This window comes from Myxine glutinosa, chromosome 1 (assembly GCF_964187855.1).
Source record: "Myxine glutinosa chromosome 1, kmMyxGlut1.1, whole genome shotgun sequence".
Classification (NCBI taxonomy): Eukaryota; Metazoa; Chordata; class Myxini; order Myxiniformes; family Myxinidae; genus Myxine; species Myxine glutinosa.
The window spans coordinates 150166127-150310305 of record NC_136261.1 but is presented as its reverse complement, the minus strand read 5'-3'; the positions used below and the strand labels follow the sequence as shown (position 1 = coordinate 150310305).

General features: G+C 45.1%; 2 protein-coding genes across 9 annotated transcripts; one reads left to right on the top strand and one right to left on the bottom strand.

The window, feature by feature from the left end:
- Nucleotides 1-24354: 24354 nt before the first annotated feature.
- On the bottom strand, nt 24355-41178 carry MRPL21 (mitochondrial ribosomal protein L21). Of its 3 annotated transcripts, none has more exons than XM_078778473.1 (8): nt 41065-41122; nt 40769-40833; nt 37538-37592; nt 33104-33189; nt 31494-31657; nt 29126-29178; nt 26990-27093; nt 24355-24547 (listed from the first exon to the last, which is right to left on the bottom strand). In XM_078778473.1, the coding sequence occupies exons 2-8, from the start codon at nt 40830-40832 to the stop codon at nt 24483-24485; spliced, it is 591 nt and encodes a 196-aa protein (XP_078634599.1). In that variant the 5' UTR covers nt 40833; nt 41065-41122; the 3' UTR covers nt 24355-24482. The 3 variants fall into 3 exon arrangements, with proteins under 3 accessions (XP_078634599.1, XP_078634596.1, XP_078634590.1); XM_078778470.1 differs by having other exon boundaries at nt 40932-41074; XM_078778464.1 differs by lacking the exon at nt 37538-37592 and having other exon boundaries at nt 41065-41178.
- Nucleotides 41179-61034: 19856 nt separating this feature from the next.
- Nucleotides 61035-140169, top strand: IGHMBP2 (immunoglobulin mu DNA binding protein 2). Of its 6 annotated transcripts, none has more exons than XM_068119398.2 (16): nt 61035-61080; nt 61513-61614; nt 64319-64488; nt 65832-66027; nt 67142-67242; nt 68444-68610; nt 71304-71504; nt 71750-71897; nt 72921-73095; nt 74359-74541; nt 75468-75583; nt 106963-107057; nt 109496-109619; nt 116556-117371; nt 118900-119069; nt 139405-140169. In XM_068119398.2, exons 2-16 carry the CDS (start codon nt 61538-61540, stop codon nt 139597-139599), a joined length of 2934 nt encoding a protein of 977 aa, XP_067975499.2. In that variant the 5' UTR covers nt 61035-61080; nt 61513-61537; the 3' UTR covers nt 139600-140169. The 6 variants fall into 6 exon arrangements, with proteins under 6 accessions (XP_067975499.2, XP_067975505.2, XP_067975492.2 ...); XM_068119404.2 differs by lacking the exon at nt 61035-61080 and adding an exon at nt 61127-61205; XM_068119391.2 differs by lacking the exon at nt 61035-61080 and adding an exon at nt 61255-61320.
- Nucleotides 140170-144179: the final 4010 nt, after the last annotated feature.

Sequence of the window (144179 nt, the reverse complement as noted above, 5' to 3'; positions counted from 1 at the left end):
TCGCCCTTCTTACACCTTGCTCCGTCCCTCATTTCTTTCATTTCCTTCATAATTTGGGCCGGGTATGACCCAATGTCGAGCCCGGTCTGCACAGCGGGCCCGGCTGCCACCGCCACGTGTGAGGTGCCGCCATTGTCTTTACCAGCTGCCGCACCCTTTTCTGCTTCCTTCACTACCAACTGTCTCTCCTGGTCTTGGGTCATCAATTTTTCCTTATCTACCCCCACCGGCATTCGACCGCCTTGGTTAGCCATGGTACGAATACAATTTGGATCTTAACACTAAATTTCGTCCGCTCGTAATTTTGAGTGCTTTAAGCGCACTCCAGGTCCAATCCCACTCCTGACACCAAATGTTACGGTTTCCGCGCGACCCTCCTGCCCTTACCAAGGGGAGATTAAGCCTCTTGTTCTCTTTGGGTCGTCGCAACCGTGAGACTTGTCGCCCCTCCCGGGCAGACGCAAGGTAGGGTTTTGGGACAATTGTCGCACGTACCTAAGTACCTACGCCGCCGCGGAAGCGGGGATCAAGCCTCGCACGAACCACACGTAATTTGAGTACGTCCGAGCGGATGGCGTACCACGTGGTCCGTGCAGTTATCTTATATTGGAACCCGATTAGAGCGATAATTCGTATCACGCTTAGTTAATAGATGGAAGGGACGAGACGGTTGAATAGAAGGAAGAACACAGGTTTAATAATTATTATTTACAGTGATTGGTAGAAGGAAAAGGGACACAGGGCAAAACTTAAGCAGTCTTAGCTTATTACCCAGACATGGGCCCGTTCACACCCACAGGGGGAAATGAAGAAAGGAAATGTCCATGCGCTGAACGCGCCGCCTTGGTCGTCCAGGAACAGCTTCGCCCGGCGTGGCCCTCCCCAGTCACAGCACGTCCCTCGATGAAGGCAAGCAGGCGGCGGGAGGGATCCTTGCAGCGCGTCTCTCGAACAAAGGCAGAGCAGGCAGATGGGAAAATATATGCATCTCTCGCACGGCTCGGTGGTTCCCCACAGTGCGATTAATCAACTGCGTGCTTCCACTCGCGTAACTCAATAGGGAGGATCTCAAGCTCAATCGAGCATTCAACTTGTTCAAGCGCCTCCCCCCTCGAAACTCGTTTGGCTTCTTTCAGCGTACCTCTCCTCAGAACTTGTTCAACTCTCAAGCGCCTCTCCCATAACTTGTTCAACTCTCAAGCGCCTCTCCCCATAACTGGGGTGGGGGCTTTGCGCAAAGGGTTTTATTGCCACGCCCTTAGTCCGCATCGAATGTTCTAACCACGCCTTTTGACGCAGTGCTAAGCCACTCCCTTCGAGCCCTGATTGGCGGCTCGCGCTTACCGTCGGCTTCTCCTCCACCTTCCTTCGGCTTTGATCGACTTGTCAGGCCGGCCTCGTGTTATTTTGCGCCAAAGCCACAGTATCGAGGCAGCATAAGCAATGGAAGGACCTAACTCTCATTATTCTACTCAACGCAAAACGAACACAGGAAAAGGACTATGCTTACATTTACGAAGACATAACTGAACTATCGCGAGGCTACGTGTTGTAGTGCGACTAAACTACGAGGGGGAAATTAACCTTTATTGTAAAAACTCAAAGCCGCAACAATATGGAAGCAAGCAAACATCTCTACACCAGCACTCCACCAAGTAACTGACACAGGTTGGACACATGCCGATGGACACTTGGTGTCAAAGTTAATGACACTTCCTCCTATTCCTAAGATGTGCCACGAAATTGTCACATGCAGCTGCACCACAGCCTGTCAAAGCAACAACTGCGGCTGGAGGAAAGGGAAGCTACCTTGCACTGGAGGATGCGTATGTGCATATGGACAAGAATAATGCAGAAACAGAAGAGACGAGGACTTACTCAGAGGAAGAATGAATACCAAAGCAATGAGTGGATGGACAGAAAGGAGGAACAATTAGTAATGATTTTGTGTGCTTATTTCAAGAAATAGTAATACAAAACACCCTACTGTACTGCAGAACAAAGAAAGGTGTTGGTTTTCCGGAACAACTGTTTCCAATATTGATCTTTTGTATCTGAAACTCCATGTCGGAAAATGAGGGGTATTGCACAGGTAAAGCACTACTAAAGTAAATTTCAGCGACTTTGCAGCTAGATCCCGGGTACCGGGTGCAAGATACCATTCTGGTGTAGGTTAAGTATTGATTTGATGGACAATGGGTAGATTTTCTGGACTTGGTTATGACTAACTTCCCTGAAAATGAGTGCTGCTCTTCTTCTGCCCCAATCGGCTCATCTGATCATGTGCTTGTTAAAGTGGACATCTCTCTGACCATTCTCAGAGAGCCTCCTCAGCGTCGACGAGTCTGGCATTTCACTCAGGCCAACTGGCACGGTCTTCAAGCAGCCATCAATCATCTGGACTGGTCTCCCATCTCGACCGCCTCTGACATCAACTCATCCTGGGAATTCTTCCAAAGTAAATTGCTCTCTCATGCACAGATTTATCCCATCTCGTCTTCAGTTGTCATACCCTTCCTCCCGTCCATGGTACACGGAATCTTGTGGTGAGGCTGTTGCCCAGAAACAACTTGCTTTCGTCTCCTGGAAAGCAAATCCAACGGAAGGAAATCTCATTTCCTTTCACAAAGCCCGAAACAAGTGTGTGTCCACCCTCAGGAGAGCCAGGAAACAATATCTCTCCGTTCTCAAGACCGAACTCTTATCTGTCTCCCTCTTCCAAATCCTGGTGGCGTCTGGTCAAATGTGTTTCTGGTGTTTGTTCCCCCTCCATCCCCTCCCTCACCTCAAACGGCTACACGGCTGACTCCGCACGTCAAAAAGCTGAATGCCTCAACTCTGTGTTTGCCTCTAAATCTTGTGTCCCAAACCCATCCCTCTCTGTACCCACCATACCCAGTCGTACCCAGCTGCTCCTGGACTCTGTGTCCTTTCCTCCTGACGAGGTGGAAAAGTTTCTGTCAACCCTCGACTCTGATTCTGCAACTGTGAAACACAATCCTAAAATCCTGTTCTTCCGCTCTTTCACTCCCTCTCTCTGTTCTCTTCACCCTCTCTTTTGCTCAAGGTCATCTGCCATCTGCTTGGAAATCAGCCAACATCACCGCTTTGCACAAAAAAGGTGCAAAAACAGATCCTAGCAACTATAGACCAATCAGCCTTCTCCCAATTATCAGCAAAGTCATGGAATCCATCATTGCTTCAGATATGAAATCTTTCTATTCTCCAATGGCTTGATCTCTGATCATCAATTTGGTTTCAGACCTGGTCACTCTACTCTGGACATGCTGCTTCTGCTTTCTCAACAATGGATGGAGGTCCTCAATGCCAAACAGGAAATTAGAGCTGTCTCCCTCGACATATCACGTGCCGTCGATACGGTCTGGCACACCGCTCTGCTCACCAAACTCTCCTCTTTTGGTATCCATGGAAATCTCCACGCATGGCTGGCGGACTTCCTCTCTAGTCGTAGTCAACGTGTGGCCCTGAATGGGTTTCTCTCATCTCGTCTTCCTGTTCAGGCTGGAGTTCCCCAAGGCAGTGTTCTGGGCCCTGTGCTTTTTCTGGTCTTCATCAATGATCTCTCTGACTCTCTTGAAAATCCTCTCTATCTCTTTGCTGATGACTCTACTCTCTGTCGCTCCATTCCTCATCCCTCAGATCGGCAGTCTGCAGCCTCCTCACTCTCTGCAGACCTGGACGAAATCACAGACTGGGCAAACAAGTGGACCATGTCTTTCAATCCTGACAAATCTCACACTCTTACGATGTCTCTCCGAAAAGACCGACTGGACAACCCTCCCATCCACTTTCTGAATAATCCTCTCCAAGAAGTTCTGTCACTCAAGCTTTTGGGTCTCACTATCTGCCATGATCTTTCCTGGGAAAACCACATTTCAAATCTGGCCTCCAAAGCCAGTCGCCGACTGGGCATCCTCCGTCGTGCGAAGTCCTTCCTTGGCACAACTGAGCTCCTCACCACATACAAGGCTTTCATCCGCAGCTCAATGGAATACTGCTCTCCCCTCTGGGCTGGTGCTCCTGCCTCACACCTAGCTCGTCGTCACGCTGTTGAAACCAAAGCGTTGAGAATCATTGGAATCTCCCGCGATGAAGTTAATTCCAAGGGCCTTTCACTCACTCACCGCAGGCAGGTTGGTGGTCTTTCCGTCTGCTACCGACTCCTCTCTGGCCTTGCCCCTCCCCCCCCCCCCCAAGCTCTCTCTGGGCTCTGTCCCCCAAATATTCCTACAGGTCGCACAAGATCTGCCTGCAACCCTCTTATGGTTAAACTGCCAAAATCACGACTCTCTGCTCACCTTCACTCCTTCATTCCTCTTTTCTCCTGCCTCTGGAACAAACTCCCTCACTCTCTTCAATCCCACGCCTCCCTCCAGGTCTTTAAAACAGCTGTTCACCACCATCTCTTATCTTCCCCCATCCAAAACCTTGATCTTTTCTACCCCCGCTAATTTCACCCCAAATCCACTTTTTTGAAATACCAACTTCTGTCCTGGAAGTTCTTGGTGTCCTTGTGTTTTATACTTCCCCCCCCCTACCCCCTTCCCACGCCTCCTCCCCCCAAGCCCTCTCCCTCCCACACATCTCCCTGGTCTCAAATGTTATGTTTGTGTGCTTCCCCTTCTCTCCCCATCTTGTCTTCCGCTCCCTCTTTTTATATATTTTGTTTGTGAAATAAATGTTAGCTCTTTCACGAGCCTCGATTCAGTATACAAAAAAAAAAAAAAAAAAAAAAAAATTATCAATGACACAGCAATCAACCGATGATCTCTCTGAAACATTGCTGAAGTTCAAACCAAATCATACCACGGCACCCCAAATTTCACCAAATGGACACGTCCAAATTCACCTTCATCTGCCAGGATCGCTGGAATCTACTTCAACAGGCAGCAAGTGCTTAATTATTGTATGTACTTTGAAGAATTATTTCACGTCATACTAATTTATCATAAAACTTTGAATTCAAGATGGCAGGCAAACCAAACTGGTTACAACTTATGTGGAAGGTTTTTTTTTTTTTGGAAACTTTGGTATTACAGACAAAGGTATTGTCATCATTTTAAACATAAGTGTTATTTTTCCCGATGGGCTGATTAATGCATAAGGCGAATAATGGCGGCCATCTTGGAATTCAAGATGGCAGATAAACCAAACTAGATACAACTTAGGTGACAACATATTTGGAATCCTTGGTATCACAAACATCGGTATTGCCACCATTTTAAAACTTCAATAATTCTTAGAAGCCGAGTTATAAGGCAAAAAAATGAAAAATGGTGGCCATTTTGTTTTTCCCAAATTTGAGGGTCAAAATCCCAAAATTCAGCCTGGCAAACAATTTTTTTGAATTCAGCACCCTCAGATTATCCTCAAAAACTTGGTTGCCCACTTTTAACATGAAATGCCTGCAACATTCAATTTTTCTCAAATCTGGACCTGTCTGTCGAGCTTGGGTTTTGATCTTCACACAGTTAAAAACGTACACCACAGGGTTCACACACCACACCACAAATTTCACACACACCACAGGGTTCACACACCACACCACAGGGTTCACACACCACACCACAAATTTCACACACACCACAGGGTTCACACACCACACCACAAATTTCACACACACCACAGGGTTCACACACCACACCACAGGGTTCACACACACCACAGGGTTCACACACCACACCACAGGGTTCACACACCACACCACAAATTTCACACACCACACCACAGGGTTCACACACCACACCACAAATTTCACACACACCACAGGGTTCACACACCACACCACACGGTTCACACACCACACCACTAATTTCACACACACCACCACAAATTTCACACACACCACAGGGTTCACACACCACACCACAAATGTCACACACCACACCACAGGGTTCACACACCACATCACGGGGACGCGGTTCACACACCACACACGGGTCTCCAAAGTTAATTGTCCACTTCCCCGAGAATCCTTCAACCTGAGTCACGTCAATTGCATCATAATTACCTGGGCAGCTGCTCTTGGGAAGGTGCACTTCAAAAGGTAACGTTCAACTAATGGAAACAGGTACAAAGAAAACAAAGGACAACTGAAGGTTTCACGATTTAAATGTTGAATCTCAAAGGTTCTAAACAAGAACAGCGAAAGTTGAGACGAAACAAAATCCACACACACACTCCATCGTCCGTCCATGTGCCACGTGTGGGTTGTGACGTCACGTTTTTGTTTTTTTTACCATGAAAAGCTGTAAGCTTGAACTCGTTTTAAACAGATACAAATAAGTTGACGGAAATGGAGTCGATATTGTCTCTGAAATGTGCTCACGCGAGTAGAATTTGCTTCCATCGTTTATGGAACCATTTATTTATTACGTACGCAAATACGGCGGACGGTAGTTTACACCCCCCTGCCCGAGTTACATATGCTTACATATGCCCTGGAGGTACACACACTGGGCTCTCCAGCCTGGGTTCGAATCCCGACCCAGCTATAAAGTGCCATCCTGGTGTTTCACAGGCAGGGTGATTCATCAATGTGTGTGACGTCACTCGGAGCTCACATGTTCCTCCATCCCTCCCTTTCCACACCAAACTGTACCCAAGATAATTGAATCACCAAACGGTATTAAATAATAGCCGGGGGATTGAATCGTCTCCGGAGCTCAAATACATTGTTGGAGGCACTTGTGCCCCATTATGACATCTGGTGTCAAAGACCTATGACGTCATAAAACTTGAGCATTATAGAAATAATCTGATGATTAAAACAACGACAAACACGTCATGACACCGAGGAACCAGACTGCAAACAGACATATGGTTTCGAACAAAAAACGGCTTCTTCATTTCGTGCACTTTTCTCTTGAAGTCCCCCATAATGATCATGGTGTACGTGTCTCCTTGGCTTCGGTTGGATTCGGATTTCACTTCAACATCATGACTCCTCGTTGGGACCATCAACTTGAATTGGTTTCAGATGGGATTTCTTTTTTTTTTCATGGTCAATTTAACCAGCGCAGTTCGACCAGACAAACTCTTGTAACATAACATTTCCAGCCAAGTTGCGTTTTCTGAGGAATCAAACTCCACACACCCTTTCTTTGCAGAGCATGAGCCTGGTGGGTGTTAAGGTGGCTGGCTTGAGATGTTAGGGTACCGAGTTCGAGTGCTACATAACACCGGGTGGGTTGGCTCGACCTGGCATCTTCTGAAATCAGCAATTTGAGAGATGCCAGGGATTGAGGGCCATTCGTCTTTGGTATACTATACTCACCAAGCTTGATATAAAAGGAATTATCCTCCTCTGGTTTATATTCTTTGAACTCTCCAGCAGGAGTGACCTTTCCGCTATTGACTAAGTGACGATACTCCTGCAATACCTCTTGGAATCATCGAAACGCACAAACTTCAGCCCCACACAATGGTGGAGTTCCATTGCCTTTGTGTATTTACAATAACTAGGGCATGCCCGTACTATATATAAGCTAGGACGTGCCCGTACGTGGGTGCCCGTTCCTTGCCAAAAAAAAAAAAAAAAAAAAATTTGTGTAGGGGTGTGTGTGTGTAAACATCCTAGGGCGTGCCCGTACGTGGGTGCAAAAAAACATGCGTGCAAACAACAACAACAAAAAAAAACTTTGAAACCACGTGGCAGTAACGACCACAGAACCCCCCCCCCCTCTATTTACATGAATGGTTTGGTCCATTCGCAACGACCACAGAACCCCCCCCCCTCTATTTACATGAAATGGTTTGGTCCAAAGCGAACGGCTTGCGGTGTTTGGTAAAGAAATCGCCATAGCTCGGTAACTACTTGTCCGATTAATTTCAAACCTTGAAAAGGCACATCCTCGGGTCCCCAGCAATATACCTGGCAAGTTTCAAGTATATCGGACCGGTAGTTGTCGAGAAACAGCGGTCACAGACAAACATACACACATACACACACACATACACACATACACACAGAGATTAATGGAATTATAGATAGATGAATTCCATCTGTAATAGTTACAACAGTAGTGACTTTACAAAACATGTAATGTAAATGTAATGGTTACAAAAAACAATGAGAGGTTCCAGGGAACCTGAACTCAACTGGTCGATATCAATATGGTGAGAATATGCATAATAGAACCACAAACGATATAGTTTATATGATGATAATAATTATGAGTTTATTGATAAATTTGATCAGTATTTGTGACTTTTAGAGCTTGGACGTCGTCCAAACTGATGTTTATGGGTCAAGTCATAGGTCATGACGAGGTCATTTTTTGGACATCGTCAAAACCCGTAATATATGTGTTGAGGTTTGTTACATACTGTCTACACACCAAGTTTCAGCCTTCTAGCTACATTAGGAAGTACCAGATTAACAAAAATTGATTTTTCAATATGGCCGCCCTGCCGCACCCATTGTTGGGCGTGCAACGCCCAAATGCAATCCCAAACTAGTTTATGTCTTAAAGATGCCGCATAACAAGTTTCATCAAATTTGATCAATATTTGTGACTTTTAGAGCGTAGACGTCGAATTTTTACCGACGACAGACAGACAGACGACAGACACTGGGTGTCGACAAAAACTCAGCTGGACATAATCCAGTTGAGTTAAAAATAACTGGATGGCATTCAGAGAATACTTTCTTACCCCATGCAGTCAACTTGGTGTGAGCCAACTCTTCTGTTTTTGAAGGGTTTTTTTTATTTGATCCAATATGGCTGCCAGACCATGTGAGGGATGACATCATAAATTAATATTCTGTAATATAATGGAGCATAGATCACACTCAACAAATTTCAAACTGATCAGACTAAGCGTTTTCCCTGTCGAATTATGACATCATAATTAAGGCACCAATGACCTCATTGCACTTATTCCCTGTGGAGAATTCTTTACAATGAGCCACGTTTCAATTTTTTCTATGGAGTGGTTTTGGGGATAGAGGTGCAACGTTTTTCGATTGTTCCAAGATGGTGCCTGTATCACGTGACCTATGACGTCATAATTATAAAAAAAATTCTACAGGAGGAAGCACTCCTATGGTGAAAATTTTTTGTCCATCAGTCTAACAGTTGCAGGGAATTTTTTTTTTCATACTTATCAGATCAAGCGTTGTACTTGTCGAAGTATGACGTCTTAATGAAGGCACGATGACATCATCAACATATCTTATTCCCCATGGGGAGTACTTGAAAATGAGCCTTGTTTCAACTTTTTCCATTGAGCGGTTTGGGAGATAGACGTGTAACGATTTTTCCAAGATGGCGTCCATACCACGTGATCTATGACGTCATAATTATGAATAACAACATTCTGCAGGCGGAGGCGCTCCGATGGTAAAATTTTGTATCAATCGGACCAACGGTTACCGAGAAAATGAATTTTAATAAAACATAGGGGCTCACCTGGTGCTCACCTGGTGGAATAAACAGTATGCTGCACTGACTAAGTAGTCTAGTAGGAAGACTAGGTCCCCCTGCACCCCCCGGAGATATACTTCTAATCAGTGTTTCTAGATTGGAAAAAATGTGTAGAAAATGACTAGCTATGGCCCCAAGCTGAAAAAATGTCCCACATACCATTTTTATGCAAATTACTGCTGCCATTATCAAAAAAACGATTTTTGACATATCTCAGCCAATATTGCAGATAATTGAAAAATGAAGGTGTCTAGACCCATGTTTTGAAGGGCATAGATCATGATAGAACTATTCATAACATGATTACATGTGTCTATGGTATACTAGTATGCTAATTAGTGCTTTATTTACAAAATAATCACAGTTTTACGAAATAATAGACTCATATTAAGGTCCGTCTACACAGACGTTAACACAAAGTTTTATTTTTCTAAATATTACAACTGTCAAAATAGTCCTAGCACTCAATGTGACCACTCTTCTCTTGCTTGTTTTAGATAAACATCATTAGCATTAGTGATTCTACACTGAGTCAGTCATCATCATTTTCATCGAAATCGTCAGAGTCAAACTCTTCTTCTCCTTCCTCTTCCTCCTCCTCTTCGTGCTCTCCTGTGTTCAGAAGATCCACCAGTGAGGTTGGTAGGATGGGACCACTGGACCACATTGGTTTCAACAGTCCTTCATCAGTCCTTATCCATCCTTGCTCCTCATAAGGTTTTGGCTTTTCGATGATAGGTTGATCGGCTCTTTTGTACAATGCTACGCGGTGGTTCACACGCTGGATGTGCGGCTTCAGGGCAGACTGGCATGGAGGAAGGCGAGCCAGATCAACCTTGGACTTGGATGTGAGGGTCTTGTCCTCTCCCACCATTTTTCGTAGCAGCTTGGCACGGACAATGTCCACTGATGACTCGCGACTCTGGCCGTACATCACACAGGTGAATTTTTCTAACTGCCTCTCCACCTCAGGGTTGGCATCCCAGTTGTCACCCAGTTCACCGAATGCCCTGTGAAACCTGGGATTCTTCTCCAGCTTTTTCAAGGGCCCGACTTTTCCCTTCCCTTTGAAGGCACTGGTGCAGTCTTCTCCGCTGAACACATAGTACCCCAGGAGAGTGGCACAGTAGTCCTCTCCCAGGGATTCTGCCAGCTCAGAGACGTTGACAAGTTGGCGATGCTTCCCTGACCCTGTATCCAGGTACACCGTCAGCTTGATGTTGTGGGCATGGTGGAGCAGGATCAGGAGGATGTCTGTGTCCGGTGTTCTGACTACAGCGTTCTTGTATCCGATGGTAGCAGCATGATGGAGGTACAGAACCACCCTGGTATCAGTCTCTTCCTGGTTGCTGTAGATCGTGGGGAGTTCAAGCAAGTTAAATGATGAAACTGTTATGCTTCAGTAGCTCACGAACAACTGCGTTGTCTGTGATCGGTTGGTGGATAGGCGTGCAGTAGTCGACTGTTGATTTGCTGGGTGGGGGAGAACCAGTTGCAGAGGTGAAACCCCCTAGCCCAGGCACAGGCTGCAGGCCACAGCTTCCGATGTATCTGATGAAGAGCCAGATGTAGTACTCTTGCATCGTAGTGGCATAGACTGTGTCATTCTCTGCTGGCGGTGTGAATGATGAGCCTTCAGGGAACTTCGGGCCAACGCGAGTAAAGTGCAAGGGTGGGAGAGTTTTTGGTGTGTCGACCTTCAGGCTACGCTGTTGTGACCTCTTGATGGTAGGTAGCATTCGGTCCTTGCTGCTCTCGAACCCGGGCTTGACCTCCTGCACCATGATTCCTCCAGCACTGTTTACAATGTTGCTGCCGTGCACACTGGTAGTGGTTTTATTCAAGTTGTCCCACTCACAGTGGAATACAAGGTTGCCCTCTCCTGTCACAATTTGTGGTGTACGATAAGTTGAGACTTCATCCAGGACCTTGGCGAGAGCAGTTTCCAACTCCAAGGCGAAATCGTAGCTCTCAGAGTGTCCAAGCCTGTGTAGTATTGTGGTGAGCTGTTTGCTTCGGAACAGGTGCCTTACAGTCACACAGAGGAGAATGTGCTTTGGTAACTTCCATTTTCCATCTGACACTGCACGGCACAGATCTTGTCCAATGGAGAAGACCAGACGCTTCACCTTTTCTGTCTCGATGCCCTCCTTGCCAGTCATTAGCACGCTGAGAAAGCGGACAAGGTCTGGAGGTAGGATGTCTTCAGGATTGAGCTCCATGTCTTCAGCTGTTGGTGGCCATGGTTGGTCTTTACACTCTCTGAAAGCCTGTAGAATACCCTGGCGAAGTTGGAGGGCAACATTTTGGTTCTTGTTTGTGCTTCCGAGTGTGAATGCTCGTGCGAGAGCATTGGAAACTGTTATGTTTGAGCTGTGCACAAGCCAGAAAGAAATGACATCACATTTGTCATGATCAACCTTCGTGAAGTGGATATGCTCCTTGATTGGGTCATTCTGTAGGCGTTTCAGTAGTTTCTCTGACCGATAATTTGAGTTCTCATATCCATTCAGTTTCAGTTCCTCGACATAGAGCAAGCGCAAGGAAGAAAGCTGTAGAACTTTATTCTGCTGGATGACCTGGGTTTGAATGTGTTCCAGTACTGAGTTGAATGCCTTTTCATGGGCGGCTGACATGCAAGCCTGCTCCTTTGGTGCTTCGGCTCTGTGAATCGCACGCTCATAGTTGTAGAATGCTGTGCGGAAAGCTTTAAAACATGACGGATGGTGTTTGGCCTCACATGCAAAGAGGTCTTTGTTTTTCACCTTTCGATGGAGTCGATAGAGACCCATTTTCTCAGCCCGTGTTTCGATTTGCTCCCATGCATTTTCTTTGTTTTTAAAGGATGGGAAGGTTGTAGGCCTCTCAGTATTGCGATGAGCATCTTTGGTCTCAACTTTCTCACAAAATATACACTCTGGCGGGAAGATGGGTTCAGCAGAACCTCCTGGTTTACGAGGAGAGTGATGCCATGATGAGGTTGATGGCCCTGGTTCTGTATCATCTCCCAGACGATGAAAGTGGCGGACAAAGTGCTTATAACACTTGCTGTGATATCCTACTCTTTCTAGGTCATCAGGAAGAGTTGCCGGGATCTGATCACATACTGATTGCATACGACATGGGGAGTCATGCGGTTGGTTGAGACGTCTATCCCGGATCTTTTGAAGCAGTTGCAGTTTTTCTGAAGCAGATCCTTTAATTTTACGGAGGGGCGTGAAATCCCCATGATCAGACATGGATGGTACATGAAGGATGCATGTAGGAGGAGAGCTTTGGGCTGCAGGTTCTACACTCCGTTTTCTTTTGGGCATGCTTGCTGTCGATGTCTACCATCACTGTTAAATGACAAATAAGAAATCACGAATGATGTTAAAAGTGCCTGTGAAAGGAGGCTCTGAGTTTTCAGTGAGGTAACAGAGGTTCTGAGTCATGTTCTACACTAGGGTACTTTTTAGCTGACTAAACCATGTTTAGTGGCATCAAAAGTGCTAATAGCTAAAACATCTAAATTCTTCCACACTAACGTTAGCTATCTAGGCCAATGAAACATTGTGCTAAGTTACTGTAGCTAGCTCAGCTGTCGTGCCTCTTTCTGGTTCAATTCATATACAGAAGTCAACAGATATGTCTCATGTTTGGCATTAACAAAAGTTTAAGTTACACCGACATTAGGAACATACTGTACATAGATGAGGCTAGCTTTAACGTTAGCTAACATGGTGCTAGCTGGCTCAGCTGTTATTCTGCCTGTTTATGATTTCATGCAGAAACTGAAGTCAAGAGTGTGAGTAACATTATAGTTAGCATCTTACCTGGCTAGATTGGAGGATGAATACCAAGAACAACACACAGATGGAATGGAAGACTGAACTTTCAACTGAGGTATTCAATAACATCAACGTTACCAATTGATACGAGCGCGCGACATTACCAATTGATACGAGCGCGCGAGCGCGCATGTTACATGGATGGAAATGTAAAATGGCAGCTATAGCAGCACTAATTTGGATCTCTAGTCTGTCATTTCTGCACTGTGATTGGATAACATAAAAAAATATGTTTGGGAGTTAACAGCAGGAGTTGGTAGATTTTACGTGGGCTGGGTGAGAAACCTTTAAATAAGCAAGTGAAAATCTCTCGCAATACAAAGTCAATGGTGGGAAGAAAAGTTGAGTGGTACCAATGTTACTGCCAATGTCCCGCCCCTATGCAAGACTCAGGAGCATCTTGTTGACATTTAACCTTGAAAATACCTGGGTTTAGACCCCTTATGTACCATGTTAAGTTATCTGCAGTATTAACGTATCCTTATCATTTGTAAAACTGATTATTTTGTAATTACAGCATTAATATGCATACTAGTATACCATAGACACATGTAATCATGTTATGAATAGTTCTATCATGATCTATGCCCTTCAAAACATGGGTCTAGACACCTTCATTTTTCAATTATCTGCAATATTGGCTGAGATATGTCAAAAATCGTTTTTTTGATAATGGCAGCAGTAATTTGCATAAAAATGGTATGTGGGACATTTTTTCAGCTTGGGGCCATAGCTAGTCATTTTCTACACATTTTTTCCAATCTAGAAACACTGATTAGAAGTATATCTCCGGGGGGTGCAGGGGGACCTAGTCTTCCTACTAGACTAAAGGGTATTTTAAACCAATGACAGGACAGCATGTAGAATCGTACTAACATAATCATAAGACTTTAAACAAAGAAAAGCATACCTATTTTGGGGGCAAACCCTACACCCCACCCTCCCGTCCCGTACCCTCCCGTACCTCCTCAGACCCCTATTTTTCTGATGCCTTGAACAAACATTGGGAGATAACGGGTGATGAGGGTTGTGGTGAAGTTTCATTGAAATCGTGTGTGTAGTTTCAGGGAAAAGAGCAAATACCTATTTTGGGGGGGTTCAAACCTGGATCCACTTTGACCCCCTGGTAGACCCTTTAGACCCCGATTTTTTTAAATGTCGTGAGCAAACTTTAGTCACAACACAACAAATATCATTTGTGCCAAATTTGGTCGCAATCCCATCAGCGGTTTCGGAGAAGAATTTGCAAGTGTTTACGGACCGACGACGCGCCATTGCATAAGCTCCCCTGAACTTCCTTCCAGGTGAGCTAAAAATGCAGACACGCACGCCAAACGTACGGACGCAATCGAATGCCTAACCCTGCTTTTCGCTTTGTGAGTGCAGAGTAAAAAAACAAAAAAAAAAAAACTACAACGGCACATCAAATGTCGCGACGTCGACCGATATGCCGCCACCCACATTAATCCATCATTATACATACTTGTACAGTTTGATTTGATCGCTTCAGCTGTTCTCAAGTATCACATTTTTACCTGACATGACATCTGACGGCAAAATCTAATCAGTTCATCTTTTCATCGTAATACACCCTTTTTTTTTTCTTTTTTTTTGTATACTGAATCGAGGCTCGTGAAAGAGCTAACATTTACTTCACAAACAAATCAACCAGACAAACAAAATATATAAAAAGAGGGAGCGGAAAACAATATGGGGAGAGAAGGGGAAGCACACAAACACAACATTTGAGAGCAGGGAGATGTGTGGAAGGGAGAGGGCTTGGGGGGAGGAGGCGTGGGAAGGGGAGGGAGGGGGGGGGGGAGGGGAGGGAGAAGTATAAAACACAAGGACACCAAGGACTTCCAGGACAGAAGTTGGTATTTCAAAAAAGTGGAATTGGGGTGAAATTAGCGGGGGTAGAAAAGATCAAGGTTTTGGATGGGGGAAGATAAGAGATGGTGGTGAACAGCTGTTTTAAAGACCTGGAGGGTGGAGTGGGATTGAAGAGAGTGAGGGAGTTTGTTCCAGAGGTGGGAGAAAAGAGGAATGAAGGAGTGAAGGTGAGCAGAGAGTCTTGATTTTGGCAGTTTGACCATAAGAGGGTTGCAGGCAGATCTTGTGCGACCTGTAGGAATATTTGCGGGACAGAGCCCAGAGAGAGCTGGGGGGGCAAGGCCAGAGAGGAGTCGGTTGAAGACGGAAAGACCACCAACCTGCCTGCGGTGAGTGAGTGAGAGGCCCTTGGAGTTAGCTTCATCGCGGGAGATTCCAATGATTCTGAATGCTTTGGTTTCAACAGCGTGAAGACGAGCTAGGTGTGAGGCAGGAGCACCAGACCAGAGGGGAGAGCAGTATTCCATTGAGCTGCGGATGAAAGCCTTGTATGTGGTGAGGAGCTCAGGTGTGCCAAGGAAGGACTTCGCACGACGGAGGATGCCCAGTCGGCGACTGGCTTTGGAAGCCAGATTTGAAATGTGGTTTTCCCAGGAAAGATCATGGCAGATAGTGAGACCCAAAAGCTTGAGTGACAGAACTTCTTGGAGAGGATTATTCAGAAAGTGGCTGGGAGGGTTGTCCAGTCGGTCTTTTCGGAGAGACATCGTAAGAGTGTGAGATTTGTCAGGATTGAAAGACATGTTCCACTTGTTTGCCCAGTCTGTGATTTTGTCCAGGTCTGCAGAGAGTGAGGAGGCTGCAGACTGCCGATCTGAGGGATGAAGAATGGAGCGACAGAGAGTAGAGTCATCAGCAAAGAGATACAGAGGATTTTCAAGAGAGTCAGAGAGATCATTGATGAAGACCAGAAAAAGCACAGGGCCCAGAACACTGCCTTGTGGAACTCCAGCCTGAACAGGAAGAGGAGATGAGAGAAACCCATTCAGGGCCACACGTTGACTACGACTAGAGAGGAAGTCCGCCAGCCATGCGTGGAGATTTCCATGGATACCAAAAGAGGAGAGTTTGGTGAGCAGAGCGGGGTGCCAGACCGTATCGAAGGCACGTGATATGTCAAGGGAGACTGCTCTAATTTCCTGTTTGGCATTGAGGACCTCCATCCATTGTTGAGAAAGCAGAAGCAGCATGTCCAGAGTAGAGTGTCCAGGTCTGAAACCAATTGATGATCAGAGATCAAGCCATTGGAGAAGAGGAAAGATTTCATGTCTGAAGCAATGATGGATTCCATGACTTTGCTGATAATTGGGAGAAGGCTGATTGGTCTGTAGTTGTTGGGATCTGTTTTTGCACCTTTTTTGTGCAAAGCGGTGATGTTGGCAGATTTCCAAGCAGATGGAAGATGACCTTCAGCAAAAGAGAGGGTGAAGAGAACAGAGAGAGTGAGTGAAAGAGCGGAAGAACAGGATTTTAGCACCCGTGGGCTGATGCCGTCAGGTCCAGTTGCAGAATCCGAGTCGAGGGTTGACAGAAACTTTTCCACCTTGTCAGGAGGAAAGGACACAGAGTCCAGGAGCAGCTAGGTACGACTGGGTACGGTGGGTACAGAGAGGGATGGGTTTGGGACACAAGATTTAGAGGCAAACACAGAGTTGAGGCATTCAGCTTTTTCACGTGCGGAGTCAGCCGTGTGGCCATTTGAGGTGAGGGAGGGGATGGAGGGGGAACAAACACCAGAAACAGATTTGACCAGACGCCACCAGGATTTGGAAGAGGGAGACAGATAAGAGAGTTCGGTCCTGAGAACGGAGAGATATTGTTTCCTGGCTCTCCTGAGGGTGGACACACACTTGTTTCGGGCTTTGTGAAAGGAAATGAGATTTCCTTCCATTGGATTTGCTTTCCAGGAGACGAAAGCAAGTCGTTTCTGGGCAATAGCCTCACCACAAGATTCCGTGTACCATGGACGGGAGGAAGGGTATGACAACAGAAGACGAGATGGGATAAATCTGTGCATGAGAGAGAGCAGTTTGCTTTGGAAGAATTCCCAGGAAGAATTTATGTCAGAGGCAGTAGAGATGGGAGACCAGTCCAGATGATTGATGGCTGCTTGAAGACCGTGCCAGTTGGCCTGAGTGAAATGCCAGACTCGTCGACGCTGAGGAGGCTCTCTGAGAATGGTCAGAGAAATGTCCACTTTAACAAGCACATGATCAGAAGAGCCGATTGGAGCAGAACAGCAGCAGACATTTTCAGGGAAGTTAGTCATAACCAAGTCCAGAAGAGAAGATGCTCCGTTGACTGAAATCCGGGTCGGGAAATTGACAGATTGTGTCAGTCCCAGTGAGTCACAGAAGTCCTTTGCTGAAGAGCCATGGCTGGTGAGAGAGGTACCCACACCCAGCCAACTGGCATGGTGACAGTTGAAATCACCACATATGAGGAAGAGAGAGTTGGGTTGGGTCGATAGAAGTTGGTCCATATTCTCAGACAGCGAGATGTAGATGGAGTCATCACTGTTTGGTGGACGGTACAACACACATATGAACAAAAGGTGGGAGCGAAGGGGAAGCCGTAGCCAAAGCTATTCCTGGGGGTGAGGTGGAGAGAGGGCAGTGCAGGGCGAGTGAGGAAGAGAGTTTTTTTTATAAAGATAGCAACCCCACCTCCAGGACGAGGCTCAGGTCTATCATACTGGAGGTCTCCATATCTGGAGGGAGTAACCTGGGAGAGATACCAAGGAATCAGAGACATCATGAAGGAGGAAAGTTTATGTTAAGCAGATCACGTCTGGTTTGTCAGAAGCAACCTGTATGGAGAGATCAGACAAGTTTGAGCGAAGGCCCCGGATGTTTGAGGTCCATACTGTTAAGGAAGAGGAAGGGGGAGCATCGGATACAGAACAGGGGGGGGGGGGGGGGGAGCGGCAGGGTAAGATGTGGAAGAGGAGGAAGAGGTAGGGAGAGCTGTTGAAGGTGTGTCGGAGATTACAGAATAGCTTGGAGAAAGGGAAGAATGGGGCAGACAAAAGGTTTGATGGTGATTGGGAGAGGCGCAGTGAGGTGTTATTTGACGAGGGGGAAGAGCGAGGCAGAAGGTTGAGGGAGATGAAGGTGAAAGTTGGAAGGGGGAAGAAGCGGGGAGGACGCTTTGAGGAGGAGGGGTGAGAGGGGAGTCTAGGAGGGGAGGAGCGAGGGAGAGTCTCGGAGTGGAGGGGTGTGGGGGGAGATTTGAAAGGAATGGGTGATTGGTAAGATTTGGAGGGGAGGGGCAAGGGGGAAGATTTGAAAGAGATGGGTGATGGGGATGATTTGGAGGGGAGGGGCAAGGGGGTAGATTTAGAGGGGAGGGGTGATGGGAAATGGGATTTTGGGGTGATGGGATTTTGAAAAATGTACGATTAATGGGAAACGAGAACATTTATTGCAAAATGAGTTTCTTGAGACATTCGAGTCAAAAATACGTTTGAGGACGCTGGAGGGAGGATGGAGTGCTGGAGAGTTTAGGGAATGAATGAAAGATGCACTATAAGAGATGGAATTTTTTTTTGGAATGAATAGATTTGGTGAGCAAGTCGAAAGCATCCTTTTATAGAAGAAGAAGAAAAAGGTGTTATAGAATATGACAAAATACATAATACAACTTTGGTCAAAATTACTTATACCAACTTTGGTCAAAATCCCATCACTGGTTCACAGGTTATCACGGTAACGAAAACCTATCACGGACCGACGTACAGACTCGCAGATGGACAGACAATCCAAAAACAAAACGCCTCGGGCGACTTTGTCGGCGGAGGCATAAAAAAAAAAACCAGACAAGTACAAGACAAAAAGATAAACCAATAGATCAGACAGAAAACAAAATTCCTTCACGTTCTGGTGACGATGAAAAAACTGAAATGGAACTGGGCTGGATACGCACCAACAAGACCGAACTGGATTTACAAAATCGCAACAAAGAGAAGGCCCGGGAAGAACTAGAGGTGGAACAAAGACAAGATGGAGACATGAAATTGAAACATTCGTTGGAGTACAATGCCCTCAATTAATTTAATAGCAATAAATTTGTGTTTAAGTTAATTTAACAGAATTTAATTGCCAAATTTAACAATATATTTAATAGAATAGGAGACGACGGCAGGGATTTTCGAAGCTGCACACGTTCTCCACGTTTTCAAAGTTAAGTCATTGTTCACAATTGTATTTTGTCGAAACTGGATTTATCTTTCGGTGTGTGAACCTATAGTGTGTTCCGAGGAAGTTTCTCCGTGTTGATCTTGAATAAATTAATCGTTTCTGTTTGCCACGCGTGTTGCGGCCTTGCAGCCTCAGGCTTCCCCTGTCCCATGTCGAAGTTTGTTTCTTCCTTCGCTGTCTTTGTAGGTTTTTAGATTTTCCCTTTCTCCCCCAAACTTCCCCGTACATCTACTCTTTGTCTCACGTTTTAACCCCCCCCCCCCTCCCACCTCTCAAAAAAACAAAAAAAACAACAACATTTATTTCCCATTCTCCACGTGTGAAGTTGTCCCATCCTGTGCTTCTGCCCAAGTGTGCTGTCTCGCCCCGCCCCCATTATCTCCTTGCCTTCCACCTTTTCCCCTGTTCATGTGACTCGTGGTTGTCCCTCTCGGCTCCCTCTCCCCGTTGGTATTTTTGTGAATATTAGATTGTTCTTCACGGTTCTGTTCAAATATGTTTAAACTTTCCCCTGCAGTGTTTTATCAGTGGTTTATTACAACACACTGTTTTTCTTCCTATTTAAAAGGCTTTTTTCAATTTCCTCTCCAATTCATTCCATTTCAAAAAAATATTCAATCTCTTATAATTCTTCCTCACTACATGCTCTAAATTCACATTCATTCCACCGCTCCTCTGTCGTTCTTAAACGGATCTCTAACTTGAAAATCACAAAAAAACCCAAATTGTTATAAACTAGGGCGTGCCCGTACGTGGGTGCAAAAAAACATGCGTGCAAACAACAACAACAAAAAAAAACTTTGAAACCACGTGGCAGTAACGACCACAGAACCCCCCCCCCCCCCTCTATTTACATGAAATGGTTTGGTCCATTCGCAAAGCCAAAGCGAACGGCTTGCGAGTACGGTAGAACCCCCCCCCCCCTCTATTTACATGAAATGGTTTGGTCCATTCGCAAAGCCAAAGCGAACGGCGAACGGCTAAATCGCCATAGCTCGGTAACTACTTCTCCGATTAATATGAAACCTTGAAAAGGCACATCCTCGGGTCCCCAGCAATATACCTGGCAAGTTTCAAGTATATCGGACCCGTGGTTGTCGAGAAACAGCGGTCACAGACAAACAAACACACAGACATACACACAGACACACACACAGAGATTACTGGAATTATAGATAGATGTTCGTCTTTCATTAATCATCCACTTTCTAAACTCCCCCCTTGCCCCTCCCCTCCAAATCTCCCCCCTTGCCCCGCCCCTCCTAAACGCCCCCCTTGCCCCTCCCCTCCCTAAACGCCCCCCTTGCCCCTCCCCTCCTAAACTCCCCCCTTGCCCCTCCCATTCAAAACTCCCCCCCCAACCCCTCCCCTTCAAATCTCTCCCCCAACCATCCCTCCCAAATTCTCCCCCCTCCCACCTCCTCCTCCTCAAAGCCGCCTCCTCCCCACTTCGTCTCCCTTCTATCTCATACCTCCACCTCCCCCAACCTTCTACTTTCCTCTGCCCCCCCTCAAGTAACCCCTCACTGTGCCTCATCCCATCACCATCAAACCTTTCGTGCTCCTCATCCTTCCCTCTCTTGTAACTCTTCTGTAATCTCTGACACACTACCAACGACTCTCCCTACATTCCCCTCTCATCCTTTCTCTGACCCTACCCCTCCCCTGTCCTGCACCCGATGCTCCCCCTCTCTCCTCATTAACGGTATGGACCTCAAACATCCGGGGCCTTCGCTCGAACCTGATTGATCTCTCCATTCAGGTTGCTTCTGACAATCCAGACTTGATCTGCTTAACAGAGACTTTCCTCCTTCAAGATGTCTCTGATTCCTTAATATCTCTTCCTGGTTACTCCCTCCTCCGGTATGATAGACCTGAGCCTCGTCCTGGTGGTGGGGTGGCTATCGTTATCAAAAACTCTCTTCCTCACTCTCTTTGCACTGCCCTCTCTCCACCCCACCCCCAGGAATACATCTGGCTACGGCTTCCTCTCCGCTCCCACCTTTTGTTCATATGTGTTCTATACCGTCCTCCAAACAGTGATGACTCCATTTACATTTCGCTGTCTGACAACATGGACCAACTTCTATCACCTCATCCAAACTCTCTCTTCCTCATATGTGGCGACTTCAACTGTCATCATGCCAGCTGGCTGGGTGTGGGTTCCTCTCTCACCAGCCATGGCACCTCAGCAAAGGACTTCTGTGACTCATTGGGACTGACACAATCTGTCAATTTCCTGACCCGGATCTCAGTCAATGGAGTATCTTCTCTTCTAGACTTGATTCTGACAAACTTCCCTGCAAATGTCTGCTGCTCTTCTTCTGCTCCAATCGGTTCTTCTGATCATGTGCTTGTTAAAGTGGACATCTCTCTGGCCATTCTCAGAGAGCCTCCTCACCGCCGACGAGTCTGGCATTTCACTCGGGCTGACTGGCACGGTCTGCAAGCAGCCATCAATCATCTGGACTGGTCTCCCATCTCTACTGCCTCTGACATCAATTCTTCCTGGGAATTCTTCCAAAGTAAATTGCTCTCTCTCATGCACAGATGTATCCCATCTCGTCTTCAGTTGTCTTACCCTTCCTCCCGTCCATGGTACACTGAATCTTGTGGTGAGGCAGTTGCCCTGAATCAACTTGCCTTTGCCTCTTGGAAGGCAAATCCAACTGAAGGCAATCTCAGTTCCTTCCACCAAGCTCGGAACAAGTGTGTGTCTACCCTCAGGAGTGCCAGGAAGCACTATCTCTCCACACTCAAGATTGAACTCAAGCCTGTCTCCTTCCTCCAAATCCTGGTGGCATCTGGTCAAATCCGTTTCTGGTGTTTGTTCCCCCTCCATCCCCTCCCTTACCTCAAATGGCTACATAGTTGACACCGCACGTGACAAAGCCGAATGCCTCAACTCTGTATTTGCCTCAAAATCTTGTGTCCCAAACCCATCTCTCTCTGTCCCCACCTTTCCCAGTCGAACCCAACTGCTCCTGGACTCTGTGTCCTTCTCTCCTGACAAGGTGGAGAAGTTTTTGTCAAACCTCGACTCTGATTCTGCAACTGGACCAGACGGCATCAGCCCACGGGTCCTAAAATCCTGCTCTGCCGCTCTATCTCACCCTCTCTCTGTTCTTTTTCACCTTCTCTTTTGCTCAAGGTCATCTGCCAGCATCTTGGAAATCACCAAACAATCCTGCTTTCCACAAAAAATGTGCAAAAACAGATCCTTGCAACTGCAGACCAATCAGCCTGCTCCCAATTATCAGCAAAGTCATGGAATCCATCATTGCTTCGGATATCAAATCCTTCCTCTTCTCCAATGGCTTGAACTCTGATCATCAATTTGGATTCAGACCAGGTCATTCTACGCTGGACATGTTGCTTCTGCTGTCTCAACAATGGATGGAGGTCCTCAATGCCAAACAGGAAATCAGAGCCGTCTCCCTTGACATATCACGTGCCTTCGATACGGTCTGGCACACAGCGTTGCTCACCAAACTATCCTGCTATGGTATCCATGGAAATCTCCACTCATGGCTTGCGGACTTCCTCTCTGGTCGAAGGCAACGTGTGACCCTGAATGGATTTCTCTCATCTCCCCTTCCTGTTCTGGCTGGAGTTCCCCAAGGTAGTGTTCTGGGCCCTGTGCTATTTCTGGTCTTCATCAATGATCTCTCCGACTCTCTGGAAAATCCTCTCTATTTCTTTGCTGATGACTCCACTATCTGCTGCTCCATTCCTCATCCTTCAGATCGGCAGTCTGCAGCCTCCTCACTCTCTGCAGACCTGGACAAAATCACAGACTGGTCAAGCAAGTGGAACATGTCTTTCAATCCTGACAAATCCCACACTCTTACTATGTCTCTCCAAAAGGACCGACTGGAAAACCCCCCCCATCTACTTTCTCAACAATCCTCTCCAAGAAGTTCTGTCGCTCAAGCTTTTGGGTCTCACTATCTGCCATGATCTTTCTTGGGAAAACTACATTTCCAAGCTGGCCTCCAAAGCCAGTCGCCGACTGGGCATCCTCCATCGTGCGAAGTCCTTCCTTGGCACACCTGAGCTCCTCACCACATACAAGGCTTTCATCCGCAGCTCAATGGAATACTGTTTCCCCCTCTGGGCCGGTGCTCCTGCCTCACACCGAGCTCGGTTTCATGCTGTTGAAACCAAAGCTTTCAGAATCATTGGAATCTCCTGTGATGAAGCTAACTCCGAGGGCCTTTCACTCACTCACCGCAGGCAGGTTGGTGGTCTTTCTGTCTTCTACCGACTCCTCTCCGGCCTTGCTCCCCCAGCTCTCTCTGTGCTCTGTCCCCCTAATATCCCTAGAGGTCGCACAAGATGTGCCAGCAACCCTCTTATGGTTAAACTGCCAAAAGCTAGGCTCTCTGCTCACCATCACTCTTTCATTCCCCTTTTCTCCCGCCTCTGGAACAAACTGCCCCACTCCCTTCAATCCCACTCCTCCCTCCAGGTCTTTAAAACAGCTGTTCACCACCACCTCTTATCTTCCCCCATCCAAAACCTTGATCTTTTCTACCCCTGCTAATTTCAACCCCAGATACACTTTTCTTTTGGAAATTCCAACTTCTTTCCTCGAAGTCCTTGCAGTGTTGATATGTTTGAAACCTCTCCCACCTCCCCCCAAGCCCTCCCACATTTCTCTCGGTGTCTTGCTCTCAAATGTTGTGTTTGTGTCCTTCCCCCTCTCTCCCCATCTTGTGTTCCACTCCCCTTATTTTGTGTTTTATATGTCGGTTGACTTTTTGTGTGATTAATGTTAGCTCTTTCACGAGCCTCGATCTTGTATCCCCAAAAAAACAAAAAAACAGAACGGACCATGTTGAGGGGACGGCTTCATCCCACTGTCGACTAAATACGCCGGACAAGTCGTCAAGGCTTTCAGCAGTTGTGGTGCGTCACTTCTCTGCACCTGTAATCAAGCAGCAACAACTCCTGCAGCATTAACTTGGCAATGAAACGAGATTCCAATAGTCGTTTTATTGCAATAATAAAAGGTCTGCATTCTTTACAGACATAGCGACTGTACACGTTGCTTGCCACAGCTGTCGTTGGGTCGAGCCGGGCAGGTGAGACGAGCTGGCTGGTTGTCCTCACCTCAGAGTAGGGGCGATGTCTATTGAGTTAATCCTCAGCACTGTCTGAGGGGTTGCTATCACTGCATGGGCACAACACACACAATTAAATGGAAAACAGCAACTCATTCATAACTTCATCACTGAAAGCAGGTTAGTTTATCAGGTCGCAACTCGTGCCTCGTCGCATGCGTCCAACATTTAAAATGCATCTCTGCTATAAGTGCCGAGACCACTTCAAAATCAGACTATCATTCAGACATAAAGCCAGTTGACAAATACTAAAACAGCCCTCGGTAGAGCGCATGCCTCCGCCAGGCTAAACGGTTTCCATTTTGTATCCCACTGATAGGTCGGATCTGGATTCGGACCTGAACCAAAATCTAATCGGCTTGTTCTTGTCACCAAACCAACTCATCCACCAAGTTTATTCATAATCCGTCCACAACGTTTTGAAATATCATGCTATTTATCGTTTTTGGCCCGATCACTCAATGGTGTAGAATCTAAAAATGATAGTGTCCGGATTTGAATCTTCACCAAAATCTAATCAATTTGTCCTTGTCACACACACAACCTGTCCACCAAGTTTAGCCCAAAGCTTGTTGAGATATGCTGCTCACAGGGAGACAGACAGACGGGTGAAAACAACGTCCACCCACCTTCGATGGCAGAGATAATGGGAAGGAAATTGATGGAATATCAGCCAAACTGTGATATTCATATGATAGCGGCACTGTGATGGAACAACGCCATTGTCTGAGAAGTACCAACTGACAGTTCCACACAAACCTTGTGCAAAAAGGTGCAACTTTTATTCATTCCCTGCCCATTCTCACCTTCCTTCCTTTTCCCTCCCCTTTTCTCAATCCCCCTTGATTCTGGTGTGTAGGTAAATTGTGAATGACCCAATAAAACAAAGAATTGCAATCTTTCCGTACTTTGAAAAGGTCCTCAGACTCACTGATTTTCACCAGGTGGATGAGGTGCAGGACTTTTGTCACCCTCACAGACAGGCAGACAGGAAGGGTGTCTCACAACTGTGTATCACTTTTTTTCATTCAGTCTTTCTCAACCTGCTCTCGCCATCCTCCACCCACCACCTCTGGTGGTCACAAGTTACCCTAAAGTCACTACCACTTGCCAACCTCCACTACATGTGTTCGCATCTTTTCTAATCTCTGGAAGCCTTTCCTCGCTGCAGGGTTCAAAATGGAGAAATTGATCAACATTAACAGGTTATGAATGACATTAACGAACAGAATTGGATGGAATGGCATTTGATAGCAAGAGAGACGCATAGAACACGAACAACCATCCAATGATGAATGGAAAAATGGCGAACACCAATCCCATGGCAAAGGTATGTAATCAATGGCAGGTGGCTTTTACAGAGAGCACAAACGTCCTGATGTTGTTCGAGTGTGGTTCTTGTCCACTTGTTTCTCTGCAGTCCAAAAGAGGGCAGTGTGTGCATGGTCAGATGGAATTTTCAAAATTTAAATCAACACCAGGAATGAGCAAGAAACAAGAACGAGCATGATTTAAGGAAGGTGTGACATCATCGGTTCAAAACTGCAGGGCAGATGCGTGGAATTACGCTTGTCCAATGTGCTTGCCCACCGGTACATCAAAACAGCAATTCCAACCAGAGTAAAGTTGTAATGCAAATTCCATTGCTTAGGATATCCTTGTTACAGATGAATTTGGCACGGTGTTGTTAAGACATGAAATGTATGTTGTTGGTTCTATTTTCAGAATGATACAGCAAGGGTGTGGGACCTGTGTGGATAACCTGTGTGAATGGCACATTCCAAAACTAAAAATTATTATTATGCAGTAGCATTTGTATTTTCAATGCAAAAATGAGGCTTGTGGAAGAAGTAAATAATTCTCCAGCTGCCGTCCCTTGAAGCTGCCGATTTCTCTCATACTGGTTAGCTCCCCTGCCCTGTCTTCACAGGCTTTCCACGTGGCCTGTTGTGGTTGCAGGCCGGTCTCGCACTCCTATATCCTTTAAACCATTGCCCGGTTGTGTGAGCGAGTGTGTTTGGGACTCAAGGGGAAAGAAAGTGATTTATTGTCGTTTATTATCGCATCTCCAGTATGTGTAATCATGGTATGGTACCGGTATGTGTAATCAATTATTTATTTATTAAGGAACGGCCTGTCCAGTGTTGCCGCCATCTTGTTGCGCGAATAATCAGGTTCATTTGGACTTGGAAAGTGAAACTACTGAAACCTCATTTGATAAATGGAGAGAGAATAGCCCTGCCAATTCCTAGGCCTGTGGCCACCACTCGACGCAGCCTGCGAGGAAAGGTTTTAGTTCAGCCATATTTAAAATCATGACTGTGGTGTGTGGCGGTGGCCATTGGGTGTAGTTGTGTCTCATCCGGAGGTTTCTGTCAACACGCCAGGATGTTTGAAATGCACCCAGTTTGCGTAGCTCACAACGATAAAGCACATTACACACATCGAATTTTAGCAGATCTCTGGCACAAAAGGGCACATAATGAACCTACCATGTTTGCGTTGCTCTCTTTTCCGAGCTTTGTAGTGAAAGGATATTTTTGGCCACGTCTCTGTCTTCTCTATAATGGTTGCCTCCACCCGCACCAAGTCCTTTCTGGTAACACAGCACAAGATAACCAATAGCCAAGTTTGAAATAGAGTGCTTGCTCCTTGTTCCAGCATTAGCTTCCGATGTAACTCCAAAGTGTTATGCAGGAGAAACATGTGCTGTAGGTCATTCGTCGAATGTCAACTCAACACGTATGGCACAAATACAACAAGCTTGCTTGATTAACACAAGTAGCTAAAAGATAATGAAGCAGATAAATGTGATTACAAACACGCGTCATTTTGAAATGGTGGTGCATGAGTTTCCCCCAAATTATTGGCTCATGCACCACCTTTGAAAACTCAGTAGAGCGCATACGTCCGCCAAGCTGAACATTTTATGTTTTGTATCCCACTGACAGGCCGGATCTGGATTCAAACCTGAACCAAAATCTAATCGGCTTGTTCTTGTCACCTACCCAACTTGTCCACCAAGTTTCGTCCAAATCCGTTTGTAACTTTTTGAGATATCGTGCTATGTATCAGTTTTAGCCTTATCACTCAATGGTGAAGAATCACTTACATATTAAATAATTATCATATCCGAATCCATATTCAGATCTGCACCAAAATCGAAATGATTCGTCCTTGGCGCACACACAACCTGTCCATCAAGTTTCGTCCAAATCTGTCCACAAATTTTTGAGATAACCTGCTATATATCGTCTTTGGCCCTATCTCCCAATGGTGAAGAATCACTTAAAAGATTCTACTAGGCAGATCCAAATCCGGATCTTCACCAAAATCGAATCATTTTGTCCTTGCCACATACACTTTTGAGATATCTTGTTCACAGACAGACAGACAAACAAACAGACAGACAAACAAACAAACAGACAGACAGGGGTGAAAACATAACCTCCATCCACCTTTGGTGGCGGAGGTAATGTAATGAGTTCACCTCAGATTATCCAGGTTTTATTCTGGACTAACTAATTAAGTAGTTGTTCACTACTTGTTAACTTGCTGTAAAGTAGGAGTTGCATTTAGTGATCCCTTGCAATAAAAATAATCCAAAACCAGAGCGAAATCGATGGCGCGCCATCGTAAATCCCCATGCTTCCCTTACTAAAGCAAAATTGAAAGATGGCAAAAAGTTTCACCAGGAATAACCCAATATCAAATTGTGAGTGAATTTTTTTTTTCTGTTTTGCCACCTGTGACCCACCCCCTCACCCCCAAACCCTCACCCTCTGAAGGCATGAACCCGGGGTCAAATCCAAAAAAATCGTTACATATTGCACGCGTCCAATGTTGACTGCATATGCAAAGTTTCATTTTAAAATGTTTGAAATCTACCCATAATTACATTTTGAGATAATTGACTGCACCCAAGGGGGCAGGGCCAAAAATTATACTCGTGCTCCAGGATATTCTTGCCATGTGGTGATAATAACTAGCAAGTTTGGTGAATTTCTGGCCAACCGTTTAGGAGATAGTGTGACCGACAGACAGATGGACGAACAGATGCAGACAGACAGGACAGATGGAGCCGATTACAATATTCCCCATTTTTTTATTTTTTTATGTTGGGGATAAGCAGTTCATCATTGTATTTCAGTTCATCATTGTGCCAAATTTGGTCGAAATGCCTTCAATGGTTCCAAGTTATCATGGCAAGAAAAAATAACGATAACAGACGGACAACCCAAAAACATTATGTTTCCAGCCTTCAGCTGCGATGTTTTTGATCAAACATCGGAAACAGCCTTGGTGGTGTGCCGTATAACATGTGTCCAACACACAGGTGACCCTAATCCCAGATCCACATAAAGATGATTTTTCCTCCACAAGCAAGTTCTAAAATCGTTCAAGCTAGAACCAAACTTCAAGTTTCCCATTTGCAGAAGTGCGAAGCAGCATGGTCCGACATGTTTGGAGAGACAATTTTACTCGCTTTGAAAATGTCCAGTGTGTTGTCATTCTGGTTGGTCAACGTGCTATGAATCTGGCCTGAGGTAGTTGAGATCTCGCTGGTGAAGGAACGGAGATGTTGGGGATAAGCACTCACTCACTCACTCAAATAAAGCAGCACTCACTTCAGTAACGGGCGCCCAAGGAGTGTGAAATTGCCTCCGCCGACAAGCAAAACCTGAACGAGCAATGGAAAAAACATCAGGGCATAGGCTTCACTTGTTAATCCTTGCTCTTATAAAGGCCAGCTTCACAGTCAGAAGGCCTATCCATTGAGCTGCACGAGCACCATTACATGAAAACTGATGCGACGGCATTTACCCCAGCTAAGATCTATACCTCCATGAACATTAACCCAGGACCACTTTGAAGATCATTTTTTTTCGCTACAGTTAGGCTGCAGCTCAGTTAAAGTCCAAGAGATTACCATGTGGCCCCAAAGTGACTATGGCTTCCAATCGTTGATTTCCCAACAAGTGTTTTATAATCGGCAATTTTAAAACGCAACAACTTAAACAATGCGAGCAATTGTCGGGGGATGATAGCTGGCAACAAACCCACAAACAGTATTGGTTCACCTGGTTCAATGACAAGAGCAGTGCAACACCTTGATATCAAGTCGTTTAAGTGTCTACCACATACTGTATAGAACCACCTTTAGAGGCCATTTTCCCCGCAGAGCAGGGGTTGGCCTTTTTTGGGCACCTTGGTCCCCTTTTTGAAACAATGTTTTATGGCCGGATGGCGGATGCCCTTCCTGCCACCAACCCTGTCAGTCGCCTCTTGCGACACACAGGGAATTACCAGTGAACTGGTACTCAATTTGCCGACCTCAGAAGGATGACAGGCTGAGTCAACCCCCCTGGCATTAATTCAGCAATTGACTGGGATTCGAACTCGGGATCCGAGGATCCCAAGCCGGCACCTTAACCGCGAAGCCAACACCAGGTTCCCTACTGCATACTGTATATCGAGTCATAAACCAAAATGCATCATAAACAGCTTCACCTCTAAAACGAAAATAGTGACATTTGCAACGCTATATTCACAGTCTTCAATATACACCATTATATACTGCGGGGTCAGTTATCACAGTCATCCCATCATTTTACAGGTGTCTCTGCGTGTTCGTTTGATTTACATGCACTCCTGAACTGGGGGATGCAATAAGTTGAAAACCTGTGGTTGTATTTGAGGTGTGCATGGGAGGGTTTCTGGCACCGATCTCGATAATAACTGGAAAGGGTGCCTGACGTTAATTGGTCGGGCAGTCCTGAAGCCATCAGAAGCACTTCATCTGCCATATATTCCTCCTCCCACAACACAGAAAATCCCGTTTGTGTCAATATAAATACTTGCTTCAAGTTGCACATTTCCTATGAAAATTCCACCTTCCCACTTGACGTTTCTCATTTCCCACTTGATTTTAGCCCATTCCCGGCTTGAAAAAAAGCATTGCCATCGTATTCATGAAATGCCATTGTAAACTGCTTACAGTTGTGAAAGCCGTGATGGTCGTGATCAAAGGAGAAGAGGAATCACATTTCGTCGGTAAGTAGCATTCACCTCAATTACTAACAGTCAAAATCATTCGTTTTGGGAGAGCAAAGATGGCGGACAAATGGCATCAACAAATGATCTTCCCCTCCTATCAAGTTAGTATAGAGATCAATGGTTTCTGGCATTCAATACAATTCATATTCCCAGGGGTTCTGCGTAAGGGGAAGACCCCAGTTCTCTCTTATGTAAATGTTTATGGCGTAGCGTCACTCCCGGTGTTACAAGACGGAGCATTTAACAATGCAGCGCAACCCCAGGGCATATAGATTACAATAGATCTGAGAATGAACGATCTATATTAAAGAAGATCTGCAGACAGACGGGACAAACCCACACCTTCGGGAATGGGTGAGAATAACAAATCAAGACCAATTGTCCTAAATTTCATCAACAAACTAGAAATGCACTCGGGAGAGCGCATACCACTGCCAGACTGAATGGTTTACGTTTTGTATCCCACTGCTAGGCCGGATCTGCATCCAGACCTGAACCAAAATGGAATCAGTTTGTTCTCGTCACTTCACCAACTACCACACATAATTCTGTTATAACTCGTCCACAACTTTTTGGGGGAGAATCACTTAGAAATGATTTTTTAAAATAGGATCCGGATCTGGATCTTCACCAAAATCGAATCATTTTGGCCTGGTCCACACACCCAACCTTTCCACCGAATTTTGTCCAAATCCATCCATAAATGTTTGAGATATCCTGCTCACAGACAAACAAAAACAACCTCGATCCACCTTTGGTGGTGGAGGTAACTAAGAAATGGACTTCAGGTGTATTTACAGCCATCATTTTGAAGAATTCTACCCCAATTTCCTCTGGCCATTTGAATCATAGTTAATAATGCTGTCCAAGCTAATCTTCACAAACCAAATGATATAATTGGGGGAGGGGGAGGGGGGGGGCAGATATCAGAACAATCACCTTCTCCATGCAGATACGGTCTCCGCACTCAGCCTGCAATGGCGCCTCAATCAGAATCAAGTCTTCTGCAGTCACCTTCCACTGGCGGGCAGCAAACTGCACGACGGCAAAAAGACGGCCGTAGTCTCGCTCCGATATCATCGTGTTCGCTTGCTGGATGACCTCTACAATGAATCAGAATTTGCAATCTTTCACAGTAAATCAAAACAACAGGCATCAGAACCTTTCCTTGCATGTCCCAACAAAATAATGATTGTTTTTAAGAGTGATGTCACTATCATCTTGGATTTGGTGAGAATAGGATGCCCCTCTCGTGCCATGAGGTGCATAAGGCTGCCGAGGCAGTGTCATTGACGAGGGGTTACCATCCTGGACGGGTACCACTCGAACACAAGATACTCACCTGGCTCACTCCTAGCGAGGTACTCATTTTGATGACTTCGGAAGGATGACAGGCTGAGTCAACCCAATTGATGCTGTTTTGGAATGGCAGGGACTTGAACTCATTTCTTTTGTATCGCCTTAAGATTGTACCGCCTTAACTGTTGAGCCACCACCTAGATTATGGTGAGATCAGAACATTGAAACTGCGGATCCAGCAAGAAAACAGCTGAAACTGCGGATCCCGACTCGTCCCTTATTTACCAACCAATTGCTCTGAAACCCGATACAGCCCTTTTACTAGATGATTTTTACCTTTTACTCTAAATCCTAGACTGCTGAACGAGATGTTACATATACCTTCCTGCTCATACATTGTCGCATGACCAGAGCGCCACATGGCACAGCACAAAGTCGTGAGAACTTAAAATGTCAGGAAACCGATGGCAGTCACTCACGTGTCATGTCTGCATCCTTCCCAATGGTGTACCGAGCAGTTTTGAAGGTGATTTAAATTACTAATTGAATGATTATCATCATCATTAATGTAATGGTAGAATTTAGCGTATCAGCGGTCCGAAAGCACAAACCATTACTTGTGTCTCAGCAAGTCTTTTATCCCATCTCCTTGGCTACCCTCATGCATGGAGACGAGGGGCTTGCCGAGTATGGAGACGCTTCTGACCAGCCCTCTCAGAGCCCGACTTCCAACACTCTCCAGGCGACACCATCCGCATAATTACATTGAGGTTTTGTGACATCATTACTCGTCTGTGATTGGATGACATGATCAGATGATGATCTCATTGGCACTTGCTTCTCAAAGGTCTTGCACAGGTGTCTCATACATCCTGTCCAGAGCAGTCATGACTTGCTGGCAACCGAGCAATCGATGGGTGAATGACTACGTTCAAATAGCACGAGGAAACGTTGTGCACACAGGTCCAACTAACCACAATGATCTGATTGGGCATTAACCCGGTCAACATAACAGATGACCAAAGCATCCAATCGCAGGAAGGATATATGAATAGAGAGGAATTGGGAGGGGGAGAGGGTGGGGCAAATGGCAGTAATGCTTTTTTTCCATGATCGTTCCTGGCAATTCCTATTCAGACAAATAAAAAACCACTAATATAAACACATATGTAAGGACATAAATATCTATCATAAAAAACATTTTAACCCCCAAGCCATTATTGTGACAATACTACAGGTTCATACTCTACCTTTATGATGAAGAATTTCCTCCTCTGGATTTGGTAATATGACCTTTTTCCATGGTGGCTGTGTCAAGGAAGTAATGGCTGCATATCTGGAAACAAGCATATATTTATGAAGGGGAAAAAAAAATAGGAAAACAAGTACAGATACATTCAAAGTACACCGCCCCCATGCCAAATAATTAAATATCCCACAGCGCGGCATTGCCGGGGCCTCCGGCACCCGGCAATACCGCAGTGCAGCTCTATGAGACTGCATTGGGAGGGAGAGGTGTGCAATAATTGATTGATTAATTGTATAATTAAAATCAATAAAAGATTATCACAAAATATTTTCTTAATCAATTGGCTAATAGTATAACTAAACCACTAGTGCTTCATCCGAAGATGTATCTTTTAGAAATTTAATTAAATAAGTCATTAATAAAAAATTAAATAATTAATTGATTAATCAATAAATAATTAATTGTTTAAATGATTAATCAATAAATCAAAAATATCCTTGATAGCCACATCACTTGGTCACTGTCATGTCCAAATATTAGCTTCCTAGCTCAAAAGGTGCCTGAGATATTGGCAAATGAGAAGGAAAATAAATAAATGATTAATAATGAAAATAAATAAATAATAATCATTAAAAAATGTAATTATCAATCAATTCGGTCACAGAACACATAAACCACCACCATTTCATCAGAATCTGTAAATTAAAACAAAAAATTTTTTAGTCATTAATCAAACAATTAAATAATTAATCGATTAATTGATTAATTAATAAATCTAAAATAGCCTTTGCAGCCAAATCACCTGGTAATTGGCATGTCCAAATATCAGCTTCCCAACTTAAAAGGTACCTGAAATATTGGCCAAATAAGAAAGTAAATTTAATTAATTAAATAAGTACTTAATTATATATATATAAATAATAACCACCTTTAGCCATTTTTCCCCGCAAGACGGGGGTTGGCCTTTTTCGGGAACCGTGGTTGTTGTTGTTTTTCGGTCCCCTTTTTGAAGCAATGTTTTACGGCCGGATGCCCTTCCTGACGCCAACCCTTTTTGCCGCCTTTAACGACAAACAGGGTATTACCAGTGAACTGGTACTCAATTAGCCGACCTCGGAAGGATGACAGGCTGAGTCAATCCCCCTGGCGTTAATTCAGCGATCGACCGGGATTCGAACCCAGGATCCTAAGCTGGCACCCTAGCCGCCAGCCCAACACTAGCCGCTAGCCGCTAGCCCAACACACTTAATTAATCGCTAATAATTAAATAACTCCTCAATTAATCGATTAATCAAAAAACAAAAAATACCATTTTTGACAAAGTACTTGCTCACTATTGTGCCAAAATTTCAGCTTCCTAGCTCAAAGGATGGCTGAGATATAGCCTGGACAAACAAGAAAGCAAGAAAGCAAACAAACAAGTAAAGATATATTCAAAGTACACCGCCCCCATGCCAAATAATTAAATATCCCACAGCGCGGCATTGCCGGGGCCTCCGGCGCCCGGCAATACCGCAGTGCAGCTCAAAGAGAGTGCATTGGGAGGGAGAGGTGTACAATAATTGATTGATTAATTATATAATTAAAATCAATAAAAAATCTTCACAAAATATTTTCTTAATCAATTGGCTAATAGCATAACTAAACCACCAGTGCTTCATCTGAAGATGTATCTTTTAGAAATGTAATTAAATAAGTAATTAATTAAAAATAAATTTTTTTTTATTGATTAATCAATAAATAATTAATCAATGAAATGATTAATCAATAAATCAAAAATATATTTTATGGCCACATCACCTGGTCACTGTCATGTCCAAATATTAGCTTCCGAGCTCAAAAGGTGCCTGAGATATTGCCCAGATGAGAAGAATGAATGAATGATCGTTTTAAGGCCATTTTCCCCGCTAGAGCGGGGGTTAGCCTTGCGGGCCCCATGACAATCATGGTTCCCTTTTTGAGGCAATGGTTTTTATGGCCGGATGCCCTTCCTGACGCCAACCCTTGGTCACGCTCTTACGATGCGCAGGGATACGGTGTACCTATTCTAAATCAGGGTACACACCGTGATCATTCATCCCAGCAAGCTGGTACTCAATTTGCCGACCTCGGAAGGATGACAGGCTGAATCAACCCCCCTGGCATTAATTCAGCGATCGAGCGGGACTCGAACCCAGGATCCTAGGATCCCAAGCTGGCACCCTAACCGCTGAACCAACAGGAAAATAAATAAATAATAATCATAAAAAAATTAAATAGTTAATCAATTGGCTAATAGAATACATAAACCACCACCATTTCATCAGAATCTGTAACTTAAACAAAAAAAATTTAGTCATTAATCGAATAATTAAATAATTAATCACTTAATTAATTAATTAATTAATAAATCAAAAATATCCTTTGCAGCAAAATCACTTGGTCATTAGCATGTCCAAATATCAGCTTCCTCGCTCAAAAGGTACCAGAGATAATGCCCAGAAGAGAAAGGAAATTTGATTAATTAAATAAGTACTTAATTAATTGCTAATAATTAAATAACTCCTCAATTAATTGATTAATCAAAAAACAAAAAATACGGTTTTTGACAAAGGACTTGCTCACTATTGTGCCGAAATTTCAGCTTCCTAGCTCAAAGGATGGCTGAGATATCGCCCGGACAAACAAACAAACAAACAACCAAGAAAACAAACAAACAAACAACCAGAGTGAAAACTGAGTACTCCCTTTCAGCGTGCGTCACAGCCGAGCCCCCTTCGGTGCCTGGCAATGACGTTTTGCAATGCCTGGAGATGGCATAGGAAAGGTGCGGTGTCCAACAAACAAACAACTAGAGTGAAAACTGAGTACTCCCTTTCAGCATGCGTCACAGCCGAGCCCCCTTCGGTGCCTGGCAATGACGATTTGCAGCGCCTGGAGATGGCATCGGAGAGGTGCGGTGTACAACAAACAAACAAACAACCAGAGTGAAAACTGAGTACTCCCTTTCAGCGTGTGTCATTGCCGAGCCCCCTTCGGTGCCTGGCAATGACGTTTTGCAATGCCTGGAGATGGCATAGGAAAGGTGCGGTGTCCAACAAACAAACAACTAGAGTGAAAACTGAGTACTCCCTTTCAGCATGCGTCACAGCCGAGCCCCCTTCGGTGCCCGGCAATGACGTTTTGCAATGCATGGAGATGGCATAGGAAAGGAGCGGTGTACAACAAACAAACAAACAACCAGAGTGAAAACTGAGTACTCCCTTTCAGCATGCGTCACAGCCGAGCCCCCTTCGGTGCCTGGCAATGACGTTTTGCAATGCCTGGAGATGGCATAGGAAAGGTGCGGTGTCCAACAAACAAACAACTAGAGTGAAAACTGAGTACTCCCTTTCAGCGTGCGTCACAGCCGAGCCCCCTTCGGTGCCTGGCAATGACGTTTTGCAATGCCTGGAGATGGCATAGGAAAGGTGCGGTGTCCAACAAACAAACAACTAGAGTGAAAACTGAGTACTCCCTTTCAGCGTGCGTCACAGCCGAGCCCCCTTCGGTGCCTGGCAATGACGTTTTGCAATGCATGGAGATGGCATAGGAAAGGAGCGGTGTACAACAAACAAACAAACAACCAGAGTGAAAACTGAGTACTCCCTTTCAGCGTGTGTCATTGCCGAGCCCCCTTCGGTGCCTGGCAATGACGATTTGCAGCGCCTGGAGATGGCATCGGAGAGGTGCGGTGTACAAAAAATAAAATAAACTAGAACGGCACTCGGTAGAGCGCATACGTCCGCCAGGCTGAACAGTTTGTTTTGTATCCACTGATAGGTCGGATCTGGATTCTGACCTGAACCAAAATCAAATCGGCTTGTTCTTGTCACCAAACCAACTCATCCACCAAGTTTAATCATAACTCGTCCATAACGTTTTAAAATATCATGTTATACATCGCTTTTCACCCAATCTCTCAATGGTGAAGAATCACTTACATATTAAATAATTATCATATCCGAATCCATTTGCAGATCTTCACCAAAATCGAATCGATTAGTCCTTGTCGCACACACAACCTGTCCACCAAGTTTCGTCTGAATCCGTCCATACATTTTTGAGATATCCTGCTACGTATCGTTTTTGTCCCCGTCTCCCAATGGTGAAGAATCACTTTTAAAATTCTAGTAGCCGAATCCGCATCTTCACCTAAATCTAATCATTTAGTCCGTATCACATACACTACACCTCTGCCAAATTTCGTTTGAATTCATCCACAACTTTTTGAGATATTTTGTTCACAGATGAAGAAACAGACAGGGGTGAAAACATAACCTCCATCCACCTTTGGTGGCGGAGGTAATGAAAGAGAAAACATGTAGCTCTGAAGTAGCAAAGAAAAACCATCCAAAGACCTCAAAGTTATGTTGACATCATCACAGAGAAGTGAACATTAATCGACATTTCTTACTTGGGTTGCACAGGCAACTCCTGCGTACTCTGCAGTCGAGCTCGCACCAGGAACACTGAACAAAAGAAAATTCATTTGAGAAGCATTCCTTCATCACGCGGTCAAATAAACGCCGTTACAACAATTAGGTATTCCTGAATCAATGAATAAACATGGAAGAAGGTAAAAAGAAACAGCAAGCAGGGGGACCTCGTTCCTCCCAGTCTGGTAAACCTTTAGTTCCCCCACTTGGTCTTGGCGGGGCTTGCCACACCCATAGCCACTACCCACATCACCCAAGCACAAAGTATGCAGCAACCCTAAAGCAAAAATACAACCTGGGACTGTTGGTGGAGCCGGATTCCGGAACAAGAGCTGGGACTGCAGCTGGAAACGGATTACTGACTGGAACGAGGGAGCTGTCTGAAACTTCCAACGGTATTGGGGCCAATATTGGGACCGCTATGGGTACCAGTACGGAACCCGGAACTAGTGTAGGAACCGGAGCAGCTCTCCTTCATACGCTCCCGACCGATATTGCTGAAGTGCGAGAGATGGAGCAGGGACCTCTCAGCCTTCTTGGCGATTTCCATTCCGGTAAGCTGTAGGCCTTTGGCGAGGCCATAATGCCAGCTCTCCTGGCCCTTTCTTTGTTTTCCGACGTGTTGTGCATGTGCATGAACACACGCACAGTACACACGATTGAACAATTCATAATACCGTACTTGCATTTATTTTAATGTCTACTCCTTGACTCATGTGCTTATTACTTGTGCTAGATTTAAAAGTCAATCAAGCAATGGGTTTTTGAGAGAAAATTGAAAACCCTTTTGTTGAGAAACGAACGGTGAGCAGAGCTGATGTCTTTGGGATGGTATTCCGACATGCTTTCCACAACGCCGGGTCATCTCACACGTTTCAGTGAGTAATATGAATGTGATCCATTTTTATTACATAATAAAGTACAAATATATTTTGTAATGTATATGAACGACGTTTTCAGCAAAAATTAATTATTTTTAGTTCACTGTAACTTGTGGTGAATTGTATTAGTTTATACTAGCCGAAACCCGTGGAACATCCACGGAAGGGAGGATGTGGTGTATGGATAGAGTGTACCATTATGGATGGCATAGGGGATTTGCTTGTCCGAGTAAGAGTTAGGAAGAAAGATGAGAATGAAGAGTGCGTATATGAACAACGATCGCCGACACCGGCACAAATGCATGCTCTGGATTGTCCACTCAGTGGACGGCTTGCTTTCGCCTTCGCCTGTCCAATCAGCGGACGGCTTGCTTCGCCTTCGCCCAGCAGACGCCAATACGATGGCGTCGTAAGATGGCGTCGTATCGGCAGTTAATCGGATGCTTTTGGGCCACAACGTCGGCTAATTCAGATTTTTCGAGTATGGCTGTACGTGATAAACAAAGTGCGCGGTTCGTAGATCGTAAATCCATTAGTGCCGTGGGCATCGGGTCACTGGGTGCGGCGTAAAAGGGATAACAAAGTCGAGTCCTTACGCTATTATCATATAGATTGTGTGCTTAATTACCTCCGCCACCAAAGATGGATGGAGGTTATGTTTTCACCCCTGTCTGTCCGTTTGTCTGTCAACAATATATCTCAAAGTTGTGGACGGATTCGGACAAAATTTGGCAGAGAGGTGGTGGATGTGACAAGGACGAAATGATTAGATTTTGGTGAAGATCTGAATATGGATTCGGACATGAGAATTATTTAAATTTTTTAAGTGATTCTTCACCATTGAGAGATCGGGCTAAAACCAACATATAGCGGGATATCTCAAAAGGTTATGGACGGATTTGGACGAAACTTGTTGGACAGGTTGTGTCTGTGACAAGGAAGAATAGATTCGATTTTGGTGAAGATCCGGATCCGGATTCGGCTAGTAGAATTTTTAAAGTGATTCTTCACCTACTCATATTCATCTCTATCATATTCATATTCATCATTGGGAGATAAGGCCAAAAAACGATATATAGGAGGATATCTCAAAAAGTTATGGACGGAATTGGACGAAACTTGGTTGACAGGTTGTGTGTGTGTGTGACAAGGAAGAATCGATTCAATTTTGGTGAAGATCCGGATCCGGATAGTATAATTTTAAAAGTGATTATTCACCATTGGGAGATGGGGCAAAAAAACGATATTTATCACGATATCTCAAAAAGTTGTGGACGGATGATTTTGATTAAATGTGATTCTGTATTGTGACTTTCTGATCTAATCTAGGATACAAAACGTAAACTGTTCACCTGGCGGAGGTAAACTCTCTACTGAGTGCTGTTCTAGTTTATCTCTTTTACTCTCAATTTCTCTCTTTCTTTCTCGATGTGTCAACACAGAAGTGAACTCTTGCAAATGGGTTTTGTAAGGCTCACTTGGTTGTGCCAGGATGGGTTTGAGGGTCGAGGAATAAATAGAAGCCCAAACCAGAATCCTTCCCAGGTTCCTCCTGATGATTCTTTCTTTACCTATTCGGGTTCTTCCTGATGTATCCAATGCTGCATTTGGTCTTTTGTTTGATTCATTAACATGGTCTAATTACAAGCCTGCCCCCGTTGTCGGACCTATGTATGCTGCGAGGGAAGGCCGTGAAATAAATGGCTGTCAAATCATCCTGGCATCCATGAAGTGCTGAATTCAGACTGTACACGTAACTATGGTTACGTGTACAATATGTTGGACCCTCCTCCCCCCTGCCCCATACCCACACACAAAACAAGGTCTCAGCCAAGGAAGCCTACTCAGGAATTCATGGATCATGTGTAAGCCACACTCCCTTTAATTAATTACCGAGCTGCTTCACGTCGACCGTCGACGACTCCTTGAGCCCCGCCAATTATTATTCTCACCGACTTGTGGGATCGGCCAAGGGACATTTTAAAGAAAAGTCTTTCACGAACTGGCAGGACAGGCCTGACTTTGTCGGCGGTAACAAGCCTGCTCTTCACGAAAGACACCCTGGGATCTTTTAACTTCCCCTCAAGTTATGCCAGCACAAGGGACACCCGGCTTTCCGTCCATCAGAGAGCTTTGTGATACAATCTGTGATCGACCAGAACGTTTATACTTATAGTTATAGTCAGGGTCAGGTTGGGGATCACCGATGATATGGTGTCATCCACAAGCATCTGTAATAATCTTTACTTCGTTTTTTGAATTGCGAAGCTCTTTACCACACGAAGAATAGCCTGTGCGTTCTGCAAACGAAGATCAAGAAATCCTTACCGGTATCGAATCGTCGAAGCAACGGCACGGCCAATCCGCGCAGGCTGCACGCCGCCATGGCCATCCTGCACAAGTCAAGGACAACGAACAAATCCGGTTGAGACGTACGTCATGACTTTCTTGCAAAATACCTTTATAACTCAATGTGGGATCAAATAATTACCGCGTGTAGCTTGCAAACATCCTGCACGCGGTCATTCACAGGAAAAATAAAACTACAACAGCTCCAATCCCGGAAAAAGCATGCCACGTGCCGTTCAATTGGATGAGCCGATGCCACCCCGCCGCCATCTTACCTTGAGCAATGGCGACAAATGAACTCTGACCGATCTTTCCTGCGTGCTCCACGGACGTATATAAACAACCTGGACCAGCAATGCGTCTATCGCTCCCATGCGAGCTAATGAAGTCACCGGAAGAAGTCTTGTGGCTTTGTTGGTGTGACACTCCCGCCGCCCCACGAAACTTGAAACGAGTCAGTTTGTTCATCAGATGTTCAACGTACTTTGACATATTTTGTGTGTATGTGGTATGAACGTAGCATGCAGTATGAAGGTAGCATGTAGTATGAAGGTAGCATGTAGTAAACAAGAATGTATCAATTGAATGCAGGTTTATTAGCAACAACGATGAACAATCAATCTGCAAGACAAAGAAAGCGATGGTAGATATTAGAATAAGATAATAGATACAGAATATGCAAATAACAATGCGCGGTATTACACAAGATGAGAACGCAATAGAGAACAGCACCATACAAGAATTGTCTATCTCCCTTTCCCAAAAACGTTCAATTGTGACACAGAATAGAACGAAACTGGAGACCGAGAAAAAGGATCACATGAGTTTATAATTGATATTCTACTGAATTGAATCGGGCTGGTGGTTTGATAAATTCGCTTCGGGCGGCCCGTCACCACCCGATCAATCGTCGGAGTCCTCTGAGGGCAGTTCGTAATTTCCTGGTCCATTGTGGGAGTCTCCGGTGGGTGGTTCACTATCGCCCTGTCCGACGCCGGAGTCCCCTCCAGCTGGTCCATCATCACCCGAACCGTCAAGGGGGCAGAAATAGGCAGTGACCGTGGAGGTGTGGCGGTGGTCTGCACATGTGGTTGGTTAGCGACTCTCGCGGGTGGTGTCATCGCGGTGGTGGAGCGGAGTGTCTGTGATGGTAAGCCCGGCGCAATGACATGTTGGGGTTCACCCTTCTGGGGAGTGGTAACAGGATTGAGACAGACTCTTGGAGCGGCGATGGGTTGGGTACCAGACATTAAGTATTTCGGTACGATTGGCATAACACTTGGCATAACGGTTGGCAGCATGCCACTTTTGCCAGTCGTAGTGGGAGTTGTCATGCTGAAAGGCGTAAAACGTCGCAGGAACTTACGATTCCGGAGAGTGATTCTTCCGGAGCCATCCACCTTGACAACGTATTGATCGAATTGTTTTACCTCAATCACGGTTCCGGTCCGGTCCCATTTTCGTGGTTCCAGGCCGGTCTGGTTCTGGATCCGGACATGGTCCCCGACGGCCAGTGGAGGTAGTTTTGTCGTGTGTTCAGAGAGTCTTTCGATCTCCCTGGCATGCCGAATGCGCAAAGCTTCCTCACGATTGTTGCGTGTTTCCCGCCAGGTGTCCGATGGCAAGTATCTGCCTGGGATGATGGGTATGAAGTCCTTGACTGGCCTCTTGAAGATGATCATGGCTGGAGACAACCTAGTGTCCTGATCCGGTGCATTCCGGTACTGGAGTATTGCACGTTGGAACCGATCAGTGTCTAGTTCACCATTGGAACCAGTGTTATCGGTGATCATTCTTTTCGATGTTTTGACTGCGATCTCGGCACGACAGTTGCTGTGTGGGAAGGCAGTGGATGACAACCGATGGTTAACGCCCCACCGACGCAAGAAGTCTTGGGTGTCATGTGCCGTGAATTCTGGCCCACAGTCAGATGCCAATTCGTCGGGGATACCATAAGTGGCGAAGTTCGACCGCAGACATTTCACTAGGCCTTGTGCCCCGCCAGTAGTTAGCTGAATGATTGGCCAATTAGAGTAACGATCAACGGTGACCAAATAACTCCGACCCTTGTGATGAAAGTAATCTGAACAAACGTACTGGAAAGGGTAGGCAGGTTCAGCTGAGGCTGTAGGTGGAGCACTTGGGTGCGATGGGGCCATCCGATTGCAGTGTGAGCAGCGATTGCGCATCTCATGAATCTGGGGAGTGATTCCAGGCCAAAAGATCGAGCTGCTGGCCCGGGTGGTCATAGCCGTGACTCCTTGGTGAGCAGCATGAAGATTCTCAAGGACAAGCTTCCGTAGCTTCGGTGGGATGATAATCCTCCCCTTGTAGACCACTATGCCATCAATAGTGTAGAGGTGTTCACGGAAGGGAAAGTATTCCAAAATGGACACAGGGAAATCGTCCCGACTGGCAGGTAGACCCTGCTCAATAGAATTGAGTAACTGCAGCATCTGAGTGTCACTTGCTGTTTCGTCCCGAACATCGTCCCAAGTGACGGACCGCACAGAATCGAGTGTCTTGATGGCTGCCATAGAAATAGCCATTTCCATGCCAGAGTCGTCATCTGTGGTCCACAGCCCAGTCAAGGTGTGCTGTCTTAGTGTAGTCGATGTGGCCACATCCATAATGGAGGAAATGTCATCCACCAGTGGCAGTCGTTCCGATGGTCTGGCACCCGACGGATGTCGTGAAATCGCATCTGGTACGCAGTGTCGTTTTCCCGGGATGTGGATAATTCGGAAACGATATGCTAGGGTCCTTTCTTTCAAGTTGGCAAGCCGCGTGTTATGGATGTCCTCTAATCGTCTGTCACCAAGAAGCTTGATTAAGGGCTTGTGATCGACGGCAATAATCAGGTTCTTGCATCCCAACACAAAATACTTTACTTTTTCCAGGCTGTCCGCCACTGCTAGAGCTTCACCCTCTATCGGAGCATAGCGCGACTCCGCTGCATGGGTGAAGCGGCCTCCAGCAAGGGTGATTTTCCAGCCATCGGGGCAGCACTGTGGGGTTTCACCAGGGCATCTGCAGTGTTTTTGGAGGAGCCAGAAGCCAATCCCATCCTTCGACCAGTCAGTTGCGAGACATGTTGTCCGTTCCTTGTCAAAGATCCGGACCCCATTTGCGACTTCAGATATGATGAGTCGTTTTGATTCTTCGAATAGGGATTGTAGTGTTGCATCCCAGTAGAAGGGGGTGCATGGTTTTAGGAGGTCCCGAAAAGGTCGCATCCTCTCGGTCATGCTGAAGCAGTATGTTACCTGATTGACTAGCCCAAACCAGGAGCGAATGTCAGTAATTGTTTTTGGTGTGGGGAAGTCCTGTATCGCTTGGAGATACCTTTGGCATGGTCGTACACTGTCCATGGTGATCTCGAATCCAGCGAATTCGACCGTGTCCTGACCAAAATGGAACTTCGTCGGATTTTGCGTAATCCCATTACGGCCGCACAGGTCGAGCCAGTTGCATGTCTGAAAAAAGCTCTCTTCCAATGTGTCGCTCCACATGATGGTATCATCAATACATTTGGACTTGTTTTTGAAGTCCGATACGATTTCGTCAAATCGTCTGGAGTATCCATCACCTGAAGCGATGTAACCTTGGGGAGTGGTGCAGTAACGGTATCGGCCCCATGGTGTGATGAACGTTGTCAGATGGCGGTCACATTCTCTGATTGGAACGCTGTGATAGCCATTCCAGGCATCTGTTACCGTCTTTTTGGTGTTATGTGGCACCGCCATTGCTTGATGGAAGGGTGACTGGGTGTGGTGGGTCTCACGTGTGCAGTGCGCATTCAGTGGTTGCAGATCAACTGTCCTCCGTGGGGTCCCATCCTTCTTTGGACAGACGACCATTCTGCTGCACCATGTCACTGGTTCACCAATTGGCACCGGTTCCAGAACCCCTAACCTGATGTCACGATCGATACCAGCCTTGACTTCTGCCTGCCAGTGTAAGGGGACAGGCACTGGGGTGTGCACCGCTTTTGGTGTTGCCTCGGGGTCAACCATCAGTGTGAGCGGCGGACCTTCCATGTGGGGTAGTGGCTGGTGTTCGCAGACATTGAATGTGCTGCTTTTGTAGTACTCCAGTAGCCATTTCTCCAGCCTCTCTCGGTTCTCGTCAGTGGCCGGAAATGGGATAGATGTAGGCAGTGTAGGGGGAAGCGATCTTACCGGGCAGTTACAATTTGCATCGATAACTGCTGCCACTGCAGCACCAACTGTGTTGGATTCGCCAATGGTTGGGAAGCTACTAGACACGAGGCCTAGATCGACGCATGCTTCACGACTGAGATACATGTTCCGTGTGTCAGGTGAGATGTAGCAGATTTGTCGGGTTTCAATAATGTCGCCATTGGCTGTGCGACCAGACAGGTGTAGGAGCATGGCGCCGATAATCCGGACCCTTCCACTGTTAACAGCATTCATCTTCAGGTTGACAGGTAACAGGTCTTCATTACGCAGCCCGAGTTTGTGGAAAATATTAAGTCCTGTGAGGCAGCTTTGACAGCCAGTGTCGGCCATGGCCTGGAGCCTGGCCGATTTTGGTCGGGATGACAGTGGCTGGCCGAAATGGTCATAAGATTCCTTATCGATCCGTGCTATGAGTTTTATGTACGGCTGTGGTTGAGACTTCTTCTTGGTCCAGCCAGAGAGGTGGTCAAATATATGGTGGTCGAGGTGTAGTGGAGTTGACAAGGTGGCCATGGCCCTTTTAATTTGCGGCTTCCAAATGGCCGTTTCTCGTTCCGTGACAGAGCAGAGGAGATCGTGGACCTGGCTGCTTTCATCCACATCATGAGCATCCATTGATTTGTCCGTAGGTTTGTTGTCCGCCTTTTTCGTGCCTCCCCGGCAGACATGTGCAAAATGGCCGCGAGTGGCGCATTTACTGCATGTTTTCCCGTAGGCATTGCAGAATTGACGCCTTTGGTCGATGTTCGGCTGTTTGCCATGACCAGTTTTGCCGCAATAACTACAAATGGCCGCCTGCTTGTCGGTAGTGATCAGGGCTCTTTTGTTCTTCCAGTTTTTGTATTGGCTTGCGCCATGAGCGCCTTCACTATCGAGCAAGGCATTCTGGGAACGTTTCCCTGCTTCCTTGGCCTCGACGAAAATGAGAACTTCCTCCAAGCTCATGTTCTGATTTTGATCGCCGAGAATGTCCTGTTGTATATCTTGATCGGCGAGTCCCCGACATAGGACATCGCGAACCATGTCCTTGGTGTAGTTGACATCAGTAGGGGGATTGCATGAGCATACAACAGAAAACTTGCAGATCTCAGCTTGACCAGCCAGACGGGCTGCGTAGGTACGAATTGGTTCTTCTCGGTCCTGTCGCATGTTGTGGAGGTTTACGCGGGACACCATGGTATTCTCCTCTCGGACAGCAAGGGACCGAATGGCTTGTAGTATAGCTGCCTCGTCCTTGATTTCAATGCGTGGGTTGCTGCGGTGGAGGTCACGTCGTAGGTTATCATCACAACATTCAAGGAGTTGAACGCGAACATCATTGCTGATTATCTGGGTCGCTGCCTTGTAACCATCCCATCTTCTGGTGAAATATTGCCAATCTTCGCTGGTACCGCCGGTTTGGATACGAGGACGGCTGACTTTGTCCGGTTTGGCTGGTGCAATGGACGTGTGGGTCATGGCGTGGATGGAGAGCTGGATAGCAGCAACGGCATTGTCAGTGCTGTCAGTAACGTAGACACAGCTCGGGAAGGGGCAGACTGCAGCAGGCATCTTCAGATGAGTTGATTGTTCATAAACAAGAATGTATCAATTGAATGCAGGTTTATTAGCAACAACGATGAACAATCAATCTGCAAGACAAAGAAAGCGATGGTAGATATTAGAATAAGATAATAGATACAGAATATGCAAATAACAATGCGCAGTATTACACAAGATGAGAACGCAATAGAGAACAGCACCATACAAGAGTTGTCTATGTAGTATGAAGGTAGCATGTAGTATGAAGGTAGTATGTAGGATGAAGGTAGCATGTAGTATGAAGGTAGCATGTAGTATGAAGGTAGTATGTAGTATGAAGGTAGCATGTAGTATGAAGGTAGTAAGTATGTAGATAGTAAGTATTAAAGTAGTAAGTATTAAGGTAGTATGAAGGTAGTATGTAGTATGAAGGTAATATATAGTATGAAGGTAGTTTATAGTATGAAGGTAGTATGTAGTTTGAAGGTAGTATGTAGTATGAAGGTAGTAAGTATGTAGATCGTAAGTATTAAAGTAGTAAGTATTAAGGTACCGTAGTATGTAGTATGAAGGTAGTAAGTAAGTATGTAGATAGTAAGTATTAAGGTAGTATGTAGTATGAAGGTAGTAAGTATGTAGATAGTAAGTATTAAAGTAGTAAGTATTAAGGTGGTATGTAGTATTAAGGTAGTATGTAGTATGAAGGTAGTAAGTATGTAGGTAGTAAGTATTAAGGTGGTATGTAGTATTAAGGTAGAATTAAGGTAGTAAGTATGTAGATAGTCAGTATTAAAGTAGTAAGTATTAAGGTACCATAGTATGTAGTATGAAGGTAGTAAGTATGTAGATAGTAAGTATTAAAGTAGTAACTATTAAGGTAGTATGTAGTATGAAGGTAGTAAGTATGTAGATAGTAAGTATTAAAGTAGTAAATATTAAGGTAGTATGTAGTATGAAGGTAGTAAGTATGTAGATAGTAAGGATTAAAGTAGTAAGTATTAAGGTAGTATGTAGTATGAAGGTAGTAAGTATGTAGATAGTAAGTATTAAGGTAGTATGTAGTATGAAGGTAGTATGAAGGTAGTATGTAGATAGTAAGTATTAAGGTAGTATGTGGTATGAAGGTAGTAAGTATGAAGGTAGTATGTAGTATGAAGGTAGTATGAAGGTAGTAAGTATGTAGATAGTAAGTATTAAGGTAGTATGTGGTATGAAGGTAGTAAGTATGTAGATAGTAAGTATTAAGGTACTATGTAGTATTAAGGTAGTATGTAGTATGCAGATAGTAAGTATGCAGTGATATGTATGTAGTATGTAAGTTAGTATGTAGTAAGAATGTAATAAGTATGTATACAACAACAACAGGCATTTTAAGGCCATTTTCCCTGCAAGAGCGGGGGTTAGCCTTGCGGTCCCCATGACAATGTTCTCCATTTTGCCCTATTTTCTGCATCTCCCCTTGTTAACCCCCTTGCCTGCATTTCTTCTTCGACCATCTTTAGCCAAGTCTTTCTCGGTCTGCCCCGTCCTCTACTTCCTTCTACATTCATTTCCATCACTCTTTTCAACCAGTCACTTTCATCCTTCCTCAACACATGACCAAACCATCTCAACCTGTTCCTCTTCACAGCATCCATCACAGGCTCTATTCCCATCATCTTTCGCAATTCATCATTTGTCTTCCTCTCTCTCAACGATACTCCACACATCCACCGAACCATTCGCATTTCCACCCTTTCCAGCCTTCGTTGCTGCTCTACGTTCATTACCAATGTCTCACTCCCATAAATCATAACACTTCTCACACATGCAGCATACACCTTTCCCTTCAGCTTCAACGACACTCCCCTCCTCATCAGCATGCCACTCAGTTCCCGAAACTTCTTCCATGCACATCTCACTCCAGCCGAGTCTGATCCACCTTCTCCATTCAGCATGTCTCCAAGGTAAAAAAATGTTTTCACACCTTCCAGTTTCACGCCATCTCCAAGATCCAACTCAACATTTCCTCCATCTGCAGCTCCCTCTGTGCACACCTTACACTTGAATGTAGCTGCCACACTGGTTAATGACCCTCTCAAACCACTACATTTTTGATGAACCCACTCGGCGCACATTGTACATTGATGGAATTCACTACGACACCCTTCCTGCACACAGCACACGGCCACTTCCCAGTTCTTTCCACCTCACCACATGCTTTACCACTTGCCATCACCTTCGTTTTTCCGATATTCACCTTCAGACCTTTTGTCTCCATACATGCCTTCCACTTGTTCATCTTCTCCTTCAGTCCATCCATACTTTCTACAATCAACACCAGATCATCTGCATACAACAACTCCCATGGTAAACCCTCCTTTACGTTCTGAGCCAGCACCTCCATCACAGCTACAAATAGTAGTGGGCTTAGTACCGACCCCTGGTGCACTCCCACCTTCACCTCAAACTCACCACTGTTCCTGTCCTTCGTCCTAACAGCTGTGCGCGCTCTTTTGTACATTGCCATAACTACTCTGATCAACCATTCCTCCAATCATAACTTCCTCAATGCCCATGTCACTACTTCACGTGGAACCCTATCGAATGCTTTCTCCAGATCAACAAACCCAAGAAACAACTTCTTCCTCTTCTCCATATACTTCTCCTGCAACTGCCTCACAATAAAAAGCGCGTCTGTCGTTCCTCTTCCTGGCATAAATCCAAACTGCATTTCGTCAATCTTCACTTTCTTCCTTATCCTCTCCAACACCCTTTCCAATACCTTCATTCCATGCTCCAATAACTTTATCGCTCGATACGAGCCACAGTCCAGAGGGTCACCTTTCCCTTTGTGTCGAGGGACGAGGGTACTCGGTTCCCAATCCACTGGAATGCGGCCTTCTTTCACCACCAGATTACAGATCTCTGTCATTCTCTTCACACCCCAATTTCCCGCTGCCTTCAACATATCTCCCACAACTCCCGTCGGCCCTCCCGCTTTTCTACCCTTCATTGCTTTTATCGCTTCCTCAACTTCCTTCTCAGTTATCTTCTCTGCTGGTCCTAAAACTGGGTTACTCTCGATGTTGCCATCCCATTCATTCTCTGCATTCAACAGTATTTCCATATATCTCTTCCATATTCCTTTAATTCCATCTGGGTCCACAACGATTTGTCCCACTTCATCCTTCAAGCAACTCACCCCCATCACATCACACCTCTCTTTCGCTATCTGCTTTGCAATCCTGAATACCGCTCTGACCCTCTTCCGAATCCGAGCGTTCTCCGAACATTTTCCTACATGCCTCCTGTGCCTTTGCTACCTCTTTCTTTGCAGCCTTCTTGGCTGCCTTATAACTTTCATGCTCTGCCTTTTCTGCTCCCATACCCTTCGCCTTCTGCCTCTCCTTGAACTTCTTCCTCTTCTCGTCAATCTTCTTTCCAACTTCATCATCCCACCACCACGTTTCCGAGTGCCTCGGTGGTCCTTTTGTCCATCCACATACCTCACCAACGGCTCCCAACAGACTATCTTTCATTGACATCCAACCACTTTCAAGCTCAACCACATCATCCTCCACCATACTCAGCCTCTCTTTTAATGCCTCCCTCACTGTCACCTCTTTCAACCTCCACACCTTCATTCTCGGTTGGTACTTCACCCACCGAGCTCTCCTCGCACCTTTCACCCTTGTGTCACATACAACCAAGTGGTGCTGTGAAACAGCCTCCTCCCCCGGGATCACCTTTGTGTCCCGGAGGTGCCCCCTATCTCGCCTACGCACCAACAGGTAGTCAACCGTTGTCGTCGACCCACCAGTCAACCGTCACGAGCCTCGATCTTGAATACAAAAAAAAAAAAAAAAAAAAATAGGACAAAATGGAGAAGATTGTCATGGGGACAGCAAGGCTAACCCCTGCTCTCGCAGGGAAAATGGCCTTAAAATGCATGTTCTTCTTGTTGTTGTACTTCCAGACAAAGCCTCCCGAAGCACAAATGTGAAGCGGATGGCACCAGATGGTACGAAGTAATCGACCCTTTCTTTGATCAATCACAAAATGGAGGATTTGCACCCTGACCTCCAGGCTCCAGGTTATATGATCTCGAAGAGCCAATAGAACGGCTCGACAAAGAACACCAACAAATCAGTTATTCAAACTATCCACCAGTGGGAGGACGTAAACAGTAAACAATCGTAGTGAAATGAATATAAACACTTATCATCGTGTTCTGCCGCACGTTTGTCTGAAACTTGCACACGACCTCCACATTTTGGGAAAACCCGCAAACGCACTCCAGACTTCCCCCTCCCCCCTGTCAATCATTTTCGTGTTTTCAATTAAATATTTTAATCAAGAAAACATTTTTAAAACAACTTTGAATTGTACGTTCTTATAAACGTCAACAGTTAATTAGGCGGTGTATTAATCCAGTGCGTCGTTGGACAATTTTCACTCAATTGGTTTCTTCATGAAACCCATTTGACGAGTTAAAATAATTTATTCGTGAAGGTGTAAACTCAAAATAAATATTCGTAAAAAACCCGATGGACACGATGAATATTTCACATTTATTTGTCACTGTGGGGGTTAAATATGCTCGATCAGGTTCAATGAATCAGGGTATGGGTTGGTCGAGGGGTCTGGTGCACGTGCCTCAGGATCCGAACCCTTGCCTCTGGCCTGGGTTCGAGTCCCGCTTAGGGCGTCAGGGGCGAATTAGCATAAGAATCGTGCGGAGAACCAAAAGACATCGTAGCGTTATGGGGGTCCGCATCTCAGCCAACTCCACCCGCAATGTGCCCTGTAAAGTACAGTTCCACCGGCTATCCCATGGCTTGACCCGAGATATTGGTGCAACCAAATGCTGCACACAGTGGCATCCTTGAAAAAAATCACTCTCCTGGCGAAAAGGTGGCACAAAATATGTCAAAGTACGTTGAACACCTGATGAACGAACTGACTCGTTTCAAGTTTCGCGGGGCGGCGGGAGTGTCACACCAACATGGCTGCCAGACTGCTTCCGGTGACTTCATTAGCTCACGTGGGAGCGATAGACGCATTGCGGGTCCAGGTTTTTTTATATACGTCCGTGCCAGCGCGGCTTAGCTGTCACGCTTGTTTGTCCTCCGTAATGGCGGACAGGTTTCGTATCCCGGAGTGAAGTGACGTCATTGCACTTCCCCTCTGTTTGCCTTGGCCAACGCCACCATGCTGGCGCACCCGGCGCCCGATGCACTGATCGCCCTCACCACCGACGCGTCGGACTACGTGGTGGGCGCGGTGCACGAGCAGTGGGTGTGTGGTGCTTGGCAGCCCCTGGCGTTTTTTAGCCGGCAGCTTCGCCCGCACGAACGCTGCTACAGCACCTTCGACCGCGAGCTGCTCGGGCTCCACCTGGCGGTCCGACACTTCCGCCATCTGCTCGAGGGCTGCCCGTTCACGGCTTTCGTTGATCACAAGCCCCTTGTGTTCGAGATGGCCAAGGTCGCCGAGCCATGGTCGGCCCGGCAGCAACGTCACCTCTCTGCCGTGTCCGAGTACACGACGGACATCCGTCACGTCGGGGGTAAAGACAACCCGGTGGCGGATTGCCTTTCCCGGTCTGTCGCGCACGCGGTCCACCTCGGGATCGACTATGCCCGGATGGCGGAGGACCAGACCACCGACCCCGGCGTCCAGGCCTTGCGGACCGCCGTCACGGGCCTCCGCTTCACTGAGGTGCCATTCGACGTCGTGGGCGCGGCCCTTCTGTGCGACGTCTCCCTCGGCCGGCCTCGCCCCATCGTGCCCGCTGGCCGCCCGGTTTTCGACGCCATCCACGGCCTGTCCCACCCGGGCACGAAGGCCTCCCATTAGCTCATCGCGGCGAAGTTCGTCTGGCATGGCCTCAGGAAGGACGTCCGCGACTGGGCCAGGACATGCCTCGCGTGCCAGCGCGCAAAGGTCCACCGCCACACCCAGGCCCCGTTGGCTCCGTTTACGGTGCCCGAGCGTCGGTTCGACCACGTCCACGTCGACTTGGTGGGACCTCTGCCCCCCTCGCGGGGGTTCACCGACCTCCTCACCATGGTGGACCGTACCACACGGTGGCCGGAGGCCATGCCATTGGCGGCGACGTCTGTGGCTGATGTGGCGCAAGCCTTCATCGCCACTTGGGTTGCCCGGTTCGGTGCCCCCTCGGACATCTCGTCCGACCGCGGCCCCCAGTTCACCTCGGAGCTCTGGGGCGTGGTGGTGCAAGGGCTCGGCGTCAAACTGCACTCACCACGGCCTACCACCCCCAGGCCAACGGCCTGTGCGAGCGCTTTCATCGCTCGATGAAGGCCGCGCTCCGGGCCAGCCTCCGCGACGGCAGCTGGGCCGACAGGCTCCCCTGGGTCCTGCTGGGCCTCAGGACGGCACGCAAGGACGACCTGCGCACGTCCTCAGCGGAGCTGGTCTTCGGACAACCGCTGCGGGTACCGGGCGAATTTATCCCCGACTCCACAGCTCCTTGGTCCGCAGCACAATAGCGCTCCACCCTGCAGGAGACCGCCCGGAGGTTCGCCCCGGTGCCGACGGCACACCACGGTTGCCCGTCCTCCCACGTCGCCCCGGAGCTTCGCACGGCGGAGTACGTTTTCGTCAGGCACGACGTCCACCGGGCACCGCTACGGCCCCCGTACGACGGGCCCTTCCGCGTGCTGGAGACCGGGGACAAACATTTCACCGTGGACATCGGCGGTGCCCCGGATCGTATCTTCTCCGTGGACCGACTCAAGCCGGCCCACCTCAATCTGGACCACCCCCCGCGAGCAGCTCTGCCTCCGCGTCGAGGCCGCCCCCCGGCGGTCAGACTCCCGGCACCCCCCAGCCCCGCCGTCCCGCTACCCCCCAGCCCTGCACGCATCGCCAGGGGGCATTTCTGCCGGTCTTGCGGGGAAGCCTGATGACTACCTGATGGTGGTGAGGGTGATCGGTGCATCGGGCGCCAGGTGCGCCAGCATGGTGGCGTTGGCCAAGGCCAGCTTTGCGCCCGCAAACGCTGCGGCCATCGCCTCCGACCAGGCGATGTCACCTTTGCCCGGCTTCCCCCAGAGGGCCTCGTGCAGGGGGCGGAGGAGCTGGGCGACGCGGGGCACGAAGCGGTGGTAAAAATTGACCATGCCCAGGAATTCCTGGAGCCCCTTGATCATGCGCGGGTGCGGAAAACTCCTGACGGCCTCCACCTTGGCCGGTAAAGGGACGGCCCCGTGCCTGGTGATGCGGTGCCCCAAGAAGTCGATGGCGGCGACGCCGAAGCGGCACTTTGCGGGGTTGATGATCAGGCCATGCTGGCCGAGGCGTTTGAAAAGCATGTGGAGGTGGAGCAGGTGCTCCTCCCGGGACACGCTCGCGACTAGGATGTCGTCCAGGTAGACATAGATGAAAGGCAAGTCGCGCAAGATGCTGTCCATGAGCCGCTGGAACGCCTGGGCCGCATTCTTCACCTCAAAAGGCATCCGTAGGAACTCAAAGAGGCCGAAAGGGGTGATAACGGCCGTCTTTGGGACATCGTCCGGTTGTACGGGGACCTGGTGGTAGCCCCGGATGAGGTCCACCTTGGAGAATACGGTCGTGTTTGCCAACCGGGCAGAAAAGTCTTGGATATGCGGGACCGGGTAGCGGTCGGGGGTGCTGGCATCATTGAGCCGGCGGTAGTCACCGCACGGCCGCCATCCGCCGCCGGGCTTCGGCACAATGTGCAGAGGAGAGGCCCAAGCGCTGTTGGAGCGCCGTACGATACCCAGCCATTCCAGCGTGGCGAACTCCGCTTTCGCCACGGCGAGCTTCGTGGGGTCGAGGCGGCGTGCCCGGGCGTAGACCGGCGGCCCGACCGTGGGGATATGGTGCTCCACTCTGTGTTTGACGGCCACCGCTGAAAAGGTGGGCCGCGTGAGGGCTGGGAAACTGGCGCGGAGGCGGGTAAACTCGTCCGCTGCCGGAAGTGTACAGACTAACCTCGCCGGGACGGAACCTTTCAGCAAGCCGCTTGGCAAGCCACTCGGTGAGCCGCTCAGCGAGCTGCTCAACGAGCCGCTCAGCGAACAAGCGAGCGAGCTGAAGGTTTCGGCCTTGACGAGACGGCTGCGCTTAACGTCGACGAACAGCCCATGCGCACATAGGAAGTCCGCGCCGAGCAGGGCCATTGGCACGCTGGCGGTGACGAACGACCATTGAAAGCGCTGCCCTCGGAATCGCAGTGAGAGGCAATGCTTCCCGAATGTGCGGATGGTTGTACCATTGGCGGCAAGCAAAGCGGGGCCCCGGCCCGCGGCTTGCTTGTCGGACGTGGAGGCAGGGAGGATGCTTACTTGCGCTCCCGTGTCCCAAAGAAAACGGCGCCCGGACGAGGTGTCCATGATGAACAGGAGGCTGCCGGAATGGCCGACGCTCATGGCCGCAAGTGAGCGCCGGCCCGGTCGTTTCCCGACCCGTCAAAAGAACACGGCGGGCGGCACGTTTTAGCCTTGCGGCCGAACCTGGCATGGTAGTAGCACCAGGTTTGCGGCGGTGGCCCCCGCGGCGGCCGTGCCGGTGGTGGTGGTGGTGGTGGCAGCGGTAGTGGGCGGGGCATAGCAGCGGCCACGAGGGAAGCAGGGGGCGCTGTAGCCGCCGCGCCGGGATCCACTATGGCAGCACCGTACACCGACCGCGTGTCGCAGGCCGCGAAATACTTGTCGGCCTCTCCAGCCAGGGCGCGGGGTTCCGTTATTTTGGAACCGGCCAGCGCGAGGCGCACCTGTACAGGTAGCTGGCGTAGGAAAAGTGCTCAGAATAAGAAATCCGGGCGCTGGTCTCCAAGCAGGGACAGCATGAAATCCATCCGGATGGATGGTCGTGTGTCGCCGAGGGCGGGAAGGTCCAGGAGGCGGTCGGCACGTTCGACCTCCGTGAGCCCGAACGTGGCGAGGAGGAGACGTTTGAGTGCCTCGTACTTGTGGTCGCCCGGCGGGCGCCGAAGGATGGACACGACGCGGGCGGCAGTGCCGGGCCCGAGGGCGGCGACCACATGGTAGTACCTGGTCTCGTCCGCCGTGATGTCCCGGAGTTGGAATTGAGCTTCAGCCTGCACAAACCAAATGTCGGCATGCGCTTCCCAAAACTCTGGGAGTTTGATTGCGGCGGCGTTGGTAGCCATGGCGCGTTCGGGGGTCAGCAACGGCTGAACCAATCGGGGCCACCGGTGTGGTGCTGTGCACACACAACTCGATTGCCAGAGAGGTAGGGCACAACGCGTGGATACAAACAAGAGTCTTTATTACAAGCTCGCATATCAGCACTGGGCGGGCTCGAGCTTAGAGCCGGCATATATGTCCCGAGGCCACGCCTTGCCCCCAGGCATGGCCGATCGGCCGATAGGCGGGGCATGTATTTCAGTTCCCCGCCTGGACGCTCGCGCCACCCACTGGTGCGCGGAATTATTGACCCTTGTGCCCGCCACAACTTACTTATATTTTCAGTAGCTGTGATGCAATGAAAATACTAACTGAAGTTAAAAGTAATGGTTTCCATTTAAACGTACCCAGCCATGCAAGTGCAGTGGGCAGCTTATAGCAACAGCTATACAGCAACTATACAGCAACAACTTATAGCTTACAGCAATACTAATAGGCTTATAAGTCACTGGAAGCCCATCGGTACTTCACTGCTGGCTTTGTGCAGACAGTACATCATGTCAAGTCTGCAACAGGGTTGATTATCTTGAAAGCTGATGTACGTCCATCACAGCGGGCTAATGACCCTTCACATCGCCAATGGCTAGCCACAAACAGTGACGGAGTAGTGCAAGCTGCCCACTGCACTTGCATGGCTGGGTAGGTTTAAATATAAATTATTACTTTTAACTTCAGTTAGTATTTTCATTACATCACAGCTACTGAAAATATAAGTAAGTAACTGTTGTGTGTATCGCGCATGTATAAACATGTACGCACGCATTGCTACGCGTGTTTGCTTTCATTGGCCGTTCGGTTGTCAGGTGTCAGAGGGTGAAAGTACCCGGATGTACTTTCATACCTGGTGTGCTGGTGAGGTACATGTACACATTCGCGAACTGACCATCCGGCCAGGCCGTCGGGTCGTTGATCCACGCACTTGCCGGTATAGGTGAGCAGATAATCATAACAATTGTGCAAATTATGACTAAAGCATGAAATTTTTACCAGTGTTAGTACAAACCATAAGCTTCATTTTAAGATCGGGAGGTAAGTCAGATTTGACCTCTGAGGATAGTGAGAGGTCAATGACCTCAATTACATTGAAATTGTCATTTTTTCACGATTCTGGTGCAGTTTGTCTGTTTTGGGAATCATTAAAAAGGTATGTTGCCATGTGTTGGTCCCTTTATCTTCTGGAGAGCCTTTATACATAATCACAGGATGCAACCATGACTGAACAAGTGCTTTAAATGAGGTCAGTGACCTCAGAAAACAAATTTATTGAAATACACATTTAGGTTATTGTGGTGTCCAGAACAGCTTGCATGAAATCGTGTTGTAAGATATAGACGCATAAATATAAAGGTGTCTGATTGCACCTAACAGTCTCTCGAACATGCACATAATGCAGTGCACTTGAGTGCAGCCTTGATGCACTTGCAGCGGCCGGTACATCCCTTCTTGCAGCCGCAGTGGATCAGTTCGTGGCAAGATTTTGATGCCTCTGGCAGTGTCTTCCAAAGAGGCTGCCACCCAGAGGCCTCCTTTGTCCAGCCCCAGTCAGATGGGATTGGTAACTCTGGATTCAGGACCAGAGTTTGGTTCCAGCAGTTGCCCTGGAGAGATGCATGCTTGATGTGCTGCTGGAGTGCTGCCTGCGTTGGGGGAATGTTTTCTAGAGCCCTAGACTTGTGTGCGAAGAGCTGTTTCCTAGCATCGTTCACTTCCATGGTGTCACTGGTGCGGTCATACATCAGCACAACGAAGCGCTCCAGCAGTGACATTGACTCCTCACTGACATCACTTGGCATGCGTAAGTGTTCTTCAAAGGCATCAGTCACCTGTGGGAACACTTTCCAAATCTCCCAGGCAGTCTTCTTCCCTCTGCCAGCGAAATAAGCCACAGTGTCGCACCCTGTGAGGGCATGGAAGATGGGGAGAGTAGCACATTGTCTTGTGTTCATGGCGGCAGCCAGTTGGTGAACAGCTATGTACCATGGAATGTCTTATCATTGCCACCGAGTGTGCGCTGTCTAGGAACAGAGGCAACAGTGCATTGATCGCGGCAGGTGGGATCACTGCTTGCTGGACATCGGCATGGTAGGCAGACCATGACACCCATTCATCTATGGATTGCTTCTCTAGAGCTGTCTTCACTGTCCTCAGCCACCCATACTCTTCTTCCACGGCAGCTTTAGCAGCCAGGAGGTCGGGAGGCCTTGCAGGACGTTGTACAGCCGGTGCAGTGAAGTGCTTCGTCTTCATGGCAGCAGGTGGCACACTTGTGTACACTGATGGCAGAGGTGCTACCGACTTGGCGGAAGAGATGTCTTGCCCAATCACCACTACACCACGGTCGAGTCCGCCATTCGTGTGTGATGGATGTTGCATTAGGGAGATACCTGTGCCATGAAAAGAATCCTTGGCTGTCGCAGAGCTGGGGTTATGGTCAATATTATCGACAGCCCCAGTCGTGAACAGTCCCTGGCGCAGCTTGGGTGGGCAAACAACTTCTTCCATGTTGAAGCGCTGGCAGACACCATTGGCAATGTCTGCTGTGAGCTGTAGGAATCTATCATATGACACACACATCCCTAGGCTGAACAGTTTGTCAATCAGACCTCTGCTCCTGGTCACAGCGTGAATCTTGAGGGACAAGTAGAGTGGGAGTGGGGTTTCTCTCTCGCGGCTGTGGCGCACTGAGGTCGACTCCACACTGCGTGCATGCTTTACACTGTTGAACACCAGTAGCTGCGATACTGTAAGAGCAGCAGTTGTGGTGATTGTGTTAGCCAACTGAGTCTGGTGCTTGATGTTCGCCCCATCGAGGATCATGTTCACCAGAGCAAGGAGGGATGGTGTCACAGAATCTTTCTGGCAGTCAGCTTGGAACGCACTGTCAAAGGTGAACCTGGTCTCAAACATTTCTCTACATACTACATGTGCTGCTCTTACTAGGTGCATGGCATCACTGTCATGATCACAGGCCTTCTTCAGGGCAGGACCTATATCTTTCTCAAACAAGAGAAGTGTGTCTCGGCCCTGAGAGTGGGCTCTCAGATCAGGAAGCACAGAAAGAAGTCTGTCCTTCAGTCTGGTTGTGTGTATTCTGTTGGTTACCGTGGCACCCAGCTGCTCCAGTCTCGTCTTGTAGAGGTTAGCCACATCTGAGAGTTTAAATACAGGCGCATTGTCCTCATCTGCATGCATGTCCTCCATGAATACCACCAGCTCAGCAAAGGCTATGCCATGCAGATGATCCGCATCCTCGTCCTTGAGTGCGGCTGGTCTGATTTTGTTGTATAATGCACGGAGACAGTTGCGATGGTATTTTGCCTCGATGGCAATCATGTCTCCTGCAGACAGCTTGGCCAGCAGTTCAGTGTCCCCCAATTCAGTGGCACATCTCCGAACGTTCTTGTCAATTTCCTTTGTAGCTGCTCCGTGCAAGTCTGCAGTGCCAGCTGGCTTATTGCAGAAGAAACAGATAGACTCGGTTGACTGTGGAAGCCTGTGGGCAGCTGCTGATCGTGTGTGCACGGTTGGAGTACCGGTACTAGATTGCTGTCCTGAAGCTGATTCTGCTCTGCTCTGCTGGTTAAACATTTTTTTGTTAAACTTTAAACGACATTTTTTGTGCCACTGAGCACTGTGTGTCCTCAAGGTAGCTTCTACGCCATCGCCATCATCCAGTCTGTTCACGTTGAGTTCCATTGGCATGTGCCGAAGTCCCTTGAACTGGAGGAGGTCTTCTGTCAATGATGCATAGCCACTACCACTCGGTTTCATGGTTGATATTAGTGGGCACTGCAAAGGTTCATCTGTCTCTGCTTGGCAAAGAATACAAAGCTCCCAGTTAGTTATTGGGGGTGGTCTTGATTGCTTGGACGTAGAGGGCTGGGCTGGGTCTATGAGGATATGACGCTTTGCCATAGTGACGATCAGGTCTGGGATGCTTGTATCTTGGCTTCGATCATCAGGCAGGGAATCCTGCAACACACAAGTACAACAATTGTGTTAGTACCAGCCACCACAGTTTACATTCATTGGCATCAATATTTGATATGTTGAGGTAATTGACCTCTCCCTGTCCTCAGAGGTCAATGCTAGACATCTGTAAATAACTACCAACACTGTGTGGAATATGTAGACACTTTTATTGGAACACAAATGCATGGTTTGTACATCATAAACATGTTTACCATTAACGAATGAAGCCAAACATCAATATTTTGCTATTTTGAGGTCATTGACCTCTCACGGTCCTCAGAGGTCAAATCTGCCTTACCTCCCGATCTGAAAATGAAGCTTATGGCATGTACTAACACTGGTAGAAATTTCATGCTTTAGTCATAATTTGCACAATTCTTATGATATGAGAGATTATCAGCTGTACTAGTAACCGGTACGGACAAATTGCAAGGCCAATTGCCGATAATTTGGTCTCGTATATCTCTTTAGCTTCGCTTGGAAGATTGTCAAAATAGTTGTAAGACATGCTGATATAACTATAAGTGGCCAGTAGTATGTGACGAAAGTCGTAAGTTAAACCGTTGCAACAACACAAAATCTAGCACTTTCCTGCGCATGTCTGCAAACACAAAGCACACACACTGCAAGCGCGCGGCGTGATTGTTTTCATCGCTCTAGGGCACGTGACGCCGTTACTAAGCGGAAGTGACGTCACTCCGCCCCCACCCATTGGCCAGATCGATGTGGAATTTTATTTGCAATGGCGTGAAAACTTTTTATTCGATCAAATATACCAACATAATCATATATATTATGGAAGGTAGAGTAAGATTTAAATAAAGAAAACAAATATGTGGTGATATTAAGTATGAGTTATTAGCCCGACCACGTTTTATTCCCTTTATTTAACTGTCAAATTCAATTTACAGAGTATTTATTCTTTTTTATATTTAAGGACTATGCTTTGGAAAGTTTAAGGTCTACTGGGCATGCACTGGAGTAATTTTTAAAAAAGTTTTTATGGCGTTTCCTCACGATTCTTGCAAGCTGAGTCAATTTTGAAAGGAAAGGTGAAGTAATGAGATTTTAAAAGGAATGTAAATTATTTATTTAAGTCAAATTAGATCTGGAGTGCATAAAACTCAAAATAACATGAGATCTAGATACCATCACGCTTCTTCCGTGAGGCGGGTTTATTTTATGAAGAGAAAGAGGATCTCATGAAGAAGAAGAAGAGAACCTTAATCATGGTCACAAACCCGGAAGTAACGTTTGGGGCGATGTTTTTTAAAACGAATATATACAATGCGATTTATGTATTTGAGATTAATTTGTTTTGACTTTGTAGCACCAACATTTTCCATAAAAGGTGATATTTTATATGAAGAGGAAGAAGATGTTGAAGAAGAAGAAGAGGAGAACCCTAATCATGGTAACAAACCCGGAAGTAACGTTTGGGGCGATGTTTTTCAAAACGAATATATACAATGCGATTTATGTATTTGAGATTAATTTGTTTTGACTTTGTAGCACCAACATTTTCCATAAAATTAAAAGGTGATATTTGTGGATGTTCACGTTTTTAAAAATTTTTTACAACATCGAGCTGGCTTCACACGTGTGATTAAAGGATACCGGTTCTATGTTTTGAGAGTCGTGTGCAGCATGTAATGTGATGTGAGCCTCAAGAGTCCTTGGCCCTGAACCTGCAGAGCGTTCTCTCGAGCAGGGGCACGTTGTTGTTGTTGTTGTTGTTGTTGTTGTTGTTGTTGTTATTATTTACGGTTTATTTTCATCACCGGGCGGGATTTGCGAAAGCTTTGACGGATTGGAATCATTTGCTGTGTTTGTTGTGTACTTTCAGGCCCTCTTGTAAGAGTACCGGCACCATGTCGCTGGAGGAATTCGTTTCGCGAACCCTGGAGCTCTTGAAAGAAGAACGTGAGGCCGAGGTTGAAGAAGCAAGGTGATGTTTCAGCCTCGTCTGTAGTACCAACCATCCATGCTGCTTTTGATTCGATCCACGTGGTATTCAGTTAAACGTTAAATACACAAATTAATTTATCTCTCTTTATTTCGATATTATGTGATTCCCATCGAATCTGACCTTGTAGGGTACACGATTCAGCTGCATTTCAGGTACACCTGGGCTTTAATAACGATCTCCTGTCCTCGTTGCTAACATACAGCACCACTGCACTGGGGTGGGTGCTCAAACGTACAAGATCGATCACATGTACACCCAAAAAAATTCCCTTCTCCTGACGTCACCAGACATTGATTGGACCACGAATGCTAAAACATCCCCTTGCAAGCGAAAATGAATGAATATCGAGAGCCAAGGTCAAACTCTGTCGTCATGGTATTTCTGTCCATAAAGTACTCTGACGGCACTTGTTCAGCCTCAAATTCCGTGCACGTATAGGTTAGTGTACTGGAGCCTGGATTACCTGTGGCCTTCATCCCTGACGAACTTTCTTCCAGTCAATCAAGTGAACCAAATCCAGGGGTGTGAGCAAGCCAGCCGCTCCGTATCAACCGCTTTGCAAGGTGCTTGACAAGCCAGCCGCTCCGTATCAACCGCTTTGCAAGGAGCTTGACAAGCCAGTCGCTCCGTATCAACCGTTTTGCAAGATACGTGCCAAGCCAGCCATTCCATATCAACTGTTTTGCAAGCTGTTTGACAAGCCAGCCATTCCATATCAACCGCTTTGCAAGATGCTTGCCAAGCCAGCCATTCCATGTCAACTGTTTTGCAAGCTGCTTGACAAGCTAGCCGCTCCGTATCAACCGCTTTGCAAGATGCTTGCCAAGCCAGCCATTCCATATCAACCGCTTTGCAAGGTGCTTGACAAGCCAGCCGCTCCGTATCAACCGCTTTGCAAGATGCTTGCCAAGCCAGCCATTCCATATCAACCGCTTTGCAAGATGCTTGCCAAGCCAGCCATTCCATATCAACTGTTTTGCAAGATGCTTGCCAAGCCAGCCATTCCATGTCAACTGTTTTGCAAGCTGCTTGACAAGCTAGCCGCTCCGTATCAACCGCTTTGCAAGATGCTTGCCAAGCCAGCCATTCCATATCAACCGCTTTGCAAGGTGCTTGACAAGCCAGCCGCTCCGTATCAACCGCTTTGCAAGATGCTTGCCAAGCCAGCCATTCCATATCAACCGCTTTGCAAGATGCTTGCCAAGCCAGCCATTCCATATCAACCGCTTTGCAAGATGCTTGCCAAGCCAGCCATTCCATATCAACTGTTTTGCAAGCTGCTTGACAAGTCAGCCGTTCTGTATCAACCGCTTTGCAAGGTGTTTGACAAGCCTGCAGTTCCGTATCAACCACTTTGCAAGCTGCTTGCCAAGCCAGCCAATAAATATACGTAAACACCGGGGCAAGTTGTTCACTACACCGTTTCAAAACCTTATTAGAAATATCATCTGGGCCAATGGCCTTCCTTTCCTTGGTCTTAGCAAATTCATTACGAACCTCATGCACATTCACTGCAATACTCTCATCGAGTCCTAAATTTTATCCTTTAACATTTCCACAATAGAATCGTTCTCTAGTTTGAAATCATGAACATCAAATCTACAATAAAAATCATTCAGATTATCAACAAAGTCTTACTACAGTCTGATAGTGTCTTTGATTTGTCCTTGCATCCAACCATAGTCTGCATTTTCTACCAAGTAGCGTGCAAATTATTTCTTTTAAAATTCCGTTCCGACTTTAGTTTATAATCTGCCTTAGACTTTGTAACTTGCCCCCTCTATTTCTCGCTGAAAAGCTTTCACTTGCGATCTATCTCCATCTAAAAAGGCTTCCCTCTCTTCCTCAAGCAAGTCCTTCAACTTCTTGGTAATCCATGGCCTATGGGCATGAGCCAATTGCATGTTCAGTTTGTGCGAAATCGCAAAAGTTCACGTTTGAAATGAACATAGTTTGCTTTGAACAATATAACCTGTGTCTGGTTCAAGCTTTTATCCATGGGAAACGTTTATTCTTTTTATGCCTCCACAGCCCAAGGACAGAGGCATAACAGTATTTTGTTTAATTTTTATGTTTTTACGTTGAAGGCTCCAGTCACGGATGAAATAGTCCTCATCGAGGTCAAGCCTTGAATAAAAAAATGCATTGATAAATGTGAGGAAAGAGAAATAAAAGAGAGAGAATAGAAAGGTGAGGAGTGTAAATGAGTAAGAAAAGTGTATGATGCTTGTTTGTGAGAAAGGGGTTGTAGCTAGCCCGGTAGATATAGTTTGAGTGAGATAGAAAGTAAGACCAGAAAACCTGACACGGAGTGTGTAAGATGGTTCCGGGCACCACTTTAATGCTCCAAGTCAGAACGGTAGTACTACCCTGGGGTGTTGCTGTCGCCAACCTACAACCTAGAAAAACCGTTCCAACCAGATGGGTGTGTTTTAGGAGACACCATCTCTTTACTAGATGGCCGTTGGCTCCCAAAGGGAGCTCATCTGCCCTTTAACAGGTATTGTTTTTAGTACTGCAGAGTGTCACAGTCATCCTTCCCATAAGTCCTTTGCAATAAAATATTTTTTTGTGATTACATTATAGCTTTTTTTAACCTGCAAAGATCTGCCATCTTTAATTGTCATTGAGCTTGCCCGAGCTTGGCGGACAAGTGTGAACCTGATTTTATATTTTATTTTAGGTCATGGCAGCAGAAGATACCACTGAAGGAGCTCCAGAAACGTGGGGTGTGCCTGTTGAAGCTACAGCCATCCAACCAACACACCGGCATGTATGGTCGCACGATCATATCTTTTGAGGCCAGAAAAGTGAGGCAGAAAGTCGAGTTGCCCAGCAATTGTTTTGGACCAGGTACGTTTTAATCACAAAGTTAGTACATGAATGGCTACTTCAGCATTTTTCTTATTAATACCTTCAACTTCTGGGAGGGAGTGAGGTGTGCACTTCTATGTTGCGTTGAGGTGAGGTGGGCACAAGATCACTGTCTAATCTCAGAGAGTGGATGAAGATGAGGGATGGAGAATCAGTGTATGACACAATGTGGAGTTATCTGCCAAAAGGAAAAGGTGGTTTTCCCAAAATGTCAAAGAGGTGATTTGTACTAAACATGAGGAAACCAGACTGGGTTCAAAACCCTGCCTTGGGGAAACTCCAGCTTTTTCTGAGAGAAGGGATAAAAGAGTTCCATTGACAGCAACATGTTGATTCCATTGGTGGAGGAAGTCATAAATTCAGGAATGAAGGCAGTATTTCATGTCACAGGCAGAGAGCTTGGCAATTAGAGCAGTATGCCAGACTGTCGAATGCCAGAGATATGTCCAGGGTGACAGTTCCAACCTCTTATTTGAGATTGAGGGCCTCAAACTAAATATTGCTGAGACAGGAGCAGAAGCATGTCCATAATTGATTGAGTGGGACAGAATCAAAATTAATGGTCAGAAATCAGGCCGTTTGAATACGGGGAAGACTTGACATCAGCAGCAATGATGGATTCTATAACTTTGCTTGTAAATGAAGCCAAGCTCACTGGCCTGAAATTAGTAGCATCTACTTTTGCACCCTTCTTGTGGACAGGAGTGACATTTGCTGACTTCCATGCCGATGCGATGCAGACAAAGAAGGACTGACCGAAAAGCGCAGATAGAGGGGAAGAAAGAACAGTAGTGCAGGATTTAAGAATATAAGCAATGATGTCATTTGTGTGTGTCACTGATGCAGGATTAAGGCCGGACAAGATGGGTGAGAAGTCCAATAAGACATTCTGCCTTATCTCAGGGAGAATGTGCAGTAATGCTGTTTGATGTGAGGGACAGGATGGATAGGCAAACATGAGACAGACAGACAGACAGACAGACAGAAATGTGGCTTTCATGTGAGATCTGGTGTTGATGTGTTTTCAAACCACGGTCCAACGTCCACCACAATCTGACCCAGAGCTGCAAGTTTGCAATTTGTCATTCTTTTCTTTGACCTGCCTTTTTTTCGGCCTGGTGATTCACTGTTTGTATGTCTTGCATTTTTTGCCCTGTTTTTAGTAACTTTACCTTCATGGAGTTCATACATTCCTGTTTATCCTTGTTTGGCATTGATTTCTGTGCAATTGCATTTCTGTGTTCTTTGTCCTGTTTGTATGGAAATGTTGTCTGTTATTTGAGTAAGTTCATGGTCTGCTCTACTTTTTTGTGATACTGCAGGTGACATTGTGGGTTTATTTGACTCAATGGGTGAAGGCTTGTCAAAGCAACTGGCATCTGGAATAGTCACAAAAGTAACAACAGATTATGTAACAATCGCATTTGAAGAAAGCCTTGATGCCTTATCCCTACCCTCGGAAGGAATGTTTCATCTCCTTAAACTTGCAAATGATGTCACCTACAAACGTTTGAAAAGGTGTGTCATCTCCCTCTCTTTTGGGAAACGCCATGAGAACTCTCCTCTTTTCTTCCTTGATGATGCTTGATTTTATCCATTTAAATCTTGATTTTTATCCATGATGATGGATTTAAGATTTCAAAATCAGTTAAAAAAAAAATCATTTGGATTGGTTATTTTCTGAAAAGTGAGGAAGTATTTCATGAAATTGCCACTTTATTTTAAATATTTTTTGTTTATTTTAGGGTTTTTGTGGAGTTTTCTAATTCCTTTATTCGGTTGATGTTTTTTTGTTTGGTTGTTTTTTGCTTGCTTTATCATTTTATATCTGGATAGTTTGGTTTTGTTCTACATAATTGCTACATTTTTACCTCTACCACTAAAGGTGGATGGAGATTATGTTTTCACCCCTGTTTGTTTGTTTGTCTGTGTTTGTCTGTCTGTGAACAAGATATCCCAAAAGGTTGTGGACGGATTTGGACTAAACCTGGTAGAGAGGTTGTGTGTGTGTGTGACAAAGGCTAATCGATTCGATTTTGGTGAAGATCCGAATATGGATTCGGATATGAGAATTATTTATTTTTTAAGTGATTCTTCACCATTGAGTGATTGCGCTAAAACCGATACATAGCACGATATCTCAAAAAGTTATGGACGGATTTGGACAAATCTTGGTGGACCGATTGGGTGTGTGGCAAGGACGAATCAATTTGATTTTGGTGAAGATCTGAATATGGATTCGGATACGAGATTTATTTAAATTTTAAGTGATTCTTCACCATTGAGAGATCGGGCGAAAAGCAATATATAACATGATTTTCATAAAGTTATGGACGAGTTATGACTAAACTATGTGGACGAGTTGGTTAGGTGACAAGAACAAGCCGATTCTATTTTGTTTCAGGTCCGAATCCAGATCTGGCCTATCAGTGGGATACAAAACATAAACTGTTCAGCTTGGCGGAGGTATGCGCTCTACCAAGTGCCATTCTAGTTGATGAATGTTTTTAGTTACTGGTTGGTAATGAACGTTTTGATAAATTTATCAGTGCTCTTTGCCTAAATGGTGGTTTATTGCATTAAAACTGCCATCCTAAATTTCACCTAAATGTTCTTCATCCATTTGTTCAAGAGCTCTCCACTTGCTGAATAATTTTCGGGCCGGGCCGGCCAGTGGACTCATCTCTGCGTTGTTTGGTAATTCTGAGCCCAACATCGCACCATCTGCTGCAGGTGAGTCTTCGTGCCATTGTGCACCTGTAGAGATAGCCTTCAGGCGAGGGCTTGTCCGAGGTGTGAGAAATACGTAGCTTGCCGTTTTTATCATTACTTTCACTGGTTAGTAATGATCGCTTTCGATTAATTAATTGGAGCTCTTTGCCCACAGTGTTTATTGAAACTAATCAACCTGCAGCAATCAACTGGTTGCACAGATTACTTGGATTGAGAAGCTTCACTTATCATTCCATTCAAATTTATATATCCAACGGCTACTTTGTTCAACTAATAGCCACAGCCACAGTTAATCCAATCTTGATACGAGTTCCCTTCCAAGGGACTTAAACGCAGGGGGAAGCCAATATGCTCATCAAGCCTGCACAGTGGTTGCCAGCCCGTTATTGTTTTCCAGTGCTGTTCCCTTTATACATGCTGAACGTCGAGCAAGGAAGCAGTAGGTTTCATTTTCAAATGATTTGGTATGATTCGGCCTGGGTTCGAACTGCTGACCTCTCAGACTCTGAGCGGATGCTTCAACCGGCTAACTATTATGCCACTTACTCTGATAAATCTTCTTGGGGTTGATGGAAAGAATTGTTTTTATCAAAGCCTTCATGAATTGTCTGGTCAGGCCTGATATTCTGCTTGAGCCACTTTCAGCACGAATTTGGAATTTGTTTAGAGTGCCTGGAACAGCTTACTCTCTTTGAATGTTTATATTGCCTTTATTCCTTCCAATTTTTTTTCCAATACCTTGTAAGCCTCTTCTCTGCCATTCCAATGAGCATGTTAACTTTCCAGCCTCTTTCTTTTGTGAGCTTTGCTGTCTGATTGACTTATAGTCGCCTGGACGACCTCTTACTGTTGCTGAATGATCCTGTATAATTTTGTTACGTGGAGGGATGCGGATAGTAGGCGTGGCTTCTCTTTACTTTTTCTTTGGCCAAGTTTTCTTTGTGTCTTTTTATTCTTAAATATCCATGGGCATGATGGTGTACTTAGACCCTTCTGAAGCCTCCTTTATGTTTTTAATTTGTTTGAGGTAGTTGGTGATAACTTTACCATCCATTGTAATTTTCCTGTGTGCACCATTGATTTTAATCGATGTATTGTCAGAGGTAGCTAGGGTGCATTGTTTTCTCCAAATTGATCTGATCAGAGTAGATCACAGAATAGTTTTTGAGCTTCTGACTCAGTGGTGCATATGTGCTTCCAGAAGCAAAAATACAATTTATAAACCATGCACTGGACGACTCTCAGAAGGAGGCAGTGGTGTTTGCATTGAACCAGCGAGAGGTGGCAGTTGTCCATGGACCACCTGGGACTGGAAAAACCACAACAGTGGTAGAGATAATTCTGCAAGCTGTACAACAGGGTGAGAAGGTAAGATTTTGATTGTATACATCAAATTTGTTGTATTGCTTTGCCGTGCCATTCGTGTCATCATCAACCATGGCAGGCCTGCGGATTTCACGGAAACGATCGTTACCGGTAACGTGTCGGTAACGTGATAGCAAAAACACGGAACTGAAAGTACGTTTCCCATCGCAGAAAGGCAGTGTATGGCAAAAAGATGTAGTATTTACCTTCACGTGTGATTTTCAGCTGACTATTTTAGAAGTTGAGTTTTATTTCCAACAAAATTAGGCCGGCAAAGCAGATAGCATGTAGTTTCCCATATTCAGGGTCGCGATATGACTTCCGCTTTGACGGACATGCACATCGGTCTAAATCAGACTTCCTTTTCAAAATGGCATCCGTTGCTAAGCGAAAAAACCCCGAAAATGTCGCCTTAAAAACATTACGAAAATGGTCATTCAGCGACGATTTTGAAGCGGAATGCGATGGGGAAGGCTTGGTCACATTGCTTCGCTTCATCATATAACTTAAAATAATAATAAAACTTTATTTCATAAGGGTATACACAATCAAATTGACAGAATTTTCTCTTCTCTGATAATAAACATCAACCTCAATAATGAACATGCGTTAATTACATTGCATACATGTAAATGACAGGATTTATTATTGGAGACTACATTTTTAATTCTGTATTACAAATGTTTTGCTTTACAAATTCTAAAGGAAAAAAATATCGTTTCCCATTAGGTTTGGGCACGGAACCGGAATTTTGTTTCCCATCGGTTCCTATAAACTTAAATCATGGAACCAAAAAACGGTTGCTGGTGAGATCTGAAATCCCCAGGCCTGCGATGGGGAACCATTGCTAATCCCACTTCTCACAGTACATAGAGATTAATGATTTAAAAAAACTTTTGCAATAAAATTTACATTGAAAAATGAATACATCTGTTAAAAAAAAAAGTATATACAATATCTATATTATCAAAGCCGAGTGTCCGTTGCAGAACTACTTTGGAGTGTCTGTGTCTGACCAAAAACAATATAGCTCAATATTTCAAAAGTTGTGGATGGATTCAGACAAAACATGTTGGGTGTGGTTGGTGACAAGAACAAGCCGATTCGATTTTGGTTAAGGTAGGGATTCAGATCTGGCCTAACAGTGGGATACAAAAAGTAAACTGTTCCGCCTGACAGAGGTATGCGCTCTACCAGTGCCATTTTAGTTTTATGCACGTTTTCATTTGACATATAATGTGCTATTTTTTCTCATTTCTAAAGCAAAGGATCCACATTTTAGTATATCAATTCTGTTCATAACTTTTCAAACATAGGGCTTTTTGGCATTTTGGAATTTAATTACCTTCATCAAATAACATTCTTATATTCTTCATTTCCATTTAGGGCTATATATTTGTTATTAATTGCAGATGTTTTAACCCCCCCCCCCTCCAGTTTAATCCTGCACATACCCCACACATTACCTCAGTCCTTTATCCAATACATCAGCCTTCACTCATTCCTATTTCCTTCAAAATGATTTGCTCTTCCTTGATAATGCTTTCACACTACTCTCCTTTCACTCTTCTGTCTCCTATCCTCCTCCCCTCCCATCTTTTCCGATTCTCAAACTTATTTTCACAATTTTCTCCCTAACAAAGATGAGCCATTACTTTCAATGTCTTGATGCTTCTACTCTCCTAACATTTGAGTCAAACATGACATTAGGATCATCTCTCTGGAGTCTCGACCTATCAAGTGTAGATGCAGTCTGGCACTCCCACCTTGCTCTCCAATATCTCTGCCTGTGGTATCCAAGGCCAACTCCACACCTGGTTTGCTGATTTTCTCTACTCTTGTAGCCAACGAGTGGCTCTCAATGGAATCTTTTCATTGACTCTCCCTGTTAAGGTTGGAGTGCCCAAGGCAGTGTTCTAGAAGTGCCCAGTCCTCTTCCTAAACTTCATCGATGTCTCTGACTCTAGAAAATCCCTTTTATCTATTTGCTGATGACTACCCTCTGCCGTGACATCCCTCATCCTTCAGATAGGCAGTCAGCAACCTCTTCCCTCCCTACAGATATTGATAGAATAACGAGCTGTCAAACACTTCGAATATGTCTTTCAATCCTGACAAATCTTGCACTCTCATTCTGTCTCTCTGAAAAGACCAACTGGCAAACCATCAACTTTCTTAATAATCCTCTTCAAAAAGTTTTTTTTTTGTATACTTGGTCTAGGCTCGAATGAAAGCGAACGCATCGAACATATAATAAAGGGAGTGGGAGACAAGATGGGGAGATAGAGGGAAGTACAATAACAGTAGGGAACATGGTCATCTGTGGAAGAGAGGGCTGGGGCAGGGTACACAGGACAAACAAGTTGGACACTGCAGGGGCTTTCAGGAAAGGAAACAGGGAATTTGAAGAAGGTGGGTTTGTTTGGGTGGAGTTGAAGGAGTTGTCACTCAAAATTTTAGCCTCAAACTTGAAAATCCTCCACGAGCCTTGACACTGCACACAAAAAGTTGCAAACCCATGTGTACTTTTCTGATCAAATACTTCCGGGATATTTGATTACTTCTTTCCGACTTGACTTGTATCTGGATATCAATCCCTTTGTTCATTTCCTACTTTGACCTGACATGAAGGTGTATTATTAACTCTTGACTTGAGCCCAAAATTATTTCTGTATGTGTGCTGCATCTCTGCCCAGGTCCTGGCATGTGCTCCATCCAATATTGCCGTAGACAATCTTGCAGAAAGGTTGTCCAAGACTGGTGTGGTTGCTCTGCGTCTCGGACATCCTGCTCGCCTACTTGCTCCAGTGCAGCATCTCTCTCTGGATGCAGTCCTCGCACGCTGTGATTCTGCTGCAATTGTGCGCGATGTGCGTTCAGACATTGATTGCACCTATGTAAGTCTGGGTACTACTCTGCTTCTTGAAAACCAACTCACTCCAGTGGGGGTCACTTTTCTTTAAAAAAAGAAATTCTTGAGAACTTTTAGATTATGAATATGTCCATAGGTTATGAATATATGTTATCTTGTCTGATATAAAATGTCTGAAGATTCTCATATAATGTTGACTTTTTAAAATCAAATGCATTGTTGTATGTTGGGAATGAAGACAATTTTTGAGGGCATATCACTTTTCTGCAGGGTAAGCTGAAGAAGGTGCATGATCGAGGTGAAAGGGCTCACCTATACAGTGAGCTGAAGATCTTGCGGAAAGAGTTGCGAGGTCGTGAGGAGGCAGCAATGCGGAACAGCCTACTCCATGCTGATGTTATTCTTGCAAGCAATACTGGTAAAGCTACAGGAGAGTTTTCTCTAAAGACCACGCAAGATTGTGTCAGAAGCACCTTTGCTTTTGTGGTCCATGGTTTGATCATGATTGTATTTGCACCTCAGCCAAAAATTTATGATTTCTTCCAACTCAATGTAAAATTGTTTAAGTACTCTGTGTGAGCCATACTTACACATAGGTATAAAAGTTTTTTGTTTTGTTTTTTAAATAAAATGATCACATTAATAATTAGAATGGCACTCGGTAGAGTGCATACCTTCGCCAGGCTGAACAGTTTACGTTTTGTATCCCGCTGATAGGCCGGATCTGGACCTGAACCAAAATAGAATCGGCTCATTCTTGTCACCTAACCAACTCATTCACCAGGTTTTGTCATAATCAGTCCACAACCTTTTGAAATATGTTGCTATACAGAGTTTTTGGCCCCATAATCTCTCAATGGTGAAAAATCACTTTTAAATAAAAAAATTATCGTGTCCAGATCCGTATCTGCACCAATCAATTTTTCCTTGTCACAACCCCCGCTTTGCGGGGAAAAATGGGGGAAAAATGGCCTCTAAACGGTGGTTTTTTACACACCCAACCTGTCCACCAAGTTTCGTCCAAACACATCCACAACTTTTTGAGATATTCTGCTCACAGACAGACAGACAGACAGACAAACAGACAGTGGCAAAACATAACCTCTGCCCACCTTTGTTGGCAGAGGTAACTAAAAACAATACTTTAATTGGCCTGTAATAAAGTACCCATACAATCTCTAAATGACCAATAGGAATAATAGGCTGATGCACTTTCCATATGCAGTCAACTCCTTTTAAAATGAACTCGTTTTGATGAGTTTTGACATGGTCTTTTCAGTTTTTAAAACATTTTTCATATTAATTGTAAGACAATTATTTATTTTGCTATTATCTTGTCATAATTAATCATAAAGACTGTATTGTAAAGGGAGTCTACTGTAGCAATTTCAATTATGTGCAGGAATGTTAATTCACCAAGAGATGTTGTGTTGCCTGTCAGGTGCCTGTATGGATGGTCCTCTACACCTCTTACAGAAAGACCACTTTGGCCTGGTCGTGCTGGATGAGAGTGGCCAGGCAATTGAAGCGAGCTGCTGGATGCCACTGCTCTATGCTCCCAAGTGTGTGCTTGCTGGGGATCATCTGCAACTTCCGCCAACAGTGCTTTCTTCCAGGTGCTGGTACAAGCCTGTCGCCCACAGCAGACCTGCTATATTGAGTTGGTGAAGTTAAAATGTGTAACATAAATCACTTGTTCCCTTTGCAGGTCAAATATCTGAGTGCATTTGGATTGTTGTGGTCAAGGAGTCAATCGTAACTATCATTTTAAAATATCCTTTATGCCTCCTCAGCTGAAGGCCAGAGGCATTGTTTTCGGGTTGTCCACTTGCCTGTCTGTCCTTCCGTCCATTGTCATTTTTTTTGCTGATATGATAACTTGAGAACCATTGGAGATTTCAACCAAATGTGGACAAGTATAGAGTATAATATAAAGATGAACTAATTGGATTTTTAGGCCAACAGGTCAAATGTCACATCCCTTTCAGATCACGTGCCCTCACCTGCTCGAATAAAGCAGTATACTACAACAACTAAAGGTATTTTAAACCAATTTTGATGGTTGTTTGGAGACAGGGCAGCATGTTGAATCAGACGTGCATGATCATCAGACTTTAAGCAAACAAACAAAAAAGGCCTACTTTGGGGGGAATATCCTCCACTCCACTCCCCCCCCCCCCTACCGACCCTGACCTCCTTAGACCCCGATTTTTCTAATGCCATGAACAAACTTCGTTACATCACGTATGATGAAGGTTGTGATCAAGTTTCATTAAAATTGTTTTTGTGTAGTTTCGGAAGAAAAAGCAAATTTCTATTTTGGGGAGTCAAACCTGGTGCCACTTTGACCTCCAGTAGACCCATTTAGCCATTCCATAAGCTCCCCGGAACTGCGTTCCAGGTGAGCTAAAAAATGGAGGAGTCGCCAGAGTTTAAAGGAATGTGGAGACCGTAACTGGCACACGCGATGCTCCGGGAAAGAAATGAAATGTTTCCTGACGGCCATTAGCACAATATTGCAAAATTAACATTCACATACTCGTGTGTTACACAGTATGCATTTATTTTCCTTTTTGCATCCCAGTTGTCATATACAGTTCCATTTTAATTTTAGGGTTTACACTTTCTCCTCTGTATAATAAAATGATGCAATTCTTTCCATTGTATATTTAGTCTGGATATTTCAGACCAAGCAGCCTGGAAAATGGCTTCAACCACTTTGCTTTGTTAAAGCTTGCTTTACGGTGTGATTCTTGATGAGAAGATACAGGCAGATGCTTTCTCAGCGGTGGTTTATTCTATTTGTGTGCATAATTGTGCTATTATCTGGATAGCTGTTTGCTTTTTATCGTTTGTTTAATGTTTTCATTTATTTGCAGAGCAGCAGCAGAGGGACTGGGAACAAGCCTGCTGGAACGACTGGTAAAGACACATGGGGAGAAAGTGGTGCGCATGCTGCGAGTGCAGTACCGGATGAATGACGCCATCGGGGGGTGGGCTTCTCGGCAAATGTACAATGGCAATTTGCATGCGCACCCCTCTGTAGCTGCTCATCTCCTCAGGTTAGTTAGTTTTTAAAATGTCACTTTGTTTCATAAAGTAAAAAAAAATTTTTGTATACCAGTTCTGTTTCGAGTCGAGGTTTGTGGAGGCGTTAGAACACAGAACGAATTAGGACGTAAGAGAATGAAACAGTAGAAAAAGAGGGGGAGGGGAGGACACAATAACAGCAGGATTGATGGACATAATAGAGGATGACGTGCAAACAAATGGGACATGGGGAAAAATGAGGGCTAGGGGAGGGATCCATGGTGTGAACAAGATGGATACAGCTGCAAACTCTCTGGAAGAAGAAACTGGAAACCTGGAAAGAGGTAGATCTAGGTAGTAGAAAATATCATGGTTGTGGATGGGGGATGAGAGGAACGGAAGAGTGGAGGTGAACAGTGATGCTGGATTTTGGGAGTTTCACCAGAAGGGGTTGATGGTGGACCACATGCTCCCTGCAGAAACCGCCCTGCAGGAGGGGCAGTGTGGAAAGGGCAGAAGGTGCAAGACCAGAAAGGAGGCGTTGAGGAAGTTGACTCTTCTCAAAGCATTCACCATGCTGGATGATTATTTTTACTGTTTAATGATGATTCTTAAGATTTACATATGAGACTTAGGGACTTATTAGATACCAATTTTTTTAAGGAAGGAAATATACCCAGCCAGCTCCAGCTAATAAAAAAGTTCTTTTTTTCATGCAGGATATTTTCATTTTTTCTTTTTTTTCATTTCATTCAAGTAATTCTTGAAAAGTTGTGATGCATTTTCTTATAAGCTGTAACTTCTATTTTGCATTTAAAATGCTGCTGGCTGGATGAATTCTGTTATAGCTTGTCGAGACCTATTTCGAGCTGAGAAATGCTTTAAAGTTTTTATGTTCTGATGTAATTTTTTTTTCTTGATTCTTCATTTCATGATTGATCGTGTCTTGCAATAACAGAGACCTGCCTGGTGTGGAAGACACAGAAGACACGCGACTTGCTCTGCTTCTTATCGATACTGCAAGCTGTGGGTTACATGAGACTGCTGATGAAGAGCACTCAAAAGGCAACCCAGGTATCCTGTAGTTAACTTGCCTTTTTTTCTTATTTTAGCCTGGTGTTGACTTAGCGGTTAGGGTGCCAACTTGGGATCCTAGGATCCTGGGTTCGAATCCCGGTCGATCGCTGAATTAACGCCAGGCTGGTTGACTCAGCCTGTCATCCTTCCGAGGTCGGCAAATTGAGTACCAGCTTGCTGGGATGAATGATCCCGGTGTGTACCCTGGTTAGAATAGGTACACCGTATCCCTGCGCATCGTAAGAGGTGACCAAGGGTTGGCGTCAGGAAGGGCATCTGGCCATAAAAAACATTGCCTCAAACAGGGAATCATGATTGTCATGGGGCCCGCAAGGCTAACCCCCGCTCTAGCGGGGAAAATGGCCTTAAAACGATCATTCATTCATTCATTCATTCATTACAGTATCTAAGGCTTGTAGTGGAGCTGACACACACACACACACACACACACACACACACACACACACACCCACACACACACACCTACCAACCTCACACACATGGACTTACGGACGAATGGACGAGACACAACACAGGACTGTTGGATGAGATAAACATGGCCACTGAGGTTAGGGGAAGGGCCATCACTTCCCGGCGCCCTCTATGTACCAGCGATGTCACAACAATGGTGCTGCTTTTCTCACCACACTCAGCGGGAATTTCCCAAGGCGGAATTTCCTCCTCCTCATTCATGGATGCCATCCTATGGGGATTATCTGTGCTCTTGTCCTTTTCAAATGCTGAATGACAAGCAAGGAAATAGCACTTACCATTTTTAGTCTGATATCACTCGGCCGGGTTTGAACCGCCGACCTTCCAGACTTGGAGCGGATGCTTTAACCATTACACCACCGAGTCCAATCAATATGGTACTCCATTAAATAATTTTAGCCAAATTGGGTCTTCATTCATGATCCCACAGCTTTTATCCTTGATTAATACAGCATTATCTCTCCTCTCCCCTCCCCAATTTTGTTATCTTACCTGTACCTACAGGATAGTTCAGAAGTAGCGTATTTGCCTTTGAGGTGTCTAGTTTGTGTTTGATTCCCAACCCAACTCTATCGTCAACCGAGTGCTTTGCACACTTATCAGTAAGTGTGTTCTCCGTCAGATGGGACATGTTGGGTTTTCACCCGCCAACAATTTTTGGTGGATGTTAAAGATCCTACTGTGTATTTATTAAGAGTAGGGATTGTGTTACCACACTCAGGCCAAATTGTATCACAAATTTATGCAAACCAGCTGCAAGTTCATGAATGACTTCCCTTACCTTTCCTCTCCATCTTAATTATTGGAATTTCTCCTCTCCCCCTCCATGAATGAGCTTACCACACCTCTCTACTTGCAGTTTGGCCCACTCTTCTTGTGCAAACTGCTCCAGTTCTCCCAGATTTGAAGGGTGCCTTCTCCCAACTGCTGTTTTCAGATCTCCCCACAGGTGTTCAATGGGTTTACATCTGGACTCATTGCTGGCCACTTCAGAACAGTCAAGCGTTTTGTCTTGAACCATCCCTGGGTGCTTTTTGAAGTGTGTTTGGGGTTATTGTCCTGCTACAAGACCCATAACCTTTGGCAGAGAACCAGCTTTCTGACACTGGGTTGAACATCGTGCTTCAAAATGCCTTGGTAATCTCCTGATTTCATGATGCCATGCACACATTCAAGGCACCCAGTGCCAGAGGCAGCACAGCAACCCCAAAATATCACTGAACCTCCTCCATGTTTGAGTGTGGGGAAGGTGTTCTTTTATTTGAAGGCTTCGTTTTGCTTTCTGTAAATATAGAGATGATGTGCTTCACCAAAAAACTCTAATTTGGTCTCATCTGTCCACAAGACATTCTCCCAGAAGGATTGGATTTTGGCTTGTTCAGGTGTGTTTTGGCAAACTCCAGCCAGGCTTTCTTATGTCTCTCTCTCTCTCTCTCTCTCTCTCTCTCGCTCTCGCTCTCGCTCTCTCTCTCTCTCTCAGCAGTGGGGTCCTCTTGGTTCTCCTACCAAAGAACTCCCTTTCATTAAGTTGGTGACGGATGGTGCGAGTTGAAACTGTCGTACCTTGTGTCTGAAGGTCAGTTTGAATCTGTTTGTCAGTTGATCAAGGTGCTTTCTCCACCATTCAAACAATACTTCGCTGCAATCTTCGATCAAGTCTGTCTTGCGGCCACATCCAGGGAGGTTGGCTACAGTGCCATAGGCCTTAAACTTCCTGATAACATTGCGTATGGTGGACACAGGAACATCAAGGTCTCTGGAGATGGACTTTTAGCCTTTAGATTGTCCATGCTTGGCTACAATCTTGTGCCTGACCTCCTCAGACAGTTTTCTGGTTTTCCTTCTTTTCTCAATGCTCATTGCTCACCCACAGTGACAAAACAACAGAATGGCTCCTTTTCTCTATTTAAACTGGTTGAAAGAGTGATTTTTATATTGCAGGCACCTACAATTCACCACAGGTGAGTTCAATTCCAAAGTAAAGGAGAATCATCTGCTTGAAATCTAATGATTTCTCACAACTTCTAAAACAACAACTACAACAGGCATTTTAAGGCCATTTTCCCTGCAAGAGCGGGAGTTAGCCTTGCGGTCCCCATGACAATCTTCTCCATTTTGCCCTATTTTCTGCATCTCCCCTTGTTAACCCCTTTGCCCGCATTTCTTCTTCGACCATCTTTAGCCAAGTCTTTCTCGGTCTTCGCCGTCCTCTACTTCCTTCTACATTCATTTCCATCACTCTTCTCAACCAGTCACTTTCATCCTTCCTCAACACATGACCAAACCATCTCAACCTGTTCCTCTTCACAGCATCGATCACAGGCTCTATTCCCATCATCTTTCGCAATTCATCATTTGTCTTCCTCTCTCTCAACGATACTCCGCACATCCACCGAACCATTCGCATTTCCACCCTTTCCAGCCTTCGTTGCTGCTCTACGTTCATTACCCATGTCTCGCTCCCATAAATCATAACACTTCTTACACATGCAGCATACACCTTTCCCTTCAGCATACACCTTTCCCTTCAGCTTAAACGACACTCCCCTCCTCGTCAGCACGCCACTCAGTTCCCGAAACTTCTTCCATGCACATCTCACTCTAGCAACCGTTGCCGAGTCTGACCCACCTTCTCCATTCAGCATGTATCCTCGGTAACAAAATGTTTTCACACCTTCCAGCTTCATGCTGTCTCCAAGATCCAACTCAACATTTCCTCCATCTGCAGCTCCCTCTGTGCACACCTTACACTTGAATGTAGCTGCCACACTGGTTAATGACCCTCTCAAACCACTACATTTTTGAGGAACCCACTCAGCGCACATTGCACATTGATGGAATTCACTCCGACACCCTTCCTCCACACAGCACACGGCCACTTCCCAGTTCTTTCCACCTCACCACATGCTTTACCACTTGCCATCACCTTCATTTTTCCGTTATTCACCTTCAGACCTTTTGTCTCCATACATTCCTTCCACTTGTTCATCTTCTCCTTCAGTCCATCCATACTTTCTACAATCAACACCAGATCACCTGCGTACAACAACTTCCACGGTAAAGCCTCCTTTACGTTCCGAGCCAGCACCTCCATCACAGCTACAAATAGTAGTGGACCTGGTACCGACCCCGGATGCACTCCCACCTTCACCTCAAACTCACCACTGTTCCCGTCCTTCATCCTTTCAGCTGTGCGTGCTCTTTTGTACATTGCCATCACTACTCTGATCAACCATTCTTCCACTCCTAACTTCCTCAATGCCCATGTCACTACTTCACGTGGAACCCTATCGAATGCTTTCTCCAGATCAACAAACCCAAGAAACAACTTCTTCCTCTTCTCCATGTACTTCTCCTGCAACTGCCTTACAATAAAAAGCATGTCTGTCGTTCCTCTTCCTGGCATATATCCAAACTGCATTTCGTCACCTTTCTTTTGGTCACCTTTCCCCTTGTATAGAGGGACGAGGGTACTCAGTTCCCAATCCACTGGAATGCGGCCTTCTTTCACCACCAGATTACAGATCTCTGTCATTCTCTTCACAACCCAACTTCCTGCCGCCTTCAACATATCTCCCACAACTCCCGTCGGCCATCCCGCTTTTCTACTCTTCATTGCTTTTATCGCTTCCTCAACTTCCTTCTCGGTTGTCTTCTCTGCCGGTCCTAAAACTGGGTTACTCCCTATGTTGCCATCCCATTCATTCTCTGCATTCAACAGTATTTCCATATAACTCTTCCATCCTCCTTTAATTCCATCTGGGTCCACAACGATTTGTCCCACTTCACCCTTCAAGCAACTCACCCCCATCACATCACACCTCCCTATCGCTATCTGCTTTGCAATCCTGAATACCACTCTCTGACCCTCTTCCAAATCCAAGCATTCTCCGAACATTTTCCTACATGCCTCCTGCGCCCTTGCTACCTCTTTCTTTGCAGCCTTCTTGGCTGCCTTATAACTTTCATGCTCTGCCTTTTCTGCCCCCATACCCTTCGCCTTCTGCCACTCCTTGAACTTCTTCCTCTTCTCGTCAATCTTCTTTCCAACTTCATCATCCCACCACCATGTTTCCGAGTGCCTCGGTGGTCCTTTTGTCCATCCACATACCTCACCAACGGCTCCCAACAGACTATCTTTCATTGACATCCAACCACTTTCAAGCTCGACTACATCATCCTCTACCAGTCTACCATACTCAGCCTCTCTTTTAATGCCTCCCTCACTGTCACCTCTTTCAACCTCCACACCTTCATTCTCTGTTGGTACTTCACCCGCCGAGCTCTCCTCGCACCTTTCACCCTTATGTCACAGACAACCAAGTGGTGCTGTGAAACAGCCTCCTCCCCCGGGATCACCTTAGTGTCCCGGAGGTGCCCTCGATCTCACCTACGCACCAGCAGGTAGTCAACGGTTGTCGTCGACCCATCTGACGTGTATGTAACAAGCTTATCCTCTTTCTGGAACTGAGTATTACAAATCAACAAATCAGCTCCATCAGCAAATTCCAAAATCCTTTCACCTTCTCCATTTCTCACACCATATCCGTAACCCCCATTAACTCCCTCAAAACCGTCCATACTCTTTCCCATATGTCCATCTTGGGCTCCTCCTCCCACAACAACTCCTTATCTTTCACGTTTTCCATCAGCTTCTCTATCGCACACCAGAACTTGTCCTTCTCTTCATCACTCTGACCAACCTGCGGAGCATATCCCGAGATGACGTTCACCAAGAGCTTTCCAATCATCATTTTCACCATCATCAACCTTTCACTCGCTCTCGTCACACTCACCACACTGTCTACAAACTCCTCCGAAAACAGGACACCAACACCATTCATGCCTTCTGGGCACCCTTGCCACACAAACTTGTATTTCTGTCCCTGCCTACCCTTCACCATTCTCACACCACTTCCCTTCCATCTCGTCTCCTGCACACAACATATGTCCACTCTTCTTCTGACCAATACTTCCATCACTTCTCCTGATCTCCCTGTCATTGTCCCTACATTCCATGTCCCAAATCTCAGAAAGCGATCTCCACGTCGGGCATCAGACGTTTCGTCGTCATAAATGGAGTGATTTCAACCCTTGCTTCGATCGGGTTCCCCACCTTGAGTTTTGACGAGAGGGAGTGGGGTCCCCCACGGGGTACTTCGCGCTGTACCCTGCCCATATGTAGTTGTAATTGTCATGGTTCTCTTTTTGAGGCAATGTTTTTATGGCCGGATGCCCTTCCTGACGCCAACCCTTTTAGTCGCCTCTTATGATGCGCAGGGATACGGCGTACCTATTCTAAACCGGAGTACACACCGGGGACAACTTCTAAAAGGTGCCAATAATATTGTCCGGGCCATTTTCGGATTTCTGTGTGGAATAAGGTAAGATTTAGTAATTTTTTCAGCTTTTTTTGTTTCGTTCCACTGCGAGTGAAAATAAATACATATGTGGATATGAAAAGATTTTTTAATTTCAACAATTTTCTGGAAGAAATGGTGCATTATTTGAAAAAAGTGCAAGGGTGCCAATGTTTTTGGCCACGACTGTATATTCGGTATGTCTCATTTTTGTTTCTGGCTGAAACAAAATTGATCGCTGAATATTAAAAAGCATCAATTGAACGATAACATTTGTTGCATCTTTTTCACTTAAACTTCTTGCCACTGTACAGATAACAATTTATTTTGTTTTAAAAATAAAATAAAATTACTAAAGAGGAGAGAAGGCTCTCTGAAAAAAGAGAAGTTTTCAAGGCAGAGAGATGGAATTTTTGGAGTGTATACCTAGTGGGTGAGAATTCCATAGTCAAGGAGCATAACATGAAAAGATGCGATCAATAGATGTCAATATGCAGGATGTTTTGGAGTAAAAAGGGAGAGATAAATTGATCAAAGTGACGTTGTTGCATACTACAGGATGGACTGGAAGTCCCTTTACCCCTGCTAACTTTCTTGCTCCTCCCTCCCTCATTTCCCCTCCACCTTCCCTCACCATGGTATGCGGCAACACTGACTCACTGACGTGGGGGTCAGTAGGAAGTTAGACGACATGGCAGGCACAAGTTGTTAGTGTCGAGGAGCGGTTGGTTGCTTGTGTTTGGGTATCACAGAACGCTTTGGAAAATCCTCTTCACTAAAGCAGATATTTTTAAAGTGGGGAAAATGGACTTTTGAACCATGGAGTGTGAAGGATGAAAAGCGCAGTGGAAGACCGGTAACAAGAATAAACTTGTGCGTATTGGCATCAATTGAGTGGTCGCCGAGAAAGTCAACAAAGAGAGTCAGGGAACTTGGCATACCGCAGACCACTATACAAACTCGCATGGAAAAATATCTTCAGTTGAATCCCTTGCGTTCATTATTTGTGAATGGACTGGTGCTGTGCATCACGCGATGTCTTTCTCGACACCTTCCTGACGACTCTGTCTCAAGGAAAAGTGTTATTTTTGGATGAAGGTGCCATTTATGGAAGCTCGTGGGCACGGAATGTGGTGTTCTGGTCTATGGAAAGTCTGCATTAGATTGGGAATGGAGCAACCTCCTCCACACGTGATGATATCGGCAAGCATAACATCAAAACATTTATTAGGTCACTATTTTTTGATGGACCGGTAAACGGCGTAGCTGACGAGCATGTGTTAATAAACTGGCTGGTACCATGAATTGTTACTATGTGAATAGCTGAATGTCTGGCTTCAACAAGACAGCAAACTCATGCATTTTGCATTGCATGTTCCGGACTATCTCAATGACACGTTCCCTCAGTGATCGATTGGCCGCGGATCACCAACATCATCAGCTCCTCTATCATGGCCACCACATAGTCCAGATCAAGCGATCCCAGACAACTTGGTGGGGCTTCATATTGGAGAAGGGTGTTGACAAACCGGTAAGGACGATTGAAGAATTGCACGCATCAGTCGTGGCCTCTTTTGCACAGGTGACGCCACAAATGCTACACAAGATGTTGGAGGTCTTGACAACAAATTCGGTGGTGCAAGGAGAATGATGGAGTGCATACAGATACGATGATTAATAATTATTGGAAGTCTCGACTTGTCTGCAAAAATTCCAGAGAAAAATGGACGTTTTTCTTGGGTTTTTCGAGCAGTTTGTTGAAAGCCTTTATTGAACAAAGTCGATCCAAACTGGGCTGGGACGAGTTTTGTGGCTAATCTGGTACAACATCGCAAGCTGCTCTCCTAAAAGCCAAACATGGTTGCTGAATACCTTTTAAAATTCATGCATTCAAAATTGGTGTTGAGCAGGTTAACATGAGGTTTCAGACGCAGAAAGTGCTCAAGTGAAAACCCCCATCAATGAACTAAACAGAGGCAGAAATACAGTACATACCACAAGCAGGAAAGATACGGAGCTGGAATTGATTAATCTTGCTATCAGCGATGAATCTACTGCACCATCAACATTTGCTACATTCGATTACAACTGTCTCATCTCCTGTTGCTTGCACTTCAGCTATCCCGGACAATGCATAATAATTCATCTGCATCAAATAAGGATCTTCATTTTGGAAGAGTGATACACGGCGTTATCAATTTCTGCACTGGGCGAGTCCAAATGCACAGAATCTCGAGTCGGAGTGGTGAAAGGGAGTGGCCGAGCTCAGCTCTCAAAGTGGGATTATATAAGCAGCATGCACACCATTCTCAGATATGTGACACCACCCCAATTTTTATGTAACGTTCACAGCAATGAATATACAACCACATTGAACTGCGTTTCACTCGTTTATTCTATGTCCAACATGGTGCCTGCCATTGACTGCATAGCGTAGGTATTAGGGTTAGGGAAGTACACAGATAAAGGTGTAGGGAAGTACACAGACACAGATAACACAGATAATGTGTCCAAATACACAGATAATGAGAGGGAAGAGAGGGAGGTATTAGGGTTAGCTTGTTGGGCTAGGGTACAACGTAACATATCCATAAAAAGAAAAAGAAAAGTTAATTTTAAAAAAATTGTTATTATTAAAGACATCGATTAGCCAGAAATATTGTTTAACCAGAACACCCTCTGTCTTGACCATTCCGGATAAAAGAAGTTCTGCTGTGGTAATTTTTGATAATCTCGTTGCCTATTGCATTCTTGTCTCGCTTTTCCCATTTGGCAAAAACCTGCAGGAAGGTGCAGTCTGTATAAATCCTGATAGAGAATACACTTTAGTTAAAATTACAAATTCCAGGATTTTTTTTCATTGTAGCAGAATTCTTCCTTATTGTTTGTTTGTGCCTTTTGGATTTTTGGCTTTTGGTATTTTTTACTCTTTCAAGTTTATTTCAAAAATGTATTTTTCTTCCATCTCAGCAATGAAATTGTTTGGTTTGCTTGGAAAAAGAAACTTGGATTATATTGACACTGTGAGAAGGGAGAATTTAGTAATGTCAAAAAAGATTAGGCAGGTTGACAAATTATAAAATAGGAAAGGAGGAATATTTACTCAAAAGGAAATCGTATATGTGTACCACTTAAAGTATCACTTAAAGACCATGGTGTATCCTAGAAGAATGGATGAAATGCAATTTCAATGAGTTAACAGTGTATGCTTTGATAGGCTCTGACAACAATAAGAACTAGAAAGCATCTGAAAATGCAAAGCCCATCTGCGTCCACTTTGTATTCAGACTTCTTCTTCCGTATGCTAAACGTGATGAAAACGGCAAAAAAAAATACAAAAAAAATTGACGATTTTTGGGGATCTTGACCTTTAGACCTCAAAAAGGAAGAGGCTTCGGTGACCCAATATTCAAACCATGCTCAAATTTCAGATCAATCGGATGAAAATTGACTATTTAATGCAACTTTGACCTTTTGATCTAGAAAAAAGCAATCGAGGAGTAGCTTTTGATTGGTGAACCAATTCAGTGACCCAATATGCAGTTCTTTAAATTTAAGGTCAATTGGATGAAAATTGACGATTGTATGTGATGCTGACCTTTCACCTTTTGACCAAATTTTTGGTCAAAATCTTTGACGCAGGTAGTGGGAGACAAGATGGGGAGAGAGGGGCAGGCACACAAGTACAACAGCAGAGAACAGGGACATCGGGAGATCTGTGGGAGGGCGGGGCTTGGGTGGAGGAGGCATGGGAAGGAGGCGGGGGGGGGGGGGGGGAAGAGGTATAAAATACATGGATACTGCTCGGACTTCCAGGAAGGAAGTTGGAGTTTCAAAAAAGTGGATCTGGGGTGAATTAACGGGGGCATAAAAGATCAAAGTTTTGGATGGGGGAAGATAAGAGATGGTGGTGAACAGCTGTTTTAAAGACCTGGAGGGAGGAGTGGGATTGAAGGGAGTGGGGGAGTTTGTTCCAGAGGTGGGAGAAAAGGGGAATGAAAGAGTGAAGGTGAGCAGAGAGCCTAGATTTTGGCAGTTTAACCATAAGAGGGTTGCAGGCAGATCTTGTGCGACCTGAAGGAATATTTGGGGGACAGAGCACAGACAGACCTGGGGGAGTTAGGCCGGATAGGAGTTGGTAGAAGACAGAAAGACCACCTACCTACCTGCGGTGAGTGAGTGAAAGGCCCTCACAATCGGCTTCATCGCGGGAGATTCCAATGATTCTGAAAGCTTTGGTTTCAAGTGTGATGCTGAGCGAGGTGTGTGAGGCAGGAGCACCAGCCCAGAGGGGAGAACAGTATTCCATTGAGCTGCAGATGAAAGCCTTGTATGTGGTGAGGAGCTCAGGTGTGCCAAGGAAGGACTTTGCATGATAGAGGATCCCCAGTTGGCGACTGGCTTTGGAGGCCAGCATGGAAATGTCGTTTTCCCAGGAAAGAACATGGCAGATACAACAACAACAACAACAACATGCATTTTAAAGGCCATTTTCCCTGCTAGAGCGGGGGTTAGCCTTGCGGTCCCCATGACAATCTTCTCCATTTTGCCCTATTTTCTGCATCTCTCCTTGTTAACCCCCTTGCCCGCATTTCTTCTTCCACCAACTTTAGCCAAGTCTTTCTCGGTCTTCCCCGTCTTCTACTTCCTTCTACATTCATTTCCATCACTCTTCTCAACCAGTCACTTTCATCCTTCCTCAACACATGACCAAACCATCTCAACCTGTTCCTCTTCACAGCATCAATCACAGGCTCTATTCCCATCATCTTTCGCAATTCATCATTTGTCTTCCTCTCTCTCAACGATACTCCGCACATCCGTCGAACCATTCGCATTTCCACCCTTTCCAACCTTCGTTGCTGCTCTACGTTCATTACCCATGTCTCGCTCCCATAAATCATAACACTTCTCACACATGCAGCATACACCTTTCCCTTCAGCTTCAACGACACTCCCCTCATCATCAGCACGCCACTCAATTCCCGAAACTTCTTCCATGCACATCTCACTCGAGCAACCGTTGCCGAGTCTGATCCACCTTCTCCATTCAGCATGTCTCCGAGGTAGCAAAATGTTTTCACACCTTCCAGCTTCACGCTGTCTCCAAGATCCAACTCAACATTTCCTCCATCTGCAGCTCCCTCTGTGCACACCTTACATTTGAATGTAGCTGCCACACTGGTTAATGACCCTCTCAAACCACTACATTTTTGATGAACCCACTCAGCGCACATTGTACACTGAATGGAGTTCACTCCGACACCCTTCCTGCACACAGCACATGGCCACTTCCCAGTTCTTTCCACCTCACCACATGCTTTACCACTTGCCATCACCTTCATCTTTCCTATATTCACCTTCAGACCTTTTGTCTCCAATCTCCATACATTCCTTCCACTTGTTCATCTTTTCCTTCAGTCCATCCATACTTTCCGCAATCAACACCAGATCATCTGCATACAACAACTCCCACGGTAAACCCTCCTTTACGTTCTGAGCCAGCACCTCCATCACAGCTACAAATAGTAGTGGACTTAGTACCGACCCCTGATGCACTCCCACCTTCACCTCAAACTTACCACTGTTCCCGTCCTTCGTCCTTACAGCTGTGCGTGCTCTTTTGTACATTGCCATCACTACTCTGATCAACCATTCCTCCACTCCTAACTTCCTCAATGCCCATGTCAATACTTTGCGTGGAACCCGATCGAATGCTTTCTCCAGATCAACAAACCCAAGAAACAACTTCTTCCTCTTCTCCATGTACTTCTCCTGCAACTGCCTCACAATGAAAAGCGCGTCTGTCGTTCCTCTTCCTGGCATAAATCCAAACTGCATTTCGTCGATCTTCACTTTCTTCCTTATCCTCCTCTCCAACACCCTTTCCAATACTTTCATTCCATGCTCCAATAACTTTATCGCTCGGTACGAGCCACACTCCAGAGGGTCACCTTTCCCCTTGTATAGAGGGACGAGGGTACTCGGTTCCCAATCCACTGGAATGCGGCCTTCTTTCACCACCAGATTACAGATCTCTGTCATTCTCTTCACACCCCAACTTCCTGCTGCCTTCAACATATCTCCCACAACTCCCGTCGGCCCTCCTGCTTTTCTACCCTTCATTGCTTTTATCGCTTCCTCAACTTCCTTCTCAGTTATCTTCTCTGCCGGTCCTAAAACTGGGTTACTCTCTATGTTGCCATCCCATTCATTCTCTGTATTCAACAGCATTTCCATATATCTTTTCCATCTTCCTTTAATTCCATCTGGGTCGACAACGATTTGTCCCACTTCATCCTTCAAGCAGCTCACCCCCATCACATCACACCTCTCTTTCGCTATCTGCTTTGCAATCCTGAATACTGCTTTCTGACCCTCTTCCGAATCCAAGCGTTCTCCGAACATTTTCCTACATGCCTCCTGCGCCTTTGCTATCTCTTTCTTTGCAGCCTTCCTGGCTGCCTTATAACTTTCATGCTCTGCTGTTTCTGCTCCCGTACCCTTCGCCTTCTGCCACTCCTTGAACTTCTTCCTCTTCTCGTCAATCCTCTTTCCAACTTCATCATCCCACCACCATGTTTCCGAGTGCCTCGGTGGTCCTTTTGTCCATCCACATACCTCACCAACGGCTCCCAACAGACTAGCTTTCATTGACATCCAACCACTTTCAAGCTCAACCACATCATCCTCGACCCTACTCAGCCTCTCTTTTAATGCCTCCCTTACTGTCACCTCTTTCAACCTCCACACCTTCATTCTCGGTTGGTACTTCACCCGCCGAGCTCTCCTCGCACCTTTCACCCTTACGTCGCAGACAACCAAGTGGTGCTGTGAAACAGCCTCCTCCCCCGAGATCACCTTTGTGTCTTGGAGGTGCCCCCTATCTCGCCTACGCACCATCAGGTAGTCAACGGTTGTCGTCGACCCACCTGACGTGTATGTAACAAGCTTATTATCCTCTTTCTGGAACTGAGTATTACAAATCAACAAATCAGCTCCATCAGCAAACTCCAAAATCCTTTCACCTTCTCCATTTCTCACACCATATCCGTAACCCCCATGAACTCCGTCAAAACCATCCATACTCCTTCCCACATGTCCATTTAGGTCTCCTCCTACCACAACAACTTCCTCATCTTTCACGTTTTCCATCAGCTTCTCTATCGCACACCAGAACTTGTCCTTCTCTTCATCGCTCCGACCAACCTGCGGAGCATATCCCGAGATGACGTTCACCAAGAGCTTTCCAATCATCATTTTCACCATCATCAACCTATCACTCACTCTAGTCACACTCACCACACTGTCTACAAACTCCTCAGAAAACAGGACACCAACACCATTCACGCCCTCCAGGCACCCTTGCCACACAAACTTGTATTTCTGTCCCTGCCTACCCTTCACCATTCTCACACCACTTCCCTTCCATCTCGTCTCTTGCACACAACATATGTCCACTCTTCTTCTGACCAATACTTCCACCACTTCTCCTGATCTCCCTGTCATTGTCCCTACTTTCCATGTCCCAAACCTCAGAAACCGATCTCCACTTCGGGCTGTACCCTGCCCACATGTAGTTGTAATTGTCATGGTTCTCTTTTTGAGGCAATGTTTTTTTATGGCCGGATGCCCTTCCTGACGCCAACCCTCTTAGTCGCCTCCTACGACATGCAGGGATACGGCGTACCTATTCTTATCCAGGGTACACACTGGGAAACGTTTAAAACATGGAAATCCTGGGGGGGGGATCACCGCTGCGGTTTAAACATATTTAAATAAATATTTAAACAAAACCATGAAAACAATCCGGGAAAAGTCTCTAAGTGAGAACGTGGATTTGAGAAAGCAGGAGCAGAGGTGAAAGAACAAACGAGAATATAGGGGGCGGGGCACAAGTCGAGACGAGGAGGCCGCACGAGACACCAGGCCGCACGAGGCGCGGACAAAGAAACGACTAATTACACACAAATTTGCAACAACTACAAAACCAAAACCAAATAGAAACACACAATAACACATACACAACAAAATACGCAGCGGAAATTTGACAAAGAAACGAACGGGAAAACACTCAAACTTTGATGCCGTGGAGAGATCAAAGCAAGCCCCGTCGCTCGAGGGACCGGAAGCGGATTCCCCACACATATGGCAGATAGTGAGATGGCAGATAGTGAGACCCAAAAGCTTGAGTGACAGAACCTCTTGGAGAGGATTGTTAAGAAAGCAGATGTGAGGGTTGTCCAGTCGGTCTTTTCGGAAAGACATAGTAAGAGTGTGAGATTTGTCAGGATTGAAAGACATGTTCCACCTGTTTGACCAGTATGTGATTTTGTCCAGGTCTGCAGAGAGTGGGGAGGCTGCAGACTGCCGATCTGAGGGATGAGGAATGGAGTGGCAGAGAGTGGAGTCATCAGCAAAGAGATAGAGAGGGGTTTTCAGAGAATCGGAGAGATCACTGATAAAGACCAGAAAAAGCGTAGGGCCCAGAACACTACCTTGGGGAACTCCAGCCTGAACAGGAAGGGGAGATGAGAGAAAGCCATTCAGGGCCACATGTTGACGATGACCAGAGAGGAAGTCCGCAAGCCATGTGTGGAGATTTCCATGGATACCATCGGAGGAGAGTTTGGTGAGCCGAGCTGGGTACCAGACCGTATCGAAGGCACGTGATATGTCAAGGGAGACAGCTCTGATTTCCTGTTTGGCATTGAGGACCTCCATCCATTGTTGAGACAGCAGAAGCAGCATGTCCAGAGTAGAGTGAGCTGGTCTGAAACCAAATTGATGATCAAAGATCAAGCCATTGGAGAAGAGGAAGGATTTGATATCAGAAGCAATGATGGATTCCATGACTTTGCTGATAATTGGGAGCAGGCTGATTGATCTGTATTTGCAAGGATCTGTTTTTGCACCTTTTTGTGTAAAGCGGTAATGTTGGCTGATTTCCAAGCTGATGGCAGATGACCTTGAGCAAAAGAGAGGGTGAAGAGAATTGAGAGAGGGTGTGAAAGAGCGGCAGAGCTGGATTTTAGGATCCGTGGGCTGATGCCGTCTGGTCCAGTTGCAGAATCAGAGTCGAGGTTTGACAGAAACTTCTCCACCTTGTCAGGAGAGAAGGACACAGAGTCCAGGAGCAGCTGGGTTCGACTGGGTAAGGTGGGTACAGAGAGAGATGGGTTTAGGGACACAAGATTTTGAGGCAAACACAGAGTTGAGGCAAGCGGCTTTGTCACGTGCGGTGTCAACTGTGTAGCCATTTTAGGTAAGGGAGGGGATGGAGGAGGAACAAACACCAGAAACAGATTTGACCAGATGCCACCAGTACTTGGAGGAAGGAGACAGGTTTGAGAGTTCAGTCTTGAGAGTCGAGAGATATTGTTTCCTGGCTCTCCTGAGGGTAGACACACACTTGTTCCGAGCTTGGTGGAAGGAACTGAGATTGCCTTCAGTTGGATTAGCCTTCCAAGAGGCAAAGACAAGTTGTTTCAGGGCAACTGCCTCACCACAAGTTTTAGTGTACCATGGACGGGAGGAAGGGTAAGACAACTGAAGATGAGATGGGATAAATCTGTGCATGAGAGAGAGCAATTTACTTTGGAAGAATTCCCAGGAAGAGTTGATGTCAGAGGCAGTAGAGATTGGAGACCAGTCCAGATGATTGATGGCTGCTTGAAGACTGTGCCAGTCGGCGTGAGTGAAATGCCAGACTCGTTGACGCTGAGGAGGCTCTCTGTGAATGGCCAGAGAGATGTCCACTTTAACAAGCACATGATCAGATGAACCGATTGGAGCAGAAGAAGAGCAGCAGACATTTGCAGAGAAGTTTGTCATAACCAAGTCTAGAAGAGAAGATGCTCCATTGACTGAGATCCAGGTCGGGAAATTGACAGATTGTGTCAGTCCCAATGAGTCGCAGAAGTCCTTTGCTGAGATTCCATGGCTAATGAGAGAGGTACCCACACACAGCCAGCTGGCATGATGACAGTTGAAGTCGCCACATATGAGGAAGAGAGAGTTGGGATGAGTCGATAGAAGTTGTTCATGTTGTCAGACAACGAAATGTAAATGGAGTCATCACTGTTTGGAGGACGGTACAGAACACATATGAACAAAAGGTGGGAGCGGAGAGGAAGCCATAGCCAGAGGTACTCCTGGGGGTGGGGTGGAGAGAGGGCAGTGCAAGGGAGAGTGAGGAAGAGAGTTTTTGATAAAGATGGCAACCCCACCACCAGGACGAGGCTCAGGTCCATCATACCGGAGGAGGGAGTAACCAGGAAGAGATACATTCTTGGATATCCCCATGAACTGCAAATCCACAAACTTAGGGTGTAATCGGAAAATAAGCTTTTCAATGGCAGTCTGGTCCATTGGACCCGACCCATGCATCCCATCCTCGGGTTAACAAAATTCGGAAGTTCAGCGCTCCTGAAGCAATCGTTTTCACCAAGCACCCTTGCACACGAATATAACGATGTTGGGTCACAGTTTTGGAGACGGAACATCGCAGGTTGTTGAAAGTGTTGTCACTTCCCCCAAGGTCGGCTGTCTTGATAGGTTCATGGCCATTATGGGAGCCTCTCATTTACCTCGATACACATGCCGCACCCTCTCATGCTATATACTGATTTATAACATGGTTATTGGACGTATTATGAAGGCGATTTGTGTTCTACAGTGTTGAAGTGTATAACTCAATTCAAATGAAGGTTTAAAGAGGTTTAAAAGAGTATAAATAAATAAATAAATTCCAGGTTTACCACCATTTTCCAAAGTGTCAATTACATCACCCTGTCTAACACGTTACATTCGTTATTCGTGCCTGTTGTTGTTTGTGTCTTTTATAACGTCCTTAAAAACAGTTTCCTTTTTGAAATGATGTTCAATTTTATTTGACTGTCCGGCAAGCAGACAGAGTAAAAGTATTATCTCTGCACATGTGTGGTCGGGACAAATTTTGAGCCAAGGTACGGTAAACCGACAGATATGTTTTTCTATTCATGTTCCGATTTGAGTGGAGGAATGGTTGATCAGAGTAGTGATGACAATGTACAAAAGAGCGTGCACAGCTGTAAGGACGAAGGACGGGAACAGTGGTGAGTTTGAGGTGAAGGTGGGAGTGCATCAGGGGTCGGTACTAAGTCCACTACTATTTGTAGCTGTGATGGAGGTGCTGGCTCAGAACGTAAAGGAGGGTTTACCGTGGGAGTTGTTGTATGCAGATGATCTGGTGTTGATTGCGGAAAGTATGGATGGACTGAAGGAAAAGATGAACAAGTGGAAGGAATGTATGGAGATTGGAGACAAAAGGTCTGAAGGTGAATATAGGAAAGATGAAGGTGATGGCAAGTGGTAAAGCATGTGGTGAGGTGGAAAGAACTGGGAAGTGGCCATGTGCTGTGTGCAGGAAGGGTGTCGGAGTGAACTCCATTCAATGTACAATGTGCGCTGGGTGGGTTCATCAAAAATGTAGTGGTCTGAGAGGGTCATTAACCAGTGTGGCAGCTACATTTAAATGAAAGGTGTGCACAGAGGGAGCTGCAGATGGAGGAAATGTTGAGTTGGATCTTGGAGACGGCGTGAAGCTGGAAGGTGTGAAAACATTTTGCTACCTCGGGTGTGAAAACATTTTGCTACCTCGGAGACATGCTGAATGGAGAAGGTGGATCAGACTCGGCAATGGTTGCTAGAGTGAGATGTGCATGGAAGAAGTTTTGGGAACTGAGTGGCGTGCTGATGAGGAGGGGAGTGTCGTTGAAGCTGAAGGGAAAGGTGTATGCTGCATGTGTGAGAAGTGTTGTGATTTATGGGAGCGAGACATGGGTAATGAACGTAGAGCAGCAACGAAGGCTGGAAAGGGTGGAAATGCAAATGGTTCGGTGGGGGGAGAGAGAGAGAGAGAGAGAGAGAGAGAGAGAGAGAGAGAGAGAGAGAGAGAGAGAGAGAGAGAGAGAGAGAGAGAGAGAGAGAGAGAGAGAGAGAGAGAGAGAGAGAGAGAGAGAGAGAGAGAGAGAGAGAGAGAGAGAGAGAGAGAGAGAGAGAGAGAGAGAGAGAGAGAGAGAGAGAGAGAGAAAGAGAAAGAGAAAGAGAAAGAAAGAAAGAAAGAAATAGAAAGAGAAAAAAAACGAAAGAAAAAAAACGAAAGAAAGACAGACAAATGATGAATTGCGAAAGATGATGGGAATAGAGCCTGTAATTGATGCTGTGAAGAGGAACAGGTTGAGATGGTTTTGTCATGTGTTGAGGAAGGATGAAAGTGACTGGTTGAGAAGAGTGATGGAAATGAATGCAGAAGGAAGTGGAGGACGGGAAGACCGAGAAAGACTTGGCTAAAGATGGTGGAAGAAGAAATGCGGGCAAGGGGGTTAACAAGGAGAGATGCAGAAAATAGGGCAAAATGGAGAAATTGTTATGGGGACTGCAAGGCTAACCCCCGCTCTAGCAGGGAAAATGGCCTTAAAATGCATGTTGTTGTTGTATTCATGTTCCGATTTGTGTTCAAAATATAACATTCAATTCAAGAAAGTTGTTCCTCGATCATAAAGTGATGATCATAAACTGTTAAGGTGGATAGCTGGATGGACCTGAACCAATTACTTCACCCTTGATTTTCGCTTCGTTTGCGTGGTGTGAAAACGTGAAGTATCATGGGTGAGATTGCATATTTTGAGGCTTTAGGTAATATGGAAGGGCAATACTGCATCAGTGGGAAAAAAAAATCTGGTAATATCTCTTACCACCCTGTGCTGCCCAGGGGGGGGGGGGGGGGGGGTGGGGCAGGGGGGGTAAGGGGCGATAGGAGGTGTGATGCCTGGCTGGATGAGCTTTTCCCAGTGGGTGTTTCAGGACATGTCGGACATTGAGAAGCTATGGAGTTAATGGCCTCATTGTGGTTACCTTTTTCCTGCAGGGTGGTTGCAAGACCCCACATCCCAATATACATTTTATAGTGGCCTTTGGCCTCAAAGAAGATGTCGACGACAATGTGTGGTAGCTTAAAACCTTGCCCAGATTCTGAAGTAAATCCATCCAAAATTTGGGGCCTCTCGGTGCTGCAGTCCGGCTGTGAAAGAATAACGTACAAATTGTTACGTGCCTCTCCCCCGCCCCCTAGTCACGGTGTACCTCCGAGCCCCGAGAGGAGCCACGGCAGAAAAATATGTTATTCTGTGTCAAAAATCAATAGGGAAACCACACCAATGGTTATCAACAAACAAATATTGTCTTAAAAATCACACAAGAATAACGATACAACAATAATAGCAATCAAAAGTACAATCAACACATCTTATGATGGTACCATCAGCTAGTATAGGATAACTCACTGTGCTCCAAGTGAGTGAAAAAAGAACATTCCCCAATGTCTCTATAGCTCAAAGTTGATCCCCTCCAGTGATCATTAGAGCGATGTCGAATCGAAACCCGAACTCCGTTCAGATGACGGGCCCGGTCACACCGCCAAACAGCAGAAAGGCGTATGCGGCCGAAGCGGCACAAAGAGTCACGTGGTCCAAAACTGCGTAAAGCAAACTCAAGGCGAATGGGAAATCCAAAGGCGCCACTGCGTAAGGCAAACTCGAGGCGAATGGGAACTCCAAAGGCGCCCTCCAGGTCTGAACTTTCACGGCTCAGTCGGCGAACCGCAAATTAATCTTCCAAAAGCCACGGTGCACACACACACACACATCAGATACGTCTGAAAGCGGCGGAAATGGCTGATGAAGCAAATACCTTGCTTGACACGCGAAGCGCACGGATCAAAATGGCCGACGGCTCGTTCTTGAGTCGCGACGACCCGGCGATGATTCTTCAGAATCCCAACGCCAAACCTGACACCTAGGTTGATCAGTCACAGCGATAAGCCCTATCGCAGGAAGTCCTATCCAGGAATTTCAAAGTTCACTCGTGACTCTTGCTTGACAACGTTCGATCTAGAACACAAAGCAACCAGCTTCTTGTCCGACTTTTCGCTCCTTTCTTTTCTCTCACCCCCTCTTCTTCTTCGTCCTCCGGTTCCCGATCCGGTTTCCTGTTTCATTTAACATAAACCTTTTTACCTTTTGACAATAATAATGGCTATTTCCCTCAAACAATAATAATATATAGAACCAGAAATGTTTCAAGTGGATGAAAACCACAACACCGGAAGTGACGAATCCGTAACACTTCCCCCCCTCAAGAAAGAAAGTTTGAACAGAGTGAAAACTTTCTTTGTAGGCAAAACTCTCCCAACAAACAAAAGTAAACTCACACCCAAATCATCAATTCCCGTGAGCAACGATAATCAATATTTCCCAAAAATATAGCAACAAAACTTCAAACAACCTACAGAGATTTCCAAAGTTAATTCACTCTGGACAAAGCATCAGCAACGACATTGTCCCTGCCCTTTACATGCTCAATTTCCCAGTTGAACTCCTGCAAAGCCAAACTCCATCTCATCAACCTCTGATTTTTATTTTTATTTTCTTTTGAATGAAGGTTAAGGGGTTGTGATCAAAAATCCAAAGTCAAGCAAATCTATAGCACTTTTTCCGGGAGGCCGAGCTGAGAGCCAGGTTCCATGGTGGTTGGGTGGTGAGGCCTGGAAGTATTCACTACATGGACGCCTTTAGGAACGTGGAGTTCACGGTTAATCCGTGTCGGAAAGTTCACTACATGGACGCCTTTAGGAACGTTCACGGTTAATCCGTGTAGGAATCTTGGCTCAGCTGTTCCACAGCATTCAGTGCTTCAACTCTTCCTCACTTTCATAATAATCACGGTTGGACCGCTTGTCGCTGTAGTCACGTGAATAGCGGGCTCCTTCTCGGCCACTACCCTGATAATCATCCCTTCGGGAGCTGCTGTCGGGGATATTTTCCCTGCAGTAGTATGTAATATATGAACCAAGAAATTCAATGTCCATCAACTTGTCAGAAGAGAGTCACAAATTTAATTCCCGAGGAGGATAACACTTTCTGTCTACAAGGAAATAACAACAAGAAAACAATAACCTTTATCAAACCATATTACAATTCACAAATTACATTTCAAGATTCACAGAAGGTCCCAAGTAAAGGGATGCACAAAGAAATGCCACACCAAACACCAGCATGCATAGAGTACAGTTAACATACAGTGCAAACATACAGAATCATAAGGATACAGTAGCATGCATAGAATACAGTTAACATACAGTATGAACAATTGAACATACAGAATCCTAAGTACAGCAAACCAACATCCTACAGACCCAGTGCTAATCCTAAAGTACAACAAACCATCATCTTACACACCCAGTGATAATCCTGGTTATTTGGTCATTCGTTCTGATTTTTAAAACATTTCAAGTGGGAGGAGCAAGAGGAGGGGGGAGGAGTGAAGAGAGGAGAGGAGAGCAGTAGGATTGGTTGGGCAAAGTTTGGGTGGGAGGGGACAAGTAGAGGGGGGAGGAGCGAAGAGAGGGGAGGAGAGCATTAGGATTGGTTGGGCAAAGTTTGGGTGGGAGGGAGTAGGTGTCGAGGATGAGGTTGCCTCCTGCTGAGAGTAGGTTTGCATCCCAAATTCTTTCTGCTTTTCCATTGTCTCCTGCAAAACACCTGGAGCCCTGTCTCTCTAATCCCTTCAAGACCATCTGAAGGTCATTCTCAGTGAAGTGGATATATCCTTACTCATTTTTGACACGACAGGAGCAACGACCATTTACTTTATTTCAAAACACATTTTTTAACAATATTTTCCTTAGTCACAACCAAATAATTACAGCGCCTCCATTGTTAAAACTATACCAAATGATTTACCATTCTGTGGGTTTATCTGTAATTCATTTATTGTTTGATGCAAGGGTGATTATACAATGTTGCAAATTAACACACTAGTAACATGAGTTCTAATAAGTCATGTTAAGACTTGCAATTAAATAAGAAAAGTCCTTATTTAATAAATAGGTATTTACTTCACAATTTGCCGTACTAAAAACCCATCTAAAAACTCAGAAGTTCAATTTGTTGCAGACGGATCGTTCTTGTTGAGAGATTTTCCCGAGAACGCTGGCAATTAAAGAAAAGCGTCAGCTGTCTCTGTTTCTACAACGGTCAGCGCAGGGAGGATTATTTCAGCGCAGAGGGGATTATGTTCCTCCATTGTTTCAACTCTACAATAATTACCAAGTATCTTGCATTCACTTATCAATACAATGTTTACCTTCGACTTCATACTGAGTCGATTATTCACTAGTTTCATAAGCACAAAGGGATTTGTGAAGCAATTCAGTGGATGCTAATTACTCCAGGCAGCTGGTCAGATATGGTGTTTATCAGCTACTAGTTTTGCCATTATTTAATTTATTTACTAAGAAGACAATATCTTTTCTCCAACTTACTTCCAACATCACATTACTTTCCAAAAAACATCCCATCTGTATTACATATTCCCTTCAGTTAGAAAAATGATTTTGCCATGGCAATATGCGATCTGCCATTGCCTTACACTAAGAGTTTTACTTTTTTTTCTTGAGCAAATGATTCTGGGCAGTGTCGGAGATAACGTGCCAACTGTAGGAAATCCCAAATAGACATGGGAAGCATAAAAAAAACACCTGCAGACTAGGAATGCAGGGTTGAGGCTCATAAAAGTTGCTTGCTTTATAAATTTACACTTCCACACTGCCGTAACTCTGGGAGCCTCCATAGTAATATCGACTGCGGCCACCACCAAAAGTACTACTCCCACCCCGGGAGCCATAGCCACCCCTGAAACTACCTCCATGTTTTCCTCCTCTGTAGCCCCCTCGACGCCTATGGCCTGCCTTCTCTACTGTTATGGTCCGACCATCCAAACCCTTGCCATTCAAATCCTTTTCTGCATCTTTGGCGTCCTTTGTGTTTTCAAATGTGACAAAGCCAAATCCTCTTGACTTTTGCGTCTCCCTGTCTTTATCAGCAGCACTTCCAAGAGCGGTCCATATTTGCCGAAGACAGAATCCAGAACATCTTCCCTTGTGCTGAAGTTCAGTCCACCTACAAAGAGCTTGCCAACATTGCTTCCATCCCTGACTTGTGTGTGCTGACACTTAGTTTCAGGGTACTTCCTCTTCTCTTCAGGGCGCTTCCTACCCATAGCATGAGTCGCGGTGCAGGATGGAAAGATACCCGGAATCTCCTGCTCTACCTGTGCGGTGTTATTTTCCATACTAGGCTTTTCAACAAACCGGGTTACCAGAAACTTGACCACCAGCCAAATCATTCCCGATAACAAAAGATACTCCCTCTACAGGAAGAGTGGCTTGTAAACCTACGGTGACCGGTCCTGACACCAAATCAGACTGCAAATGGATGACATGAAGTGGAGCTTTAACATAGCCACCAACCCCCTGTAAACGAACACTAACCCCAGTTGCCGTCTTCTCTGACAATGGCAAAATGCCTTCAAGCATCAAAGATTGATGTGCTCATGTGTCCCTCAATACCCTAACCGGTCTCTGGTTAGTCATGTCTCCATCCAGTGACACAAACCCCTCTGAAATAAAAGGTTCGTAACCCTCTTGAACAAGGTCGTTCTGAGATGCCGGAACTTTGGCATGGGAACATTCACAAGACTCTGTCCTCCAAGGACGATTTCTCACATTTGCCAATGCATTCGGAGTTGTACTAGTCTGACTCCGCTCCTGATTTTTCCTTTCCAGGGCATAGCATTGGGACAACAAATGTCCAGGTTTCTTGCAAAAAGCGCAAGTAGGCCCGGAGGAAAAACTCGTGGTCTGCCTCGAGTCCCCCGGAAGATAAGTCTGTCTTGGAACTGTAGACTTCTGATCCCTCAGAGTTGCAGTATCAGATCTGTCCTCATAGTCCTCTCTAGGCCATCCCCATGAATCTTCGTTCTCCGCACCGGATGTACCATAACTCCCCGGGCGAACTCTAGGTGGGAAATTAGGTTTGTGGAACCCCATCCTGTGTGTCAAGGCATCGTCATCTGCCACGGTGGCTGCCTCATACAACTCTGGTACCTTCTTTTCCTCCAGATGTACTTTAATGTCCTGGTGGACACACTGTTCGAATTCCTCCACCAAGATCAATTGTCGCAACAGTTTGAAGTCTTTCCCAACCCCTTTCGAATCACACCACCGATCAAACATGGTTTCCTTCATTCTGGCAAACTCCACATGGGTCTCACTCTCCCTCTTCCTGGCATTCCAGAATTTTTGCCTGTAAGCTTCAGGGACCAATTCATAGGCTTTGAGAATGGTTTTCTTCACTATCTCATAATCTGCACATTGGTCAATTGGTAAAGCTGAAAATATATCTTGAGCTTTACCCACCAGAACACTTTGCACTAACATAGTCCAGGACTCCACAGGCCATGTTAGCATTTAAGCCACTTTCTCAAAGTGTAAAAAAACTTGGCTACCTCCTTTTCATTGAAGGGTGGAACCAGCCTCACATGCCGACCAACATCCCAAGTGTTCTGACTAGTTGTCGAACTAGCCGGCATGGATGCTACCTCTCCCCGTTCTTCCATTATTTGCAGCTCCTTCAGTTTAAGTTCCCTCTGACACTCCATGTCACGTTCCTTTAACTCCCTTTCGGCTCTTCTTTCCTCTGCTCTTTCCCTTTCTCTTCTTTCTTCGAGTTCCCTTTCAACTCTCCTTTCCTCTGCTCTTCTTTCCTCGAGTTCTCTTGCAGTTATCCTTTCCTCTGCTTTTTCCTCTGCTCTTCTCTCCTCGAGGTCTCGTTCCTGTCCTGCTCTTTCCTTTTCTGCCTTCCTTTCCTCTGCTTTTAACCTTTCCTGGCTTTGCAGTTGCATCTCCAGTTTCCGGAGCTCCACATTTTCTTTTTCTTCGGGTAACCAATCCAAGGCTACCTCTGTCCATGTGCCTTGTCCCACCAGAGATTCTACCACCAATGTCTGCATCTCTGCTTTCTTCATATGAGTTCGGACCTCCAAGTTAAAATGTTTGGCCAATCTCAAGAGTTCCGATCTTTTTAACGCTAGGAACTGTGCCTCATTAGGGGACGCCACAAACTTTCCTGCGTCAAACACCATGGTGACTATCAGTTAACTTCTGTTTCATCCCCACTTTCCCTTTCTTTTTCGTGCTATGTTTCATTCAGCTTGTGTTCAGATTGTTCGCTCCAATGCATTCTCCTCCTCCCCTTGAGCTTTCTCACCCCGACTCTGCTGTTGATGTTTCCTCCTTTCCATTCTGTTCCACTCCCTCCTGCTCTAGTTATTCCATGAGCCTTGGCCATGGTAACAAAAAAAGCGATGGACATTTTACTTGCACAATTATTCTGTGGAGCTACATCAGGAAGAGTAGTTGAAACAAGATTGGTTGAAAACCTGGAAAGGGCAATAGATAATCGAGATTTTAATTGATAAGCTACCGATCTTTTATGGCTCATGAAATTTTTATCTTTTCGTGAAGCCGTGTGTAGACTGGGAGTAGGAAAGCTAGTCTGAGGCCATTATTGTATCATTTTGCGGTTTCAGTGTGGCAGTGGCAGCTCTAATGATGGATGCATGTGGCTGTTGTTGCTGGCAGCATACTACAATCCTGGTGAGCCACGTGGATACGAACACAAAGCCACTTGGCATGGAGAGCTGTGAATAGCGAAGCTGTCTGCTTGTGGCAGGGGCAGCGGGGGAAGGTGGGGTGTATGCGTGTGGTGGAAGATTGAGAAGGTGGTTGAGTGTACCAGGGGAAGTGTGTGGGAGTGCAGCTTTGGGACCCCCTCCCTTTCTATCCAATACAAGAGTGTCAAGTCACAGTTCTGCATTGGTTGCCACTTCTCACTACTCCCCCTCACACCTCCAGGGAAGGATGCAATGGTGTTGGCATTGAGAGCTGTAAGCATAAAGATAATACAGAGAAAAAAACAATCGTCATCAGCAAACCTCTCAACACCCAGAGTTAAAAATAATGAATGAACCATTTATAGAGCCACCACGATATCTGAAGGAGAAGCCAGGGTGATTCGCACAGACAAGTCCTGCAAGATGATTTAAGATTTATCACTCTCAAATCATCTTACATGCCATTTCCTCCTGTATTGCTTGAAATCACGAGCAGCAATTGCTATGCTGTTGATGACCAACAGGTAGCACGATACTGTAGCAAAGTCGGTGATATTCCAAAACCTCATGCCCTCTATGTATGCACACCACACAGAGCAGCCAAGGCATCAAAACGACATTTTTTGTGCTAATCGGGCTATGATCATTGTGCATAATATGTGAACCAACCAGCGAGGACTCCTGAATCATTTGTTTAAAATATAATTTTCAAATGCCTCAACGGACCTGGACATTTGGCGAGCCACAACAAAACTTCCAGACGTTTCTAAGGAGCATATTATGGTGACGTGATGTGAAAGTGAAAGAGGGGGGATGGAGGAGGTAATCGTCAAAGCTACTGGTCCAACACTGAGGCGCTGGAGCACTGATCTAATTGGGAGAGAGGAAATGAATGAGCATGCTCGATGAAGGCATGTAGAAGTGTATTACGGTGACAGTGGCCAGAGACTTCACTCTTTCAGTCCTCTTTTCTCCCACCTCTGGAACAAACTCCCTCACTCTCTTCAATCCCACTCCTTCCTCCAGGTCTTTAAAACAGCTGTTCATCACCATCTCTTATCTTCCCCCATCCAAAACCTTGATCTTTTCTACCCCTGTTAATTCACCCCAGATCCACTTTTCTGAAATACCAACTTTTTTCCTGGAAGTCCGAGCTGTGTCCATGTGTTTTATACCTCTCCCAACCCCCACCGCCCTTCCTGTGCCTCCAGCCCCCAAGCCCCCCCCCTCCCACAGATCTCCCGATGTCCCTGCTCTCAAATGTTGTACTTGTGTGCTTCCCCCTCTCTCCCCATCTTGTCTCCCGCTCCCTTTATTTTGTCTTATGTGGCCGTTTGTTTTTTTGTTTTTTTGTCATTAATGTTTGCTCTTCCACGAGCCTTGATCTTGCATCCAAAAAAAATAAAAATAATCTTACTATAATTCACCAAATGTCTGTCTGTCTGTTCGAAGGTACCGAAAAACTGCTGAACCGATCGCAAAGATATTTTGGGTGGGTAATCCTGGGACCCCTGGGAGTAAAATAGGCTATTTAGTTTTCCCAATTTCAGCTTTGGTCTCCAGCATTCTCAGGTTTGGACTCCCGCATAACATTTGCGTTCGCATAACGTTCATTCTAACGATGTTCTCATTGTGACGATGTGACGATGTATGTGTTCACGGTAGTATTTGACGTGACGGTGTGAACATAATTTCGTAATGTTTTTCGTTTTGTAATCCTTTAATGAACATTTAATGTTTAATGAACGTTTAATGCCCTTCGATGTCCGGGGCCGCACGCGCGCTACACCGGACGGGCCAGCGTGTGCCTTGCCCTTCGCCGTCAGGCTCGGGTAAACCGCTGAGCCCCATCCGTGATGGGGACTGGGGCTTGAGACAGTGTCCCACGAACGAGGAATTCCCAGTAAGCGCGAGTCATCAGCTCACGTTGATTAAGTCCCTGCCCTTTGTACACACCGTCCGTCGCCGCACAAACATCACAATGAAACACAATCACAATTCACATATTCGTGCAATTCGAATAAATACGAATAAATAAATTCGAATTCGAATATTTGAATAATTAATTCGAATAGCTTCATCGCAATGAAAACATAGTCACAAACGGGTACAATATTGGAGAGGCCATTGCCAAAACGATTTTTCTCTGGTACGTGTTTCTGGGCGGGTGCCGTTTCAGATAAACCGGTAAAATGCCTCCCAAACGGAAAGCTTCATTAACGAAAACGTCCAAGGAAGCTGTTGCAAGAAAAAAGGCTCGCTTAGACGAGGACTATCGGAGGCAGGAACAAGTACGTGACACAGCTGCACACCAGTCTCGGAGGCAGTCCGAGGAATACAGATCTGGTGAACAAGGACGTGCCTTTTCATTTCGGCTTCCCAATTGAAGCCCCGCCCATAGGGCGGGTACCGTTCCTAGTAATAATAATAATAATAATAATAATAATAATAATAATAAGTGAATGGGCAGCTTGTGGAACGTTTTGCTGATTATAACAATGAATGTGGTGTTTCCGGTGTACAGCGATTCCTGATTCTCAGACATTGCTTGGATTTGTCCTGTGTCGAGTCTGTGCCCCATCTTTGACGTTCTATATCAAATGTATATGATGCCTTAAAACATGCGCTCCTGCCTGGCCACCTACTGGTTGTTGCTATAATGATAGAATGGTTTATTCAATTCCACGTATCGCAAATTTCACATGAATTTTTTTACACCGCCTACTCCTTCCACAAGGCGCTGCGTGGGGAAAAATTAACTAGGAGTTCTCACACATGTTGTGCATTGAAAACTTTGAAATCTTGTTAACAATTTCGTTTTCATGTTTTTTTGTCCCCTCACCCCGATCCCCCTCCCCTGCCCCCCCCCCGCACCCCCCCCTGCCTATACGCCCACGTGTCCCCTTCCCCCCAGGGTAGCCCCTGATAGCATGAACTAAGTAGGATAAAGTACTGTTCTTCAAATGGTTTGTTTTACAACTAAGTTCCTGGATTTTGCTAGTCCATTTGAGGGTCCTTGTGGAATCGTTAATTGGAAAAAGATTGCACAGATTGATTGGTGGTTTAAAAAGAAATTTTTTTGGTGGTAAACATGATGCAAATTTATTTTCGTTGTTTCTCCAGACTGTGGAGTGAGTGTCGAGACCAAAATTTTGGGTATGTTGTATATTTTAATCCCAATACTGTGTTTGGGAGCACGTGTTTTTAAAACCGTTTCAATGTGGAAATTTTGGTGTTTTGTAAATGCTCTGCTCCAGACCGATGCTTCACATTCCTAAGAGATCAGATATTACTTATAAAAATAGTGAGCAAGTCTTGGTACAGTAAACCATGAGGTCTCGCGAGACGTCACACATTGAGTTTACTATTAGCACGTTTTTTTCAATACTTCCATTTGAGTTTCCCACTTCAAATCATTACCTCCGCCACCAAAGGTGGACGGAGGTTATGTTTTCACCCGTCTGTCCGTTTGTCTGTTTGTGAACAAAATATCTCAAAACGTTGTGGACGGATTCGGACGAAATTTGGCAAAGATGTAGCATATGTGACGAGGACAAAATGATTAGATTTTGGTGAAGATCCGGATTCGGATCCAGCTACGAGAATTTTCTAAGTGATTCTTCACCATTGGGAGATAGGGCCAAAAACGATACATCGCAGGATATCCCAAAAGTTGTGGATGGATTTGGACGAAACTGGTTGGACTGGTTGGGTGTCTGACAAGGACGATTCGATTCCATTTTGGTGAAGATCTGAATATGGATTCGGATATGAGCATTATTTAATTTTCTAAGTGATTCTTCACCATTGGGCCAAAAACGATACATAGCAGGATATCTCAAAAAAAATTGGATGGATTTGGACGAAACTGGTTGGACAGGTTGTGTGTGTGACGAGGAAGAATCGATTCAATTTTGATGAAAATCTGGATCCGGATAGGAGAATTTTAAAGTGATTATTCACCATTGAGTGATATAGCCAACCAGGTGGAGGTATACTCTCCACTGAATGCCGTTCTAGTTCCCCATGCGGAGTTCTTTGCAATGAGCCACGGTTCAATTTTTGTTCAAAGCTTTCAGAATCATTGGAATCTCCTGCGATGAAGCTAACTCCGAGGGCCTTTCACTCACTCACCGCAGGCAGGTTGGTGGTCTTTCTGTCTTCTACCGACTCCTCTCTGGCCTTGCCCCCCCCAGCTCTCTCTGTGCTCTGTCCCCAAAATATTCCTACAGGTCGCACAAGATCTGCCTGCAACCCTCTTATGGTTAAACTGCCAAAATCTAGGCTCTCTGCTCACCTTCACTCTTTCATTCCCCTTTTCTCCCACCCCTGGAACAAACTCCCCCACTCCCTTCAATCCCACTCCTCCCTCCAGGTCTTTAAAACAGCTGTTCACCACCATCTCTTATCTTCCCCCATCCAAAACCTTGATCTTTTCTACCCCCACTAATTCACCCCAGATTCACTTTTTTGAAATTCCAACTTCTTTCCTGGAAGTCCTTGCAGTGTCCATATGTTTTATACCTCTCCCACCTCCCCCCAAGCCCTCTCCCTCCCACAGTTCTCTCGATGTCCCTGCTCTCAAATGTTGTGTTTGTGTCCTTCCCCCTCTCTCCCCATCTTGTCTACCGCTCCCCTTATTTTGTGTTTTATGTGTCGGTTTGACATTTTGTGTGATTAATGTTAGCTCTTTCACGAGCCTCAATCTTGTATACAAAAAAAACAAAAAACGGTTGGGGTTGAAACCACCAACCTCCCAGACCCAGGGCAGACATTCTGGTCTAACGATTAAGCCATCGAGGCTGTTAAATGTTTATCTGAGAAATAGCACACTTTGTGATACAATGCTCTGTCTGTGAAGCCTCCATGCGTTGGTTTATATTCAGGCTAAAAATCAAACCCAGACTTGATGGCTCAAAAACGAGTGGGTTTGAAATCTCAATCCAACGAAAAACTGTCACACTGGTATTTTGTATGCAGAGTGATACGTCAATATGTGTGCTGTCCATCGGAAGAATGTTAATCCAGAAGCCCATCTTTCTTTACTGGGTGCGTTGATGCACGTTGGATTCCACAATATCTCTAACAAAGAGTATGTGAGTTATTGCCGCCACCGGTACCTTGGCCGAATTACGCCTCTCACAATTCACTGTCAAGTGTGGCAAGCCGTTTCCAGATTGATGGGAAAGAAAGTCCCCCCCCCCCCCCCCCCCTAGCTGATCCCACAAGACTAAGATTAATTGGGGAGGTAAAGAAGAAGAAGAAGAAGAGTCCACATATTGAATGAGGGGTGGAAATATCATCAGGTGAAAAATATTTTATTTTATTTTTTAAATAATGCTGTTGATAGTTTGCATTCTACTGTACCCCCAACGACAACATTTGAGTCTTTCTAGGACTTTGGAGCATAATTGGCATGCTTTTCATGTAATAATATGCCATATAAATGTATATCTGATGCACTACATGGTCTACCTGTGGGACCAAACATTTGTTGATCATTTTGTTCGGTATAATACTTTGGTAGAGTCATCTATTAATTTTTTAGAATGATAATTATTTTAATCGTTGTTAATAAAATGCTCCAATACCAGTCACATCACTTATAGGTGTTCTATTATCATGGTCTGAAACCATAGCCATTAGACATCTGCAAGTACTTTTAAATTATGTTTAAATGTCTATTTTATCATTATCTAGGAGGACTGTGTAATGTGCCATACTGCATTGGTGGAGAATGAGAGGAATTGAAGGAGGGAGCAAATTGAGAGAATGGAGGGTAGGGGAGTTTCGGAGAAATAGGATTCATGGGAAGGGAAATGTATTGGGTGTGCAGGCAAGTTCCACCATTTTTATGTATATATTATGTAAATGGTCTTTCAATGTGCATACGTTCTCACAAGAGTAGGTTGAGTCTGCGTAAGCAAACAGATTGAAGTGATGCCAATATTGGCTTTCCTCTACTTGCAGGTGAGGTTGACATTGTTGTGAGCCACGTGGAATCTCTTTTGAAAGCAGGTGTAAAGTCCAGCGATGTTGCTGTCATCTCTCCCTACAACCTCCAGGTAGTGTGTGTTTGTGTGTTTTGAGATTGGGCAGAGTCAAGCCGCAGCTGCACATGCGCGTGCATGTAGAAACACACACACACACACACACACACCTATACAACCACACACACACACACACACACACCTGTTTGGTTGTTCTTTATAAGTCTCCAAATACGCACTTCCATAGTCTGGCCGTAAGACAAGCTACGGATATTCTGCTGTGGAGCAGCTCACCTGCTTGGCCCCGAGTATGGCGTATCGATCAAAATGTCATTAAGATAACTATCAGCATTTCTCATCCCCACCAGTAACACCTCCTCATGTCCCACACAAGTGTAGCTCCTGAATTTATCATCCCAAGAGGCATCTCCAAAAACTCACTAGGTAACATCTGGCATCATGTGTAAATCTTCATCACCTGCAGGCATCTGCCTATACACCCTTGCTTAAGTCAATTTTTAGTAAAATAATTATCCCAGCAGCTTTTGGAAGAAGTTTTTGACTTGACTATTGGCTCCAGATTAAATACAGTGATCCTATCCAGCTTGTACTCAAACAATATACGGTTTGTCCCTTACCACTTATGACCTCTCACCACTGGTGGCACATATGGTGAATTAAACCGCTAAACTACCCCCATGTCCAACATATTGTTACGGTTTTCGGGGTGAGTGCGGGATTCCTGAGGGGTTTTCTGGGATCTGCTACTTGACTTTCGACCTTGAAGGCACAAGCGATGGATAACTCCATGGCCCAATACTTATCCAACCAAGATATTCTAGTTTTGTATTTTTAATTAATTTTCTGAAATTTGTATAATCTGTTTTTCACTTGGAAGTTTTGGTTAAGATGTGTAAATAAAGGTGGGACATGTCTGATTTAATGCAATTTAATTCCAGGCTATAAAGCGACAAAAGGTGAAAATTTTGAAAGGGCTGTAGACTTTATATATGCACTGTATTTAAATTGAATGTTGTGTTTTGAACATGAATCAAAAAATAAACCTGCCGTTGAACAGTACTTTGTCTCTAAATTTGGCCCGATCGCACATGTGCAGAGATGGGTGAGATAATATTTTTACTCTGTCTGCTTGGCAGTCAAACAGAATTGAAAATCATTCCAAACAAGAAACTTACTGCTTTTAAGGAAGTTATGAAGGCCACAAACAGGCACGAACGACTAATGTTAACGTGTTCGATTGGGCGATGTAATAGACACTGAGTCAACGGTGGTAAAACCCAGAATTGATTTATTTATACGACTTTTACTGTATATATTTTGTTAAAATTGAATTGTGTACTTGGAACACTGTAGAACACCAATTGCCTTCTAAATACTGCCAAGAATACTCCAAGCAGTACTTAGGCATGTTATAATAGGGTAGTGTGCAAGACTGCTTCGACAGCGCTAAACTTCTGGATTAAAAAAAAAAGATTTAAAAAATCATTGCATTAACCATTTGAAACCTCGCAGCCGGTTTACCGGCCACTGTTCAAACTTCCATATATCCTGACGGCCGGTCTACAGGTGGCCACGTGCTTCATTTATTTATTTATTTATTCCCCATGGTATAATGCTCGTAATGGAACTCGTTTTATGCATGGTCTAAGGCTAATTTTCTCTTGTTTACAAACGTATCATGAGCAACTTCTTGAGCAATTAGAGGCTCTGTTATATTATACCTTATCTTCGGTCTGCGTCACTGCTAATTGCTCAGGAAGTGAGAGGGGGATTTTTGTGGAGAATTCTTGTGTATCGAAAAGCCAGGCATTAACTGCTGGTTTAACTGGAACCATAAAGGAGAGTATTGGTGATAAATAAATAAAAATAAGAAAGTAAGATGGTCTATGATTCAAAATAAAATTTGTAATTACAGCTGGGCTGGGAAAAACATTTTTACAGGCAGAAAACTGAAATAAAACAAATTTCTTCTGTGATTTTTCTCCACGGAGCCCAGGGGGTGGAGGGGGGGGGGGGAGGGGGAGGGTTGCTGAAAGTCCAAGGGGGTCAGTGTTGAAAAGGTTAAAATTGAAGTGTATAGTGTATCCTTGATCACTGTGTGGGGTATCGTGTTTCTAATATTGACTTCCTTCCCATCTTACTCCATGGAGCGGTAGGTCATGTACCTTTTGCATTAGCGATGAGCTATTTTTGAAACAAAGTGCTCTTTTCGTCATTCTGAAGTTGGAATTGTGTGTTGTATTTGTCTGTCAGTATAAATGGTGGCTGGCTGTGTACACTTTTCATTCAACTTTATGCTTCATTATTCCTCCTCCTCCGCCTCTCTTCATCGATCATTATTAATGCTGTTGCTCTAATTTCCTGCAGCTCTTGGCTGCTGCTATTCGTCACTTATTGCTAGAAAGGTTTTTTTCTTGCTGCTGTCTTCTTCATTATTTATTTCACTGCATGCCCACTCATAATCTTGGCATTCTACTCCTTGTTTTATCTAGGTCCACCTTTTGAGACAGACACTTTCAGTTGCACACCCGGGCCTAGAGGTGAAGTCTGTGGATGGTTTCCAGGGCAGAGAAAAAGAGGCTGTGGTTTTGTCTCTTGTCCGGTCTAACCGTAAAGGTGTGTGTCATGTCGTCGCATATGTCGCTGTTATCTGCTTTGTGAAATGTATATTTTTTTCTGCTAATTAATGTTTGTCTTTTTATACAAAAGTCAGAGCTAATGAAGGACCAAAATGAAACAAAGCAACTGCGTAAGACTGATAGAGGATAAAAAGGAAAAAGAAACATGGTGACAACTAGAACAATGCGACTGTGTCGCCGATATGCCTCCGCATAGTCCCATAACAGGTATATGGCACCACTCTGCATATGTATGGGTTGTGGATCACGTTTGTGAAGTATCGTGTTGATCGGATAAGGTTCGTTTTTCTATCCAAGATGGCTGCCAAACCACGTGACCTATGACAGAATCATTTTCAAACTATATGCAACAGTGCTGTTCGATGATATTTGTAAAATTTCGTATCGATAGGGTGAGCGCTTTCAGAGATATAATTACTTAATATTTTCCTTCAATCCTGGTGTTGGATTAATAAACAAACCCTGGTGTTGGGCTAGCGGCTAGGGTGCCGGCTTAGGATCCTAGGATCCTGGGTTCGAATCCCGGTCGATCGCTGAATTAACGCCAGGGGGATTGACTCAGCCTGTCATCCTTCCGAGGTCGGCTAATTGAGTACCAGTTCACTGGTAATACCCTGTTTGTCGTTAAAGGCGGCAAAAAGGGTTGGCGTCAGGAAGGGCATCCGGCCGTAAAACATTGCTTCAAAAAGGGGACCAAAAAAACAACAACAACCACGGTGCCCGAAAAGGCCAACCCCCGCTTTGCGGGGAAAAATGGCCTCTAAAGGTGGTTATTTTTTTAAATATATATAATCCAATATAGCTGCCAAACATTGTGACCTATGATGTCATAAATTTAATATTTCAATAAAAATGGGTCATAGATCATGTGCATGCAATTTCAGATTTTTAGGAGAAGAAAATCGATTAAAACATTTTTGGCTGGTATACCACTTCACCTATGATGTCATCATTTTCATGCTTTTGTTCCTCATTGGGAGTACTTCACAATGTGCCAAGTTTCAATTTTTCCATTCAGCAGTTGCCAAGAAATATTTTTTATTATTATTTGTTTTTAATCCAAGATGGCTGCCATACCACATGACCTATGACGTCACAATAATCATAAAAACATTCTGCGTGGGTGTCATTCCTACCCTGAAAGTTTCGTTTCAATCTGACATGGTTGCTGAGAAAAACGAGGTTTAGCCCGTATGGACGGATGGACGGACAACCCGAAAACATAATGCCTCCCGTGACTTTGTCGACGGAGGCAAGAAAACGCAGGGACACAACACAAACTAGAACGGCACTTGGTAGAGCGCATACCCCCACCAGGCTGAACAGTTTACGTTTTGTATCCCACTGATAGGCCGGATCTGCATCCATACCTGAAACAAAATCTTATCAGCTTGTTCATATCACCTAACCAACTCATCCACAGAGTTTTGTCATAACCCACCCACAACTTTTTGATATACCTTGCTGTATATCGCTTTTTGCCCCATCTCTCAATGGTGAAGAAGCACTTTTAAAAATGAACAAATCCTCGTATCCAGATCTGCATCTAGGTCATCAACAAAATTGAATCGATTTATCCTTGTCACACATCCAAACTGTCCACCAAGTTTCGTCTGATTCAATCCATAACTTTTTGAGATATTGTGCTATGCTGTATATTCTACCGTCTTCTACCGACTCCTCTCTGGCCTTGCCCCCCCAGCTCTCTCTGGGCAAGGCCCCCAAATATTCCCACAGGTCGCACAAGATCTGCCTGCAACCCTCTTATGGTTAAACTGCCAAAATCAAGACTCTCTGCTCACCTTCACTCCTTCATTCCTCTTTTCTCCCGCCTATGGAACAAACTCCCTCACTCTCTTCAATCCCACTCCACCCTCCAGGTCTTTAAAACAGCTGTTCACCACCATCTCTTATCTTCCCCCATCCAAAACCTTGATCTTTTCTACCCCCGCTAATTTCACCCCAAATCCACTTTTTTGAAATACCAACTTCTGTCCTGGAAGTCCTTGGTGTCCTTGTGTTTTATACTTCTCCCACCCCCCCCCCCCCCCTTCCCACGCCTCCTCTCCCCAAGCCCTCTCCCTCCCACACATCTCCCTGCTCTCAAATGTTGTGTTTGTGTGCTTCCCCTTTCTCTCCCCATCTTGTCTTCCGCTCCCTCTTTTTATATATTTTGTTTGTCTGGTTGATTTGTTTGTGAAATAAATGTTAGCTCTTTCACGAGCCTCGATTCAGTATACAAAAAAATAATAATAAATTGTGTATATCCCTATCACTTAATGGTGAGGAATCACTTTAAAGATTCTCCTATCCGGATCTGGATCTTCACCAAAATCTACTCGATGCATCCTTGTCACATGCCAACCTGTCCACTAAATTTTGTCCGAAACTGTCCATAACGTTTTGAGATATCCTGCTCACAGACAAAAACAGACAGACAGGAATTGAAAACATGACCTCCGTCCACCTTCTGTGGCAGAGGTAATAAATGATCAGAAAAAAACATAGGTGGAGGAGAAGCAGGATAGGATGATGGGAAATTTGAAATAACCATGTCGAACAGAGAATGTTTGCTATTCAGAAAGATGACTTTGTGAACTTAATTGTATAGGGCTATGGTCGCCCCTTCGGAATCTGCATTCCAATCCATTTCCTCCACTGGTCCGCCATCCTTTTGGCCATCAAAAAGAGTCAACCTCAAGAATGTTGTCCTGCCATCTCTTTGCTGGTCATTCACTTGGCCTCAGATTGTTTAAATTAGTTGGCCTCGGATTCAGAAAGATGTCTGAAAAGAAAAAAGCTGAGTAAGGCCAGATATTTTGCAGAAGGCCATAGCTGCTAGTTTGAGGATTGACTCCCAGCCAGCTGGCATAGTGGCAATTGACGTGTCCATAGAGTAGAAAGAGAACTTGAGTGGGAGGACAGTAGAGAACACATGCTTGAGGAATGGTCCTCATAAATCGAGACCACAGATGGCGGGATGGTGGACCACACAGAGAAATAGGCGGTTGTAATGGAGAGAGACATGAAGCCATAAATACCCAAGATATGCTTTATTGTTGCTTTTTATGAAGCGAATAAAGACAAAATGAAATTCGACATCAGGATCGTAGGAGCAGAGTCGGGGTTTCAGAGTGAGTTATGAGCATGGACAAAAACGCTATCACCATTATGAGAGCGGGGTCTATCAAAGTGCAGGAAAGGTGATCAATGAGCTCGGAACATCCTGCATGAGAAAGGTTTCTGTCGAAGATACAGAGAGATCTGGAAGGAGATATTTCAGAATTTAGCTCAAAGTCATCTGTTGTTAGTGAGGAGATACTGAGATTGAGGGTTTGGAGCATTAATGGGAGGTGGTGAAGTATGGGATAGACTGGAGTGGAAGGAATGGGGTACGGCAGTTAGGTGGCTGGGCACCTGCAGTGAGGTGTGGTTGGGACAGCTTCAGAGGGTGGTACCAGAAAGGAATTCCATGTTTTTCTTTTCTTTGTTACTTCCGTTTATATTTGCGTTTTCACTCGCATTATATTGGATGCTCCATAGTGTGCTTTTAATCCCAGTGCGACCTTCTATGTGCCGGATGGATTGGGTAAGGGCTGCAACTAAGCTGTCACTGTCAGAGTTTCGTGAAGCAGTGCAGGATAGGGATGTTTGGACAAATCTGATCATGAATGTCACCAGAAGTCAGACACGATTTGACAGAACTAGATAACTAGATCCCAGTTAAAATTAGAATTAATTGTCTATCAAATTTAATTTCGGAGACTGGAATTGCTTTCCAATTGCATTTATTAACGCAAGGCAATTTTTCGTTCATAACTTGAGACTATCCTTCAGTTTCGTCAGTTTTCACTAGTGAGGTCACCATTCCATCATGAATGATCATCGGTTGCATCATGACTCTCACATGGTCTTTTGACTTTGTATTTGTCATTATGTCATATCCCACCTGAAGCCTCAGTTTGAGAGATCTCTCCACTGTTATCTTTTTTTGTTATTTCTAAAGCTGGCTATACACTGAGATTATTCATCCATTCAAATGCCATTATCCTTGAGCAATTAACACATGTGTGTGTTCATCAGTGAAATTAACATGTATTGGTGTGAATGCCACATGTTTTCCAGGAAAATTTCAAATGCATTAGCATAATTTCCTGCATTTTAGGTACCGATATGCTTGAAGTTAAATCTTACTATAATTCATCAAATGGCTGTCCGTCTGTCTGTCCGTCCGTCTGTTCATTCGAAGGTACCGCAAAAATGGCTGAGCCGATCGCAACGATATTTTGGGTGGGTAATCCTGGGACCCACTGGAGTAAAATGGGCTATATTGTTTTTCCATTTTCAGGTTTGGACTCCCGCCTAACGTTATTTTCCCGGGTACCGCACAAACGGCTGCACCGATCGCAACCTGATGAATGAAAACACAGTTAAAAATAATGACCTTGGACAAAGACCTTTTATAAGGACATGGGCTGAATCCCTGCTTGAGAGAATGCCAACCCCCTCCCCTCCATCACGGTCGTCTCTCCAACTCACAATCCCACGAGATATGCGGAAAGGACGACTCAAAACCAATTATATTCTTTTTGATTCGTATATAAACATCATTAAAAGTAAATAATGACCTTGGCCAAAGTTCAAACGACGTGGGTATAATCTCTACATGAGAGAATTCCACATAGCTATTTGGGCGGTGTATAAGCTACCAGATCGCTGTCTCTATCGATCTTGCCAAAGCCGTAACACTTATTGGCTCAAAATCCTTTTAACTGTTGACTTGGTAGTTTTTACAATGAAGGAAACATTAACAATGTTGTTAAAAGTTTATTTTTTATATTAATGCTAATGTGTGATTGGAGTTATGCTGTTTGGAATGAAAAAAGATTTCGTGTTCAAGTGAATGACGACATGCCGTGATGGTTTCTACTTTCTAAACATGAAATTCGCGGATCGCCATGTGCAGATTAGCCACGGTCCCACGATCGATGTTTCCATACGTGAACGTACCTGTTTGTTTGCGTACAGGTACGTTTTTCATGGAAGTCCTTCACGAACTTGCTGTCCATGTCTGACGTGCGATTGAAGGTGCTACAGGAATGTGGAATTTATTGGTTTCATGCTTTAGCATTCGCCGTTTCTGCATTGCCTGTTTGCCTCTGGCCTCCCCACCCGTGCATAGCACGGGTACCTCACTAGTTTAAAAAATCCTCCAAATCTGCTTACGTTTTAGTGAAAAAACTCCACGGATACATTGTCAGACGTGGGAACATCCTAAGTGCAGACTTTATTTTTTAATATTGTGCGAAAAACGGATGTGATGTCAACAGTTTCTGATAAACTGTGAGCGATTCCCATGAGTGGGACACGTGCTACACATTGTGGGGCAATATTCAGGCGAAAGAACTTATTTGTGAGTGAATATCATGCAACATATACAGTAGTTGTTTGATTGTGAGATGAAACCAAGGTGGCTCTTGCACAAAATTCTGGAGACATTGACTTGAATTGCCTGGGATTTTAATTTACTCATTGCCTCGTAGTATGCCCGGCTTCAGGGGGAAATGTGCAATTCTGCATCATCAGCATCTCTCTTGGAGAGAGATGTTTTCTCAGCAAAATAAATGAATCTTAAAATGTAAGACTTAGTGAGGTCTGCATTGCGAGAGAAGCCATTAACAGCAAATATTTCAGTTGCATAAACCCACATCGTTGGTGGCATTCAAACTCGATTGACCAATCAAAAAAGGCCGAACTGGTCAGATCGGAGAGGGCCTCAACCAAATTGAATTCTCCAATCCTTTGAGGGATCTTTCCCTCGATTTAGCTAAAATGGAAACATCAAAGGAGAAAGTGGGATAAAGACTTGCTAAACCCTGCTTTGCCTTCTCACAACAGCCTGATTCCATTTAGCTGAGGGCGTAGCTCGGTGATCGCCTGTTATTGGTCATGGCCACTTTTGCCATATCTGTTATTTATTTGTTATTTATGTTAATTATGGCATTCTGTTATCTGTTATTTATGGCAGTGGAAAACAACATTACCATAATTATTCATTTCTGTCATTTTTACTGCTGGATTATGCATTCATTCATTCATTCTAACCACGAGATTTGGAACATTAAGAAATTGCTGTCGTATCTCCCTGTTCCAGACGTTGCTGTTCTAAGTTATTCTTTGTATATCTATAAATATGTCCTATGGGTGTGTTTGGTTTTTGAACATTCATGGAAACAGCTGGGGCATATGGAAATGAAATTGTTTCAATGTAACTGGTTTTATAATGTTTATTGTACAATGATTTGACAGATCCAATTGGATTATTTACTTTCATCCTCATTAGTTCAGTTGAATAGCTGATGCTTTAGGACCCTGAAGAGAGTTTGCAAATTTAGATATGGTGCATTAAAAAAATAAAAAACAGAGAATTTTATTGGCACCTTTTCTAATCCCCCCAACCCCACTAAAAAAACAGTTTACAAAGGAAGACAAAAACCTTGTATTTTGGAGCTTGTTCCTTGCTGAGTCCAAAGGTGTGTTCCACAGAAGGGTTAGGCCAGATTCGTTACTATCACATAACCAAGCACAGTAATCTATCTAGACGAATTAGTCCAGAACAGTCATCATCTGATCCACCACAATGCCTTCTCGTGACCAACTAGTTCGCTTCCTGTTGCCTGGCCCGTTTAAAAAAATATGCTGTGAACACCAAATTGTATGACGTATCAAAATTCTTGGGAATTGATACAACCAAGTTGCTGTGGATTATCTGTGTGAACATAGCTTGAGTAAAGCTTTTATATCTGGCTTAGGCAACTGCCTCCTCGGGCAGGGTTGTTAGTTGTTTGGAGAGATGTTATCTCATTTTGCTTATTTTATGATGTGGAACTCTTTGTGTTATGGTACTTGGCAGGTGAGGTGGGATTCCTGAATGATGATCGACGCATCAACGTTGCAGTGACTCGGGCACGAAGGCACCTTGCAGTGGTTTGTGATTCAGACACAGTGGGCAGTCATCCCTTCCTGCAGTCTCTCTTGGATCAAATTGAGGCACAAGGCGAGATGCGCACAGCGTTTGAGTACCTTAGTGATATTGTGGAAGAAGCCTCATTCCGACCAGACCATGACCAGAGTGTTTCAAGGAATAAAAACGACTGCGCCAGTGCAAGTATGCATACCAAGACTGCCGTACAGGGTAGCCGCATTAAGAGCGCAAGAGATGCGGATACATTTCGAGAGAAGACTGAAGTGAAAAGGCAAGAACATCAACATTTACGTTGTGAGCTTGAAGCTTTTGTGGCAGACAACACAAAACAGCGGCTTGAATTTCCAGCTTCACTAGAATCATCAGGACGACTTTGGGTGCACCGCTTTGCAGAAGAGCTTGGTTTGGGTCATCGCAGTGTTGGGGATGGAAATAAGCGGTTTATAGCCATCTGGAAGCCGGGGGAATCTTCAAAAAGTGACGAGACTACTACACAAGAGGAAGCTCCACAAAGTGTCAACAAAGAAGCTGCTCAAGAAAATGACTCCACTGAAGATTTCACATGTGAACTGAATGAAAAAGCGGTTAAAGATACAGCTGACAAAGCAAAGGGAGTCCGAGTAGACCTGAAAGCTTTGCATATCGAATGTGTGAAGAGGGATAAGGCTCGAGCACAGGTAAACGACAAGGAGAAAAACAGAATGGGGGCACACAGAAAGAAATCTGGAAAGAATATCAACAAAGGTAATGTCTATTTCCTTCACTTATTTTTACTAGTCTTGCATTTTCCAGTTGACTTGTTCTTTTGGAAAGGTCTATATGACTTCAATAGGGTGTGCGTGAGGTGGGGGGCAGGTGATGGGGATGGGAGGGAGGAAGTGTTGTTTAGTTCAATGTGACGTGGATGGATTTTTTTTGAACCTTCCAGTGTGCAAAGATATACAAGGAAACCGAGGTACAGGAGATCACCATTTGGCCCATTGTGTCCGTATCATACCCATGCCAGATTTTAATACATTAATTCACTTGTTTTTTATTTACTCTCCCCATTCTTAGCATTAACTTAAAAGCTTATGTGACGTTTCCATCCCGTTTGCAATTCATATGTTCACAGATTTAATAGTTGGTTTAATCATCCCATAAAGACCAGGATTCTCTTTGATGCAACCAACACATTGCCTGCAAAGCACCAGGTTGACACTTTATGGTTTGACCAGTATTCAAACCTGACAACCCTGACTGACAGACTGACTGGATCCAAAACCCTGACTCGCATCTCAGAGGCGAGTACACTACACTCTGAGCAATCTTCTCAGCCCTGCTTGAATGGTTAATGTTTCTTATGATGGGGAAAATATGACATGTGTAAATGAAGGCCAAACATGCAAGCAATGGTGAGTGGCAGATACGCAAGTTTTCTTCCATTGACAACATGGGAAATTTAAAGCAAAACCAAGGAAAGGACAAAGGAAGTTTTCATACACAAAGGAAGGTAAAAGAGGAATAAAAATGAGAAACCGAATGAGAAATAAAGTGTAAATTTACAATCTTTGTTGAATCCACACTGCTCACCTTTTCTCATTTGTTCCTCTTTTCTCCCACTTGTGAAACCAACTTCCACATCCTGTTCAATTGGATTGTTCCCTCCAGGTTTTCAAGCCAGCTGTTCACCACCATCTCGAGTCCAAAACCATGATCTTTACAACCCCGTTAACTCTCCCCAAGACCCCCTCTCTCCAACATTCCTGTTTTTCTTTCTGAGAGTTTGCCCCCAAAAATAGTTTTTTTTTTGTTTGTTTATTTAAAGTCTTATGATTATGTTATTATGATTCTACATGCTGCCCTGTCTTCCAGCAAGCTTTGAAATTGGTTTAAAATACCTTTAGTCAGTGCAGTATACTGGTTATTCTACCAGGTGAGCGCCAGGGGTATTGCCCCTATGTTTATTGTAAGGTATGCATTATTTCATGTAGAAAATGTATACATAAGTTTTATAAGGAAACGGTATCCATTTGCTGCTTCATGCTGTCTCATTGTGGAGATGCATCAGTGATATCTTGGCTGATTAACAATCTCTAAAACAGTTGAATTCAAATGTCATGTCCCAGAATTATGTTGCAGTTGTCTTATTCTGTTCCTATTCCTGGTCACTGCTATAAATACTGAAGCTCATGCTTGCTTCTATGAAGCGAATCTTTAGCAACGGAAGCTTGCTGCAGACAATACAGATTGTAACTTCTTTCTCCTCTAAGAATGTATTTTAACTTCACAGGCAGTCAGGTTGATTTGGTGGGGGATGAAGACCTGGATTCTGTAGTAGAAGCGTTTGCGCACTTGGATCGCACTTGTGCTTTTCTCAAATGCAAGGCAAACGTGTCTTTGGTGGGCCATCTATGCCAGCATTGCCACCGCACCCACTGCCTCAAGCACCACATCCCTGAGGTATGTGCTGCCAACCAACCCTCAATTAGCTAATTTAATATGTAAGTTAGGGTACACATGTTCTGGTTTTACTCATGTAGTCATAGGCCACATTAATCATTTAATTTATTGTCTTATTTAATTTATTGTTCATAATTTGATTTATCATCCGGAAACATGATTGAATGTTTCCGGATGATGCAGCTATACATAACATGACAATAGGTTGATTCTAAAACACAAATGTGCAAAACAATCGCCAAAGAATAGCTGCATACAACGAAGCTGATCCTGAAAACATACCTCTACCCAAGAAACAAAATTGAAGCCATAAACCAGCTCACATTACCAGTGTTCCAATAAAGCTGTGGAATAATAAACTGGCCCCAATCAGAAATCAACAAGTTAGACATCAAAACAAGAAAACTCCTTACCATCAACAAAATGTTTTACAAAAACCAGTGCATCCCGAGAATGTACCTGCTGAGACGAGGGAGGAAGCGGCCTGATGGAACTCAACCAGGTGCACGTAGCAGCAAGTGTAGGACTTCTTTTTTTTTTTTTTTTTTTTTTTTGTATACAAGGACGAGGCTCGTGAAAGAGCGAACATTAATCACACAGAAAGACAAACCGACACATAAAACATATAACATAGGGAGCGGTAGACAAGATGGGGAGAGAGGGGGAAGGACACAAACACAACATTTGAGAGCAGGGACCGAGAGACATGGAGACATCGAGAGATCTGAGAGAGGGCGAGGGCTTTGGGGGGGGGGGGCGTGGGAAGGGGGCGGTGGGAGAGGTATAAAACATATGGACACTGCCAGGACTTCCAGGAAAGAAGTTGGAATTTCAAACAAGGTGGATCTGGGGTGAATTAGCGGGGGTAGAAAAGATCAAGGTTTTGGATGGGGGAAGATAAGAGATGGTGGTGAACAGCTGTTTTAAAGACCTGGAGGGAGGAGTGGGATTGAAGGGAGTGAGGGAGTTTGTTCCAGAGGCGGGAGAAAAGAGGAATGAAAGAGTGAAGGTGAGCAGAGAGCCGAGATTTCGGCAGTTTAACCATCAGAGGGTTGCTGGCAGATCTTGTGCGACCTGTAGGAATATTTGGGGGACAGAGCACAGAGAGAGCTGGGGGTGCAAGGCCGGAAAGGAGTCGGTAGAAGACAGAAAGACCACCTACCTGCCTGCGGTGAGTGAGTGAAAGGCCCTCAGAGATAGCTTCATCGCGGGAGATTCCAATAATTCTGAAAGCTTTGGTTTCAACAGCGTGAAGCCGAGCTAGGTGTGAGGCAGGAGCACCGGCCCATAGGGGAGAACAGTATTCCATTGAGCTGCGGATGAAAGCCTTGTATGTGGTGAGGAGCTCAGGTGTGCCGAGGAAGGACTTCGCACGACGGAGGATGCCCAGTCGGCGACTGGCTTTGGAGGCCAGCTTGGAAATGTGGTTTTCCCAAGAAAGATCATGGCAGATAGTGAGACCCAAAATCTTGAGCGACAGAACTTCTTGGAGAGGATTGTTGAGAAAGTAGATGGGAGGGTTGTCCAGTCGATCTTTTCGGAGAGACATAGTAAGAGTGTGAGATTTGTCAGGATTGAAAGACATGTTCCACTTGTTTGACCAGTCTGTGATTTTGTCCAGGTCTTCAGAGAGTGAGGAGGCAGCAGACTGCCGATCTGAGGGAAGAGGAATGGAGCGGCAGAGAGTGGAGTCATCAGCAAAGAGATAGAGAGGATTTTCGAGAGAGTCAGAGAGATCATTGATGAAGACCAGAAAAAGCACGGGGCCCAGAACACTGCCTTGGGGAACTCCAGCCTGAACAGGAAGAGGAGATGAGAGAAACCCATTCAGGGCCACACGTTGACGACGACTAGAGAGGACTAGCTGAGTATGTGAAATGGTCAACAGACTATCGGATGCAATTTATAAATAAACATGAACAAAATAACCCTGAAAAAGTATCCCTAACTCACCTTGCAAATAATTTCCAAAAACAGGTGCGACTAGAATATGCCGCACAGGAAAATTAAATGGCAGCAAATTCTGCCCCAACAATAGTAAAAAAGATAAAATCAATATATATTTTTTAAAAATTAAGAAATATACACCAACAACTGGGAGAATGACAAAAGAGCAGGAAAATACGAAAAATAATTGGACAGAGTGGGGATAGACAAAGAAGGCTCAATGGAATGGCTAAGAAGAGGTCAGCTCAACTGGGACGGAGAACGAATCGTAATACATACCCAATATCAAGGACACTACACCATTGGATTTTAAAAAGATGGTGGGACTCAGCCAGACGGACACGTGTAGATTCTACAAGACAGAAACCGAAAGTAGTAGTCACCTCTCTCGGGATGCAAAAAACTATTATCAGAACAACTTTACACACAACGGCACAACAAAGTATGCCAAGTGATTCATTGGCGGCATATCTGCAAAAAATTAAACATTCCAGTCCCAGAAAACTCATGGAAACACGAACCAAGGGAACCATGGGTCATGCTCACCTATGACCTGATGATTACATTGAGCGTGAACATAGAAAACAAAGCATTGCGACTGGACATAGTACTCAGGAACCAGAAAGAAAAGACAGCATTTCTGATCGAGTGATCAGTATCCAGCGAGTTTAGCTTAAATAATGCAGAAATCAAGAAAATGACCAAATACCAGGATCTCAAAAATTATATCATGATTTCATGGAAGCTGAAGAGTATCTAAATTACACAAATGACAACTAGAGCAACAAGAATAACAAAGAAGAACCTCACTGAGATTTAAAAAAAAAACATTCCCGGGAATATTGCCACAAACAATCTGCAATTGGAGGCAATCCGGGGTTTGGTGACGATCTTAAAAAGGGCCCTTAGAAGAAAACTCTGAGAACAACAAAAATTAAACAGCTCAGTCCATGAACCGTGATCCCTTATTGAAGTGGCTGTGGATACTTTGAATCCTGTGAAGACTCAGTTCTACCTCCTGAAACCCACAAATGGGTATAACAACCAATGAGATACACACTCACATATACACACACACATGAAGGTGGATACTTTTTAGACCTGGGAGGGCTCTGTTACACTTTTCTTATTTTTCTTTATCTTTAGTCATTGCCTTTTTGGTGCATTTTTGTGCAACTGTTTATTTTCCATGTGTGCATTGCTAGCCATGTTGCTGTAACATTCTGCTCCAAATGAAATTGCAATTTGCATAGTTTATGTTATGTTGACGTATGCCGAACGGGTCGCCAGCCAGCTCGGTCGGGGCTTATAGTTTGGGTGTTTTCAGTCCTTGATCTTGTGTGCATTCTGATTGTTTGGACGAACTGCAAGTTGTACCGAATTTGATTCCAACTGGAAATGAAAGCCACTGTTCTCGGTCGGCAAGTAACTGAGCATGACATTTTGATTACACAATGTTTTCTCTAAAATTAGCTGTTTTGAGTCACTTGACACATGCATAGACAAGTGAGCAGAGAAATAGGTTCTTTGATTTATAGCATTGCATGTCCCAGTTACCTGCAGCAAGGGTGCAGGGCATGTCTTACTCTTGCATTCAAAGTAAAGTTTACCTGCATTGATCTTTTTTTTTTTTTTTTTCAACCACACATATTTGACTGCATGTATTGAAAAGCTGTTGAGATTGCATTTTTCTTGAGCTTTCCTTGGAATTTAATGCCCAAACGTTTAGCAGCTCAGTATTACATTTGACCCCAAGCTCAAAACAATCAGAACACAAAATATTGTTATGGTGGGCTACTGGGCTCCCATGCTTTCCTTTTTACATGGAAAATCCACAACTGCCACCATTTTTGTGACCCGGTGACTTCTAGAACCCTCACTGTTTCTACAGCCTATTGCACAACAAACGCGAACGGCACCTGGCTTGTTCTTGTCACCTACCCAACTCATCCACATAGGTTGCTCATAATCTGTCCATACCTTTTTGAGATGTCATGCTATATATTATTTTTGGCCCCATCTGAATGGTGAAGTAGAATCGCTTCAAAAATTTTAAACAAAACCTTGAATCCGGATCTTCACCAAAATCTAATCATTTTTTCCTTGTCACAAACCCAACTTGTCCACCAAGTTTCATCCGAATCCATCCACAAGTTTTTGAGATATCCTTCTCACAGGCAAACAGGGGTGAAAACATAACATCCATCCACCTTCAGTGGCGGTGGTAATACGGCATGGTTGACAATAATGAGAGGCACTTGGTCCAAGAAATGACTCGCCCATCGTGGACCGAGAGAAAAGTTTAAAATCCAAGCCTAAAAGCCTACTGTATTTACTGATTTACTGGGTGGGGGAATTGATTTCATCACCTATTTTTAAAATTCCCCTTTTTTAAATTCCTACTCTGCCTGCACCAACGGGAAAATTTGTTTCATTTTGTGCTGCGTTTTTCTGTGTTTGTGACCGATATTTAAACATTATGCAAACATTATTTTACAAAAAGCATATGATTTGTAAAGCAATATATTTACAATAAAATGTGCCTTCATGTGCAGTACCTTCACAAAGTATTCGCACCCCTCGACTTTTTCACATTTTGTAATGTTACAGCCTGAATTTAAAATGGATGAAACTGACATTTTGTCACTGATATACACATAATACCCCATAATATTAAGGTGGATTATTTTTTTTATAGAATGTTTCACAAATTAATTAAAAATGAAAAACTGAAATGTCTTGTCAATAAATATTCAACCCCTTTGCTATGACACTCCAAATGGAGCTCAGGTGCATCCAATTTCCTTTTATCATCCTCAAGATGTCTCTCGAACTTGATTGGAGTCCATCTGTGTCCAATTCAATTGTTTGGACATAATTTAGAAAGAAACACACCTTTCTATATAAGGTCCCACAGTTGACAGTGCATGTCAGAGCAGAAACTCTACCATGAAGTCCAAGGAACTGTCCGTAGAACTCAGAGGTAGAATTGCGAGGCGGCATAGATCTGGGGAAGGGTATAAAACAATTATAGAGTGTTGCAAGTTCTGAAAAGCACAGTGAGCTCCATCATTATGAAATGGAAAGAATATGGAACTACCCAGACTCTTCCTAGAGCTGGCGGTCCGACCAAGCTGAGAGACCCAGGCGAGAAGAACCATGGTCAGGGTGGTGGCCAAGAACCCAATGACCACTCTGACAGAACTGGAGTTCCTTGTCTGAGATGGGAGACCATGCTGGAAGGACAACAGTCTCTGCAGCACTACTCAAATCTAGGCTTTATGGGAGAGTGGCCAGACGGAATCCACTCCTGAGAAAAAGGCACATGACAGCATGCTCGGAGTTTGCAAAAAGGCATGTGAAAGACTCAGAGCATGAGGTAAAATATTGTTGTCTGACGAAACGAAAATTGAACTCCGGCCTGAATGCAAAGCTCTAGGTCTGGCGAAAACCGAGTACAGCTCATCACCGATCTAACACCATCCCTACCGTGAAGCATGGTGGTGGCAGCATCATGTTATGGGGATGATTTTCAGTGGCAGAGACTGGGAGACGTGTAAGGATAGAGGGAACAATGAATGGAGCCAAATACAGACAAATCCATGAGGAGAACCTGCTTCAGAGTGCAAAAGACCGTAGACTGTTGGGAAGAGTTATGTTCCAACAGGATAATGACCCCAAACATACAGCCAAAGCAACACTGGAATGGCTTTAAAACAAGAATGTGAAAGTCCCTGAGTGGCCCAACCAAAGCCCAGAATTTGAATCACATTGAGAATCTGTGGAAAGACTTGAAAAATGCTGTTCACCGACGCTCCCCATCCAACTTGACAGAGCTTGAGCAAATGTGCAAGGAAGAATGGGAGAAACTCCCTAAATCCAGATGTGCAAAGCTGATACAGACATACCCAAGAAGATTCAAAGCTGTAATCCCTGCCAAAGGCGCTTCTACGAAGTATTGACTCGGGGATGAATACTTATGTAAATTGGATTTCTGCATTTCATTTTTAATTCTTTTGTAAAAAATCGAAAATACATTCCATTTTGACATCATGGGGTAATTGGGGTATTATGTGTACCTCAGCGACAAAAATCTCAATTTAATCAATTTGTAATTTAGGCTGTAACACAAAAAATGTGCTTTTCACAAAAAATGTGAAAAACGTCAAGTGGTGTGAATACTTTCTGAAATCACTGTGCACAAGAGCCGTTTTTACATTTTGTATTTGAAAAGCATTTTGCTGACCCTTGCAGCAATTCGGTAAACTTGGGTCAAGGCAGATGGAAGGGAGGTCGACGTGATTAATATCGATTTCCCTGCTTCTTGTTTCTACTCAAAACCTTTTATCTCTCTCTCTCTCTCTCTCTCTCTCTCTCTCTCTCTCTCTCTCTCTCTCTCTCTGTCTCTGTCTCTCTGTCTCTCTGTCTCTCTGTCTCTCTGTCATGCCCTTTGTAATTTATTTTTATTATCGCTTTGCAAAATAAAACTAGAATTTCAAGCAGAGATGCAGCCTCATCCTCTGTTGTCATAAACAAATCTGGGTTTTGGATCATGTATTTTGTACTGACCTTCTTGCAGTACCTTCAGTTGCTGGTAATATCAGACTATTTTAAGCCCGAACTAGCTTGTTCAGCCTGGAGCACAATTCATTAAACTTGGTGTTTATATTGTTAGCCATTGTCCTCGCATCACTCAACCAAATTGTGGTGACGTGTCTGTGAACGCAACAGCCTGTCATGGGAAAATTAATGGCAGTAAAAGATTAAAATCATTATCTTGTATTATTCTTTGTGTCATGTGACCACAGAAGTAAAATGCTCTTCTTCGGCGATCACTCGTAGCCGAGTATGATCATTTTCCAGTTCACGAGTTGTGGGTCCGCAGGTGGCTAAAGAGGCCGATCTTCGATCCGCAAATCCTGTTGCTGTTTTGTTTCGGCTGTTTTGGGGATCGGCTGTTTTGTTTTCTTGTCTTTATTTTCTCCTCCTCCTCTTATCCTCAACTGCTTGTCGACATAATTTTTCAAAACGATGGGAGCCCTTGTCGAGCAAGTTGCGCCAAGCAGATCTATCTTGCGCGAGGGTCTCCCATGTATCTGTGTTGATCTTGCATGCCTTCAAGTTGCCTTTTAGTGTGTCTTTAAAATACTTACGTTGTCCACCACGATTCCGCTGACCTTTCAGCTGGGAGAAAATGAGCTGTTTGGGAAGGCGATGGTCAGGAATCCGGACAACATTCCCCGTCCAATGTAATTGGTTTCGGATGATCAGAATGAATGAATGAATGATCGTTTTAAGGCCATTTTCCCCGCTAGAGCGGGCGTTAGCCTTGCGGGCCCCATGACAATCATGGTTCCCTGTTTGAGGCAATGTTTTTATGGCCGGATGCCCTTCCTGACGCCAACCCTTGGTCATGCTCTTACGATGCGCAGGGATATTCGGATGATCATAGCTGTTCATTTTAGCTTCTTCCAGAATGCTGATGTTGGTATGCATGTCTTCCCAGCTTATTCTAAGGATCTTCCGGAGACGACGTTGATGGTATCCCTCCATAATCTTCTGGTATCGTCTGTATGTGGTCCACGTTTCGCTTGCATACAACAATGTGGATTGGACAACTGCTCTGTATACTCGAAGCTTTATCTCTGAGCGGATGTCTTTGTCCTCAAAGGTTCTGCTCCTGAGGCGAGCAAAAGCAGTACTGGTACAGCGGAGTCTGTGTTGTGTTTAACCAATTAACAATAATCCTTGTGACCAATAATAATGACCAATAATAAGTCACAATCCTTGTGAGCAATTATGATGTGTCGTGTAGTGCTGTTTAGGTGGGGAGCATTTTAGATTTTTTGGTTTCACTAAGTAGCATGATTAATTTAGGTGGCACTTCTGCTTGGATTTCATTATTGCAGAAAATTTTGTCATAAATATTTAAATTTAGATTTTGCACTAGTTGGGTTCTCCCTGACACTGTTGATGAACATCTTGTACAAAGTTGATTCATTGCATCCAAACAATCACTTGGCATCACAAATAATTTTAAATTGATACCCAGCTGTGGAGGCCAGCTTGCAGATGTGACGGATTGAAAGGTCAAGTAGTTGCAAGCAACGACGGCACAGCAAATAATTTAGAGACGATGCTCGACCTTGGAGGCTAGTTTAAACATGTGAAAGTGCCAAGACAGATCGTGACACATTGAAAGGCCAAGTAGTTGCACAAGAACTGCTCTCGGGCAGAATGTGACCACAGAAGTAGATTAAAGGGCGACATTAAATGCGATCTTTGTTGTAATGTGGAGACCTTCCATAATTGAATTTAATGTTTTGGGAGATTGACCAGAGAAGGAAGGAATTTCATTACTCCAGCCTGTCGCTGGAGCAATGAATTTTTTTGCACAGAAAACATCTCTGTAGTCGTATGGAGGATTATCCAGCAAGGCAGAGCTGCTTCAAGGAATGTACATCAGACCCAAGATGCTGCTTCCAGCAAAGAGCTGAAGAAAGAACATCATCAAGGGCACCGTGCCGATGAGGTGCATGGAGGGATTCCCAGACTAAACCCCATCCACCACGTGAAAGAGCCCTCCGTTTGACAATAACAGCCATAAATATAGTCGCAGAAAGATGGATGGATTTGATTACGTGCAGATTATCCATAATATCTGATAACATTTCTCTAAGCTTCTTGCTGGAATGTGAGAAATCACTGAAGTCAAAACTGAATTATTACACTGAAAAATTCAATTTGGAGGAATGGAAACATATTGATATGAGCAGGGAATGTTTGTAACTAATATTTAACATTTGAACATTACCATCACAGCAGAATAGCACAGCACAATCACAGGAGCCACGATTGATGGTACATAGTGCAGAAGGATATGAAAGGCACACTTTGTCACATCAATTACCGATCGTTAAATAACACCGACTTGGCTCAGCTTACCTTCAAAGGAAACACTTGAAGTCCTATTTTCGGCTTCCTGGAATAAAAGTCTCGGTGACTTGCCATATGCTTTGCATAAACCTTGAGAGCTTATTGTTTTTTCATGGTTATCAGTAACTTAGTAGTTGTTGAAAAAAAATGAAAAAAAATTGAATCTGTATTATCTTTACTATTTTGGGGTGTGGAGGAACATGAACTTATTCACATGTTGTATTGAACGTTTTGCAATGTGTTGGATGTTTTTTTTTGTTTTTTTTTTGGAAGAGCCAAGACACAATTGAGATGCTTAATCAGCAGAAATGAATTACAAACAATATGTTGTTACATTTGTGGGTGGTTGATGTCGGTGGGGAGGGGAGGGACTCGGGGAAGGGAGGGGAGGGGAGGTGAGCGTCAATATTGGAATTAAGGTACCCCCATTTGTGTTTGTATAGTTTTCCGACTTTTGGACCCTGTATTAAGGATAGGAATAAGTGGTCCTGTTTGTGCGCCAACATTTGGTGTCTAGAAAGGTTAAGGTGTCTCATCCCTTCATTCATTTGGCATCCTCCGTCGTGCGAAGTCCTTCCTTGGCACACCTGAGCTCCTCACCACATACAAGGCTTTCATCCGCAGCTCAATGGAATACTGCTCTCCCCTCTGGGCTGGTGCTCCTGCCTCACACCCAGCTCGTCTTCACGCTGTTGAAACCAAAGCGTTCAGAATCATTGGAATCTCCCGCGATGAAGCTAACTCCAAGGGCTTTTCACTCACTCACCGCAGGCAGGTTGGTGGTCTTTCCGTCTTCTACCGACTCCTCTCTGGCCTTGCCCCCCCCCCAGCTCTCTCTGGGCTCTGTCCCCCAAATATTCCTACAGGTCGCACAAGATCTGCCTGCAACCCTCTTATGGTTAAACTGCCAAAATCAAGACTTTCTGCTCACCTTCACTCCTTCATTCCTCTTTTCTCCTGCCTCTGGAACAAACTCCCTCACTCTCTTCAATCCCACTCCACCCTCCAGGTCTTTAAAACAGCTGTTCACCACCATCTCTTATCTTCCCCCATCCAATTCCAATTTACGAAGGAATCGTATTTTTAGCTCTTTCACGAGCCTCGATTCAGTATACAAAAAAAAAAAAAAAAAATCCAAAACCTTGATCTTTTCTACCCCTGCTAATTTCACCCCAAATCCTACACTTTTTTGAAATACCAACTTCTGTCCTGGAAGTCCTTGGTCTCCTTGTGTTTTACACCTCTCCCCCCCCACCCCCCTTCCCACGCCTCCTCCCCCCAGGCCCTCTCCCTCCCGCGCTTCTCCCTGCTCTCAGGTGTTGTGTTTGTGTGCTTCCCCTCCTCTCCCCATCTTGTCTTCCGCTCCCTCTTTTTGTATGTTTTGTTTGTCTGGTTGATTTGTTTGTGAAATAAATGTTAGCTCTTTCACGAGCCTCGATTCAGTATACAAAAAAAAAAAAAAAATTCTCATTGAACCGGCAGTGGCCGGGTGAGCGAGAAACGCTGCTGACATTTCACCATCCATGCAGTGGCATACCTTTACCGCCCCCTCCCATCACACCTGATGAAGAACCTCCAGCACTCCAACACTGCCTCCTCTAATTTGGTATCAAGCTAGGCGATGCGCGATTGGCCGTGCTGCTCGGCGGGAATGGCACTGATTGGTTTGGGGGTCATCACTGCTGATTGGGTTGTGAACTCCTTGAGGGCAAGGGGAACTGATGAAAAAGTGTTTTCGTTTTGCTGCACAGTCCTCGTCCTGCCCTGATGTGCTGCTGCTGTCGCTGCTGTCAACCTGGGACTTTCTTGCCTGCCTGCTCCTTTCTCTCTCGCCTGGGTTTTTGTTTTTCGGCTTGTTGTGTGTGTGGCACCTTAGTCGGTCCACTTTTCTTCTCTGTTGAGGATCTTGCTTATTAGTCCCCTACATGGAGGGGACCTAGATTTACTTTCCATCTCTGTCTGTCCATCCATCACACCTGTGGTTTTCTGCACTTTCTCCCCTTACCCTTTAACATAGTGAACTTAAACTTAAACATGTACTTGGTACTTTATTATGATAAGTTGCAGAACAAGTTTGAGTTTCAGGGCGTTTCACCAGTTATGCCCTTTTTGGACTCGCAAAATATCACATATTATACATGGGTCAGTTTTCTTTACTTTTACCCCTTAACCTTTAATATTGTCGTGCGGACGCTCTGTAAAAACGGAGCGTCCACGGATAGCAATCGAGCTTTTATGAGGCGTTTCCAATTCAATGGCGGTTGATACGCGAGACGGAATGAACTATGCCGACTTACCTTCACGGCCGCAGGCATCTTCAACCTGAAATCAATAAATCAAACCAAAACGGGGTTTTGAATAGAAAGGGAAAATAATACAAGGGTTTATTCAAAATAAATATCGGGACAGGGAAACGCGACAATTAAAAACGAAATCCTAAATCGGGATCCCGCTCACCTCACTTCACATACAAGCACAGGGGAATGAATTAAGCAAAGAAACTGTTGTGTGTGCGTTTGTGTTGGCTTATCTTTGTGCGTCAGGAATCGTCCAGTCTCAGCACTTCGTCCGAACACAGCTCCGGTTGGCGGGAACCGCTCGGTCGTTGGCACGAACCAGACCCCGACGCGCCCTTGCTCGTGAACGCGGCACTGAAACTGCGGCTCTTCGTTCTTGGGGCTCTGCCGTTTTACGAACACCCCACACGCAGTCTCTCGGTTCGCAACCACAGGTCACGTCCCGCACACCGGCGCTCGCCAACGTCCGACACAAAGCGGGGAGAGTTGATGGCAGAGGAATACGCGAGGGCCAAGCGAGAGAGAGTATCCAACAACGACACAGGAAGGAGATGGACGTCGATGCTGACAGAGGCAAATTGCGACCGCTCACTATGGATCCAGCATGAGAAGGGCCAAAATGTCGGCTCACGGTTCGTGGTCTCCTCCTCCTCTGACGTCACCGCCCTCCCTCGACCAATCCTTCGCAAGGTGGGCATGGCCTCAGCCTGCCTGCCATGGTGTAACACAGCGTGGCCGCTTGCTGGTGCTCTTCCAGTCAGTTTCATAGTCTTGTGGTGGAGGGGGATTTAATGAGTGTGTGCACTAATGGATCTATATAATGTATACGGGGTGTATTGCCATAAGGGACACCGGGATGCTCACAGAGGGAATGACACACAATGGAGTTAGCATATTCCCTAATTCTAGTTACCAAGCCCCGCCCCTCGTGGCGGGGACATGAAGACCGTGCCAATCAGCCTGAGTGAAATGCCAGACTCGTCGGCACTGAGGAGGCTCTCTGAGAATGGCCAGAAAGATGTCCACTTTAACAAGGAAATGATCAGATGAACCAATTGGAGCAGAAGAAGAACAGCGGACATTTGCAGGGATTAACCAAGTCAATAAGAGATTATGTACCGTTGACTGAGATCCCTGTCGGGAAAATGACAGATTGTGTCAGTCCCAATGAGTCACAGATGTCACAGACAGTGAGATGTAAATGGAGTCATCATTGTTTGGTGGACGTGGTCTCTAAACGGTGGTTTATTGTTTGGTGGACGGTACAACACACATATGAACAAAGGTGGGAACGGAGGGGAAGCCGTAGCCAGAGGTACTCCTGGGGGTATGGTGGGGAGACGGCAGTGCAGGGAGAATGAGGAAGAGTTTTTGATAATGATAGCAGATTAAGTCTGGTTTGTCAGAAGCAACCTGTATGGAGAGATCAATCAAGTTTGAGCGAAGGCCCCGGATGTTTGAGGTCCCTACCGTTAAGGAAGAGGAAGGGGGAGCATCGGATACAGGACAGGGGGGGGGGGAGTGGTAGGGTAAGATGAGGGAGAGGAGGGGTGCCCCTTTGGGGGTCTACAGGGGGGCTGCCCCCCAAAATTGCTATTTTCTTTCTTCTCAGAAACTACACACGCAGTTCCGATGAAACTTCACCATAACCTTCACCACCCGTGCTGTACCAAAGTTTGTTCACTGCATTAAAAAAATCTTCCCCTTTGGGAGTCTACTGGGGGTTGCCCCTGTTGCGGAATTTTTAAATAATTTAATATTAGCCTTTAGATGATTTGACAAGACTCGAGAGAATTAAATGTCCACACTCGTCTCAGAAGACGATTAATGATTTAATGACACATGGTAATACTTGATTCACTTTCACCAAAGGTATTTACAGAAAACGCTTCCATTTGAGTTACACATACACGAATAAAACTAAATCACTACGCTACATTCAACACAGATCAACACACTACATTTAATACATTACAACTGAACCAAGAACTCCTCGTTCGTCAGCAGCATGGCTATTTATGGTCAAAGAACAAAGAGGGGGGTCGGGTAAGGTTCAAAAAATATAGCAAGCATTGCGTGAGTCTCCAATCCTCGGCTCAGCTGTTTTCTTTCTTCATAAAATGTAAACAAAGCCTCCTGCTCTTTCTGATAGCGTGCATGGAGACATCGGTTAAGAGAAAAACAGGGTCGGAGAAAGTTCGAATCAGTGAGGATTATACATCATTATAAGTTCTACATATTAAATCTTTTTAATACATATGTGTATATAGGTGTCGTATGAAAAGTCGTATCATATAAAAGTATACTATTTAAGCAATATCAGGCTAACAAAGGACTCTATCTCTCTATTCTTTAATCGAGCTTACTTTGCTGCGTGGTTATAAAACGAGATAGGCATCACAGCTTGAGTTGAATGCCTGCCTTTAATGCGAGCCTAAAGAATTGTTATATATTTCATAGAATGCAGTTAACACCAATTGATATGTATATTCATTAAGTTTACGTATTTTCAATGGCAAGGTCGAGGCTCAGGGAAATCCAATTGATTTATACAAATTACGTACGCAAATTAATTTTCTTCTTCTACACCCCCCAAAATAGGTATTTGCTTTCTTCTCAGAAAATACACATTCAATTCTGATGAAACTTGACCACAACTTTAATCACCCAGGTTGTACCAAAGTTTGTTCCTGGCATTTAAAAAATCGGTGTCTATGGTGGTCTTTGGGGGTTGGGGTATGGGGGGGCTTGCCCCCCAAAAGAGGTATTTTTTTGTTTGTTTAAAGTCTTATGATTATGTTAGTATGATTCTACATACTGCCCTGTCTTCTAGCAACCACTGGAATTGCTTTAAAATACCTTTTGTCAGTGAAGTATACTGTTTATTCTACCAGATGAGCACCAGTGGTATAGCCCCTATGTTTAAATTCTTCATTAGTCTTTTAAATAAATTTGACGGTTAGGTGAAAGTGGGTCTGAGGAGGAAGGAGAAAGGTCGAAGGAGTATGGTGAAAACTAGAATTGTAAGATATCGGCTGGAGAGGGTTGAGATATGAAGGAAGGAGAGAAAAAATGGGTGGGGTGAAACATGTGGTCGTGGTTGCGGTCGGGGGATGGGGAGGCACGAGGAGAAGGAAATGATTAAAAAGATCTTTTTTTAGAGGTTTTTTTTCTTTTTAATTAAGACTTTAAACAAAGGGTAAGATGTTCGGGGAAAGTATGGGATGAAAATAAAGACAAAGAAAAAAGCAATACAGTGAGAGAACAAAAGTAAATAGGCAGCAAACAACCGCCGAGGAGACTGGAAGCCTCATGGGACCAGGCCTCAAACGCGGCACGAACACAACGACTATTACACACAGGTATGCACGATTTACAACCGAGATCTTACTAGAAACGCACAGAAGACACATGCACAGTAAAAACAAAAACAAACAAAAAAAACTACAGTTTTGACAAAAACACAAACGGGAAAAATACTTAACTTTGTTGATGTGGAGAACTTGGAAGAACACTACCTCGCCGGCATAACAGGAAGCGGATTTATTAGTAGGAAATAAATTCTGCAGTTCTAGCACCAGACAAGAGTTCCCCATCACCTCCTATATGGACTGTAAATCTACATGGCTGATATACCTAATCACTTGTCAAAAGTCCACCTGTAGCGGTTACCGCTGGATGTACATAATCGCCTTGCCAGAACATGGCCAGACGCGCCTCTCCCGGGCATGCCCGGACTCACTGTTCCCGGGCACGCCCGAACCTCCCGGGCACGCCCGGTCTCGTCTTTCCAGGGCTCGCCCAGAGCGTCCGGGCATGCCCGCTATCGCCTTTCCAGGGCTCGCCCAGAGCGTCCGGGCATGCCCGGACTCACTGTTCCCGGGCACGCCCGAACCTCCTGGGCACGCCCGGTCTCGTCTTTCCAGGGCTCGCCCAGAGCGTCCGGGCATGCCCGCTATCGCCTTTCCAGTGCTCGCCCAGAGCGCCCGGGCACACCCAGCCTCGACTTGCCAGGCCGCAGCCAAACACGCCCGGGCAGGTCCAGACTCGCCTTTCCAAGGCTCGCCCTTGATACCCGGGCATGCCCGGTATAGCTTTTGCCGGGCAAACTTCCTGACATAAATGTGTATATATATTGTTGCCCGAAAAACGGGCTTGTCAGAATACCTGAGCTGTTTTGTTTCAATAAAGCAACTCGGACGAATTCCGTCTTTGGTCGCGTCAATTCTTTCGACTCGCGTTGGAGCGCAGTTCCTTCACACCAAACAATATGTTGGAAAAACTGAGAACACGCTCTACACATGCTTTAATAACACATGGTCAGAGATCAGCAACTTTCATACCAATCAGGGCAAATCTCTGCCTGACACTACATTTTAATCAACCAGATCACTATATAGACGATATTCAAATCTCTGTCTTACACTGTACATTTTAATCAACCAGATCACTCTGCAGACGATATTCAAATCTCTGCCTTACACTATACATTTTAATCAACCAGATCACTATATAGACAATATTCAAATCTCTGCCTTACACTGTACATTTTAATCAACCAGATCACGATATCTATCTATATATAAAACACAGTTTGTGTGTGTGTGTGTGTGTGTGTGTGTGTGTGTGTGTGTGTGTGTGTGTGTGTGTGTGTGTGTGTGTGTGTGTGTGTGTGTGTGTGTGTGTGTGTGTGTGTAATGTTACCGATGGACTCCTAAACGGAGAGGCTCACGTGCTTGATATTTGGCATAGACATGGCCATTGAGCCTGGGAAGAACATGGCTTACCTAAAAAAAAATTATTTCATAATATTTTTTTACCATATTTTTACCTCAGCGCATTTCAGCGAGGAATATTATACACGGAATCTGAGCCGGTGGCAGAGCAGCGCGCTGATTCGCTCAGAGCGATCACGTGATGTTCCATCCCCGCCGCCAGACCATTGAACATAAAACACAGTTTGTGTGTGTGTAATGTTACCAATAGACTCCTAAACGGAGAGGCTCACGTACTTGATATTTGGCACAGACATGGCCATTGAGCCTGGGAAGGACATGGCCTACCTAAAAATATTTGACGAGATCCATATTTTTTATTCATATTTACCTCAGCGCATTTCAGCGAGGAACATTATACACGGAATCTCAGCATGTGCCAGAGCAGCTCGCTGATTCGCTCAGAGCGATCAAGTGATGTTCCATCCTCGCTGCCAGACCACTGAACGGAAAATATATAGAATGACCATTGCCATTCACACCACATAGGTGGAGATGCAGCTACCGGGCGCCATCTTGGTTGGCACTCGATGCTGGGCGATGGTGATTTCCGTCACACGTTTGCACGTAATTCAGAGCGAAAAGCGATTGCGTTTTTTCACCTTTTGTGTGATCGTGTTTTGTGTCGATTTTGTGCGATATGAATTAAACGTCTTTGAAACAGCTGTGAAACGTCTTTCCACAACCCTTCCGTAACCGATTGGAGCAGTTTATTGCCGCTCAAAATGGCATTTTAACAGTTGTCTGGCTTTTAAAATCTGGGACACGTTCAAAACAAACGAGATCCGCGAAGCGAGTTGGTCGAGTCGTGCTAACCAGGATGGCGACACGGCGGCTACACTTTTCACGGAGTATGAGCGTTCTATATATTTTCAATTCAGTGCGCCAGGCTCGCTCATGTACTTGATTTGTGACATAGACATGGCCATTGGGCCTTCACGGTGTAATTTGTGCGAGGCTTTTGTCCGAGTGAGCTTGAGTCGAGAGGGCGAATGTACGGGTTGAGAATGTACGGGTCTCCCCTTCCCCTGCCCGGCAACGCCGGTACTGGAGGGCGTCACAGGATCGGTGAGTCTCCAAAATCCGCTTTGTGCTGTTGTCGCGAAGATGCTGGACGATGTCGCGATTGTTGTGCTGCTCTCCTACCATGAGAACTGCAACGTCATTGTTGACTGGCCCTCCCCTTCCTCCGCTCCCCCTCCCCCCCTCTCCCTCCCCCTTCCCCCTCTCCCTCACCCCTCTCCCTCCCCTTCCCCCTCCCCCTCTCCCTCCCCCTCTCCCTCCCCTTCCCCCTCCCCCCTCTCCCTCCCCTCCCCTCCCCCTCCATCCTCCCCTCCCCCCTTCATCCTCCCCTTCCCCCCTCCCTCCTCCCCCCCCTCCCCTCCCCCTCATCTCCCCCTCCCGACCCCCTCCCCTCCCCCTCCCCCTCCTCCTTCTCCCTCCCCTCCCCTCCCTCTCCCTCCTCTCCCCTCCCCCCTTTTCCTCCCCCTCCCCTCCCCTCCTCCTCCCCCCCCTCTCCCCTCCCCTCCCCCCTCCCCTCATCCTCCCTTCCCCCTCCCCTCGTCCTCCCTTCCCCCCTCCCCCGTCCTCCCTTCCCCCCTCCCTCTCCCCTCCCCCCTCCGCTCCCCCTCCCTTCCGCCCTCCCCCCTTCCCCTTCCCCCTCCCTCTCCCCCTGCCCCTCCCCCTCCTCGCCTCCCCTCCCCTCTCCCCTCCCCTCTCCCCTCCCCTCTCTCCTCCCCTCTCTCCTCCCCTCCCCCCTCTCCTCCCCTCTCTCCTCCCCTCCCCCCTCTCCTCCCCTCCCCCTCCCCCTCCCCCCTCTTCTCCCCTTCCCCCCCTCCCCTCCCCTTCCCCCTCCCCCCCCCTCCCCCGCCCGGCAATGCCGGGTACTTCTGCTAGTAGACGATATTTAAATCTCTGTCTTACACTGTAGGCCTACATTTTAATCAACCAGATCACTCTGCAGACGATATTCAGATCTCTGCCTTACACTGTACATTTTAATCAACCAGATCACTCTGCAGACAATATTCAAATCTCTGCCATCGAATCAATTACAAATCGACACATAAAAGCCCTCTTGGAGTTTGCAAAAAAGCACCTAAAGGACTCTCAGACTGTGAGAAACAAGATTCTGTGGGCTTTCATGTGTCTTTCACTGAGGAGAGGCTTCCGTCTGGCCACTCTACCATAAAGCCCAGATCGATGGAGTGTTGCAGTGATGGTTGTCCTTCTGGAAGTTTCTCCCATCTCCACACAGGATCTCTGGAGCTCAGCCAGAGTGACCATCGGGTTCTTGGTCACCTCTCTTAGCAAGGCCCTTCTCCCCCGATTGCTCAGTTTTGCCGGGCGGCCAGCTCTAGGAAGAGGCCTGGTTGTTCCAAACTTCTTTAGATCCCTTTAGATCTTTAGACCACTTATATATCATTATAGACCCCTATTGACCTTTTGGAGGACTTAGACCCTTTCGACATGTTAGACCCTTTTGGATGCAAACGACACAAACATCTGTAGAGTCTTCTTGCAATATACAGACTATACTTTCTTTCAGCAAGTAATTAATGCGCAATCTCCAGTCACCCTAAGACCCATAGCTCCTCAGCTGGTTTGAACCCAATAACAGCTTCGGTTGCGTCAATGTTTAGCATTTTTTTGCACCCATTACTTGCGTGATTTCCATTTGGGATCATAGGCTACTGTCATTGAGAATGGGTGGGTACTCAGCTAGGTTGAACATAAATTGCAAATGGGCTCACTGAGTTGGTTCACCAATCAAAACCTAGAAGCACATTGTGATTGTGGTCAAACTTTCAAAGGGTCAAAGGGCAAGGGCACATAACATCATCAATTTTCATGCGATTGACCAAAATTTGAAAAGGGTTTGCATATTGGGTCACTGAAGCCTATTGTTTGAGGTCAAAAGGTCAAAGCTCAAGGTTACATAAAATCATCAATTTTCATCCTAATAACTTGAAATTTGAAAAGATTTGCATATTGGGTGACAGACCTGGGTCACTAAATATCCCATCGATCGATTTTCAGCCTTTTTGACCTTTCAACAGTTTCCATGGCAACAATTTCACCCCATAATAATCAAATGGGTCTTTTGTTAATTTATTATTACCATACCTCAGTAATTTTTTTTTCAAGATGTCCTATTGAAACTTAAACAGGTGTTTGTACATGTGTTGTATTTGTGATGAAAATTTGGTTAATCTAATGTCATTTGACTAAATGTCAAGGTCAATGCAATCCAAAACAAGTAAAACACCTATTGGGCATAAATTATCAAATGTATCGATCAAATTTGTTATGCACAACATTCCATTATGTAAAACGCTTGATGGATCAAATTTTCCATACTACCAAATTGCTGTTTCCATGGCAACTATTGTTTACTTGGATTTTGCAAGTATTGTTCCATGCACACATCTTGTTTTTGTTTTATTTCCATTGAATTTTTCCATCCGTTTTCATAATAAAGTTTATTCTTTTTGTTTGTTCATTGGTGCATTTGTCGTTAAACAACTGCTGATGTATTTGCACTTTCCCTTTGCACTCCCAACATTGATTATACTGGCTGAATTGCCCCTCTACGACAAGTAGTAAAAACACTCGAGTACAGTTCATTGCAAGTTTGATTTATTCATGGAGAGTCGGGTTCGAAATGATCATTCCTCTTTCTCCACGATAAACAGTGACAGCACTGTACATCCAGTCCCCGTGATTTCCATTTGGGAACATAGTCTACTGCTAAGTATTGATGTGACATCCTTTAGTTCTTCTTTCGTTCATGAGTGCCTCTCTTTTGTTTGCTTGGTTTCAAATTCAATTATTTTGTGTGCACATATATCTTTGCAATTGAATTCTCGCTTAACTTTCTCAAAAAAGTAATGTCCTCATTTTAATTTCTGAAATATACGATCACTGGAATTTGGGCTATACACTACATACATGCACGCATACGCCATAGCTCCATTATTGGATGATAATGATGATGATTTATTGAATGACACTAAGCCATTTTGTTTAGCTTTCACACAACATAATGCAATCGAATTAGTGCAAATTACAATTGCAATGTGGCCTCAAAATGCCGTCTGGGGATTTCTCTTGTGTTCAAAGAATAAAGAGAAATATAATCTTTGGTTGCTAAGGAGCGAATCGGATTGGCATTTGCTTTCATCCTCAAAGGGCAGGTGTTCAGGCTACAATATGCTTGTGAAGCCTCTTGCCTCCACGCAAAGGAGATTTAAGCATGCAAAAGGTAATAACTCATTTATTTGATCATCTGGAATTTTTCCTGCAGCAAGTTGTGTTCTGGGTCCACTACTTTGGCATTTGTCCCCTTACTCTCCTCCTCGACTCATCTGTGCCTCTCAGGTCCATGGCTGCGGTGACGAGGCGAAAGCACGTGCACGGCGCAGCACAGTCCGTGGAGGTGTTTTGTATGCTCAGAGTGCTGTCCCAAGCAAGCCGCCAAACTCCACACAGAGAGCTGCTCTTGTTCGAAAGCTAGACAAGAAGATTGAAGACCTCACGAGCCAAAGGCAAGGCAACAAAGGAGCGAAAAAATAATCTGATGCTTTTCAACAGGATTAGAACTGAACGAAAGCCGACGAGTACTTTTCCATTTGTGTGTGCCTCAAAGTGCTGTTGGGTAAAGAAAATACACTTTTCAACATTTGCTTGCATTATCGGAATACTGCATGGAATACTACGAGGAATGAACAGAAATGAGAGGCATGAAAATCGAACTTCCCGCAACACTCACAACCAGTTGGCAAATGGTGACCTCATTAGGACTTTGCCTGTTGCTTTTGTATACCTTTTTGATGGAAAAGCAATGAAGCACATGTTTGAGGTTAGAAAAATGTAATTATTGGAGCACGGAACTCATCTGTGCACTTTATTTACAGGGTTTTTGGATGATTAATTTAAGCAAACCAATGTTGTTCAAACATGCCCTGAAGAATGTCACTCAGTAACAAATGAATCAACAACGGAAATGGTGGTGGCGCGCTGTGGTTTTGTTAAGCAATGGAAATCCTTACTGTAGCAATGGAAACTATTTCCTTATTGTGACTTGTGGATGAAATTGAAAATAAAAGTAATGTCCATAAATTGCAATACAGAGAATCCACTTAAGAGTTTGGGTGCTGTTTTGTTCTGAACGCTCTGGGTTGCTTTTGCTTTTGCGAAACGATGCTTTTGCTGTTTCACTGCTCCTCAGGGTACAAATGATTGAAGAATAATGTGATGCCTTTTTCACCCACGGCACCCGTTGCTTGCATGGCCATAGAATTCTGAGCCAAAAGGAGACTTGCCATTGTGAGGAAGGACAATTAGCAAGTTGAAGGTCATTCAATTTGAACTCTTCTACCCTATTGCCATGGTCGCTTTTTGGAGATTTTTTGGGTCTTCCCTTTTTATTTTCCCTCAATTGGAACAGGCTTATAAATGATGCGTGGGAAATGCTGAAATAGTACGACGTGTTTTTGGATGGATTTTCGATACACCATTCGATCAGCAGAAAATATCGTGTGTGTGTGTGTGTGTGTGTGTGTGTGTGTGTGTGTGTGTGTGCGTGTGTGTGTGCGCGTGCGTGCGTGTGTGTGTGTGTGTGTGTGTGTGTGTGTGTTTTTTTCTTTCTTTTTTGTTTTTTTTTGTATACAAGATCGAGGCTCGTGAAAGAGCCAACATAAATCGCACAAAAAGTCAAACCGACACATAAAACACAAAAAATAAGGGGAGCGGTAGACAAGATGGGGAGAGAGGGAGAAGGACACAAACACAACATTTGAGAGCAGGGACATTGGGAGAAATGTGGGAGGGGGAGGGCTTGGGGGGAGGTGGGAGAGGTATAAAACATATGAACACTGCAAGGACTTCCAGGAAAGAAGTTGGAATTTCCAAAAAAAAAAGAGTATCTGGGGTGAATTAGCGGGGGTAGAAATGATCAAGGTTTTCGATGGGGGAAGATAAGAGATGGTGGTGAACAGCTGTTTTAAAGACCTGGAGGGAGGCGTGGGATTGAAGGGAGTGGGGGAGTTTGTTCCAGAGGCGGGAGAAAAGGGGAATGAAAGAGTGAAGGTGAGCAGAGAGCCTAGATTTTGGAAGTTTAACCATAAGAGGTTTGCAGGCAGATCTTGAGCGACCTGAAGGAATATTGGGAGGACAGAGCACAGAGAGAGCTGGGGGAGCAAGGCCGGAGAGGAGTCGGTAGAAGACAGAAAGACCACCAACCTGCCTGCGGTGAGTGAGTGAAAGGCCCTCGGAGTCAACTTCATCACAAGAGATTCCAATGATTCTGAAAGCTTTGGTTTCAACAGCGTGAAGCCGAGCTAGGTGTGAGGCAGGAGCACCAGCCCAGAGGGGGGAACAGTCTTCCATTGAGCTGCGGATGAAAGCCTTGTATGTGGTGAGGAGCTCAGGTGTGCCAAGGAAGGACTTCGCACGACGGAGGATGCCCAGTTGGCGACTGGCTTTGGTGGCCAGCTTGGAAATGTGGTTTTCCCAAGAAAGATCATGGCAGATAGTGAGACCCAAAAGCTTGAGCGACAGAACTTCTTGGAGAGGATTGTTGAGAAAGTAGATGGGAGGGTTTTCCAGTCAGTCCTTTCGGAGAGACATTGTAAGAGTGTGAGATTTGTCAGGAATGAAAGACATGTTCCACTTTTTTGACCAGTCTGTGATTTTGTCCAGGTCTGCAGAGAGTGAGGAGGCTGCAGACTGCCGATCTGAGGGATGAGGAATGGAGCGGCAAATAGTGGAGTCATCAGCAAAGAGATAGAGTGGATTTTCTGGAGAGTCGGAGAGATCATTGATGAAGACCAGAAATAGCACAGGGCCCAGAACACTACCTTGGGGATCTCCAGCCAGAACAGGAAGGGGAGATTAGAGAAATCCATTCAGGGCCACACGTTGCCGACGACCAGAGAGGAAAGTACTTACTTTTTCCACATGCGAAATTTGCATTTATTTTTATTTAAATTATACAATGGACTACAAAATGTAAATGTTTCATGATATTTGTTATATTATATCACTATATATATATATATATATATATATATATATATATATATATATATATATATATATATATATATATATATATATATATATATATATATATATATATATATATATATATATATGTCAGTCACTATGCGACCTTCATATCAGTGGAGAACCGCCAGCAAGGTGTCCCATACAGCTGCTGCTGCACCCTGCTGGGAGCGATAAGCACCGCCTGCCACACGGTAACGTTATCTCTGATATCCACTCATCATATGGAGTCGACCTGGTTGCGGTTGGGAGTTACTAATAATGGTATCTGTAATCTGGTTTTCCAACCTAATGAGCGGACAACATGACGTCATCGCCATGCATGTCCGCATTGCCTGCAAAGCTCCAGAGGAACCATCTAGCCGTGCGTCATTACGGATTATAAATTCAGATACTGTCACAATAGCATGCAAAACTCACAGTTACCGACCTGGTTTCGCCCTTGTTGGGGCTTGATCAGGGCAACGCAGTGAGGCTTCCATACACTTGTAACTCTGTGAACCTTTCGGTTTTTATATCAGTCACTATGCGACCTTCATATCATCAGTGGAGAACCGCCAGCCAGGTGTCCCATACAGCTGCTGCTGCACCCTGCTGGGAGCGATAAGCACCGCCTGCCACACGGTAACGTTATCTCTGGTATCCACTCATGGCGTCATGTTGACGATGACGTCATGTTGTCCGCTCATTAGGTTGGAGAACCAGATTACAGATACCATTATTAGTAACTCCCAACCGCAACCAGGTCGACTCCATATGATGAGTGGATACCAGAGATAACGTTACCGTGTGAGGCGGTGCTTATCGCTCCCAGCAGGGTGCAGCAGCAGCTGTATGGGACACCTTGCTGGCGGTTCTCCACTGATGATATGAAGGTCGCATAGTGACTGATATAAAAACCGAAAGGTTCACAGAGTTACAAGTGTATGGAAGCCTCACTGCGTTGCCCTGATGAAGCCCCAACAAGGGCGAAACCAGGTCGGTAACTGTGAGTTTTGCATGCACTTGTGACAGTATCTGAATTTATAATCCGTAATGACGCACTGCTAGATGGTTCCTCTGGAGCTTTGCAGGCAATGCAGACATGCATGGCGATGACGTCATGTTGTCCGCTCATTAGGTTGGAGAACCAGATTACAGATACCATTATTAGTAACTCCCAACTGCAACCAGGTCGACTCCATATGATGAGTGGATACCAGAGATAACGTTACCGTGTGGCAGGCGGTGCTTATCGCTCCCAGCAGGGTGCAGCAGCAGCTGTATGGGACACCTTGCTGGCGGTTCTCCACTGATGATATGAAGGTCCCATAGTGACTGATATAAAAACCGAAAGGTTCACAGAGTTACAAGTGTATGGAAGCCTCACTGCGTTGCCCTGATGAAGCCCCAACAAGGGCGAAACCAGGTCGGTAACTGTGAGTTTTGCATGCACTTGTGACAGTATCTGAATTTATAATCTGTAATGACGCACTGCTAGATGGTTCCTCTGGAGCTTTGCAGGCAATGCGGACATGCATGGCGATGACGTCATGTTGTCCGCTCATTAGGTTGGAGAACCAGATTACAGATACCATTATTAGTAACTCCCAACCGCAACCAGGTCGACTCCATATGATGAGTGGATACCAGAGATAACGTTACCGTGTGGCAGGCGGTGCTTATCGCTCCCAGCAGGGTGCAGCAGCAGCTGTATGGGACACCTTGCTGGCGGTTCTCCACTGATGATATGAAGGTCGCATAGTGACTGATATAAAAACCGAAAGGTTCACAGAGTTACAAGTGTATGGAAGCCTCACTGCGTTGCCCTGATGAAGCCCCAACAAGGGCGAAACCAGGTCGGTAACTGTGAGTTTTGCATGCAATTGTGACAGTATCTGAATTTATAATCCGTAATGACGCACTGCTAGATGGTTCCTCTGGAACTTTGCAGGCAATGCGGACATGCATGGCGATGACGTCATGTTGTCCGCTCATTCGGTTGGAGAACCAGATTACAGATACCATTATATATATATATATATATATATATATATATATATATATATATATATATATATATATATATATATATATATATATATATA

Excerpts from the sequence above, each read along its gene's own strand:
- IGHMBP2 (XM_068119391.2), top strand. Across the intron at positions 68,611-71,303 it reads CTGTACAACAGGGTGAGAAG|GTCCTGGCATGTGCTCCATC; the intron begins GTAAGATTTTGA and ends ATCTCTGCCCAG. Across the intron at positions 71,505-71,749 it reads CAGACATTGATTGCACCTAT|GGTAAGCTGAAGAAGGTGCA; the intron begins GTAAGTCTGGGT and ends ACTTTTCTGCAG.
- MRPL21 (XM_078778464.1), bottom strand. The coding sequence starts at position 41,163 with ATGGGAGCGATAGACGCATTGCTGGTCCAGGTTGTTTATATACGTCCG. Across the intron at positions 33,190-40,768 it reads GCTTCGACGATTCGATACCG|ATATGCAGCCATTACTTCCT; the intron begins GTAAGGATTTCT and ends GCTTGTTTCCAG. Across the intron at positions 27,094-29,125 it reads CTTGGGCGCCCGTTACTGAA|AAAGGACTTGGTGCGGGTGG; the intron begins GTGAGTGCTGCT and ends CTGTGTTACCAG.